This window comes from Nelumbo nucifera, chromosome 5 (assembly GCF_055504915.1).
Source record: "Nelumbo nucifera cultivar China Antique chromosome 5, China Antique-T2T, whole genome shotgun sequence".
NCBI classification, from domain to species: domain Eukaryota; kingdom Viridiplantae; phylum Streptophyta; class Magnoliopsida; order Proteales; family Nelumbonaceae; genus Nelumbo; species Nelumbo nucifera.
In genome coordinates this window covers 34,252,939-34,375,897 of record NC_142653.1, presented here as the reverse complement: position 1 = coordinate 34,375,897, position 122,959 = coordinate 34,252,939, and the positions used below count along the sequence as shown (strand labels likewise).

The 122,959-nt window shown below is 39.4% G+C and overlaps 6 protein-coding genes and 1 pseudogene across 12 annotated transcripts; 4 read left to right on the top strand and 3 right to left on the bottom strand.

Annotated features, from left to right (window-relative positions):
• Positions 1–9,061: 9,061 nt before the first annotated feature.
• LOC104599869 (serine decarboxylase-like) lies at positions 9,062–12,761 on the top strand. Its single transcript, XM_010262612.3, has 6 exons — positions 9,062–9,202; positions 9,433–9,896; positions 10,726–10,957; positions 11,066–11,259; positions 11,343–11,479; positions 12,100–12,761. Exons 2-6 carry the CDS (start codon positions 9,575–9,577, stop codon positions 12,664–12,666), a joined length of 1,452 nt encoding a protein of 483 aa, XP_010260914.1. The 5' UTR covers positions 9,062–9,202; positions 9,433–9,574; the 3' UTR covers positions 12,667–12,761.
• A 1,231-nt stretch (positions 12,762–13,992) lies between these two features.
• On the bottom strand, positions 13,993–20,010 carry VIP1 (VIRE2-interacting protein 1). Of its 2 annotated transcripts, none has more exons than XM_010262613.3 (4): positions 19,228–20,010; positions 18,713–18,845; positions 15,331–15,415; positions 13,993–14,630 (listed from the first exon to the last, which is right to left on the bottom strand). In XM_010262613.3, the coding sequence occupies exons 1-4, from the start codon at positions 19,800–19,802 to the stop codon at positions 14,344–14,346; spliced, it is 1,080 nt and encodes a 359-aa protein (XP_010260915.2). In that variant the 5' UTR covers positions 19,803–20,010; the 3' UTR covers positions 13,993–14,343. The 2 variants fall into 2 exon arrangements, with proteins under 2 accessions (XP_010260915.2, XP_010260916.2); XM_010262614.3 differs by having other exon boundaries at positions 13,993–14,734; positions 19,228–20,003.
• Positions 20,011–64,769: 44,759 nt separating this feature from the next.
• On the top strand, positions 64,770–69,179 carry LOC104599872 (transcription factor VIP1-like). Its single transcript, XM_010262615.3, has 4 exons — positions 64,770–65,456; positions 65,838–65,970; positions 67,738–67,822; positions 68,520–69,179. Exons 1-4 carry the CDS (start codon positions 64,882–64,884, stop codon positions 68,819–68,821), a joined length of 1,095 nt encoding a protein of 364 aa, XP_010260917.2. The 5' UTR covers positions 64,770–64,881; the 3' UTR covers positions 68,822–69,179.
• An 18,759-nt stretch (positions 69,180–87,938) lies between these two features.
• LOC104599873 (vacuolar iron transporter homolog 4 pseudogene) lies at positions 87,939–89,018 on the top strand (annotated as a pseudogene). Its single transcript, XR_016076561.1, has one exon. The product of XR_016076561.1 is annotated as a vacuolar iron transporter homolog 4 pseudogene (transcript).
• A 1,176-nt stretch (positions 89,019–90,194) lies between these two features.
• Positions 90,195–94,810, bottom strand: LOC104599874 (autophagy-related protein 13b-like). 2 transcript variants are annotated; one of them, XM_088887056.1, is made up of 4 exons: positions 94,562–94,806; positions 92,839–94,417; positions 92,628–92,746; positions 90,195–90,715 (listed from the first exon to the last, which is right to left on the bottom strand). In XM_088887056.1, exons 2-4 carry the CDS (start codon positions 94,228–94,230, stop codon positions 90,286–90,288), a joined length of 1,941 nt encoding a protein of 646 aa, XP_088743182.1. In that variant the 5' UTR covers positions 94,231–94,417; positions 94,562–94,806; the 3' UTR covers positions 90,195–90,285. The 2 variants fall into 2 exon arrangements, with proteins under 2 accessions (XP_088743182.1, XP_010260921.1); XM_010262619.3 differs by having other exon boundaries at positions 92,628–92,743; positions 92,839–94,810.
• A 12,954-nt stretch (positions 94,811–107,764) lies between these two features.
• On the top strand, positions 107,765–108,951 carry LOC104599875 (RING-H2 finger protein ATL78). The gene has a single exon (XM_010262620.3). The coding sequence runs from the start codon at positions 107,848–107,850 to the stop codon at positions 108,547–108,549; it is 702 nt and encodes a 233-aa protein (XP_010260922.1). The 5' UTR covers positions 107,765–107,847; the 3' UTR covers positions 108,550–108,951.
• Positions 108,952–114,488: 5,537 nt separating this feature from the next.
• Positions 114,489–121,387, bottom strand: LOC104599876 (cytochrome b-c1 complex subunit 6-1, mitochondrial). Of its 4 annotated transcripts, none has more exons than XM_088887000.1 (6): positions 121,284–121,387; positions 119,878–119,933; positions 117,117–117,201; positions 115,024–115,052; positions 114,863–114,952; positions 114,489–114,775 (listed from the first exon to the last, which is right to left on the bottom strand). In XM_088887000.1, coding segments are annotated over exons 2-6 (243 nt in total). In that variant the 5' UTR covers positions 119,880–119,933; positions 121,284–121,387; the 3' UTR covers positions 114,489–114,738. The 4 variants fall into 4 exon arrangements, with proteins under 4 accessions (XP_088743126.1, XP_088743129.1, XP_088743127.1 ...); XM_088887003.1 differs by lacking the exon at positions 115,024–115,052 and having other exon boundaries at positions 114,489–114,601; positions 114,736–114,775; XM_088887001.1 differs by lacking the exon at positions 121,284–121,387 and adding an exon at positions 121,020–121,265.
• Between the last annotated feature and the right edge of the window lie 1,572 nt (positions 121,388–122,959).

The following is a 122,959-nucleotide window of genomic DNA, read 5'->3' as shown; positions in this document are numbered from 1 at the left end:
TTGCCTAATTTGGCTTAAAAAAAGTTCTAATGGATATTGAATAATGTCTATACAGAGAGAGAGAGAGCAAAGTGTGACTCCCAAGTGATCTTTTAGGCTTGAGAAAAAAATTAGATGGATGTTGAATAAGAGTTGGGGTCTGATGATCACACTACATATTGCTACTCACATTCAATTAGCTACACACTAGTCTGTTGGGAGTATTTCTTGTACTTTATATGTAGGAATGGCAACGGGGTGGGGCGGGGCTGGATTTTTCCTTCCCCATACCCGACCCCAAATTCAAATTCACCACTGACTTTGCCTTGCCTCAAACCCTGACAAGGCTAAAAATCCTAACCCCATCCCCGTCCCCATAGGGAACAAGGATCCCCAACTTTGCCCCGCCCCAAACCCGGTCTTTTTTACTTGTATACTTATTAATTTATTTTTTATTTTGTTGAAACCTACCCAGAACTATTTTATATTATGTAATATAATATAGTATAATATAATATACATTAGCATATGTTAATGATTATATATATTATGTTATTAATATAGTTGGGATAGGGTCAAGTAGGGTCGGTTCGAGTTTTCCCTGAACCTGCCCTAAACCTCGATCAGTGGTCAAAAAACCCACATTGGTCGGGGCAGGGCGGGGACCTACGGGGACGGGGCAAATTTCCATTTATATTTTATATGTTAATATTCCAGATGCCCAACTAGATAAATGTGACCAACAATGTGTTTTGATTATTAGATTTGGGCTCCTTGAATAAATGCCTATACAAATTACAATGTAAAAGTAAGGTGTGATTCCCAAGTGATCTTAGAAGAGCAATCCGGTATGTGAAATCCTCTTTTAAAAATCCAAGAATACGCAATTTCATGTGTTGTCATACTTAGAATTGAAGTGTATGAGAGAACTACTTGGTTGAACTACACTTGTATTGGATAAATCACATTTAGAGTTAAGAGAGTCATGTCGTTAATCCTAACAAAATGTACCTATCTTCATGGAAGATAAGATTTGTTGTCAAGTCTTCAGAATCTCATATGTGAGATATCATTAAAAAGGGATACCATGGAATTCACCACATCTTCCAATTCTATCATCCTTGAATAATGTATCACTCCACAGACTAGTTTATTAGGTTTTGCATTGAACACTATAGTTTTCCATTCTCCCTTGTCATTCAGGGGTCCAATAGTTTTGTGGGTAGGAATGTAGAAACAACTTGTGAATAACAAATCTAGAGTGATATAAACCATGTCAAGGTATGGCACAATAGGAAAAAATCATGGTCAGCATGGTTAAATGTTGATTGTTGAAACAAAAATGTTAAAATATAAAAATCATCCCCTAAAGTTTTTAACAATCATAATAACCTCTCTTGAGGTTTCGGTACACTAACAAAAAACTCCCCTGAAGTTTTTGACAATCACAATAAACTCTCTTGAGGTCTCACTTTAACAAAAACCTCCCCTATAGTTTCACAAAAATCTGTAGTTACCTCCCTTCTATCTTTGTTCAGTCATAAAGATTTCAAAGTTACGAAATTACCCTTACAACCTATATTAGGGCATCTTTCAATATAATTCAAAATGCTAGATTTTCCCTTCTAAAATTCACTAAACCTAAGGCATTTTTTTTTGGATTTTGAGAGGGGGGAAAGTTGGTTGGTTCCCATTGACCAAGATGACCATGTTCTTTTTTTTTTAATTTATGTGGGGCCCATGATAAAATTAATTTCCTTGTGGGTAAGTGATACCCATCTCCCAGGTGGGTAACTTTCCCACCTAGGGAAAGTTGCCAACACTTGGATGGGACAAAATTATCCCTTTTAATTATGGCTAAAATGGTCATTGTCTTACTTACCTAGAAAATAAAAGAACATGGGTAAATGCACTTATATGGGTTAGAGGTGTAAATTGGGTCGTGCTAGTGATGATGATGTGGGTGATGTGTGGGGTCATGACAATGATGATGACTTAGGTTGTGATGGGGATGTTGAGGATTGGGATGGTGAGGGTGTGGACAATGAAGGTGTAGATGATGAGGGTGTGGATACTGAGGGTGTTGATAGTGTTGCAGCAGGTCATGAAGGGGATAATGAGGGTGTGGCACCTAGTGATGTTGAAGGTATACAGAGTGGTGGCGATGATTATGTGGAAGAAAATTGAAATATAGGTGGGAATGGACATGATTTATTTGATTATGAGTCAGTAAGTGATTGTGACAATCCATGTGGAGGGGAATCCAGTGTAAGGAGGAGCATTCGAAGGGGAGAACTTGAATTTGATTTTTCTAACCCAAGATTCTGGGCTGGGGTGGAATTTGCCACAGTGAAAGTGTTTAGACATGCAATGAGGCTATTGTGTAGTGGAGGGTATAGAGATCAAGAAAAAGAAAAATGAGAAGTGTAAATTCACTAGGATTTGTTTTGCCAAGGACTGTAGCTAGAGGATTCACGCATCCCTCAGTCATGATGGAGGTAGCTTCATTGTAAAGACCCTTCATGATACACATACATGTTTGAGGGTGACAACAAATAAGGAGGCAACCAATACATAGCTGTCCACAAAGATTGAATGGTTAAGTCACGAGGATATATGGAATAGAATTCCCTTGGAGAAAATACATAGAACCAGACTCAAAGCTATTGATAGGATCAAAGGGTTACTGGTTGAATCATATGCAAGACTGTCTCAATACTACACAGCTCAACTAACAAGTAACTTTAGGTCTATTATCAAGTTATATGCCCCATTTGCCACAGAACAAGAAACATTTGGCATTTCCGAGGAAGTCTTTGTCTACCTTGCAAGACCAAAGAATGGTTTCCTGGATGGTTGTAGAAAGATTATTGGATTAGATAGTTGCCATACCAAGATTGTTGCAATAGAAGGTGTAATACTCTCAGTTGTAAGGCTTGATAGGAACAATGGCATATTTCCTATTGTATATTCTATAGTGGAGGCCAAAAACAAGGATAGCTCATAGCTAGTTGTGGTTCTCGACCGAGTTGAGAGATGCATTGGATATTAATGATGCACATAAGTGGACCATTATGTTAGACAAACAAAAGGTGTGTATATATTTTACATTGGATTGTATTTAGGGATTGTTTCACTTGGTTGTATGTACATTTAACACTAATAACCCAATGCTTGTGTGCAGGGCATAATTGAGGGAATAATAGTTTGCATGCCTAGTGCAAACAACAGATTCTATTTGCGGCACCTATACAACAACTTCAAAAAAAATATTCAAGGGGAAGGCATTGAAGGATGTTGTGTGGGCTATCAAGAAATTATACATTCAGTTTGACTTTATTCATTACAAGAAAGTTATCAAGAGCTGCTCCAAAGATGCATATGACTGGATTAGCAGAGTACCCCTAGACACATGGTCCAGACATGAGTTTGTCCCTATAGTTAAGTCGGGTGACATCACAAACAATTGGGCCAAGTCATTTAATTCCTGGATTGGGGAGGCCAGAACAATGCCCATTGTTGAAATGCTTGAAGATATGCGAAAAAGATGGGTATAGAAGATATATGAAAGACATGAGGCTTCCAATACACTTGGTGTTGAGCTATTGCCAAAGGTGCAATCAATCATTGATAGGAGGGAAGGTAGGTAATGTTTAATTAGCATATACTTTATTTCCTTTTATGATTTATATTATTCTCCTAAATGGTTCATTACCTATATACTTGTTGTATAATGCACATGCAAATCTGTTAGGGTTTTCCGCTCAAGGCATTATGAGTACCAAACACTAGGGGGCTAGCTTGGTTGATAATGTCACAAAGATGGATGCAAAGACATGCACTTATAGGGTCTAGGAAATTAGTGACAATCCTTGTGCTCATGCACTTGCAGTGCTAACTTACACAAGGGGTCGAGTGGAAGATTTGTGTGATAAAACCTTCCATAAGGCCACCTATGCGAGGGTATACAACCACTTTATACATGCTCTATTAGGGTAGAAATATTGGCCACATGTAGACACCATCCAATTAGACCCCCAACAGTGAGAAGAAGGCCATGTCGACCTCCAATTAGTGGAAGGAGAGAAGAGGATAAAGCAGGTCCGTCACACCGTGCCCCACTGGAATGTAAGACAGTCACGTGTTCCATTTATGGTGTATTTGGTCACAATAGAAGGAACTGATGTGCCTCTCCCCCCAGTGCCAATAATACAACTATAGAGGTAATAATACTATCTAAGCAAGAATCCTTATCTTGTTCTAACATTGGCACTGTATTTATTTAGGTACAAAGATTCCTTTTGAAATTACAAATGTTGAGACCTGGTCCTGCCCAACTTGAACCTGATTGAACAATTAAAAGGAAAATTTTACTTGTGAGAAGAGGGGGTGCAACTTCCACAGCATTGGGTTCCTCAACTATAGCCACTCCAATCCATTCAACACATGAAGTTTGGTCTCCATCAGGAGCAGTTGGTGGTCATAACATGTCTAGTGGTACAAGAGGAAGATCTCTAAATTCAAGTAAGGGTGATAAAGTGAGATAGAACCACCAAAACATACTAGGTCATCCATTAACCAAACGGGTTTGCCATTCAAGCTTAATTTGTATTAAAGTTAATCCATTCATGTTTAATTGTTGATATGAGCTTTATCAAATTGACTAACTCTACTTTCCTTTATTGTAGTATGGATAACCTAGGAGGGGTGGCAGGGGAAGGTTGCAACATTCACACATTACCCTATTAGACAGTGTATGCCTTTACCTCCAATCAGCATGATGTACATTATGACATTTATTGTAAATGAATAAAGTACATATTTGATTCATGTTATTATGGTGTGTTTCTGTGTAATATCTTAAACTGAACACATATGAGACACGTGTTAGTTTAGAATCTTCACAGTCGTCGGATAGATCTGGGGAGATTTATCCTGTCAAGGCTGACACTGATGTACTACCAAGTTGGTTGGGGTGGCTTGTCTCAGCTGTCAGGGTGAGACCTGAGGTACATGCAATGTGGGTTTTCTTGAAATCCTGAACCGGACCAAAATTCCAATATTGCCCTAGACCTTGGAGATAGATGGGCAAAACTGGAATGTTATACCTGACCCCTAGACTCGATTATGATACTACACTAAGTGTCGGATTGGGCTGTCTTTGATATGCTAATCAGTGAGATCCTTAGAGGGGGTCAAAACCTGGGTATGTTGGAACAGTCCGAGAATTCATCTGAGTGGGGTGATCATAGTGACAAGATGCTGCACTCTCTCTGGTGGAAACCTAAACTATCGACAGTTGATTTCAACCGTTGAAATTTGTTTTTGCAAAATATATTTATATAGAGATATACATATATGTTATGATTTCAAAATGTTTGCAAAAGATTTTAATTCCCGGGATTCATGTAAGTAGAGAGTGCAACACTGCACCTTATCGGGCAGTGTTTGATCATTATGGGCTGAGAGGTTAAGTGTAAAACCATTGAGGGTTATACCTAATGGGCTAATCTTGCATCTATCCACAGTCCTTGGGCCTTCATAAGATGGTTGGACCAAAGAACCATTTAGTTTAAATGTTGGGCCCATTAAGAGCCCATAGTGATGGACTTAGGGGTTCACTGTATTCAGTAGTGAATTCGGCCAAACCTTGTAGTAGAGGCTAGGCTGAACTCATGTGGCTGATGTGTAGATCAATGATAGGGTCCCACGCCATACAAAGAGAGCCAAGCTAGCCAACATTAAAGAGGAAGTGAGCCTGAAAGCTTAATGGGCCTAAAAACCCATTTCGAACTGGGTTAATTAGATTAACTAAATAGAGGCAAATCTGGGATTTGGATCAGCAGATAAGATAAGGGATTATCCCTATTCACTTAAAGAGTTCAGATCCAAATAAAGATTTGGATCAAAGGAACTCCTAATTTGATTAGGAAGGCAGATCTTTATCTGCAGATAAGATAAGTGATTATCCTTATCACTTAAAGAGTCCAGATCCAAATAAAAGATTTAGATCAAGAAACTCCTAGAAATTAGGAAATTGTCTTTTTAAGGCTATAAATAAGAGAGCAGGGGGAACCTTAAATTCACACTCACTCAATACAGAGAGAAGACAACTCAGTTAGACTAATCTTTCCTTCAGCTCTTTTTCCTCCTGCTCTTGCCACCCTACCTTGTTCGATCTCCAGTTCTTGGATTTGATCAAGATTCCATCTTGATATTGTTTCTTGCCAGAAGAAACAATTTAGAAGTTGTGCTCACTATCCCATTCGATTCTTGTTGAAGAATCACTAATTCTTGGTGAAGAACTATCTGTTGATCCTGCATCATCCCAAGCTGTGTCATCTTCAGTGGATGGAGGATTTAGTACATTCTTTGATCGTGAATACCTACATTGGGAGGAGCATTCTTGCGTGCATTCCGTATCAGGTATATCCCTCCCTAATTTTGGTTTTAAATTTGGTTTGGTTTGGTTACAAGAACGAACATTGAAAATGCAATTTTCTAAATTGGAAATAGGATTCCCAAATGGAAGTAAAGAAATTTTTGAATTTTCGCCCAACCTTCCTGCTGGGTTCGGCCATCTATCTGATGGATCTCCCATCCCTTCATACCCCACTAGGAAAACAAGTAGGGATACTTTGCATTCACCCCACAACCCAACCCAACATTTTGATTATATGTTATGTCAATAGGATTTCATTTTTTTACCATTTTTTCCACTTAATGTTTTTAGGCTAAAGAACATAGTAACCAAGAAATCAAATACTCCCAGCCTTGATACTTTACTTAATGACATTGATCTCTCTAATGACAGTCAAATTTCTTACCTACACAATTACATTGATTTATTTGAGTGGTGGCACACATGACCATCTTTTTGGTATAATTGATACCGAGTTTAGACACTCTCATGAACACATAATCACAATCTTTTTGAACTTTTTTTTGTATGCTTTAATGCCACAAACCACAAGTAGTGGTTGTGAAGTGAGTAGACCATAGGATTGACAGTAGTCACTGTCTAATATGGATGTCTAACTAATGATCCACACCACAAACTCTTTTTTTTGGTATAGAATATTATACTAACTGGTGTTTGGATGATATATATGGATGATGATACACACTTTCACTATGTACTGATTATTGTACTGAAATACATAGAACACTTTGACTATGGATAATGATACACACCACAGACTTTATAAAGTCAGATATTATTTGCTCTAGATATCCGAGTTATTGTATGATGAGCAAGTGCTAGTTATGGAACCCATGGTTCAATCGAATGAACCTATAGAGCCAAATATTATTTGATCTATATATCTGAGATATTGTATGATCAACATGTGTTATTGTATGATTAACAAGTTATAATTTTGGTCCTAACCTCATGAAATGGTTGGGTTCTGATTTTGAACATGTGTTATCTAATCCGTATACTTGATTCTAGGGGTGTTAATTGGACTAGATTAGGTCCAATCCGGTTCAGTCCAATGTGAGTTTATTATAAATGGATTTGGTCTAATCCAATCCAATGCATATTTTGGACTATTTTGGATCGGTCCAGAGACTGTTCAATCTGTTCAAATTCCTGTTAATTTAGTTTGGTTTCAACTCCCATTGACACCTATGTTTTTATCTTCTATAAATGGACCTGATATTGGCTCAATTCAATATAAATTTATTATGGATGGACCAGGTCCAATCCAATATGTCATATTAATCCGTCCAATCCATCAAATTCAATATGTCTTATTGGTCCGTCCAATCCATCCAGATGGATTTTAATTTGGATGAAACCCAACCCAAAAGCGGTCCATTGACATCCCTACTTGATTCCAATTTCCTCAATGAATCCTAATTAGGCACCCTTAAACATGATACCTATTTCCTCAATGAACCCAATTAGGCACCCTTGAATTGGATGCCATTTCCTTAATGAACCCCAATCAGGCATTTGTGAACCTAATGACAAATTTTCATCAATGAACCCCACATGTTGCATACTTGCATAACAGTAGATTTTTTGAATACGGCGATGTTTTTATGATTCTCAGAAACCTAAAGCGCCGTTTTTATAGTTTACTCAAACAAAAAAACCCCGACCCGCCCACCTCTGAACATGTTTTCCCGTTTTCTTTTTCCATGAAGACTAAAATGGGTGGTGCCTCTGTCCGCACGTGAGACAAGACGCTTTCGGTTTCACTGTAGGTAGGTAATTAGGTGAGAACATTTTCCTATTGAAAATATGATATACAAAGGAATAGATTCCAATCCGACACCCAAAAAATCACTCTCTCCACACGTATCGAGGTCTCAACAGAATTCTTGTAGTTAGGGCTCAGATCTCACTAAAAACTTTGCCCAACGCAATCACGAGACGTCAGAGTCAGTGATGCATTGTTTCTACAAATGTAAACTGTAATGACCACCATAGGGTCGTATCTACCTACCACGTGATTCGGAATCGTTTCCGAGATAAGCCCCACTCCATTTGAATCTTGCCTGGACCCCACCCACACCGGAATCTCTCGGCTCTCGACAATTTTCACCGAATGATACGATGCTATGGAACACCTCTCCCTTCGGATCCGATCATCCGAATATGAATTTCTTTGGTCCCACCACTTATTCCATTCCTATGAATTACCTCGTGAGACCCGCCTAAGAATATAATTCTTCGTGGTCCTCCTGCCAAAATTCCAGATATTTGCCACCCAGACAATCCTAACCGTTCGATACATTGATCGAACTGTCCGAAACAAATGATAGAGTGGTCCACTCAGTGGTCTCGGTCTCGGACCTCTGAGTTCAGATCTCCGCCCCACAGCACATTTTCGCCGTGTATTAGGAACATCTCTCGATGATAATATCAACTCCGATGATGTCATCATCGGGAGATGTTCTCAATACACGGCGGAGATGTGCTGTTGTAGAGTATTGTGGGGCGGCCGGAGATGTGACCTCCGGACCTCTCAGCTCTCGGTAACAACAACGCTGCGGAGTGCGGAGAGAGAAGAGAGAGAGAGAGCGTTTGAAGTTTGAACAGTTTTGTCCTGGCTGTAAGAGAGTACACACGGCCAGTTATTAATAGAAACTTATGGCGGGGCTTTTGCTCCGCTCAGCACTGCGTCTCCTCCCCGACTGGAACGAGAGACGAGCAAAGCTCTGTTTGAGCGAATTAACCGCCTTTGCGTGCCCATTGCACAAGCTTTTGGAGGTTGTTTCCATTTTTTATTCAAGTATTCTCCTTCTCATTTGCTTTCAGATTTTGATTTCTCAATAAAACTCCCTCTTTTAATTTCTTCCTCATGATCTTCCGTTTCACTCAGTCGACCTTTGCCGTTTTCTCGGAAACGAGAAGATCCTTGTCTTGATCATTTGTTGTATTTGGTTTACGGTTTACGAATTACGACTACAATTTACTGATTTTAGCTGCTTTTGATTCAGACTAGTATTTTTGCATTTGAGTTCTTCTTGGAAGCATTCGTTTTGAAAAAAAAATGCTTTTGGGGAGCTTGAGGAGGCGGTGAAGAAGCAGATCTAGAGACTTCTATAAGATTTCTGGGTTTTTACCTTAGACGGAGGAGTCATGGTTGGGAGTATCGAAGTTGATGTGATGTCTGATAAATTGAATGGAAAGGTTGTCCCGTTACCTGAGGAATTTGATCCAATAGCGATGATTTCGGATCCTTTGCCACCACAGGTGGTTGAGAATGGAGGGATCGTCGATGACGAAGCTGAAGATAAGCAGAACAGAGAGATTGTATTGGGAAAGAATGTGCACACAATGTGCCTTGCCGTCACGGAGCCTGACGCAGACGATGAGGTAACGGGAGAGAGGGAAGCTTATATGGCCAGTGTATTGGCAAGGTACCGAAGGTCCTTAATTGAAAGGACGAAGCACCATTTGGGTATGACAACCATCTCCTTAATTTCTCTTTCAGATGATTCATTATACTTTTGCTGTATTGGTAATTTCTTCCTCCATATTTGTCTGCTTGAGCCTTGCAGTTGCTATTCGATTCTATTATTAACTCGTGATGGTGAATTCTCACATCATTACCAATTTAAAGAATGCACCGGTAGCAATAAACTTCAACACTAGTAACCATTGGGAAAAGTAAAAACATTAACCTGTTTATTCTTGTTAATTTTGTGTTACATTTATTTTTGCGGTTACCTAAAAGTGGTATTTATGATTGAGTTCAGTTCCCTTTATTATTTGAAGACAAAATCTTAACCTGTTTGTTCGAGAATGTTTTAGAACAACTTTCCATCATCACATCCTTGAAAGTTTTTTCACAGTTCTCTTCAATTTTCTCTATAGGGGTTTACATCGTCTCTGTGTAAGATGTATTTCATATCTTTAATCTGTAAGTTTATTAAATGTGTAAAACCCTTTTCTTTACGTGTAACATCATTTCTTCTTATAGAGTGAGTACTTAAGTATGTACTTTAGATATGATCAGTCTAATTTCATACTTGTAAATGAGGTGTTATTGATAATGGAATGGAAGGGCAGATTCATGCTGCTGGACCAGTGTATGTGGGATAAGGTAGATTATTATCTAGTGGGTGATATCTGAGATGTGAGATATGGGAGATATACCTGTACAAGAATCAAATTATTTGGAAAACAAGTAAAAAGCAAGAGAAAAAGAAGAAGAACTTGGAGACATTTTTAACCATCAAGTTCCTTTTTTTTATTGATAAATGATGTAGATATTAAATTCTTTGCAGGTTATCCTTATAACCTGGACTTTGACTACGGTGCTCTGGCTCAGTTGCAACATTTTTCCATCAACAATCTCGGTGATCCCTTTATTGAAAGCAACTATGGAGTCCATTCCAGACAGTTCGAGGTTGGTGTTTTAGATTGGTTTGCTCGTCTCTGGGAATTAGAGAAGAATGAATACTGGGGATACATTACAAATTGTGGTACAGAAGGCAATCTTCACGGTATCCTGGTCGGGTTAGTAGTTCAAAGCTTATATTGATTGATGAATATCTTTATGAAATGATCAAGATAGTGGTAATTTATACTTTGAGAAGCTGAAAGAAACATGGTTTAACTGTACAGGAGAGAAGTATTCCCAGATGGCATTTTATACGCATCACGAGAGTCGCATTATTCAGTCTTTAAAGCAGCACGAATGTACAGAATGGAATGCATTAAGGTTGAGACTCTGGCCTCTGGTGAGATTGATTGCACTGATTTCAAAGCTAAACTCCTTCCCAACAAAGACAAGCCATCTATTGTCAATGTTAACATAGGTATGTCTTGCTCTATCCCACTTCCCTTCAGTATCACTGTGTGATACATGAATGAATCTTTTGATTCTTCCCAAAATTTACAGGAACAACGGTCAAAGGAGCTGTCGATGATCTTGATCTGGTTATAAAAACCCTTGAAGACACTGGATTTACACATGACCGGTTCTACATCCACTGTGATGGGGCATTGTTTGGGTTGATGATACCTTTTGTTAAACGCGTAAGCCCACATTCTCTTTTTCATGGTTCTACTTCCATTGTGTTCAAAAGAGGGATAATTGTGTCGAGCTGAGAGTTTCTCATTTACATAAATGGCAATGGAAAGCATGAATCATGAGCCACTTTTATGGGTTTCTTGATCCACCAATGCCAATTTGGCTTGCTCTTATTGTGTTCAGTATTTCATAAAATTCTTATCCTCATCATCCAAAAGCATGCCTGAGGGTCCCTTGCGTGGAGTGATTTTAACTAATAACATATTTGTGGTTTCATCCAAGATCAAAATATCAGTATGGGGTGTATTGTATCAATATTGGTGGACCCCAGAACACATAGATACAACAATACAACAAAATATTAGGGGTTTTAATAGTTGGGGGGTTTATAAGCATCCTAATAATGCTTATAAAATTAAAAAAAAATGGGTATTAATCATATCAATACACATTGATACCCACTTTAGGGTATTGGGCATATCAATATTTTGACCCTTGGTTTCATCCCATCCCATCTCCCCCTCTTTAGTTGTTTTATCCCTTCTTTTCATCATATATGCAACTCACCGACTCATGTTTTATCCCGTTTCTTTGCTTGCATTTCTCTATTTTCTGTGGCAAACAGGCACCAAAAGTCACGTTTAAGAAGCCCATTGGGAGTGTTAGCGTTTCTGGGCACAAGTTCGTGGGATGCCCAATGCCGTGTGGTGTTCAAATAACCAGACTGGAGCACATAAACGCCCTCTCAAGGAATGTTGAATACCTTGCATCCCGAGATGCCACCATTATGGGTAGCCGTAATGGTCATGCTCCAATCTTCCTCTGGTACACATTGAACCGTAAAGGATACAGAGGTTTCCAGAAAGAAGTCCAGAAGTGCCTAAGAAATGCTCACTACTTGAAAGACCGCCTTCGATCTGCAGGGATTGGTGCCATGCTTAACGAGCTCAGTAGCACAGTTGTCTTTGAGCGGCCACAAGACGAGGAATTTGTTCGCCGCTGGCAGCTTGCTTGTCAGGGTAGCATTGCTCATGTTGTGGTGATGCCAAACATCACCGTCGAGAAGCTTGATGACTTCTTAAATGAATTAATTGGGAAACGCTCAACCTGGTTCCAAGATGGAAAGTCTCAACCTCCTTGTATTGCAGCAGACGTAGGGAAGGAAAATTGTGCTTGTGTCATGCACAAGTGATTCGTTAGTCCTGCAAATGTTATTCGCATTCTAGTGTTACATTTCTGTAGATAAACATTTTGGGTTTAATAGTAAGTAGCTAAAAAGATTAGATCTGTTCTCGCCTTTGTTTATTCTTGTACTTGTATTTTCCCCATATTCCTGTCTCATGAATGTTTTATTCAGCTGCAACTGAATTCTTGTTCCTGGGCATCCAGACGATTTTTGGCTGGATGGAATCATCTATTTGCAGTTGTTAGAATGTCAAAGGTTTACAAAAAAGAAAAAGAAACCGACAAGTAACAATTACACATGGTAGGGAAGCTGGAAATGCAGAAAAGCCGTCCATGCCAGGGGATCTATGACACACACACACATGGTGGGGACAGGACTTGCTACATAATGGGACCCATGTATGAGAATTGAGATCTCTCACTAATATTGAGAAGTGGCCGCCTACTGGCCTTGGCACACATGCTGCGCCTAACAACCAATCTCATCCTTTGCACGTGAAAAAGTCTGCAGAATTAACAGGTAGGTCTACGTTACGACTTACGGGTTAGAAGTGGCTGGGGTACGCATGCAACGTCTAACCAATCTCATCCATTTCGAGGCACATTCTAAGACATGGCGCATAGAAATTAGAAAGTTAGACACCACATTCCAATTGATGGCCCGGCCCTTCCCAATTTCTGGTCTGAGCAGGAAATGCTAGTCTATGTTATGCAAATTCGGACCACCAACTTCAAAGTCCAGAGCAGTCCTTATTGAAAACCATGGGAATATTAACTGTATTATCGCTTCCCGAGCAGATTCATGGATTATCTTAACCAGAACAGAACAGAGCAAACAAATCAGGGCCGGCTTGGGAGGGTTTCAAAATTGATTGAGTGGCATTGACTGATCCTCTTGGAAGAAACTACCAAAATTAGCTTTACTAAAAGGTTGATTTCTCATATCAATGCAAGCATTTTTGGGCTTTCCAGGATTTTTCTTTTTTTTTTTTTTTTTGCCAAACATAGATACAGCTTTCTTTGTGGGGCCTACCTTATCGTTTTATGAAAGCCCTCCCAAACAGGCACTCAGTAGTCACTATCTCAAGATTCAGTTGGTCACTTACGGGGTACTGTTATTTCTCGTTTGTTAGTTTTTCTATAACTTCTGCCTTGTGAATATGTATATGTTATGAGCCAGCTAGTTGCCAAACTTGCCAGCATATCTTTAATCTAGCTCAATGTAGGAGCAAAAAGCATCACAAAGAAATTGTTGCCTAGCAACAGTGCAAGACAGGATCCTAGGGTGAACTTCATTACAATTATGAAGAATAGAACCTTTAACTCTCAAGGAAACAGCAAATAACTAACACTTTATTTATAATCATATTCTAACAATAGAGTCTAATTATGTCATGAATATCTCTGTTCGAAGTCAAACTACAATCATCCATTGATTAGATAGTTCATCAGAACCTAATTGCTCTACAACATGGTTCATCAGAACCTAATTGATCTGAGTACTCTTCTTTTTCCCTTTTGCTGAATAAGCACTCTTTACAACCTTACAAGCAGCAAATATGCATAATACATATTACATGTATATACAAGAACACGATTGGAACAATTTACCTTCGAGTTGTCAAATCCCAATTCATCATGAAAACGAGCCTCTGCCAACAAATTTTAAGCACTTGGATGGATATCAAACCCCTCGATGGAAGTCCATGGAAACATGTTGAGGATCTTGTGGCTGCCCCCCCAGGGTGTGGCCATTGGCAAGTGGCTGAGATGTGTGGAGCTGCTGCTGCTGCTGCGGCTGTGGTTGCTGTTGCTGAGGAGTCTGATGGCTGCCAAAATGACTCAAAGACTGGGACTGGGAGAAATAAGGCGGAGGCAGTCCCCTGCTGAAAGTGTTGCCATTGACAGCCGGGACTTGGCCAGTAGCTATCCTAAGCCTCTGTACTTCTTCTCTCAAGGCTTCATTTAAAGCTGTTGAAGTAATAAAGATGTCTGTGTTCAACCTTTCGCTTGTTTGTAAATAACCCACAAAATAGGGGGTGTTTGGATCTGTGGTGTTGCTTTGTGTTGCATTCCTGTTAAAATTCCAGTTAGGCACCATGTAGGCGTTTTTACTTTTACCTTCCAAAGAATCCTGTTGGATTGGGCAGAATCAAGTACAAATGTCTGTACTACTCTTTGCATAGAGTAATGTGCATGGGGGTGTTGGGGGCAGCTTCAAAAAGATGTGTCCCTCAACCGAGGAGAATTTCCACATCGGGTGTGTTATGTGGCATCTAGTACTGCAGTAAATTATTATGCATTGTATTATGAGAAAAAAAAATTCACTCATTCCATTAAGGACACAAGTGTCCTGAGTACCTTACTGATGAACACGTAACTAGAATGGTATTAAAGTAAGGAATTTCTTTTTCAAGTTGACGTGAGAACAGCTTATGTGTTCACAAGTGAAGTACTCAGGAAATGAGTGAAGATAAACTCTGTATTATGTGCCAAAACATCTCACTCCTGAAATCCAATGCAAAAAGTCAAGTACAAACACCAAGACTAACACCACAGTACCAAACACCGTATAGGGGCAGAGAAAAATAAAAACTGGTAAAGTCATCTATGCAAATGAAATTTTCTGCAAATAATACATAATAGAAACGCCTTCCTATACCACACATACCATCACGAAGTTGTGCTTGCTGCTCCATGGCCTGCAACCGCAATTTGAGTTCCTTGTTCTCAGTAGTCAAACCATTGGTGTCTCTCTGCATATAGGAAGGAAATTATGACTTGGTTCCATCTCCCTTTGGAAAGCTGAGAGAATTTCCACAACTTCAAGGTTGAATTATGAAGCAACATTTACCCTCAACAGTAGTGGTATTTCCAGGAGAATAAAGTATTAAAGTGTCTTCATTAAAATAAAGTATCATGTCATTTTTTTTTTGGTATTAAAACATCATGTAGTTAAGCTCAGGAGAAAACACCTCTAGAAGAAAGCGGGTAAACTATGAAATGAACAGACAAGAAAGAGTGTTTGATGTGGCATATTCAATAAGACCCAAGGTTTTGTGCATCAGGCATTTCAAATGGCCATTAAACATAGATTAAAAATTATTTAGAATATAAGAGTTGAATCAGGACATCCATACAAAAGGCATTAACCCTTAAAAGTGGCCAAATGTCCTAATTTTGTGTATTTAGCATTTTGGTACCTCGAAGATATGATATGATATGCCTGATACGGAGCGTATCTCATCAATACTTTGAACCTTGGTAAGACTTAGTATCATAATAGAAAACCATAGGGTAAAGAAATTCTAATAATAGACCTTAGGGAAAAGAACAAAAGCTCCTAATTCGTAGCGTCGTATGTATTAGGTTTATATATTATTGTATATTAAGTTTTCTTTTTTCTTTTCAGAAGTGTAGCCTCACCTCATTCAGGTTCACATCTCAGACTGCACCTTAGGCTCTAGGAAAGCCTTGCAGTTTAGTTGCATTCTCAGTTTCTCAATGTTAAAAATTGCTTTAACATCTAGTTAGCAATCACAATGTGTTGTAAAAAATTATGTCAAGCAACCACCCTCTAGAACAATGTCATGGACAAAGTTTATGCAGTTAATGACCATTTTCCTCTATATGAGAGCTCTAGTTAATAATTGATATCCCCTCAGTTAATGATTGAGGTGTAGCTAAGAAACTTGTTCACAAAATTTCTCTTAAAACCCCCAATTGTTTTTGTTGCCCACTCCAAAACAATATCAACATCTAACATAAACTAAGATACCCTTTAACATAAGAATATGTCAAGTTAAATGAAATTTCCCTTGGTCTTCAGCATGGCTGGAGAAAAACACCAGGGCTCCAACATCCAAAAGTTACAAAGACAGTAGTAGTGGTGTTGTCAACAACAACCATAAATGAATAACAACAGACATTCAACAAGGCATTTGCAAGCTTCCAGTCAATTTGATATTTGAACAACCTACCCATTTAAAATGGAACCTTTGAAGAACATTAAATATGCAGGAATCTATGCACCATGTCATGATCCTATGGTTAATTGTATTTCTTCTGATACATAAATGTTTGCATTTTAGATATTTTTCATGAACTTTATAGTTTTAGAACATATTATGCGTTCAAGTTGGTGAGGAGGTTTTGAATGATACTTAAGTACTTTTTAGATCATTTTGACATAAAGATGGCAAGGAGTGAGATTTGGTACAACTTGGAGGCACCTGATCCTAGTGAATTGAGTACCATCCTAACTTAATTCACTATGAATAGGGCAAGATGAGAGATGAGTAGAAGTTATTATTGCATGGATCTACTTTGAATTATTGCTACATAATTAATACAATATTGAAATAGTGCAAGAGGAATAAAATTGACATTTTTTATCCTGATTTCTTTCCTTTTCCTTGGTCAGATGTTGGGGCAGTATGCAAGTGTTTAATGCATGACCTGAAAACACAGATGCCTTCTATTAGGAGTCTGCAGCCAAGGTGCCACAACCCATTTTGCTGGCCTTCTTTACCAAAACTAGGGGTGACAACTTAAAATCATGATTTGATCTGTCATGCTAATTTAGTTCACGAAAAAAATTTAAAAGGTTCCAAGAGGTTATCATACATTAAAAACTTCTGTTTATTTCTAAAAATCATGGTTGAAATAACACTTTGTTTTTTATCCAATATTCTCATTAGTAAAAACTCCCCCTTAAGAAAATTACATTTCATTCTGAAATTTTGGAATTTTATTTAAATGTGAAAGCATAATCAAATGTATGGGTGCAAGTCGGGCGGGTTGGCCTGCGTTTCTGGTCAACCCGGACCTGGCCCTAAAATTTGGGCTTAAGGCCCGAGTCCGAGGTCAAGCCCAATTTTCCCAACCCGAGCCCAGCCCCGCACTGTAATTTGATGCACTCAGGTTGGGCTCCGGCCAGGGCCAGGCTCGGGTTGGTCAATGAACCCACTCTAATATTATACATATATGTATTTATGAGAATATGTATACATATATTTATGTATATATGTATGCAAAATATGTATGTATGTATATATATATATATAGGCTCGGGCTGGGTTCAGGCTACCTAAGGGCTAGGCCCAGCCCGAGGACTGAAAGTCCAAGCCAAACCCATGTAAAATTTCGGGCTGGGCCGGTTCGGGCTCTTTTAGGGAAACAAAAAGTAGATAGATGTACCTTTCTATAATTTCATGATAAATAAACCATTTGTCTTTCCATAGTTGGTAATTGATTCACTGGAAAAACATTTGTAAGAAAAAATCATACCATCAATATCACAAACATTAGTTAATGCATCATCCTGAAGAATTTAAAACTAAATGTGCAGGAAAGTTTTCAGATAGGAGCTTAAGTGAAAGGTGGCGATTAATGGACACTAGGGCGAACCTTGAGAAGAAAATCTGACAATATAAGTGAAATGAATAAGCAGGACCAAAGGTGTTTCAATTGTATCAATGGGCAATTTCTGAAGAGAGGACCAAATGAATCGACCATACTCAATCAGACAATTGATCTTATAGAAGACCAGGTTACATCATTTCTCTTAGACTTGTATACTACAGTGTATGGCACATTCCATTCTGGACAACAATTGCATTAATTTGGTGGATAAAGAAAAGAAATGAGCATAAAAGGCCTTGCACTCAAAATCAAACAAGTAGAGGATGAATACGTGGATCCAATTTGAACTAGTGTAAATCAAGCTCTGAGAACTGCTTCGGTGGAAGAACAGTCTAAAAGACTATCCCCCTCTCCAAGCCAGGCAGATCCTCGCCCATAAATAAGAGAAAACTAAATCTATCGATTTGTTTTTACCCCATCCATTTGAAATGAGGACTTACAATCTTGATATAAAGGACAACATTTTTTTATCAGCATTGATATAATGGACAACATTGTTAACATTATGAGAAATAACTCTCCAATTCAACTTGAAACAATAATTCTTCTGTCTTTCAGGACCAAGCTAGAATAATCTCCAGGTACGAGCTATAGAAGATAAAAACACATGTCTGCTGAATACTTCATACCTGTAGCATTGTAACTTGCGCTGAAAGAGTGGTAGCTTCTGTTTGAAGTGTTTGCACCTTCCTCTCTAGCTCGTTGGTGTAACGTATCTTCCTTTCTTTTGACCGTGCTGCAGATTGCCTGTTTGCAAGAATCCTATAACGTGGTACAACAGGAAGAAAACAAAACAAATCAAATTAGAATTCTCATTAGGGTTGCATCAATAGCGTAACAACAAAAACAGAAGACCCACAGTTCTCCCTTGCATGCTAGAACTCAATCTCTAACCCAACTAAATTAGGAGCACATAAAGGCCAATTGCAAAACTTCCACAGAATTCCTTCGCAGTCCAAATCCAAATATTCAGATTAAGTAAGCTAAACCTAAAATAAGGAAAAGACGAACTACCTGGAAAATCGTTATAACTATACAAGCAGACAAAGAAATCAGAACCCAAATCTGAGGCCGAAAAGAAGGAAACGGCCTAAACTTAAACAAAACTAGAGCAAGGTCAATGTTAAAAAATAAAATATCAAACCTTTTAGCTCTTTTTGGATCAATCAAAGACAGCTCGGCCAGCTTATCTGGTCCCATCGCCTTCTTCGTACTTTCCACGGACTCCACCTCAAATGAAGACGACGATCCATCCATTGAATAACTGTGCCTGTGCATCCTCTTCTCTGGAACCCCTTTCCCGCCAAATTTCTCCCCTTCCCCGCCAATCCCAACCGTTGACGGTTGAAACCCTAAACCCTCAAAAAAGTCGGCGTCCATGGACAAGCTCCTGAGATGACTAGCTCCCCCCAATCTTCCCTTCCCCTTGTCACCGGTGGATTCCTCTGATTTACCAGAATCAACAGGCATCGGAACTGCACCGTTGCCACGAGAATCGTTGTCTTCGGACATCGAAGGCAAATCCATGGCGGCAAGATTGAAATCGACATCTGGGTCGAACAGGATGTCGTCGGGGAACCGGAAGAAAGTCTCCGACTGGGCCCGGCGGTGATGGGACCCGCGCTGGGGAGTTTCCGGCATCTGATCGATGTCAACTACAGCAGAATATAGGCCGGAGAAAGGTTTCGCGGCGGCCCTATCGGTGAACTGGGTTTCCATTATGGACGTCTATGTGGGTGGTTGGGAGGAGGCTCGCGAGTTTTGGGGATTTACTGGACTTGTTTAACAACGACGGCATTGAATTCCAGAGAGATGAATCGAGTAAGAGACGATGTGGAATTTCTTTTTAAGGAAAATTCCTGACAAGTACCTATACTTTCGCTCGAGTGATAGTTTTGGTCTCCACTCTCCACACTTTAATGCGATAATTTAATGTTCGAACTTTCAACTAATATCCCCATGACAATTCAATACCTGCCGTTAATCAATCTATTAATTTAAAAATATCATCTAATTCTTTTTATCAATCATTCAAATATTGATAATAAAATAAATAATTTTAAATTTTAAATTTTTTAAATAATCATTAATTTTTTCTACATACTACACACTACCTATAAATAAAAAGAAAAGGGAAAATTTCACTTTAATGTTTTAAACTTTGGAGATAATGTTAAATTAGTACCCAAACTTTAAAATATGCTATTACAGTACTTAAATTTTTGAAAATTATCAATTTGGTCATGAATTGTTAACTGATGTTAATAAAATGACACAAATACTCTTAATAGTTCATAGAACGGTAGAAGAAAGAAAATGATTTTTTTAAATACCAAAAGCACCCTTTTTAAACTATAATCGAGAGCCTTTGTTAACAACAAACACCAAAGGTCCTCCTGTTCAAAGTTGCAGCGTTTGCCCGATGAATTCATCTTGGAAATTGTTACTGAAGAGAAATCCACTTTATTTGAAAAGTACAAAGTCTTGTTACTAGAACGAGGGGGCACAGCTATGTAGCCCTAAACCTTATGACCCAAGAAGGGTTCTTGTCTGCATTCCCCCAAATCGATGCCCATGAATCCCCTGTTCAAATTTTCATTTCAGAAGATGGCGTGTCTAATGCCAGAGGCAAAGTTCTTAGGGAAGCAGCGCCATTAATGCCGATTTCTACAGCCGAGTAGAGACACAATGCCCGGCCAAAGACATAGAATGCCGAATCATCAAAACAAAATTGGTGGTTCCATCTTTGACAACTCCGGCTAGAGACATAGCACCGCAGATTAATTGGCAGAGTAGCCATTTTCTTTTTCAATCCTCTGTATATTTCAGGCATGTCAAAGTACAGTATCTAATTTCTTATTAAACAATGAGTTTACATTTAAGAACAAACTCTTTTCTCCTGTCTCTCAGTTTGTAAAAACGTGAATGCATACATTTTCCTTCACGATGTCTTTCACCAGCTCAATCCCCTTCCATGTCCACCAGAATCTTCAAGAAATACACCGTATGTGGCAGAGGAGAGGTGATACTATCTGCCGGGGCTATTGGAAGTCCGCAGCTTTTGCTACAGTGATGGAGGCGACACTCGGTCTACACAGTTCAGCTTCAACCAACCGTATATTTTGGAGAAATGTTAAACCGGTTTGAGAAGTGTAAAATGGTCTTCAATCATGCTTAAAGGGTATATCGGATTTATTAAAAATTTAATCCATCATATGTCATCACACCACTAATAAATTTAACGGAATATTAACGATAGGGACCGAAAGGATAGTTTTCAAAATTTGAATACTACAATAGTATAATAATACATTTTAAAGTTTGGGTACTAACTTCACATTATTTAGAATATTAAAATAAAATTTCCAAAAAAAAATTACGTATCATTTGGAGTCGGTGGGCCCCCTACTCCTACTGTGTATTTGTGTGGGTCTTACATTCACGATATAATCGCATAAGCAAGAGATCATCCGCCTGGATGGAATCAGAATCAATTGACAGATGTGAGCCCCACTTCCATAACGTATGCTGGGTAGTGACTAGTGAGTACATTTTACGTAGTAGAGACCAGTGACTAGAGAGAGACATGCTGTTCAAGAAAGGAAATAATATATTTTTTTCTTTTTTGCCTTTTTTAAAAGTTTTTCTAGTTTGCAAAATTTGCCAACCAATGAGAGGCGCCTCACATGGTATGGGGTAGCATCAAACGTCAATTTAAAATTGACAAGGAGCCGATGATCCCGTCCGTAGCTAAGAGCCTTCATGAATGAGATTGAATGAGATGAGATGATCCATCGGCGCTCCACAGCATCTCCCATCCGTGTATTGAGAATATTGTCTCATGATAAATACGGGAGACCGTACATGTGGGGCGCCAATGATATCTCACGAACGAGAAGGCGCGGAATCAAATCCACACGACCGTCAGTGATGAATTCGGATCCTCAGACCAACTTCATGAGGCCCGCTGAACAGGTAAACTTTGCTCCTTCATGAGTGCTATGTGAGTATGTGTATATGAGAAGCAGATCCAGAACCCGTGTCGGGGCTAGAGGCTGATTAGACCCGCATAAGTTGCCACGTGTATCACAGTGAGGTGATGGTTGGATGTTCACTATTTACACATGCTGCTGAAGTAAATTGATTAAATTGCATATGAAAATGCAACGCGCCACAAGTTATGGGGCCCAATGGATCCTATTGAATGGGCCTAAACCCTAGAGAATATAAGGCAGTGGGCCTGGTTATACCCAACCCTTTTAATAGAATTCAAATGGTTCACAATTCTTCATGTAGTACTGGACCATCATGATTGGCCAATACTGTCAGAAGATTCTCATAAAGGATTGGGATTTAACAGGTGATAAGACTTTCTGGGTCTTGGGCTACAGGGCCCATTACCTGCCAAGATGTTTCGTATTTAGAATTTTGAAGTTCAAGACAGAGCGTACGGAATGGATAAGAAGAAAAATACTCAAATGATCTCTAACCGTTTACCAAAAATAAATGATCTCTAACCCTTTAGGCTTTGCATAAATACGAGTACTCTAAGAGCTGTAAAGCTTCTTACCAAATTAGGCTTTGCATAAATACATGGATCCGTATGGGCCAGCCCGAATCCGAAACACTGAAAACTGTTAACTGGGGCCAGCAAGAGTTGCAACCCTATCTCACATCCACCTCATATGATTTGCAGGTGTGCATTGGTAAGTGGTAACATTTTCATGAAAGAAAATATTTAATATGGGAAATATTTTCGATATGCAGCTGCAACGGTAACTCTTAAGATTTAAGATATAAAATATATAATTTAATCAAAGTTTAAATTAAACAGTTTATCTTGCCGTGGAATTAGAAAGCCAATAAAAATTTTGAATACACTACTCAAGCATGGGAATCCCGTTGTACATTGGGAATATCTCTCCATCAATTTAACATATATACGGGAGATATTCCTAATATGTGACTGGATGGTATGTACGCAAAACTTTTGCTTGCAAGGGATCCGGATTCCATTCCAATAACTAAGAAGAATTCAGCAAAACCCAAAATTTTAGTCTTCAATTTCAGTTAAACAGAAATTAGCAAAATTCAAAATCTCATCAAATTCAGCTAAGCAGAAGACTGATTTTTCCAAAGCCAGATATTCTGAAATTTACACCATTGTGTAAATGGATGGTTTATGAGGAGTTGAGATCTGTTCCCAACAAATACTCTTAATACTGTCCCAACAAACCATTATAATCGTACATCAAGAACATCTCCCCAAGAATGACAAGGGAGATGTTCCCAACACACAAAAATCAGATTAGCTGAACATGATATGGCTGTTCAGTGGGCTGTGAACAAATAATAATGCCCCATGCCGTAGGGGTGTCAATTGGAATGGATTTGGTCCAATCCAATCCAGTCCAATATGAATTCATTACAAATGGACCACGTCTAATCCAATCCAATGAATATTTTGGACCGGTCCAATTTAATGTCTGAACCATCCAATCCATTCAAATTCATTTTAATTTAGATTGGTTCCAATACAAACCTAATCCATTGACACCTAAATTCTTATCTTCTATCAATGGACCAGATATTAGCTTAATCCAACCCAATCCAATATAAAATTTATTATGGATGGACCAGGTCCAATCCAATCCAATCCAATAAATACTTTGGACCATTAAGTATGGACTCGTCCAATTCAATATGTCTTGTTGGTCCATTCAATCCATTCAAATTGATTTTGGTTTGTACAGAATCCAACCCAAAACTAGTCTATTGACACCCCTACCTATGCCAATGATAAAAGACATAGATCCATAGTGAGAAGTTAAGTCCCATATAAAACACTATCATTAGTTCCACAGCCCGTTGAACAGCTATTGGCCTATTACCTTCAGCAAAAATGAAAAAGATAAGATTGGGAAAACACAAAAAATAATAGCATGGCCCTATGTTTACCTCTTTTGTTATTTTTGGTTGGGGAGGAAGGGGGTACGTTAGGTCCACTAACCTTATCATGTAGTTACACGAATCTAATTAGATGCCTGGAGGGCCACTGTGTGAGTAATAAACAACAAGGATACATATTTCTATAGACATAATATCAACAATACGCATTTTTAATTTTCGGTTATTATCTGAAACTCCTTGTAACTTTTTGTTATCATTCCCTTACGCTCATCCCGGTTTTTGATGTGTAAAGTCAACCATGATATATACAATATCCACCATTATGATATTTTATGGACAAAACAATCTTCGCTGTTAATTAATTTTATATAATAAAAACTAGCGGGGATCCATGCACGGGATTTGTCAAAGAAAAGTAAAATAATGGAAACTAATAATTTAAGTAATTTGCTATAAAAGATAATTTAGTAATTTAGATTAATTATATTAATATTTTTTAATAAAAGCAATAAATTATTATTAATTATTTAATAAATAATTATTTTTTCATATTATCCGTTAGTACTCTATTTTATTTATTTTACTTTATCAATAATTAAATTAATTCATGTATTAATTTTTTTAGTCAATTAAATTAATCTAAGTCCAAACTCAAGGTTTAAAACTTTAGGTTAGGCTTTGGTTAATCCTCAATCTGATCCAACCCCTTAAGTTGCACTTCCAAGAGAAACGTGAAATTTATAATTGTACTGAATTAAATCTAAGCATAACCCATGCATGCATTATTTTTTGGTTTTTAACTATTTTTAAACAAAAATTATGAATATTGAACCTGAAGGAGCTATGGGGGTTGATAGTATATTAACAATTTTATAGGTTGTGTAGCCTAGCCCTGCCCACACCCTAAGCATAATAATATTTTTATGGGCTTGGTATATAAGGACAGGATTTCCCATGTTAATTATAAAACTATGGCAATGGGGTGGGGACCATACTTCCCATCCTCGATCCCAACTTTGAAACAAATCCATGTCCTTGACCTCGATCCCCGTCGGGGATAAATATGACTCTCCATCCTCGATTCCTAACGGAGACAGGTTCTTTGTTGGGAACCTGATCCCCAAAATTTTTAAATTAAAATTATTTTCATAAAATATATTTACTTAAAATAAGATAAATTTTTTAAAATATAAAAACATTTTAAATATATTTTGATATAAATAATATTATATATATAATCGGGGTTAGGGTGGGGAGAGGAATTCACTCCCCCATCTTTGTCCCTATCCTCAGTTGGGTATCACTATCAATTGTTGTCCCTGCCAGGGAAACCTCCATCCCCAACTTGATGTTGAGTACCTAATAGAATGGGGAGCATTGCCATCCTTATTCATATTCAAATCTCATTAATTGGTTAATTATCAGAAAACTATAATTTGAAACCTAATAACTAAAATTAACAAAAGCCCAATCTGAAGTCTTAAACCTTGAGCTTGGGCTTAGATTAATTTAATTATAACTAGAAAAAGCTAATCTATAGATTAATTTAATTATGACTATAACTTAATTCTATATATGTGTTTATATTTAAGTATTTTAAATATTTAAGTAACATTTAAAAAAATAAAACATTTAATCATTAGCAATAATTTATTATTTTTGTTAAAAATTATTAATATAATTAATCAAAATTACTAAATTACTAAATCATAGCATTAATAAAATAAAGATTAATTATTTTAAACAACATAGAATTCCTTCCTTATAATAGTTATCAATTTCCATTATTGTTGACAAATTCCGTGCATCACAAGGGTCCTTGCTAGTAAAACGTAAACTAACAAATTTCTTATTTTTATTATTGTTCATTAAGTTTGATTTTTAAGTGAAATTGAAACTCTTTTATTTAGTGTTTCAAGGAAACCAAATAGATAAATGGTAGTGAAAAAGGATAGCCATGACACTACATGTCTTATTATATATAGGGCATACCTAGATCCTATCCAATTCGAAGATCCGGTCAGATCTAACATATGGTGATTCAAATTTGAATCCATTAAGGAAAGTCGGATATCTGAACCACATGTAATCTTTAATAGGTTGAGGTTAAACAATAAAACATAAAACAACAAATTTCTTAATTAGTGTGTAATAATTAGTGTTTAGTAATTATTATATTAATAATTTTAGTAATCTTTGTTTTAACAATGTTATAAAAATAATTTAATAATTTAGATTAATTATATTAATAGTTTTTAACAAAAATAATAAATTGTGGCTAATTGTTCAATAAATAATTATTTTTTATATTATTCATTAGTGTTTTATTTTATTTATTTTACTTTATTAGTCATTAAATGTTATAATTAAACTAATCTATAGATTAATTTTTTGTCATAATTAAATTAATCTAAGTCCAAGCTCAAGGTTTAAGAGTGTGAAACAAATCCTCATCCCCATCTCCCCCATCTTCGTTCCCATCCTCAATTGGGTATTATTATCAATCCCCACCCTTGCCAAGGCAATATCCATTCTCAACCCCATAAGGTTAGGAAAGTTGAGTACCCAATGGGATGGGGAACATTGCCATCTTATTAACATTCGAATCCTATTAATTGGTTAATTGTCATAAAACTGCAATTTGAAACCTAATAAATAAAATTAAGTTTTAGCAATTATTTAACTAACAACTATTAAAAAATTAAGAAATTAATAAAAATTAGCAGTTCATAAAATAATAATAAAAAGTAAAAGTTATTAAAAATAATAAAATAAACCACTTGCATTCCATATAAAAACTATAAAGTTGAATTAAAATATTAAAACTAATAATGACCTAATTATAAATGTCTTAAGATTCATGCTTAGGGATGATCGTTTATAACTTAGCCTAAACCCAGCTAAACCAACAAATTTTCGGGCTCAAGCAATTATTTTCTTTTGAGTTAGGTCAAACTCAGATTTACACCAACCCCACACAATATAGATAATAAGATTGTAAATGGTTTGGATTCAAATCAGAACCAAACTCCATCCGCTTCTGCATTCAATTATGAAATCTAGACCCACATTCGCATCTGATTATTGTGTTAGGTTTTGGATCATCTTCGTATTTAATCTACAACCATCTTATTGTGTTTAAAATGACAAAAAAAGTTTAAAAAACCAATTATATAGACTATAACTATGCATAATATATATGTATACATAATTATTGGATTCCAATTGTTGTTGTTTGGTTCATTTGGAGTTGGAATTGGAATCAACTAACAATTTAGTTATTAATATTTTTATTTATATTTTATTATGTATTTATTACTTAGTAGTAATATAATTATAACTAAATTTTTTTTTCTACCCCAAAATACATTGTACTAATATTTTATTTATATATTATTATTAAATATAATTGATGATGCACAATCTGGCCGGCCTTAGCTGTTGACGATCTTGCCTCTGAAATGAGTAACAAGGACCTGAAATGGGAGAAGAGAAGCTCTGGGGAGAACCCGGCGTAAGGGCTCCGAAGCTCAAGTTAGAATCCTTCAAAGGCAAGAATAATCAGATAGCGCGAGAGTTAGCATACTTCCTCCCTGGGGGGGATAGAATCCTTTTATAACCACCTCGCATACTCACTTCCAGGACTCCGTCAGGTCGGGCATGATTACTTCTGAACTCCTGCTAGTTCGGGTGTCACTTCCTCTGGTCGGACAGAACCGCCACTGTTTTCTATCGGAGCCGTCTCTACGGCTAGTGACGACGGTTGCAGGTGGCGGTGGCAGGAAGCCGTTTGAAATGCGGCTGTCAGGCGTCAGATCCCAAATCAGTCAGGTACGCCGCCCATGGGTAAGGACGTCCTTGGCATCGGGTACGTCTGGCGGGCCTGGTGTTTTGGAAGTAAAGTGTTGGAGTGGCGAGCGAGGTGCCTTGAGTTCGGTTTGGAGTGTTCTGAGCTGGCACGGGTCAGCTCGGGTTAGCTTTGAGGCTTGGGGCCCAGTATAGTTCGTGCTCCTTGCAGGGAGCTCGGGTTCTCAGTAGGGAGCTCGCTCTTAATAGCGAGCTCGGAATCCCAGTAGGGAGTTTGTTCTTAATAGGGAGCTCGGATTTAGGGAGCTCGGGCTCCTAGTACCGAGCTCGGACTTGGGGAGCTCAGTTTTCACGGAGCTCGGAACTTCGACAGGGAGCTCGCTCTTTATCAAGGAGCTCGGACTAAGTACAGCGGTCCGGAGTTCGGGCTCGGTAGTGAGTTTGGACTTGCTTCCGATGTTCGCTTTGGGTGCTCTACTGTCCCGAACTACTTGCCTTTGCCGCGTGTCGGGCGATCGCGAGGTCGGGCCAAATTTCCCTTCATCAATTGCCCCCCACTCCCTGCGACGATGGTTCCGTCTTGGCGCGGGGAGTTTGCAAGGTAGTAGGAGGGTTTTTTGGTCCGTGCTGAGCGCGCTTGCTCTAATTTGATTTTCAAAAAAGGGCGTGCGTTTGGGAGTCGTGACGACAATGGTTCGGGAGTTGCGCTGCAGATGCTTTTATTGCGAGGAGACGTGCGCCGTTACTCCGTCAGTTTCGGGAAGACGCGTGCCGACACCTGTCCTCTGACAAGACGTGCGCGACGTTCCGTTAGTTTTGGAAAGACGTGCGCCGATTGGTCTTGGAAGTCGTGCGGCTTAGCACGGCTGTGGGCCGTCGGATTGGCTTCGATCTTGGCCGTCGCTTTCCGTACGCAGTGGATATAAATAGTGTGCGGGGGGGGCGTCCTTGCTATTGTTGTATATTTCGAGCTCGCGCCTTAAGTTTCAGCTCGCGTCCAGGCTTTTCAGCTCGCATCCCAAGGCTTCTTGCTTGTTCGAGTTCTCGCGGTCTGCTTCAGTCTTCTTCCCGGGTGAGTGTTCTTTTGGAATCCCGTTCCGTTCCATGATGTCCGATTTGGAGGGTTCAGACTGTTCAAGCGGGTCTGATGTGGGTTCTACGAACCAGTTTGCGTCCCACGGTAGTTCAAATGAGCCCGATTTAGGTCCTGAGGAAGGGGTCGGGCCTACCACCCGAGGTGCTTCGGGTAGGTCGGCATCCACCTCCCGCCGTGGCCGGGTTGTAGATCAGTTCGGCCCTTCGACTATGACGCTTGAGGAACTTCAAACCCTCGTAGACTACTATAGTTTGCCCAGCGAGTATGGTTATTTTATCCCTACGGGGAGCTTTCCTTGGGAACACGGTCCTGATGAGATGGTGGTTTTCCGGGAACAGCTCGCCGCGGGGCTGCGACTGCCCTTCCACCCTCTTCTTGTCGAGGTCCTAAACCACTTTGGTGTGACGGTTGGCCAACTTCACCCGAACTCTATTAGGAACTTAGTGGGAACGATCTCTTTATTTTGCGACGAGAACTTCCCTCTGGATCTGGAGATTTTTTCTTCTATCTTAATGTTGAAAAAGCAAGTGGGTCCCCTTCCTGGGCGTAGGCGGGCATACTACCTGTCCCCTCGCCCGGGCTTCAAGCTCTTACACGGACTCCCCAATAAGGTCCCGGCGTGGAAGCGGGACTATTTCGGGGTGCGAAGTGCGATGGGGTGGCCGTTTCAGACCGGCTGGGGGGTGGCCGCTCCTGATTCCGGCATCACACTTGATGAGGAGACGGCGGAGGGCCTTCGGCAATGGGCGCGGCTTGGGCTGGATTGCCAATGGTATCTGACGGAGGCCAAGCTTATTGCTGCGGGCCTGAGTTCGGGTAGGTTCTTTCCCTAGTGATCTTGTCTTGTTCTTCGCTTACGTCTTACTGATGCCGAACTCCATTTCGCAGGTACAATGGATTCACGAGGGTCACGAGGTGCGCACTTGTTTTCACGAGGTCACGAGCTCGCGCCAAGACATCCCGAGCTGCAGAGCCCGAGGTGCCGGACTGTCCGGTAGAGGAGCCCGAGATGGTTCCTCCTACGCAGGGGCCGGCGGGGGCTCCTTATGCTGAAACCACACACACGGGGGCTCCCGCCTACTCCGAGTCCGCCCATATGCGAGCTGGGCCGTCGGGCTCGGAGGCCCCGGGGGACTTCAGGAGCGTGCTGTCGCCTGTGCATGCTCTTCAACGGAGTAAGGAGGCGACGTTTCCTGAGGAAGTTGCGGCGTGGACTAAGCTCCCTCTGCACCAAGTGGCCTGCCGTGCCGTTACTCATGCCATGGTGGTAAGTGATCTCTTCTTTAGAGCTCGGCTTCTATTTTTTTTTTTGACCTCGTTTTCCTTTGATAGGTGAACTCCTCCATTCACGCCTTGGCGGACCAGGTGGAGAAATGCTCGCGGCAGGCGCGGGCTGCCGAGGAGGCTGCTCGGACTGCCGAGGAGAATTCTCGTGCTTCTGCTCGCCGTGCGCGGTCTAGGCAGGCGAGGTCTCAGAGGGATGCCGAGGCCATGGGGGTGGTGGTGCAGCGCATGGCGGAAATGAAGCTGGACCTGGAGCACCAGGTTGAATATCTTCAGGAGGATATCAGGGAGAGGACTCAGATCTTCTCTCAAGGCATCGAAGACGCGAAGAAGAAGGCTGTCAGCGATTACATTGCTTCGCCGGATTTCGATGACCTGATGGTCGACTCCTACAGGAGGGGTTTCAAGCTAAGTCGGTGGATGATCCGGAATACGTACCCCGACCTCGATACCAGCGCCATATCCACTTCGCGCATCACTCCGGAGATGGCTAATGCCGCGGATGCCGAACCAGACTCCGAGGGGGAGGCAGGTCCTTCGGGCGTTGTCGGAGAGGCTTCTGATAACGATGAAGTAGCCCCGGGCTTGTGAAATGAAATGAAATGTACACATCTGTTTTGAAATGAAATGTCTTTTTATTCATGTTCTGATGTCTTCGAGCTATATTTTTTGCCGAACTGACCATTTCGGTCCGTCAGTTCGTTTTATGAAATGACTTCGGCGTATTTGCTTTGGTGGCCTATAGATAGTACCTTCTCAAGTTGACAACGTTCCATGCTCGGGGTATTTGTTTCCCTTCTAGGGTTCCGAGCTCGTACGCTCCCCCACCGAGCGTTTTCATTACTCTGTAGGGTCCTTCCCAGTTCGGTCCAAGTTTCCCTACGCCGGGTTCGGGCACCATGACCTTACGGAGAACCAGGTCGCCGACGCGGAAGTTCATCTTTTTTACTCGCGCGTTGTAGTACCGAGCTACCTTTTGTTGGTAAGCCGCAGTTCGGATGTGCGCGAGGTCTCTCACTTCGTCCAGTAGGTCGAGGTTGGTGCGCAACTCGCCCTCGTTTGTCCGTTCGTCGTACGCTTCTAGTCGTAACGTAGGCACTTCGATTTCCGCCGGGATCACTGCTTCGGTGCCATAGGTGAGGTTAAAGGGGGTCTCACCCGTGGCGGTCTTTTCCGTGGTTCGGTGTGCCCATAAAACACTTGGTAGTTCGTCTGCCCATAAACCTTTGGCTCGGTCCAATCGCGCTTTTAGTCCGCGGAGGATGGCTCTATTCATTACTTCTGTTTGGCCATTTGCCTGCGGGTGTGCGACCGATGTGAAGTTCTGACTAATTCCCATACTTTGGCACCATTATTGGAACTTGATGTCTTCGAACTGTTTGCCATTGTCGGAGATCAGTACCCGAGGTAGCCCAAAGCGACATACGATGTTCTTCCAAAAGAAGTTTTGTATGTTTCGGGCCGTAACTATTGCCAGGGGTTCGGCTTCTATCCACTTTGTGAAATAATCTACTGCCACCACTAGGAATTTCCTCCCGCCTGTCGCTGGTGGGAATGACCCCAGGAGGTCGATGCCCCAATGGGCGAAGGGCCATGGACTGGTGAGGTATTTGAGGTCGGCAGCGGGCTGATGGTGGATGCTGGCATGCTTCTGACACTTGCCGCATTTTCTGACGAGCTCGATTGCCTCTTTCTTCATCGTTGACCAGTAGTATCCTTGTCGAAGTGCCTTTTGGGCGAGGCTCTGCCCCCCAGGTGTCCGCCGCACACGCCTTCAGGGATGTCGCGGAGTACCAGCTCGGCTTCGGCTGGGCGCAAGCATCGTAGATAGGGGAGCGTGTAGGATCGCCGGTACAAACGTTCGTCTATCACGACGTATTTGGCTGCCTGGCGCTGCACCCTCTTGGCTGTGTTGCGGTCCGCGGGGAGTGTTCCGTCTAACAGGAAGCTCGCGAGTGGGTCGATCCAGCTCGGCTCTGCTTCGGTGACGGGAGTGACCTCTTCTGCCCCACCGAGAATGCTGGGCCGAGGCAAGTCTTCTACGTATACGGTTCTCCTGGCGTTGTGGCTCGTGCTAGCCAGTCGGGACAGGGCGTCGGCCTCAGCGTTCTCTGACCTCGGGATTTGCTTGATGAAGTGTGATTGGAAGTTGAGCAGAGCTTCCTTTACTTTGGCCAAGTACGCAATCATAGTGAGTTCGCGTGCTTCGTACTCGCCTGTAACTTGGTTGACCACGAGCTGGGAATCACTGCATATAACCACGTGCTTTGCCCCGACCTTGCGCGCTAGGTTTAGCCCGGCTATCAGTGCCTCGTACTCTGCCTCATTGTTGGATGCCGCGAACTCAAAGCGTAGTGCGTATTCTAGTTTTGTTCCGCTCGGGCCGCATAGCACTATTCCAGCCCCGCCGCCTTGTTGGTTCGAGGAGCCATCTACGTGAAGGATCCAGGGCTCCTCCTCCCAGTTCGCGCTTGGTCTAACCAGGAGGGTTGCCACGCTGGTTGCTACTTCACGGGGTTCGGACTCGTTTGGCTTGGGAGCCCCGAGTTCGCCCGAACTGGGGATCTCGGGCTCGACTGGCTCAGGGGCTTCGAGGCTAAACGTGCACTCTGCGATAAAGTCTGCCAAGGCTTGGGCCTTAACGGCAGTTCTTGGCTTGTACTGGAGATCGTACTCGCTGAGTTTGATGGCCCACTTCGTCAGCCGGCCGGAAACCTCGGGTTTGAGTAAAACTTGCCTCAGAGGTTTGTCGATCAGGACGATGACGGTGTGGGCCTGGAAGTACGGGCGGAGTTTCCGTGCTGCTATCACCAGAGCATACGCTAGCTTTTCTATCTGCGGGTACCTTGTCTCTGCTCCCTGCAAGATTTTACTAACATAATATATGGGTCGTTGGACCCGGTCTGCCCCCTTTACTAGTACCGAACTGACCACCTCGTCGCTGGCCGAGAGGTATAGCTCCAAGACTTCGCCTTCCTCAGGCCGAGCTAAGGTTGGTACTTTGGCGAGGTAGCCTTTCAGCTCATCAAACGCGAGCTGACAGTCTTGGGTCCATTCGAACCCTTTGCCTTTGATCGCTTTGAAGAAGGGTAGGCAGCGGTCTGCCGATTTGGACATGAAGCGGCTCAGGGCGGCTATGCGGCCGTTCAGCCTTTGGTTTTCTTTTATTTTCCGAGGTGGTCTCATATCTAGGATGGCTTGTATTTTGTCTGGGTTGGCCTCGATGCCACGTCGATTGACAACGTAGCCCAGGAACTTGCCCGAGGTGACGCCGAAGACGCATTTGTTGGGGTTTAATTTCATGTTATACTGACGCAGGATTTGGAAGACAGAATCTAAGTCTTGTATTAATTCCTGCGAAAACTGTGTTTTGACGACCATGTCGTCTACATAGCACTCAATCTTTGTGCCGATCAGGGGCCGAAACAGCTTATTTACAAGTCTTTGGAAGGTCGCCCCGGCGTTTTTTAACCCGAAGGGCATGACCTTGTAACAGTATATACCGAATTCGGTTATGAAGCTGGTTTTTTCCTCGTCGGACTGGTCCATCCGGATTTGATTGTAGCCTGAGTAGGCATCTAGGAAACTTAGCAATTTGTGTCCCGAGGTCGCGTCCACTAGACAGTCAATCCTAGGAAGGGGGAAGCAGTCTTTCGGGCAAGCTCGGTTCAGGTCGGTGTAGTCGACGCACATGCGCCACTTGCCGTTCGCCTTTTTCACCAGCACAGGGTTGGCCACCCAACTCGGGTAATGGACTTCCCTTATGAAGTCCGCCGCGAGGAGCTTTTTGACTTCCTCGTCGACCGCTTTCCAGCGCTCCGGGGCTAAGTTCCGTTTCTTCTGTCTAACGGGTCTGACTAAAGGGTCAGTGTTAAGTTTGTGAGTTATAAGACTAGGGTCAATACCGGGCATTTCGGCCGCGGACCATGCAAAAATATCTAAATTTTGGAGTAAAAAACTTACCAGTTCGGCCCGTAGGGGTTCCTTGACAGAAGCACCAATCTGGAGTGCGCGAGATGGGTCCGTAGGTAAGGTCGGGATCGCGACTGTCTCTTCTGTCGACGAGGCTCGTTCTTCGCCTTGCTCCGTAGGCCGCTCCAGGTCGAGGTCGCCGGCCGGATTGGACTTGCCCTTTAGGGCGGCGACGTAGCACTTGCGGGACTCAAGCTGGTCGCCCCGCACTACCCCCACACCGAAGTCCGTAGGGAACTTCATTGCCAAATAATAGGTAGAGACCACCGCCCGCAGGATATGTGTGATTGGCCGTCCCATTATGGCGTTGTATGGGGAGGGGGTCGCGACCACCAGAAATTCGTGGTTGAGTCTGACCGCATAAGGCCATGTGCCGACTTCCACGGACACCGTTATCTTCCCAATGGGCCTGACTTCCTCCCCGCTGAAGCCTACCAGGGGAGTGGTCGCAGGTTTTAGTTCGTTCCTTGGTAGCTGTAGCCGATCAAATGCCGACTTGAATAGGATGTCCGCCGAGCTGCCTGAATCTACGAGTACGCGCCTAACTTCGAAGTCGCTGATCCTGAGCTTAATGACGAGTGCGTCGTCGTGAGGGTAGCGAACTCCCCACGCGTCGTCTTCTGTGAAAAGGATCGGCTCCTCGGTCTTTGGCCTCTTCGGGGGTCCCGCTCCTCGAGGACCGCTTCGCGAACTGAGGTCCGAGCTGCTGCTGATGTGCACCCCGCTACCACTGAACCTCCCACAATTACATGGATGGTTCCCCGCACTGGCCTTTCTGCTGGAGGCTGTCGCTGCATCGGTTCGGCAGGCCTCCTGCTAGTCTCCGGGGCGTCTTTTAAGTGTTCGCCCGGCTGATCCGCTTTATTGCTATTATTGTTGTGTTGTACAAAGTTTCTTAAGTATCCACGACGGATGAGCCCCTCTATCTCGTCTCGGAGGTTAATACATAGCTCGGTACTGTGACCGTTGTCCCTATGGAAACTACAATACAAATTCTTGTTTCTTTCGTTCGGATTTCCCTTTAGGCGAGGTGGCCATTTCACGAAGGGGGCGTCCTTGATCGTCATTAGGATCTCGGTCCGCCTTGTGTTCAGTGGGGTGTAATCCGTCCGAGCTGGCAGGGGAGCTCAGAACGACTGGTTCGGTTTCGGGTCCCGAGCCGTGTTTTTCCGGTCGGCCGAGCTAGAGGGCTCGCCGTCCCTCTTTCTTTTCTCGTTTCCGCCCTCGGTTCTTTGGTTGATTTCCTCCTCCGTCCTCATGAACTTGTCCGCGAGCTTGAGGAATTCGGCCACGGTCGCGGGCTGGTTAGCTACCATGTGCCACTTGAATTCCTTGTGCGTCACCCCTCTTTTTGCTGCGGCGAGCTGTACCGCGGGGTCTAACCGAGGTATCTGTAAGCATGCCTCGTTGAATCGTTTGATGTAGCCCCGTATGGGTTCTCCTTCCCTTTGGACTACTCCGAAGATGCTTTCCTCTGCTCTGGGGCACCGTTTGCTGGTAACAAAGTGTGCAGTGAAGACCTACACGAACTGAGCCCAACACTTTATCGATCCGGGGGCCAGGTTCCTGTACCAAGTGCGGGCTACCCCCTTGAGGGTGGTGGTGAAGGCCACGCACATGCATGATTCACTGGCCCTGGCGATGTGCATTTGGGATTGGAAAGCGTCCACGTGGTCGTTGGGGTCGAAGGATCCGTCGTACTTGTCCAGGGGCGGGAGCTTGAAATCTCTAGGCAAGGGGACTGACAGGAGTTCTGAGGCGAGGGAGGAAGGAACTGAGAGAATCGGGGTGATTCCTACCTCGTCCGAGAGTTAGCATACTTCCTCCCTGGGGGGGGGGGTAGAATCCTTTTATAACCACCTCGCGTACTCACTTCCAGGCCTCCGTCAGGTCGGGCATGATTACTTCTGAACTCCTGCCAATTCGGGTGTCACTTCCTCTGGTCGGACAGAACCGCCACTGTTTTCTGTCGGAGCCGTCTCTGCGGCTAGTGACGACGGTTGCAGGTGGCTGTGGCAGGAAGCCGTTTGAAATGCGGCTGTCAGGCGTCAGATCCCAAATCAGTCAGGTACGCCGCCCTTGGGTAAGGACGTCCTTGGCATCGGGTACATCTGGCGGGCCTGGTGTTTTGGAAGTAAAGTGTTGGAGTGGCGAGCAAAGTGCCTTGAGTTCGATTTGGAGTGTTCCGAGCTGGCACGGGTTAGCTTTGAGGCTTGGGGCCCAGTATAGTTCGTGCTCCTTGCAGGGAGCTTGGGTTCTCAGTAGGGAGATCGGATTTAGGGAGCTCGGGCTCCTAGTACCGAGCTCGGACTTGGGGAGCTCAGTTTTCACGGAGCTCGGACCTTCGACAGGGAGCTCGCTCTTTATCAAGGAGCTCGGTCTAAGTACAGCGGTCCAGAGTTCGGGCTCGGTAGTGAGTTTGGACTTGCTTCCGATGTTCGCTTTGTGTGCTCTACTGTCCCGAACTACTTGCCTTTGCCGCGTGTCGAGCGATCGCGAGGTCGGGCCAAATTTCCCTTCATCAATAATAATTCATATCTTTATTTGTTATTATTATTTTAGTAATATTTTATTATAGTACTATTATTTTATTATTATATTATTATTAATTTAATAATATTTTATTACTTTATTAATATTAGGGATTTTGGGGTTTTGTATCATGAGTTCTTTAGTCCTTAAGGGGGGCCTAAAATACCCAAATGTCCCTACATCACCCCTCTCTCTCTCTCTAATAATATAAATGATATCTCTCTCTCCCTTGCTTTAATAATATAATATCTTGGGAATAGAGTGCTACTTTAAATATTAATGATATATAGCTTTGTTAGCGACAATAATTAGTATTTTATAATTTTAAAACAAAAGAAAATAAGAAGAATACAAAAATTAGAGAAAATAAATAAATTCCTATGCTTATTTTTATAAATACAAATACAATTATTATTTTATATTTTTAATAAATAGTTGTTTTATTATTTTTTATTATTTGTTACTTTTTATTATTAATTTTAATTATCCTATTAATATTAATTATACTAATTTTTATAAATGGCCATCCCTTAGTACAAATTAATACTAATTTTTATTAATTATTTCAAATTATATATAAAATTATTATTATTATTATTATTATTATTATTATTATTATTATTATATGTTGTGTATCACACATTATGGGTTTCTAGACAAACTGGAACTGTTTATGGAAATGGGTTAACATAGACCCATTTAACTTGTCTTCTTCGTATAAGTGATAAAACAGGTTATACATTTTAATTTTTCATTAATTTTTTATTTTTATATCATTTTAAAAGGTCTTCTATTTTATATAAGTCTCTTGCATAGTTTGACACTATGCACAATAAAGGTCTCAATTCATAAAAATTATTAATTTTAACAATATTATTAATTAATTAATTAAAAATATATTAATACAAAGTTATCTAATAAAATAAAAAAACACGGGTTCTATTTGCAATATATCAAACCCATATTTAAATCATAATATTATTAAAACTATAAATTAATATTTTTTGTATTTAAATTTCTTATTTTTATTAGTTTTTATTGAGTATTGAAATGTTTTTAATTTTATTTAAATTTCTTATTATTAAGTTTGATTTTAATTAGTGTTTTTAATTTGTACTAAGTTTTGTTAATATATATTAATTTTAAGTGGGAGTTTAGTGAATAATATTTTTATTTTTGTTGTTTAGCTTCAACCTATTTATATTATTTGACTTTATTATATTGTATTACTACTTCCTCTCTCTCTCTCTATAATAGTGTCTAGCTTTATTGATCTAATCAAAATAGGCAATAGTTACTTTTTATATTTTTAAAACAAAAAAATAGAAAAAATGCAAAAAATGGAGATAATAGATAAATAACTTCCCTCAAAGGAGACATGCTGACATGGCCCATCCAATTTTATTATATAAATAAGTAAATGTCATCCGTTTACTTCTCTCTCCCTTTTCTTCCCTCACTCATATGATAGAATTTTGGTTCATAATATAGAATTGAATAGAGGGGAATCATTATTATAATCTTGCATATACCACTTCCCTTCCCACAACAAATATCTGACAGGGGGTAGTTGGAGGTATTGAAAAGTTGAAGTCCTAAGCCGATCCACACCCAACCCATACAAGCTTTTGATGAATCAAGCAAGAGCGACCAGCCTCAATTTGGAAAGAGTACAAATATGTAGAATGCAAAATCGTATATTTTGTATGTATTTGCATTGTATATATTTGTTTATTTATATTCCTTCCAAGCTGACCTTGGGCACAAGGACCAGTGACCATTGTGCCTGTTCTTGCTCCTGGCATGCATGGGCTCAAAGGACCGGCCACTCATTGAGCTTGACCATCCAGTTAGCTGTAGGGACTCTAATTGGATCCTCTCTCTCTCATTCTTTTTAGGGATTGTTTGACAATATGATTGATTTTATTTTTGAAAACAAAAATTTCTACTTCAGAAAAATACGACATACTTTTACTGATTTGGTAGTTGTTTTTGTTTTCAAAAGCAAAACAAACCATGTTGTCGAATGTCCCCTTAACCTTTGAAATGAATGTCACTTCACTTCACTGATATATTAATAATGGCATGAAGGATCCAACAAAGTACCCACCCATTTGAATGCTTCAGAATGATGAGAAAGGAGAGCGTACATGGGCCAGGAATTGGTTGGGGCAGCGGCATCACCATCCACAATTCACGAACCTCCATCAACATATACAAAGGAGGGTAGGCTGTCGCTATTTCCTTGGTCCTGCCTGGTAGGTAGACACTAGACAATGAAATATAGGGAAATTATCTAAACATTTTTATTGACTTTCCTAACAAGGTCTGAAATTTTCCCTTACTCTCAAGATCCATTAGAGCAAGTGAAAAGGCAATTTAACTATTTTCAACATTTACCCTTCAAAGTTCATGATTTGAAATCCATTATAGCAACCATGAAACCAAACAAATGTAATTGGAACAATGAATTTTGTGAAAATTCTTAAGGCTGAGTTTGGAAGGAGTACAAAAGCAAATATATAGAGTGCACAATCTTATATTTTGTATTATTTTGTATGTATTTACATTGTACATTTTTGTATTTGTACTCTTTCCAAACTGAGCCTAAAGAAAATTTCCTCAACATTCTGATTCCCTAGCTAGAAAAAGAACTAAAGGCAGATCGATGCTAAGTTTTGGTGCATGAACACTCTTGATCAGTGCAAATCTTTGCTTGTGTAAGGGATATTTTTATTACTATAAAATTAGATAGAATAATGTCAACCATTAGTAGACAAGATGGTGATTGGTGATTGTGATATTGTCATATATAAGAATTTGTGGTATGGGCTTCTAGAGACCATGTGGACTCAAAATAGGGACGTCCAACCAAGCCAGATCCATCAGTCCAACCCTCATCAAATCAATGATATCTAAGGTTGGCAATTTTCTGCATTTCCCCAATCCCTGCGCGGTTATGTCTTGAATGGGGTGGGGATGGGGGTGATTTTATTTCATGGGAACGGGGATGAGAAACTTTCATCCCGTTGGCGGGAATGGAGAGAACAGTCCCTAGTCCCTGCCCCACGGGGACTTCGATGATTTTTAAAATGATTATAAAATTTAACTATTTTATTTTTAGTTTTGTAAATAAAATAAAAAACAAAACAAAATAGTTAACATTATAAAAAATCATGGGGAGTAGGGATCCCCACGAGAATGGGAATAACTTTCCCCCTCCGCTCCTTGCCCCACCTCGTTGTCATTCCTTGATATAAAACCATATATTTATACATGTGCCTAGATGTTTAATAAGGGTGTGGAACTTTTTTTTTGTTATTTAGTCTATCTCTAATTATGAAGGTTAAAAACGTAATTTCAATTAATCATTTTCACATCATTTAATCCTCTCTTATTAACTCTTGTATTTAAGGTATTGATGAGGGCGGATTTGGCCCTCCAGTGAAATTGTGACACTGACACCTCATGCAAACCAAGTGCAGCCTCTTGACAACTGGGCAATTCGGGCAGCTCGGCAGAGCTTGCCATAGCTTGCCACTTACAGACAGCTCGGCATGCCTCGCCACAGGCAGCTCGGCAGAGCTCGCCACAAGCAGCTCGGCAGAGCTCGCCACAAGCAGCTCGGCATAGCTCGGGAAGCTCGGTATAGCTAGGGGTAGCTCGCCACAGGCAGCTGGCCACTCCGCAGGCATCCTGGCGTCTTACGAAGAGCTCGCCACTTAGGGGTAGCTCGGCATAGGCAGCTCGCCACATGCAGCTGGTCACTCCGCAGGCAGTTTGGCGTCTTACGAAGAGCTCACCACTTAGGGGCAGCTCGGCACTTACAGGTAGCTCGGCACTTTAGGGGCAACTCGACCTATCGTAGGAAGATCTCCTGCCGAACAACCGTACCTGACAGATCCGGAGGCCTGCGCCCACATCTCTTGCTAGGCAGCACCGTACCTGCCAGTCCTGAGAGCTGTCCCTTGACTGGCAGAGCCGTACTCTGTAGCAGCCGCCTGCACCTGCCACCTCAGCTCTGGCAGTAACGGCTGCGGCAGAGAGACAGAGGCGATTACGCCTGACTTGATAGAGGCTGTTACACCTGATTTGACAGGACACCACTATATAAGGACTCCGACCCCCAAAGACAAGGGGGAGAGAATGAAAAAATGGAGGTAATCCCTGCTCTCTATCTCTCTCATTTCTCTCCAAGCTCCCTACAATCAAAATGCTAACTTAGGCATCGGAGAGTCCCTGCCGGGAAAATACCCCCGGGTCCTCTGATTCAGTTCTCACAGGTTCTTCAGCTCCCGTCGCCTACAAAGAGGAGGAAAAGATGGAGTTCTCGCAGGTCCCTCAGCTCCCGCCGCCTACAAAGGAGAGGAGATCACCTCATGTAGAGGGCAGTCAGGTTGCGCTACACTAGGGAGATCCACCATCCCCTGAGTTACAGGCCGCTTAGGAGCAAGTCAAATGATGAGTCCACCCAGGGAGCTCGTCACCAGGTAGCTCACCACCAGAGAGCTCGTCACCAGGTAGCTCGTCACCAGGTAGCTCACCGCCAGGGAGCTCGTCACCAAGTAGCTCACCACCAAGGAGCTCGTCAGCAAGTAGCTCACCACCAGGGATCTCGTCACTAGGTAGCTCACCACCAGGGAGCTCGTCACCAAGTAGCTCATCACCAGGTAGCTCACCACCGCCAGGAAGCTCGTTACCAAGTAGCTCACCACCAGGGAGCTCCACCATCCTCTCTTGGGAGCAGGTCAAATGGCGAGGCACTTATCCAAAAAAAATTGATACGTCAAAAAAAATTGGTACGTGACCAGAAACGGTTACATCAGGTATTAACTCCTATTCTTTCTTATTAAATCTCATATTTAAGTTATTTTTCACTAATAAAAGCTACTAATTAGATTTATATCCAATACTTTTAACAATATAAACCCATATTTTTTAAAACTTAATAAAAAACAAAACCATTTTTTATTCAAGTGATGACTAAGCAATTCAACTATCCAAATCAAATTAACCAATCCATGAAGTCATAGTTAGATAATAAAATTTTTAAATAGAAATAAATATAGAAAAATTACAAAAATGTAAAAAAATAGACCCGTTTATGATATTTTTTATTAAAAAAATAAAAAAAGTGTAATAAACAAAAGTTATCTTTATTGATGATGAAAATGAAATAAATAATCTAAAACTGACCAAAAAAATTAAATTATTCTCTTGTTTAGCGGAGATCGATAGTTCAACTTTTGGGTCAAATTTTTCAACCTTTAATATCATAATTAAATAATAAAATTAATAAAATGTAAAAAACACAAAAATAAAAATTACATAAAATTTACAACAAAACATCTGGGCACATGTATAATATCATATATTTATCATATTAAACAAAAAATAAGTGTACATAACAATATTATTTTTACACACATAGAAATAAAAGAATTATAGAAAAAATTTGAACACATCTATAACTTCATATTTACATTACTATTAAAAATAAGAATAAGATTGTGGAACTTTCTTTTGACTACAATACTCATTTTTTGAATTTAATCCTATTTAATTGTGAGGTTTAAAATGTAGTTTGAACTACAATTTTCACATCATTCAATTCCCTCTGTTTAAATCTTACATTTTTTTTATAAATGAATAAAGATATATATAATAAGAAGATAAAATATTACAAAAAGAAGAATCTAGCCAACTAGGTAGGCATGTCAATGATACCCAAAACTTTGTAACCCAATATGAGGTGCTTACGTAATCAGATTCATATTTTGCAATCTACATCCAATTAATAGTGAAAAATAAAAAAAAATACATAAATTTTATAAAAAATTTTGGATATACTATTATAAAAAAGTATGAATGTGGGTGTTGAACTTTTCTTGAAAAATGCCCACATTTGTTATTTAGTCTATCTCTAATTATGAAAGTTAAAAATATAATTTCAATTAATGATTTTCACCTCATTTAATCCTCTCTTATTAACTCTTGTATTTAAGGTATTAACTCATATTCTCTCTTATTAAATCCCATATTTAAGTTATTTTTCACTAATAAATGCTACTAATTATATTTATGCCCAATACTTTTAACAATATAAACCCGTATTTTTTAAAACTTAATAAAAAAATCATTTTTTATCCAAGTGATAACTAAGCAATTCAATTATCCGAATCAAATTAGCCAACCCATGAAATCATAGTTACATAATAAATTTTTAAATAGAAATAAATATAGAAAATTACAAAAATGTAAAAAAATGGACACATTTATGATATATTTTTATGAACCAAATTAAAAAAGAAGTGCAATAAACAAGAATTATTTTTATTGATGATGAAAATGAAACACATAATCTAAAACTGACCAAAAAATTAAATTATTTTCCTGTTTAGCAGATCAATAGTTCAACTTTTGGGTCAAATTTGTCAACCTTTAATGTCATAATTAAATAATAAAATTAATAAAATATAAGAAATAAAACAAAAAAATTTAAAGTTAAATAAATTTTACAAAAAAAAACATTGGGGCACATGTATAATATCATGTATTTATCATATTAAACAAAAATGAGTGTACATAATAGTATTATTTTTACACACATAGAAATAAAAAAAAAAATTATAGAAAAAATTTGAACACATCTATAACTCCATATTTACACTACTATTAAAAATATGAATAAGATTGTGGAATTTTCTTTTGACTAAAATACTCATTTTTGAATTTAATTCAATTTAATTGTGAGGTTTAAAATGTAGTTTTAACTACAATTTTCACGTCATTCAATTCCCTTTCTTTAAATCTTACATTGTTTTTGATATATATATATATATAGTAGGTAGGCCTGTCAATGATACTCAAAACTTTGTAGCCCAATATGAGGTGCTTACGTAATCAGATTCATAGTTTGCAATGTACATCCGATTAATAGTGAAAAGAATATAAAAAATAAAAAATACATGAATTTTATAAAAAATTTTGGATATATTATTATTCCTATCATTATCATCATATTATAGAAAATTTGGCCTAAATGGTTGAACCGCTGACCCACAACCTAAAGGGAAAACAATTCGATCTCCGAATTAATTTTTAAAACATTAATTAGAGATTCACTAATGAAACCCTTAGCCACTATTATTACTAACTGCTAGAAGCATCATAGATATTAAAATCGAGGAGAACTGTAAAAGTGAGGGTTTTACCACTGAAATGGGGAAAAGCATGATGCTGCTGAGAAGTATTCTGGCATGCATGCATTCCGGTTCAGCCTTCTTCCCATTAGCAGCAATTCCAGTTGTCTTCGAAATCCAACAAACTAACACTTGGAGTTCCATACATGACAAATGTCGATGCTGAAACACCCTCTGCTACTTTTCTTTTATTAACAGTTTAGCACCAAAGCCATTTGTCAAATAATGGAGAAGAGAAACTTCTGATTTTCCAATGTCAATATCAGGGTGTTCGCCCAATCAGACAACAAGCATTTGCAGCTTTGCAGGGGTGAGAATAGGACAAACACGCATTTGCTATTATGAATGTGACCAATCAGAGGAGATCGGGTTAGCCTTGCACCGGGAACATCTCTGTACTTCAATACTTTATTTTATGGGGAAATATCCAATGCAAGACTATAATGACTGTTGGAACGGGTTCACATTTCCAGGGGTAATATTAGAAATATAAAATCAGATTTTCGACCACTCTACTTGTCCCATTCTCATTTTTATATATGGATAATAGAAAGTGAAATGGAAAATCAAAAGATATAATGAGAGAGAAAGGTCTACATTTACTTGGGCCACCTGCTGCTTCTAGGTGTTCTAAAGCAGTGAAGAAAGGGAAAGGCACAATAGTAAAAGTTTTCTCCTATGGAATAAATGTTATTCCCACTGCCGGTGGATAGTCCCATTTTGAATTTTTGATGATGCCTTACAGATTTAACTCCAAAAGTCAAAAGTTATCATTGAAAATAGAGAAAATATGTAGTTAAAATTGGTGGTAGGCCGGCTGTTCCATCCATATATCTTAAAATAAAATATTATTATGCTGTAATTTTAAATTGCCCATAAATATCATTTGGGGTAATACTTAATTAATAATGGTGGCCCTAAAAGCATAAAAAAAAAAAAGTGATGGAAGGAGGTGGCAGAAGGGAAAAAGATAGAACCTGTCTAATGACTAAAAGGTTGAAAAAGATGTAAAGAAGAACAAATGTTGAAAGAAAGAGAATAAGAACGTCTTTCTCAGAGAGTTAGAATTGACAATATCATTTTGTTAATAGAAGGGAATTCGTTGTTGTGCTAAGCTTATCACAGACTATATCATCTTCTAATCAACAAGAAATTGGTCTTTACCATGTTTAGATATGCTGAATGGATTGGGTAATTGGGCCTTTTTTTATATTTTTCACCGATGGGCAATATATAGAAAATGGGCTTGAAAATGATGGAAGATGAATCTCTCAGATTAAGAGTCTGGTCCATTATAGAATGGTAATTGAGCATATCTGCTTACAAACTGAGTCCCCAATGTAATTCAGGGAGGAAAGGGAGTGAGGAGTTCATCAACCATTTACAAGTTGAGCAATCAATATATGTTCTATGATGTAGTGTTTAGTTTCAGAAGACTTGTTCATCGACAGAAAATCAGTTCAGTCCTTTCAAAACGAAAACTCAAACTCAGTACCATTTTTCTCAAGAATTTGTAATTTTTAAGACTGTACATTTTAAAAGGATTTTAAGTCTATGTTTTTATTGAAATCCTCCCCAACCCAAAACGTGGAATGTAAGGAAGGATTCACATAGGCTGTGTTTGGAAGCGATGTAAAATATTACGAATGTAAAAGTTTATACTAGTTCGGTTTTATTGGCATTTGATGGAGTATAAATCAAGATCGATGTAAAACTCCACTCCAGTTTAGTTTTGTTAATGTTTGGATGGAGTGAAATCTTGTCGTAAATCCATATAAAACCTCATCAAAAGTAAAGTTTTACTTCGATTATTGATATAACTACTGTATCAATATAATCGATATAAAAAACCCACACTTTTTAAAGCTCAACGGTAACTTTTTTTTACGTTTTGGTGTAAAACCTCATCGATGAACTTTTAGATTAATGACGTTTTACATTGCTTCCAAACACAACCACAGTTACACAATTTCTCCCTCAGTTATTCAGGTGGTTACAGCTTGGGTAGGCTGAGCCTAACCTAAAATAAAGCCCAACCTGACCTATACCCAAACACTTTTGGGCCTATGTTAGACCAGATTTGGATTAGACATGTTTGTTGGGCCTGCATATATGATTACTTTTGAGAATGAATTTCGGAAAAGTACAAACAGATTCATTGCAGAATTATGATTTTCACTGCAAATCTACAGCATTTCAAAATGTCAATTACCCCCACCCTTTGCACCAATGCCCGTCCATGATTTAACATCAATTCCGAACTGACATCTATCCCAAATACTTTGGACCTATAAATTCTGATGCTGGGCTGAACGTCATTCTCCCAATAAATTTGGCTTTGATGACAGATTTGGATTTAATATAAGGTTGTAATTGGACAAACCCGACCCGGAATTAGCTTGGCCCAACCCGATCTTTTCTTAAACCTGGGTTCAAATTTTCGAGTTTCAAGAATAAAAAATTGAATTCTGACAACGTAATTATAAAATTCGTTGTGTTTTTTTTTTTTTTAAGATGTTTGGACATCACCTTACGTATTAATCCATAATAATAAAAATTCACTCTTCGAGTCAAGCCCCGATTGGTCATTGCCATTGCCACGTATTTCTTTTGAGTCAAGGCCCCGTTTAGTCAATGCCATCGTCACTTGACTCTTTGAGTCAAGCCCCAGATCTTGAACTCAAGGGTTCCATTCTTTGCTTGGTTGAAGTGTTGAATCAGGTGAAAAGACTGATTGAACAGACATGACAAGAGTAGAATGAACAAGGCTCTTTTACCTTTTCGGAGACCAATTATCACTTGCATACACTGTTTGGAAATTAGTTGAATCGGGTGAAAAGAAAACCAACCCAAACCCATATTAAACATCAAGTGTATGTACCGTGGGAAATACCAGCAGAACGTGATAACTGTTCAATGATCCACACCAATGAAAAGTACATGACACCCACAGTGAGAAAATAAATGATTGTGGAGTGGAAAGATATCGAGGAATGACAACGGGGCTCGCCCCCCGTTCCTGCCAGCAGTGACAAAGTTATTCTCATTTTTACGAAAATTTTCTTTCTTTATAATTTTTTATAATGTTAATCATTTTATTTTATTTAAATATTAAAAATAAAATAATTGAAATTTATGATTTTATTAACAAAGATTTAAATATATTTTTAAAATATTAATATACATATATATTAGCAGAGATCACCATGGGATGATAAGTGTTCTTCCCATCCCCACGGGGAATCATCCACATCCCCATCCCCGCAGGGATCAGGAAAATGGAAAAAATTTCCATTCTTAGATATCATTGGTTTGATGAGAGTTGGACTGTATCGATCAGGCTTAATTGCACGTCCCTATTTTGAGCCCACATGGTCTCTAGAAGCCCATACAAAAAATTCTAATATATCACAATATCACAGTCACCGATCACCATCTTGTCTATTAATGATTGACATTATTCTAAAAATATCCCTTACACAAGCAAAGGTTTGCACTGATCAGCAGTGTTCATGCACCAAAACATAACATTGATCTGCCCCTAGCTCTTCTTCTAGCTAGGGAATCAGAATGTTGAGGAAATTTTCTTTTGTGAGTTGGTTTCATGGAGCCTGTTTTTCGTCATTCCGTTGTGTTTGATATTATATCCATCTGTCAAGTTATGAACACTGAAACCATTTCTTATTACTTCCACCCCAAATTTTCAAGTTTTTTTTAGTTTGTTCCTAACTCTTTTAACCCTTCAATTTGTAACAAATCACTTCCTCCAACGAATTCCAAATCATAAATAAACTTTGAAAGATAAATGTTGAAAATAGTTAATTTATCTTTTCATATACTTATTTATGATATTTTCTCAAAAGCCAAAAGAAAAATACTATCTGATGAAGCACAATCTGACTGGTCTTAGCTGTCAATGATCTTGCCTCTGAACTGAGTAACAGGGACCTGAAACGGAAGGAGAAGAGAAGCTCCGGGGAGAACCCGGCGTAAAGGCTCCGAAGCTCAAGTTAGAATACTTCAAAGGCAAGATAAACCAGATAGCGCAAAGTTAGCATACCTCGTTCCTGGTGGGTAGGAGCCTTTTATAACCACCTCGCGCACTCACTTCCAGGCTTCCATCAGATCGGGCATGATTACTTCTGAACTCCTGCCAGTTCGGATGTCATTTCCTCTGGTCGGACAGAACCGCCACTGTTCCTTTTGTCGGAGCCGTCTCTGCGGCTGGTAACGACGGTTGCAGGTGGCGGTGGCAGGAAGCCGTTTGAAGTGCGGCTGTCAGGCGTCAGATCCCAAATCAGTCAGGGGCATCGCCCTTGGATACGGACGTCCTTGGTGTCGGATACGTTTGGTCAGCCTGGTGTTTCGGAAGCGAAGTGTTGGAGTGGCGAGCGAGGTGTCTTGAGTTCGGTTTAGAGCGTCCCAAGCTGCCTTGGGCCAGCTCGGGTCAGCTTTGTGAGGCTTGGGGCCCAGTACAGTTCGTGCTCAAGGAACTCGGGTTCTCCGTAGGAAGCTCCGGGTTCTTAATAGGGAGCTCGGATTCTTGGTAGGGAGCTCGGGCTCTTGGCGGGGAGCTCGGGCTCTTTTCGGGGAGCTCGGATTCCTACTAGGGAGCTCGGGTTCTTAAGCGAGCTCGGACCCCTAGTAGGGAGCTCGGGCTCTTAATAGGGAGCTCGGACTCCCAGTAGGGAGCTCGGACTCTTGGTAGGGAGCTCGGGCTCCTGGCGGGGAGCTCGGGCTCCTAGCGGGGAGCTCGGGCCCTTGGTGGGGAGCTCGGGCCCCTAGTAGGGTGGTCTGGAGTTCGGGCTCAGTAGCAGGCTTGGACTTCGCTTTTGGTGCTTGCTTCGGGCGCTCTATTGTCCCGAGTTGCTTGTTTCTGCCACGTGTTGGGTGACTGCGAGGTCGGGCCAAATTTCCCTTCATCAATTGCCCCCCACTCCCTGCGACAAGGGTCTCGTCTTGGCGCGGGGAGTTTGGCAAGGTAGCTGGAGGGTTTTGGTCCGTGCTGAGCGCGTATGCTCTAATTTTATTTTCAAAAAAGGGCACGCATTTGGGAGTTGTGATGGCAGTTGTTCGGGAGTTACGCTGCGGACACTTTTATTGCGAGGAGACGTGCGTTGACACCCCGTTAGTTTCGAGAAGGTGCGTGCTGACACCCTTCCTCTGACAGGACGTGCGCGACGCTCCATCAGTTTCGGAAAGACGTGCGCTGATTGGTCTTGGAAGACGTGCGGTTTAGCGCGGCTGTGGGCCGTTGGATTGGCTTCGATCTGGGCCATCGCTTTCCGGACGCTGTGGATATAAATAGCGCGCGGGGAGGGGGGGGGGCCCGTCCTTGCTACTGTTGTACATCTTGAGCTCGCGCCTAAGATTCAGCTCGCGTCCAGGCTTTTCAGCTCGCGTCCTAGGTTCCTTGTTCGAGCTTTCGTGGTCTGCTGCAGTCTTCTTCCCGGGTGAGTGCTTTTGGAATCCCGTTCCGTTTCCCGATGTCTAGTTTGGAGGGTTCAGACTGTTCAAGCGGGTCCAATGTAGGTTCTACGAACCAGTTTGCGTCCCCCGGTAGTTCAAGTGAGCCTGATGTAGGTCCTGAGGAAGGGGTCGGGCCTATGACCCGAGGTGCTTCGGGTAGGTCGGCGTCCACCTCCCGTCGTGGCCGGGTTGTAGATCAGTTCGGCCCTTCGATTATGACGCCTGAGGAACTTCAAACCCTCGTAGAATACTATGACTTGCCCGGGGAGCACGGTTACTTCATCCCTACGGGCAGCTTCCCTTGGGAGCACGGTCCTGATGAGATCGTGATTTTCCGGGAACAGCTCGCCACGGGGCTGCGACTGCCCTTTCACCCTCTCCTTGTCGAGGTCCTAAACCACTTCGGTGTGACGGTCGGCCAGCTTCACCCGAACTCTATTAGGAATTTAGTGGGGACGATCTCTTTATTTTGCGACGAGAACTTTCCTCTGGATCTGGAGATTTTCTCTTCCATTTTAATGCTGAAAAAGCAAGCGGGTCCCCTTCCTGGGCGTAGGTGGGCATACTACCTGTCCCCTCGCCCGGGCTTCAAGCTCTTACACGGACTCCCTAATAAGGTCCCGACGTGGAAGCGGGACTACTTTGGGGTGCGAAGTGTGCTGGGGTAGCCGTTTCAGACCGGCTGGGGGATGGCCGCTCCCGATTCCGGCATCACACTTGATAAGGAGACGGCGAAGGGCCTCTGGCAATGGGCGCGGCTTGGGCTGGATTGTCAATGGTATTTGACGGAGGCCAAGCTTATTGCTGCGGGCCTGAGTTCGGGTAGGTTCTTTCCCTAGTGATCCTGTCTTGCTCTTCTTTTACGTGTCTTACTGATGCCGAACTCCTTTTCGCAGGTACGATGGACTTTTGAGGGACCCGAGGTGGGCACTTGTTCCAGGGCATGAAGAGGAGAAAACGGGTGGCTAAGCGAGCTCGCACCGAGCCATCCCAGGGGGCGGAGCCCGAGGTGCCGGACTATTCGGCAGAGGAGCCCGAGATGGTTCCTCCTATGCAGGAGCCGACGGGGGCTCCTTATGCCGAAACGACACACACGGGGGCTCCCGCCTACTCCGAGTCTGCCCATACGCGAGCTGGGCCGTCGGGCTCGGAGGTCCCGGGGGACTTCAGGAGCGTGCTGTCGCCTGTTCATGCTCTTCAATGGAGTAAGGAGGCGATGTTTCCCGAGGAGGTTGCGGCGTGGACCGAGCTCCCTCTGCACCAAGTGGCCTACCGTGCTGTTACTCATGCCATGGTGGTAAGTGCTCCCTTCTTTAGAGTTGGGCCTTTATTCTTTTATTCGTTCCTTTGATCCCGTTTTTCTTTTGATAGGTGAACTCTTCCATTCACGCCTTGGCGAACCAGGTGGAGAGATGCTTGAGGCAAGCGCGAGCTGCCGAGGAGAATGTTCGTGCTGCTGAGGCTGCTGCTCGCCTCGCGCGGTCTAGGCAGGCGAGGTCTCATAGGGATGCCGAGGCCATGGGAGTGGTGGTGAAGCGTATGGCGGAAATAAAGTTGGACCTGGAGCACCAGGTCGAGTATCTTCAGGAGGATATCAGGGAGAGGACTCAGATCTTCTCTTAAGGCATCGAAGACGCGAAGAAGAAAGCTGTCAGCGATTACATTGCTTCGCCAGATTTCGATGATCTGATGGTAGACTCCTACAGGAGGGGTTTCAAGCTAAGCCGGTGGATGATCCGGAATACGTACCCTGAGCTTGACACTAGCGCCATATCCACTTCGTGCATTACTCAAGAAATGGCTAATGCTGCGGATGCCGAACCGGACTCCGAGGGGGAGGCAGGTACTTCGGGTGTTGTCAAAGCAGCTTCTGATAACAATGAAGTAGCCCCTGGCTTGTGAAATGAAATGTATATATATATATATATATATTTTTGAATGTACACATCTATTCTGAAATGAAATGGCTTTTTGTTCATGTACTGGTTGTCGTGTCTTCGAGCTATATTTTTTTCCGAACTGACCATTTCGGTCCTTCAGTTCGTTTTCTGACATGAAATGGCTTCGGCGTACTTGCCTTGGTGGCCTATAGGTAGTACCTTCTTAAGTTGACAACGTTCCATGCTCGGGGTACTTGTTTTCCTTCTAGGGTTCCGAGCTCGTATGCTCCCCCACCGAGTGCTTTCATTACTCTGTAGGGTCCTTCCCAGTTTGGTCCAAGTTTCCCTACGCCGGGTTCGGGCACCATGACCTTACGGAGATCCAGGTCGCCGACGTGGAAGTTCCTCTTCTTTACTCGCGCGTTGTAGTACCGAGCTACCTTTTGTTGGAAGGCCGCAGTTCGGATGTGCGCGAGATCTCTCACTTCGTCCAGTAGGTCGAGGTTGGTGCGTAACTCGCCATCATTTGTCCGTTCGTCGTACGCTTCTAGTCGCAACGTAGGCACTTCGATTTCCGCCGGGATCACTGCTTCGGTGCCGTAGGTGAGGTTAAAGGGGGTCTCACCTGTGGCGGTGTTTTTCGTGGTTCGGTGTGCCCATAGAACACTTGGTAGTTCGTCTGCCCACAAACCTTTGGCTCGGTCCAATCGCGCTTTCAGTCCGCGGAGGATGGCTCTGTTCATTACTTCTGTTTGGCCATTTGCCTGTGGGTGTGCGACCGATGTGAAGTTCTGACTAATTTCCATACTTCGGCACCATTCTTGGAACTTGATATCTTCGAACTGTTTGTCGTTGTCGGAGATCAGTACCCGTGGTAGCCCGAAGCGACATACGATGTTCTTCCAAAAGAAGTTCTGTATGTTTCGGGCTGTAACTATTGTCAGGGGTTCGGCTTCTATCCACTTTGTGAAATAATCTACTGCCACCACTAGGAATTTTCTCCTGCCTGTCGCTGGTGGGAATGGCCCAGGAGGTCGATGCCCCATTGGGCGAAAGGCCATGGACTGGTGAGGTATTTGAGGTCGGTAGCGGGCTGATGGTGGATGCTGGCATGCTTCTGACACTTGTCGAATTTTCTGACGAGCTCGATTGCCTCTGTCTTCATCGTTGGCCAGTAGTATCCTTGTCGAAGTGCCTTTTGGGCGAGGGCTCTGCCCCCCAGGTGTCCGCCGCACAAGCCTTCATGGATGTCGCAGAGTACCAGCTCGGCTTCAGCTGGGTGCATGCATCGCAGATAGGGGAGCGTGTAGGATCGTCGGTACAACCGTTCGTCTATCATGACGTATTTGGCTGCCTGGCGCTGCACCCTCTTGGCTGCGTTGCGGTCCGCGGGGAGGGTCCTGTCCAACAGGAAGCTCGCGAGTGGGTCAATCCAGCTCGGCTATGCTTCGGTGACGGGAGCGACCTCTTCTGCCCCACCGAGAATGCTGGGCCGAGGCAAGTCCTCTACGTACACGATTCTCCTGGAGTTGTGGCTTGTGCTAGCCAGTCGGGACAGGGCGTCGGCCTCAACGTTCTCTGACCTCGGGATTTGCTTGATGAAGTGCGACTGGAAGTTGAGCAGAGCTTCCTTTACTTTTGCCAAGTACGCAATCATAGTGAGCTCGCGTGCTTCGTACTCGCCTGTAACTTGGTTGACTACGAGCTGGGAATCACTGCAGATAACCATGTGCTTTGCTCCGACCTTGCGCGTTATGTTTAGCCCGGCTATCAGTGCCTCGTACTCCGCCTCGTTGTTGGATGCCGCGAACTCAAAGCGTAGTGCGTATTCCAGTTTTGTTCCGCTCGGGCTGCGTAGCACTATTCCAGCCCCGCTGCCTTGTTGGTTTGAGGAGCCATCTACGTGAAGGATCCAGGGCTCCTCATTCCAGTTCGCGCTTGGTCTAACCAGGAGGGAAGCCACGCTGGCTGCTACTTCACGGGGTTCGGACTCGTTTGGCTTGGGAGCTCCGAGTTCGCCCGAACTGGGGATCTCGGGCTCGACTGGCTCAGGGGCTTCGAGGCTAAACGTGCACTCTGCGATAAAGTCTGCCAAGGCTTGGGCCTTAACGGCAGTTCTTGGCTTGTACTGGAGATCGTACTCGCTGAGTTTGATGGCCCACTTCGTCAGCCGGCCGGAAACCTCGGGTTTGAGTAAAACTTGCCTCAGAGGTTTGTCGATCAGGACGATGACGGTGTGGGCCTGGAAGTACGGGCGTAGTTTCCGTGCTGCTACCACCAGAGCATACGCTAGCTTTTCTATCTGCGGATACCTTGTCTCTGCTCCCTGCAAGATTTTACTAACATAATATATGGGTCGTTGGACCCGGTCTGCTTCCTTTACTAGTACCGAACTGACCACCTCGTCGCTAGCCGAGAGGTACAGTTCTAAGACTTCGCCTTCCTCGGGCCGAGCTAAGGTTGGCACACTGGCGAGGTAGCCTTTTAGCTCGTCAAACGCGAGCTGACAGTCTTGGGTCCATTCGAACCCTTTGCCTTTGATTGCTTTGAAGAAGGGTAGGCAGCGATCTGCCGACTTGGACATGAAGCGGCTTAGAGCGACTATGCGGCCGTTTAGCCTCTGGACTTCTTTTATTTTTTGAGGTGGTCTCATATCTAGGATGGCTTTTATTTTGTCCGGGTTGGCCTCGATGCCGCGTCGATTGACAACGTATCCCAGGAATTTGCCCGAGGTGACGCCAAAGACACATTTGTTGGGGTTCAGTTTCATGTTATACTGACGCAGGATTTGGAAGACGGAATCTAAGTCTTGTATTAATTCTTGTGAAAACTGTGTTTTGACGACCATGTCGTCTACATAGCACTCTATCTTTGTGCCAATCAGGGGCTGAAACAGCCTATTTACAAGTCTTTGGAAGGTCGCCCCGGCGTTTTTTAACCCGAAGGGCATGACCTTGTAACAGTATAGACCGAACTCGGTTATGAAGCTGGTTTTTTCTTCGTCGGATTGGTCCATCCGGATTTGGTTGTAGCCTGAGTAGGCATCCAGGAAGCTTAGTAATTCATGTCCCGAGGTCGCGTCCACTAGGCGGTCGATCCTAGGAAGGGGGAAGCAGTCTTTCGGGCAAGCTCGGTTCAGGTTGGTGTAGTCGACGCACAGGCGCCACTTGCCGTTCGCCTTTTTCACCAGTACCGGGTTGGCCACCCAGCTCGGGTAATGGACTTCCCTTATGAAGTCTGCCGTGAGGAGCTTCTCGACTTCCTCGTCGACCGCTTTCCAGCGCTCTGGGGCTAAGTTCCGTTTCTTCTGTCTAACGGGTCTGACTAAAGGGTCAGTATTAAGTTTGTGAGTTATAAGACCAGGGTCAATACCGGGCATATCGGCCGCGGACCATGCAAAAATATCTAAATTTTGGAGTAAAAAACTTACCAGTTCGGTCCGTAGGGGTTCTTTGACAGAAGCACCGATCTGGAGTGCGCGAGCTGGGTCTGTAGACGAGGTCGGGATCGCGACTGTTTCTTCTGTGGGCGAGGCTCGTTCTTCGCCTTGCTCCGCAGGTCGCTCCAGATCGAGGTCGTCGGCCGCCTTGGTCTTTCCCTTTAGGGCGGCAACGTAGCACTTGCGGGACTCGAGCTGGTCGCCCCGCACTACCCCCACACCGAAGTCCGTAGGGAATTTCATGGCCAAATAGTAGGTGGAGACCACCGCCCGCAGGATATGCGTGATTGGCCACCCTATTATGGCATTGTATGGGGAGGGGGTCGCGACCACTAGGAAGTCGTGTTTGAGTCTGACCGCACAAGGCCACGAGCCGACTTCCACAGGCACCGTTATTTTTCCAAGGGGCCTGACTTCCTCTCCGCTGAAGCCCACCAGGGGAGTGCTGGCGGGTTTTAGTTCGCTCCTCGGCAGCTGTAGCTGATCAAACGCCGATTTGAAGAGGATGTCCGTCGAGCTGCCTGAATCTACAAGTACGCGCCTAACCTCGAAATTGCTGATCTTGAGTTTAATGACAAGTGCGTCGTCGTGAGGGTAGCGAACTCCTCGCGCGTCGTCTTCTGTGAAGAGGATCGACTCCTCGATCTTTGGCCTTTTCGGAGGGTTCCGCTCCTCGAGGACCGCTTCGCGAACTGAAGTCCGGGCTGTTGCCGATGTGCATCCTGCTACCACCGAACCTCCCACAATTACATGGATGGTTCCCCGAACTGGCCTTTCTGCCGGAGGGTGTCGCTGCATCTGTTCGGCAGGCCTGCCGCTAGTTTCGGGGGCGTCCTTTAAGTGCTCGCCTGGCTGATTTGCTTTATTGCTATTATTGTTGTGCTGTACAAAGTTTCTTAAGTATCCGCGACGGATGAGCCCCCCTATCTCGTCTCGGAGTTTATTGCACTGCTCGGTACTGTGGCCATGGTCCCTATGGAAACTACAATACAAATTCTTGTTTCTTTCGTTCGGATTTCCCTTTAGGCGAGGTGGCCATTTCACGTAGGGGGCGTCCTTGATCGTCATTAGGATCTCGGTCCGCCTCGTGTTCAGTGGCGTGTAATCCGTCCAAACTGGCAGGGGAGCTCGGAACGACTGGTTCGGTTTTGGGTCCCGGGCCGGGTTTTTTCGGTCGGCCGAGCTAGAGGGCTCGCCGTCCCTCTTTCTTTTCTCGTTTCCGCCCTCGTTTCTTTCGTTGATTTCCTCCTCAGTCCTCATGAACTTGTCCGCGAGCTTGAGGAACTTGGCCACTATCGCGGGCTGGTTAGCTACCATGTGCCACTTGAATTCCTTGTGCGTCACCCCTCTTTTTGCTGCGGCGAGCTGCACCGTGGGGTCTAATCGAGGTATCTGTAAGCATGCCTCATTGAATCGTTCGATGTAGCCCCGTATGGGTTCCCCTTCCCTTTGGACTATCCCGAAGATGCTTTCCTCTGCTTTGGGGCACCGTTTGCTGGTGACAAAGTGTGCAGTGAAGACCTGCACGAACTGAGCCCAACACTTTATCGATCCGGGGGCCAGGTTCCTGTACCATGTGCGGGCTACCCCCTTGAGGGTGGTGGTGAAGGCCACGCACATGCATGATTCGCTGGCTCTGGCGAGGTGCATTTGGGACTGGAAAGCGTCCACGTGGTCGTTGGGGTCGAAGGATTCGTCATACTTGTCTAGGGGCGGGAGCTTGAAATCTCTGGGCAAGGGGACTGACAGGAGTTCTGATGCGAGGGGGGAAGGAACTAAGAGAATCGAGGTAACTCCTACCTCGTCCGAGCTCGTCTCGCCTTTGCCTCTGAGCTCTGATAGGACGCGGGTGGCGGTTCGTCGACTTCGACGGCGCCTTCGCTGCTGAGTGGGCCTTGTACTGGCGCTGCTGGCCTCCGTGTTGCCGAGCTCGATGGGCCCAGAATGCTGGTAGTCCGCTGCTGCCAGTGCGCCGAATCGGTTTTCCACCAGTGGGGGCTCCGGTTTGGAGCCCCGAGGTGCCGATCTCGCGGGCGAGGTTCCCGATCCGCCTGCGAGCCGCGAGGCGGGGATGACTTTTCTTTCTCTCCGGCCTGGGGACGAGGCCTGGCTGTTTGGGGGATTCTGGGGCCTAGAGGCCTTTCCTTGGAGGCGCCCATCCTGCGGAGAGGCCTTGACTGGCTTCGGGGCAGGGTGGCGAGGTGGAAGTAGTGGTTGGTTCGGTGTCAGTTGGGGGAACTGCTGTTGATAGTGGTACTGGGAGAGGTTGTGCAACACTTGGTGCTGGTGAAGCTGGTGTTGCTGGAACTGTTGCATCTGGACTTGCATTGCTTGCATGCACTGCATTAGGTCGTCCAACCGATTTTGGCTAGCTGCCAGGGGGACAGCGGTTGGTTCAGTGAAGGTAGTCTCGATGGGAAGAGGGAAGGGGATGTTTGCGGCCGGTAGGCTTGCAGGCGCCACTACTTGTGGCGTAGTCAGATTGGGGATTCCATCCACCGAGAGGGGGATGGTGAACTGCCCAACACACACCACGGGAACTTGGGGCTGTTCCCCGGTCGTGTTTGTCTCTGTGCTGCGTCCAGCGTTGCTGGATGGGGCCATGAGTTGAATTTTTTAAAGAAGAAGAAAAGGGTATGAAAGTTTTGGAGGGAGGCCTTTTGAAGCATTCCCACAGACGGCGCCAATTGATGAAGCACAATCTGGCCGGTCTTAGCTGTCAATGATCTTGCCTCTGAACTGAGTAACAGGGACCTGAAACGGAAGGAGAAGAGAAGCTCCGAGGAGAACCCGGCGTAAAGGCTCCGAAGCTCAAGTTAGAATACTTCAAAGGCAAGATAAACCAGATAGCGCAAAGTTAGCATACCTCGTTCCTGGTGGGTAGGAGCCTTTTATAACCACCTCACGCACTCACTTCCAGGCTTCCGTCAGATCGGGCATGATTACTTCTAAACTCCTGCCAGTTCGGATGTCATTTCCTCTGGCCGGACAGAACCGCCACTGTTCCTTTTGTCGGAGCCGTCTCTGCAGCTGGTAACGACGGTTGTAGGTGGTGGTGGCAGGAAGCCGTTTGAAGTGCGGTTGTCAGGCGTCAGATCCCAAATCAGTCAGGTGCATCGCCCTTGTATACGGACGTCCTTGGTGTCGGATACGTTTGGTCAGCCTGGTGTTTCGGAAGCGAAGTGTTGGAGTGGCGAGCAAGGTGTCTTGAGTTCGGTTTGGAGCGTCCCGAGCTGCCTTGGGCCAGCTCGGATCAGCTTTGTGAAGCTTGGGGCCCAGTATAGTTCATGCTTAGGGAACTCGGGTTCTCCGTAGGAAGCTCCGAGTTCTTAATAGGGAGCTCGGACTCTTGGTAGGGAGCTCGGGCTCTTGGCGGGGAGCTCGGGCTCGTTTCGGGGTGCTCGGACTCCTAGTAGGGAGCTCGGGTTCTTAAGCGAGTTCGGACCCCTAGTAGGGAGCTCGGGCTCTTAACAGGGAGCTCGGACTCCCAGTAGGGAGCTCGGGCTCCTGGCGGGGAGCTCGGGCCCTTGGTGGGGAGCTCGAGCCCCTAGTAGGGCGGTCTGGAGTTCGGGCTCAATAGCGGGCTTGGACTTCGCTTTTGGTGCTTGTTTCGGGCGCTCTATTGTCCCGAGTTGCTTGTTTCTGCCACGTGTTGGGTGACTGCGAGATCGGGCCAAATTTCCCTTCATCACTATCTATGATCTTGAGAGCAAGGGAAAGTTTCAGAGCTTGTTAGGAAAGTCAATAAAAATTTTAGATAGTATCCCTATATTTCATTGTTAGTGTCTACCTTACTACCCACTAGGCGGGACGGGACTAAGGAAATAGCGACAGCCTAACCTCTTTTGTATATGTTGATGGTTGTTTAGGTATCAGCACTTTTCTCTTGATAACGAGGTTTGTGAATTGTAGATGGTGATTCCTCAGCCCCAACCAATTTCTGGCCCATGTACGCCCTCCTGTCTCATCATTGTAAAGCACTCAAATGGGTGGGCTACTTTGTTGGATCCTTCATGCCTTTATTCATATATAATAAAGTGACCTTCATTTCACAGGTTAAGGGATATTCGACAACATGATTTGTTTTTTTTTTTTTCCAAAACAAAAACAATGCCATATCAGCAAAATTGTATTTTTTTTTCTGGTGTAGAAGTTGTTTCTTTTTTTTTGTTTTCAAAAATAAAATCAATCATATTGTCAAACAACCCCTATAAAGAATCCAATTGTTTCTATAAGAGAGAGAGAGAATCCAATTGGAGTCCCTACAGCTAGAAGTGGATGATCAAGTTCGATGACTGGCCGGTTCATTTCTACTTTGAGCCCAAGCAAGCCATGGGCTGTTGAGATAAGAGACAAGAGCAGGCACAATAGTCACCGGCCCTTGTGCCCAAGGCTCAGTTTGAAAGGAGTACAAATACAAATATATACAGTATAAATACATATAAAATGTAAGGTTTTACACTATATATTTGTATTTATACTCCTTCCAAACCGAACCTAAGGGTAAATACAAAAAAACAAGATTTTGCACTCTTATATTTATATTTATACTCTTTCTAAACTGAGTCAAAGGTGCAAATAAATTGCATATCTCATTAAGGCCGGTCGTACAGAGTTCGGATCTCCTACCGTTGAGAACTCTGCCCACGTCTACCTATAATACACTATCCCCCGTGAATTGGGAACATCTCCCCATGCATAATACTATACAGAGGATGAGATGTTCTTCATATATGATTACGATAAATATGGACAGTATTCTTATGGGCAGGAAATCCGGACTCAGTCACACATGCTTGATTTATCAAAAACTTGTATGAATTGGGTTTGGATCGGCTAAGGCTGGGGTGATTTTAGACCCAAATGGCCAAATATTAAAAATTAAAGGGTTACTATCAGAACCCCAACTTTTTTAATTTTCTCTTATACTTGCTCAAACTTTTCAATAAATGGAAGAAAAAGGGGAGAGAAATAAATGGAAGGTATTTTTATTATAAAAAATTAGTTAACAGGGGAGACTGATTGGTCAGGGTTAGTTTTGTCAATAAAATATAATAATGGTGCATGTTGTATCTATCATGCATAGTTGACTATACACATCATATCAAAAGCCTGGATGAATGTAAGAGAATGATAATAAAAAGTTCCAAGGAGTTTCAGATAATAACCGAAAATTAAAAACATGTATTCTAGACATTGTGTCTCTACGTGTTGCTTATTACCCGGTAACCAAGATCGGTCACACGGTGCCCCTCCTCCATAGTCCATATATAAAAAGAGTCATCTAATTAAGATTCGTGTAACTACATGATAAGGTTGGTGGTCCTAACCTACCCCCTTCCTCCCCAACCAAAAACAATAACAGAGGTAAAGAAAGGGGTCATGCTATTATTCTTTGTACTTTTTCATTTTTATCGCATTATTTTATTATCCATATATATATGTATATATTATTTTGTCGGATCTTTTTCATTTTTCTTAGCAGTTTTCAGTGTTTCGGACTCGGGCTGGCCCATACGGATCCATGTATTTATGCAAAGTCTAATTTGGCTTTGCATATTTTCCCATCATGATCCTACCCTCATGCATGATATCATCTTTCAACAGCCATCTGGCGATCACGCACCACCAAATAATACCCATGCGCAACACCTATACCACTTTGACATGCCACGTGATGCCCATAAACCAGTTCTTGCAGCTCATGGGGGCTTGGGAACCATCGACCTACTAATGTCCTGATGTGAGTTCGCAAGGGTCAAATGGCTGATTTTTTCATGGGTAGGGCAGTTCTTCTAGAAGATATATTGATCCACACCACAATGTGGTATCCGAACCAAATGGAACCACAGCCATTGCCCACCTGGACCATCCCTTGTTACTTGGACCAAGAACTTACCCCAGGTTTTGGTATAGCTACATTCCCAATGATATCCGATGAGGGAGCTAATCCAACTGCAGCACTTTCAACACCACCACCCACAGGTTCTACATTGCAACAGGTACTCTCTTCCATTCTCATTGTGGTTCTTATTCTTACTATTGCTTGCTTTTCAAAATGAAAATTATTGCATGAAATATTAGAGGTGCAAATGATCGGAATAAGATCAAAAATCTTAATAGACTGAGGAGACATGAAAAGGCTAGAAATATTATTTTTATCCGAAACAAAACCCTCTCCTAACAACAGCTCTGCTCTTGCCAAAAAGTTGGGGTATTCTAAGTCTGTCTTTCAGGAAGCATCTGGTCAATCAGGCGGTCTACTCTGCTGTTGCTCCAACTCAGTACAAGCAAATATTCTTCAAGTGTATAACCATTTGATCCGCCTCGAGATTATAAATTATCCTCCAAACTGCAAATGGCACCTTCTACTATTCTATAGTCACCCAGTCCGCCAACTCCGCAAGCTAGGATTTACGGCAGCAGTTAATGCATTTACAATCGAATATCAATCTCCCCTGGCTCCTGATCGGAGATTTGAATGACATTTACAAGTTGGATGACCACAAGTCCTTGCACCTTTGACATGATTGACTTTGATCTCGTTGGACCTCCTTTCACATGGACCAACGGTCAATAAGGGGTAGCCATTGGCAGTCCATCTTAGTGCCACTTATTCCCAAATACCCAACTTCACCACTTTTCAAGAGACCACCCGAACTCTCTTTTGGGGTGATTTGTCCAAGAGATCACCCGAACTCTCCTCATTATTTTTTTGGCTGGAAAACTGAATGTCTTTATTTCAATTCATAGCTCCTTAAATAGTAGATTACAGAAGTGAATTCCTAATTAAATTCAAACTCCTAATTACCTACTCCTAATGGTAACTCACTCTTACTTAAGATAAAGATAAAGATAAGATTAGATAAAGATAAGGGATAAGATAAGGATAAGGTAGGCTGGCGGCGAATTGGCTTGACATGTCCAGATAAGGGTAGGCCCACCCCTATGAGCTGTCGTGTGGGCCCTGCTCTGCTGCTGCTGCTGGGTGCGTGCGCGCGGCTCATGGTGCCGCTGCCGTGCAGTGCGTGCGCGTGGGTCATGGTGTCGCTGCCGTGCGGTGCCGGGCATATGTGCGTTGCGTGCTGCGCGCCATGGTGCCATTGCTGTGCGGTGCCGGGTGGGTGCGCGGTGCGTGCAGTCCGCACTGCTGCCTGGCAGTGCGCGTTGCGCGCTATCGACGCGTGTTGCTGTGCAGCGATGCCTGCTGCTGTGTAACCTGCTGTGCATGCTGCTGCCTATGACTGCTCTGCAATGCGCTGTCGGATGGTGTGCCCATAATATACACATAATGAGAATTAATACATGGATCATTAACTCAGATCACTTGGTGGCTGGACCATTGAACCTCTTTCATGAACATTAAACACTTCATGATTGGCATTCAAATATCATTAAACCCATTTCATGACATTAGTATAGGGTATTTTTGAAGATCATTAAACCCATCTCTTGATAAGTCATTAAACTCAAGGAGTTAAGCCATGGTCACATGGACCGAATATACTAGCAAGATATACCCAAATAACACCATTAGCAAGGAATGAATGCCATTACAAATTCGGACTGAAGAACATAAAATAATGAATTAAATATGGAGATTAACTAAATGTTTCGAAAAATCCCCTTAGACTATGTTTGGTTTGAAGGAAAATATAGGGAAAGGAAGGGAAAGATAGGAAAACCCTTACAACCATGCAAGGTATGAATGCCATTACAAATTCGGACTGAGGAACATAAAATAATGAATTAAATCCAAAGATTCACTAAATGTTTCTAAAAAAACCTTTATATACAACCTTTAGGCCTTAACACCATGGTGGATGTGAACAATAAGCAAAAACCCTTATCCTTCCGTCCTTTAAACCTAACAATAAGCAAACCATGGTGGATGTGAACTCACCAAAACAGGAAGAGTTGCTGCCAACCTTCGCTATGAAACTGATATATATTACGGAAGAAAAACCCTATGCCCGCTGCTCTCTGAGACTTGGATCAATCGGAGAAATGAGAAAAATCACTAAACACTAGCTTCAAAGTGATATCAGGGTTAAAATGGTCCGAAAATATGTCAAAAGGGTGGTTTGGGTATTTAAAAATATCATAACAGTAAAATTCTAACTTTTTACGATGGTAATTGACGAACCGCTAACAGAGGGAGTCTTTGTCGCATATTAAAGTTCAGGGGTATCTGTCACTCATCCCATAGAATAGGGGGTCCGTGTAATTTTCCCATTTTAAATTGACGTTTGATGCTACCATGTGAAGTGCCTTTCATTGGATGGAAAATTTTGCAACCTAAAGAAATTTGGGTTTCTAGTAGATAAGGGCAATTTTTTGTCCGGAATATGAATAAAAAGTAATATTTTTATAAAATAAATAAAATAAGATAATTTTTTTTTGGAAAAATATCAAGAAAGGATAGCGGCATTGTTCATCGTCTTCCTCTCTGTATTCATGCCAACGCACTGGATTCGAAGCTTGGGTGGTTGCTCTCTCAAGAGTACCTGAGGGGACTCGTTGTGATATCAAGACTGCCATGGATGCATTGCCAATTGCTGATCACGTGTGGAGCCCCGTTGTGATATGAAGACTACGAGAGGGAATTCTGCTCTCTCCCTTGCCAGAAAGAATGGTGGATATGATGCTGAGCATGTGATATTAGATGAGCTTGCTCGGAAGCTCGTGCTAAGTGGGGCGCATGTGCAGAAACACACCAAGGGAGGGAAGGGGGCTCCTCATGGAAAATTTTTGAAGACGTGGAAGTCAGAGGAATATTTAGGTGGGAAAAGTCAAGTAGGAAGAATGTAGTTTGTCAAGAGGTCGAGTTGGGGCCGAGCTGACGTTCCGTAAAAATCACAAATGGAAAGGAAATGTTGATGAGCCAAGTATTTTCAAGGTGGTGACAACAAGGAAGAAGAAAGTGCATTTTGTGTGTGAAAGAGGGGTTGAAACGGTTGAGCTGTGGGTTAGGGATATTAAGATTGTAACCAGCGTTGCTTTGATGAGTGAAGTTTTGTGGTCTAATGTATATAAACAAGTTTTGAGAAAGCACTTCCATTTCGGAAGTATTTTGTTCTTCTTTTACTGCCTTGCATTGTAAAAAGGTTTTTTGATCGCTTGTTGTTGTAAAATATTTTCCTAGATGAGAAAAGAAAAGGAAGATGATGAGCATAGAGTCATTGCCCTTTTTTTGATATTTTTCCAAAAAAAATATCCTATTTTAATTTTTTTTATAAAAATATTACTTTTTATTGATATTTAAGACAAAAATTGCCTTTATTTGCTATAAACCCAAGAAATTTTTAAAGAATAGCAAAAAAAGAAAAAATACTTATTTGGCATCAATCCACAATCAGATTCATCCCCTGTGCGGTGGATGTCTCTTGAAGAGGATGTCTCTTCTCTCTATAGTCACTCTTCTCTAATACTTAAAATGTACTCACTACCCAACATACGTTATGGGAGTGGGGCCCACATCAGTCAATTGATAATTGATTCTGATTCCATCAAGGCGGATGATCTCCTAATTAATTGATCTTCCTTCCATGCGATTACATCGTGACTGGCTCCCACTATGTTCATGGGCCGGGTAGCCCGATGGCCCAGCCCGGCCCGGCCTGTACCTTGGTCGAATTTGGTCATGTAATTAGGTCCGTGGGTCTGATCTCAGGCTTAATACAATAAGTTCGACTGTATTATGGGTCGAGTTCAGGATTTGTTAAAAAAGCCCGGCCTGAGCTCGATCCAGCCTGATTCAGCATTATATATTTTATAAAATATATGACATGTATTATATATATATATTATAATTTAATATATACATTTTTTTATTTTTTCTTTATAATTTCTCTCTCACAATCTCTCTCTATTCAATTGCTTCAACAGTAATAACAACATGTGATAAATTTCGGACTCGGACCCAGGCCTGGGCTTCGGACTTTTTATGAGGGCCGGGCTCGGGCTCGGGCCTTAGAAAAATCTGTTAATACAGAGAGTAGAAACCCGGTCCGGCCCGGCCCATGAACAGGTGTCATAGTAACTCCATTTTTGTGTTTTTTTTGTTCAAAACAAAAGAAAAAGAAATTCCACATCGTCTCTTTCTCGATTCATCCCTCTAGAATTCAATGCCGTCGTTGTTAAACAAGTCCAGTAAATCCCCAAAACGCGCGAGCATCCTCCCAACCACCCCACATAGACGTCCATAATGGAAACCCAGTTCACCGATGGGGCCGCCGCGAAACCTTTCTCCGGCCGATATTCTGCTGTAGTCGACATCGATCAGATGCCGGAAACTCCCCAGCGCGGGTCCCATCACCGCCGGGCCCAGTCGGAGACTTTCTTCCGGTTCCCCGACGACATCCTGTTCGACCCAGATGTCGATTTCAATCTTGCCGCCATGGATTTGCCTTCGATGTCCGAAGACAACGATTCTCGTGGCAGCGGTGCAGTTCCGATGCCTGTTGATTCTGGTAAATCAGAGGAATCCACCGGTGACAAGGGGAAGGGAAGATTGGGGGGAGCTAGTCATCTCAGGAGCTTGTCCATGGACGCCGACTTTTTTGAGGGTTTAGGGTTTCAACAGTCGACGGTTGGGATTGGCAGGGAAGGGGAGAAATTTGGCGGGAAAGGGGTTCCAGAGAAGAGGATGCACAGGCACAGTTATTCAATGGATGGGTCGTCGTCTTCATTTGAGGTGGAGTCAGTGGAAAGTACGAAGAAGGCGATGGGACCAGATAAGCTGGCCGAGTTGTCTTTGATTGATCCAAAAAGAGCTAAAAGGTTTGATATTTTATTTTTTAACATTGATCTTGCTTTAGTTTTGTTTAAGTTTAGGCAGTTTCCTTCTTTTCTGCCTCAGAATTGGGTTCTGATTTCTTTGTCTGCTTGTATAGTTATAACGATTTTCCAGGTAGTTCGTCTTTTCCTTTTTTAGGTTTAGCTTACTTAATCTGAGTATTTGGATTTGGACTGCGAAGGAATTCTGTGGAAGTTTTGCAATTGGACTTTATGTGCTCCTAATTTAGTTGGGTTAGAGATTAAGTTCTAGCATACAAGGGAGAATTGTGGGTCTTCTGCTTTTGTTCTTACGCTATTGATGCAACCCTAATGAGAATTCTAATTTAATTTGTTTTGTTTTCTTCCTGTTGAACCCCGTTATAGGATTCTTGCAAACAGGCAATCTGCAGCACGGTCAAAAGAAAGGAAGGTACGTTACACCAACGAACTAGAGAGGAAGGTGCAAACACTTCAAACAGAAGCTACCACCCTTTCAGCGCAAGTTACAATGCTACAGGTATGAAGTATTCAGATGACTTGTGTTATTATCTTCTATAGCTGGTACCTGGAGAATAATTCAAGCTTGGTCCTGAAAGGCATACCAGAATTATTGTTTCAAGTTGAATTGGAGGGTTATTTCTCATAATGTTAACAATGTTGTCCTTTATATCAAGATTGCAAGTCCTCATTTCAAACAGAAGGGGTAAAAAACAGAATCAATAGATTCAGTTTTCTCTTAATTGTGGACATGGATCCACCTGGCCTGGAGCGGGGCTGCGGGGGACAGTTTTTTTAGACTGTCCTTCCACCGAAGCAGTTCTCAGAGCTTGATTTACACTTTATAATTCAAATTGGATCCGTGTATTCATCCTCTACTTGTTTGATTTTGAGTGCAAGGCCTTTTATGCTCATTTCTTTTCTTTATCCACCAAATTCATGTAATTTCTGTTCAGAAGGGAGCATGCCATACATTATAGTATACAAGTCTAACAGAAATGGTGTAACATGGTCTTCTATAAGATCAGTTGTCTGGATTGGGTATGGTCAATTCACACGGTCCTCTCTTCAGAAATTTCCCATTGATACAATTGAAATACCTTTAGTCCTGGTTATTCATTTCACTTACATTGTCAGATTTTCTTCTCAAGGTTCACCCTAGTGTCCATTAGTCAGATTTCATTTAACTTGACAGATTCTTATGTTGAAGGGTATCTTAATTTATGTTAGATGTTGATATTATTTTGGAGAGGGTGACAAAAACAATTGGGGGGGGGGGTTTAAAGGGAATTTTGTGAACAAGTTTCTTGGCTACACCTCAATCATTAGCCGAGGGAATATCAATTATTAACTATTAGCTCTCATATAGAGGAAAAAGGTCATTACATGCATAAACTTTGTTCAAGACATTGTTCTAGAGAGTGGTTGCTGGACATAATATTTTAGAACAAATTGTGATTGCTAACTAGATGTTTAAAGCAATTTTTAACAGTGAAAAAATGAGAATGCAAATGCAACTGAACTGCAAGGCTTTCCTAGAGCCTAAGTTGCAGTCTGAGATGTGAACCTCAATAAGGTGAGGCTACACTTCTGAAAAGAAAAAAAGAAAAACTTAATATACAATAATATATAAACCTAAGTTCTGAAAAAAAAATTCATAAAGACTACATACAAAGCTACAAATTAGGAGCTTTTTGTTCTTTACCCTAAGGTATATTATTAGAATTTCTCCATCTATCTTGTCAGTTTGTAGTATAACATTGCTGGAATGACATGATTTTTGAAGTCTTCCATATTTTACTCCACTCCTTTAGCAATGACAAACAAGTATAAGATACAGTTTCCCGGCAGAACTGCACTGTTTTAAAGGCTGCTTGCTATGAGTAACGGTTTTCCACTATGATACCAAGTCTTACCGAGAGTATTGATATGATACGTGCCATTATCAGGCATATCATATCGTATCTTTAAGGTACCAAAATGCTTCATACACAACCTTGGGTCTTACTGAATATATCGCATCAAACTTTCTTTCTTGTCTGTTCATTTTATAGTTTACCCACTTTCTTATAGAGGTGTTTTCTCCTGAGCTTAATTACATGATGCTTTAAAAAAATTGACATGATACTTTATTTTAATTAAGACATTTTAAAACTTTATTCTCCTGGAAATACCACAACTGTTGAGGGTGAATGTTGCTTTATAATTCAACTTTGAGGTTGTGGAAATTCTCTCAGCTTTCCAAAGGGAGATGGAACCAAGTCATAATTTTCCTTCCTATATGCAGAGAGACACCAATGGTTTGACTACCGAGAACAAGGAACTCAAATTGCGGTTGCAGGCCATGGAGCAGCAAGCACAACTTCGGGATGGTATGTATGATATAGTAAGGCATTTTTATTATGCATTATTTGCTGGAAATTTCATTTGCATAGATGACTTTACCGGTTTTTATTTTCTCTGCTACTACGTGGTGTTTGGTACTGTGGTGTTAGTCTTGGTGTTTGTACTTGAGTTTTTGCATTGGATTTCAGGAGAGTGAGATGCTTTGGCATATAATACAGAGTTTATCTTCACTCATTTCCCAAGTACTTCACTTGTGAACACATAAGCTGCTCTCACATCAGCTTGAAAAAAAAAATCCCAACTTCAGTACCATTCTAGGTACGTGTTCATCAGTAAGGTGCTCAGGACACTTGTGTCCTTAACGGAATGAGTGAAATTTTCTCATAATACAATGCATAATAATTTATTGCAGTACTAGATACCACATAAAACACCCGAAGTGGAAATTCTACTCTGTTGAGGGACACATCTTTTTGAAGCTGCCCCCAAAACCTCCCTGCACATAACTCTATGCAAAGAGTAGTACAAACATTTGTACTTGATTCTGCCCAATCCAAAAGGATGGTTTGGAAGGTTAAAGTAAAAACGCCTACATGGTGCCTAGCTGGAATTTAAACAGGAATGCAACACAAAGCAACACCACAGTTCCAAACACCCCCTATTTTGTGGGTTATTTACAAACAAGCAAAAGGTTGAACACGGACATCTTTGTTACTTCAACAGCTTTAAATGAAGCCTTGAGGGAAGAAGTACAGAGGCTTAGGATAGCTACTGGCCAAGTCCCGGCTGTCAATGGCCACTCTTTCAGCAGGGGACTACCTCCACCTTATTTCTCTCGGTCCCAGCCTTTGAGTCATTTTGGCAGCCATCAGACTCCTCAGCAACAGCAACCACAGCCGCAACAACAGCAACAGCAGCAGCAGCAGCAGCTCCACACATCTCAGCCACTTGCCAATGGCCACACCCTGGGGGGACAGCCACAAGGTCCTCAACATGTTTCCATGGACTTCCATCAAGGGGTTTGATATCCATCCAGGTGCTTAAAATTTGTTGGCAGAGTCGCGCTTTCATGATGAATTGGAATTTGATAACTCGAAGGTAAATTGTTCCAATCATGTCTTGTATATACATGTATTATGCATATTGCTGCTGGTAAGGTTGTAAAGAGTACTGCTTATTCAACAAAAAAGAAAAAGAAGAATACTCAGATCAATTTCTCGTATTAGTCATATGTGTATGCATCTGTAGGATAGGAACCATGTTGTAGAGCAATTAGGTTCTGATGAACTATCTTATCAATGGATGATTGTAGTTTGACCTCGAACAGAGCAATTCATGACATAATGTAGAACATGATTATAAATAAAGTATTAGTATTTTCTATTCCTTGAGAGTTAAAGGTTCTATTCTTCACAATTGTAATGGAGTTCACCCTAGGATCCTGTCTTGTACGGTTGCTAGGCCACAATTTCTTTGTGATGCTTTTTGCTCCTACATTGAGCTAGATTAAAGATATGCTGGCAAGTTTGGCAACTAGCTGGCTCAAGACATACACATATACACAATGCAGAAGTTATAGAAAGACTAACAAACGAGCAATAAGCCAATAACAGAAGTACAGAACCCCCTAAGAGACCAACTGAATCTTGAATACTGACTACTGAGTGTCTTACATTGAGCTGAGAAATCAACCTTTTAGTAAAGTTAGTTTTGGTAGTTTCTTCCATGAGGCTCGGTCAATGCCACTCAATCAGCGCTGAAGCCCTCCCAAACAAGCCCTGATTTTGTTTTCTCTGTTCTGGTTAAGATAATCTATGAAACTGCTCGGGAAGCAATAATACAGGTTTTCAATAAGGGCTGCTCTGGACTTAGAAGTTGGTGGTCCGAATTTGCATAACATAGGCTAGCATTTCCTGCTCAGACCAGAAATTGCGAACCTAATCGTTGGAATAAGTTTAAGAAAGGCCGGTCTCTCAGTTGGGATGTGGTTTCTAACTTTCTAATTTTCTATACGCCATGTGTCACATTATGTAGCAAGTCCTGTCCCCACCATGTGTCTCATAGATTCTCTGGCATGGACGACTTTTCTGGATGTCCAGCTTCCCTAACCTGTACCATGTGATGCTTGTCGGTTTCTTTTATTTTTTAAACAAAACCTTGACATTCTATCAACTGCAAATAGATGATTCCATCCAGCCAAAAATCGTCTGGATGTCCAGGAACAAGAATTCAGTTGCAGCTGAGTAAAACATTCATGGGACAGGAATGGGGAAAATAGAAGTATAAAAATAAACAAAGGCGAGAACAGATCTAATCTTCTTAGCTACTTACTATTAAATCCAAAATGTTTGGTTACAGAAATGTAACACTAGAATGCAAATAACATTTGCAGTACTAACGAATCACTTGTGCATAACACAAGCACAATTTTCCTTCCCTACGTCTGCTGCAATACAAGAGAACTGAGTTTCATCTGCCCACTGCCAATAACTATCAGAAAGGATTTGTTGAAAAAACACAAGTCAGTTAATTACAAGTTTGACAGAGGAGAGACCTGGAAAAATGTCTTACCAGTGCAAAGTATGTCTAAAGTTATTTCAATTTGTGATATCGGGCTTGCGGGAGTTGACTCAAAACAACTTCCACTTACTAGATGAAAATTTGGTGCTGGAACTGTGAGGGCATGAGATCCTCCCTGACAGTTGAGCAGCGAAAGAATCCTTAACAGTTGAGCAGCGAAAGAATCCTTAACAGTTGAGCAGCGAAAGAATCCTTAAGGATGGAGAGGCCAAGTATCGTTTTCTTTAGTGAAACCAAATGTTATCTTTTAAATTGCAGGAAAAAAAATTAGGAATCTAGATCAATGGAATTGTTGGGGGTAGATTCTGTTTCTTCGTCAGGTGGTTTGGCTTTGTTTTGGGACAAAGAAATTGATCTGAAGGTAGAAACTGTAGACAAGAATCTTGTTCATACAAAAATAACTGAGGGAGATGGTTGTGAGCATCAGAAAATGGTTCACTAAGGCTGAAATGGAGTCACCACCCATCAATTATGGAAATGAAGGTGATGGAATTTCCAGGAATTGCATTAAAACTAGTTTTGGTTCATAATAACTCCACGATCCAAGGCAATGGTCCAACCAGTCCGGGTAAAACTCGAATGGGGGAGGGAAGGGGTTAGGCACCCCTCTCCCGGGTCCAATAAGTGGGAACCACATAGGATTCCAGATATGCACAAATTAAAGCAAACAATTCATTGACTAACTAAGAGCAATTAATAATCACTAAAGCTAAACAAAAATCATGAATAAACCATTACAAGAAAATTCCCTTAATTAAATTAAATTAAATTAAATTATTTTATTTTATTTCTTCTTTTTTTGTTTAATTTTTTATCATTTGTTTATGTTATTTCTTATGGAAACCCATTTTTATTTTTTAATTTTCTATTTTTTGGAATCTTTTATTTTTTTTATTTTTATATTTTTTTACTTCATTCATTTCATTTTTTTACCATTCCCCTTTCAATAGCTTATTTCCCCCTTGTTACCTAAATGAGTAGCCTAAACATCCCACTTCATCCCTTTGCCCGATTTATGTATTTTATCTTTTTTTTCTATATTTTGATGATTGAGTTAGTTTGTCCTTTCCAACCAATCAACCATTTTAATTTGAATCTTTAAAAATAGAGGGATCACTTTGATTCCTTTACATCTCGTCCCCGTCTACAGTTCATTACCGCCAGGGGCAGAGTCAGGAAATTGTTATAAGGGGGGCTAAAACATAAATGAAGTATGGATGGGCCCATGGGGGGGGGGGGGGGCAACCATTGAAATGGAGAGTGGGGAGAGGAGAAAATTTACATGAAAAGCTGTTTTTCAGTGGGGAGTTTCTGAACCATAAGGGGGGCCATGGCTCCCCTGGCTCCGCCCCTGGTTACCGCTTAAATATTTAGATAGATTCAGCATTTTTCACTCCAATTTTATGAAACTGAATCAGGTGATCATTCAAACCAATTCACACAACCAACTAAATCAGGTCATTCATGGCACCATAATCCTTGCAGCTCCAAGGTGGTCTTTCAAGTAGTGAACATTTCTTGGGCACTTCTGGACTTATTTTTGGAAACCTCTGTATCCTTTACGGTTCAATGAGTACTAGAGGAAGATTGGGGCATGATCATTACAACTACCCATAATGGTGGTATCTAAGTCTACAACTTGGGTTGGGTTGACCCGAACCCAACCCGAAAAAGTTGGGTTGGGTTGGGTTAGGTTGATGTTCGGGTTAGGGTTAGGGTTGACCCCTTAGCCAATCCGACCCAGCCCAAACCCGACTCTATAGTACATGTCATATATAAATATATGTTATATGTAATATATAACATATATTGATTTGTTTAGATGCATGATATTTGTATAGCCCCCACCACATAGTATCATGTATTTCTTTTAAGATAATCACTTCACTTAATTTTAATTAGAAAGACTAAAATCTTAATAACATTATTTTATGTTTTTTAAAAAATTTTATTTTATGTTTTATCGTAAGTTGTAACTCATAATAAACTATAGTCATTTCTAACACTTGTTTTTTTCTGAATTTTGTACCCAAAGAACAAAAAAAAAAAACGTCAACAAACAAATACTAATGAAACATAGGATTAATATATATATATATATAGTGAAAGTTGAGTTAAGATCTAAAATCGAGAAATTCTATGAGGTTTCAAGGGATGGGAAGAAGGTTGGGTTAGGCCCAACTCAAATCCAATCCAACCCGAAATTGACTTTGGGTTGGGTTAGGGTTGAAGGAATTTAGTTAGGGTTAGGGTTGGGTTGATCAAGTTAGGGTTGGGATTTAGAACTTATGATTGAGCTAGGATTGGCCTCAACCCGACCTAACCTGGCCCGACTTGCAGCCCTAATGGCATCTCAGGATGCAAGGTATTCAACGTTCCTTGAGAGGGCATTTATGTGCTCCAGTCTGGTTATTTGAACACCACAAGATATTGGGCATCCCACAAACTTGTGCCCAAAAACACTAACACTCCCAAGTGGGTATCAATGTGTATGGATATGATTAATACCCATTTTATTATTTTATAAGTATTAGAAGGATGCTTGTAAACCCCCTCAACTATTAAAATCCTCAATAATATTTTATTGTATTATTGTATCTCTGTGTCCTGAGGTCCACCAATACTGATACAATATGTCAGTTAAAATCACACCATGCAAGGGACCATCCACATGATTTTGAGCAAGCAAAATTGGCACTGGTGGATCAAGAAACCCATAAAAGTGGCTCATGATTCATGTATTCCATTGCCATTTATGTAAGTGAGAAACTCTCAGCTTGACACAATTATCCCTGACCAATCCAACCCACATGAATCAAGATTTAAGAATGGTGTAATGGATGGCCATACTCATGGAATGGACCTCGGCCGTCTGGATTGAAATTTAACTTAGGCTTAGTTTGGGAAGAGTGTAAATACAAAACCTTAGATAAGGCATTTCTAAACCTTGTATTTGCATTGAAGATATTTGTATTTGTACTCATCCCAAGTTGAGCATTATGCTCAGTTTGGAAGGAGTATAAATACAATATGTAGAGTGTAAAACATTACATTTTGTATTGCATTTGTATTCATACTTCTTCCAAAATGAACCTTAGACTGTGTTTGGTTGCAATATAAATGAATTTGCATTGATGCAAAATCATGGTAGTGCAAATGATTTGAGTGTAAATTCTAACCTATTTTTGCTTCAAATGTTAGCTTATTTTGTTTGATTGCAGTACAAATGAAGTAAATTAAGACATGAAACAGAATAAAGTAAAATCCATAAACAAAATTAAACCAGAATTTGCATTTTTTACATCTACACTCCCATGCATTTGTACTAGTGCAAATAAATTTGCACTACAACCAAACATAGCTTTAGGAACAAATAAAAGTGATGAGAGCTCTCTATGAAAAATGTAGAGCAAGTCTTCCGAGATAAACCAAGATATCCAATGGCTTTTGAATAGGGCTGCAAGTTGGGCTGGGTTAGGTTGGGTTGAGGCCAACCCTAACCCTGATTAAATTCTTTTAATTCTTACCCAACCCAACCTTCTTTCCATCCCTTAAAATCTCGTACAAACTTCTTAATCTCAGATCTTAACTCAACTTTCACTACATATATTAATTCTATGTTTTATTAGTATCTGTTTGTTGATGTTTTTATGGTTCTTTAAATACAAAATTTAGGGAAAAAGTGTTTGAAATGACTATAGTTTATTATGAGTTATGGCTTATAATATATCTTTTATGGGCAAGAACCTATGGGTGGCAAACAACAGAGAGGAGATAAAGAATAAAATATTCAAAAAACATAAAATATATTATTAAGATTTTAGTATTTCCAATTAGGATTAAGTGAAGTGATTATCTTAAAAGAAATAAATGATAGTATATGGTGGGGGTTATACAACTATCATGCATCTAAACAAATTAATGTACGATATATCATATATATAACATATATTTATATATGACATGTATAGTCTTACGTTTGTATTGGGTTGGATTGCCCGAGGGGTCAATCCTAATCCAACCAGAAACAAAGTCATATTCATAAATTTCAAACATAATCCTAACCCGAACATCAATCCGATTTTTTAGGATTGGGTTCGGGACAATCCGGCCCAAGTTGCGACCTTACTTTTGAACCAGAGGAACAAAAGAATGAAAAGGAAAACAAGCTTCAAGCCCAGGCGTTTTCTTTTGATGGGCAGATTTTTTTGTTTTTCTTTGGTAACTTTTCCGTGGGCAGGTTCAAACCCAGAAGTAGGCATTATATTTCTTACCCGTCAAGCATCCTCCTAGGGAACTTTTCCATTTTTAATGTTCCATTTTCTTGAGATGATAAATCTTTCTTTTTGCCAGCTGGAATTCTACTCACCTTCTAAACCAAGATATCCAATGGATTTTTAGGCCCTGTTTGGCATCACTCCCCGGGAGTGATTATGTGGATCAGGATGAAAATCACGTTTGGCATAAACTAGTTGTTCGGTTCTCATTCGAACAGGATGAGAAAACCCCTTCCGATACATGATTCTGCGGAGTGGAAATGTGATTCTGGCGACAATGGATCTCCTGCCCCACGGGTACTCTGCCCACGCCCTACCCACACACTACCCCCCATGAATTGGGAACATCTCCCCCTGCATAATACTATGTAAAGATGAGTTATTCTCTATGTGCCGCTGCGATAAACGTGGACAGAATTCTCGTGGGCAGGAGATCCGATTCTGGCACAAGTCCAATTCTCTCCATGTCCTTTAAAAGTTAACGAACACAGGTGCGGGTATCACACGTGAAAACCAGTGTAGTTCGGTAGTTTCCCCCAGCGTTCTAACACCATAGACAAAGAGTATCTTCAACGGCTCTGCCATGCCAAAGACGTGGTCCTTGGACCTTGAAGAAATGCACTTGGGATTTTCTATTCACTTTTTTTATCCATTCTCTATCCACCATGAATTGGAGCCACACATCTCTCGGTGATTAAGAAATCTGGACTCGACGGTGAAAAAGCTGAGGTTGTCGAAACTACTGGCAATTCCCACTGTTTCTGAGGGATGCTGGATAATGGCGTCTCGGCGTATCAACGGTGCTCTGATTACTGTTTCGGATGCTTTACTCTCCGGAATTATTATGAACAAGTCGGACAATCAGACAGTCTAAACTGCCCAAATCGGACAATTTTTTACCTGATCAATAATTTTGATCAATTTTTGAATTTTATTAAAACCTGATCCAAAATCATAATTGAGTGACAATTCAAATGATTCAACTGACCAAATCAACAACAAACTAAAAACACTGCCTCTACGTACATCACATACACAAATATTAGGGAAAGCAGTTATGCAAGCAAGAAACACTGGGCTGCATAATACAAATCTCAATCATACGTTAGAAGCAAGGTATCAATATGCACAATACAAAATTACAAATCATTGGGTTGCATTATACAAATCCCACGTTAGAAGCAAGGGTCAAAATTGTAAATTTTGAACGTTAAGGTGCATCATCTCAATTCCCAATCACACGTTATATGCACAAAATTGTAAATTGCACAATTCAAAGGGAAAATACACTACTGTTTTTTTTTTCAATTTCAAGAATTGAACCGGGACATCTCAAGGAAGGGTATTACCCTTCAAAACTACCCAAAGAGGTGGTCTTACTATCTGACTGAAAAATGGCAAAGGATGTATAAGTAATTTGGCCTTGGCATTTTCAAGTAGATAAGTTTTAGACATTTCTGTTATTGAGCATGTATGTTGGCAATTTTATTAAGGGAATTTAAACTTAGGGCAGTCAATGGGTTCGGTAAAACCCGATGGAATTGACGGGTCGGTTCTGGGTCCTGATATAGTATTCCGATTTATTATCAGTTCGGAACTGATTCCGTCCAGTTCTGAATCAATTCAGATCTGATCCGAACTATATACATATAGTATATATTATTATCTTTTTTTTTGGCATTATAGTATATATTATTATCGGGTCTGTCGGATTAGACCCAACTGCCCCGAAAACCAATTAATTTAATTCTGGGTCTAAAAATTATAGACCCTATCAGGTCCGATTCGGTTCTGGGTCCTCAATATTTCATATCGGGTCAGTTTCAGTTCTAGCTGGTCTCAACCCAGACCCAACCCGTTGACTGAACCAAACCGACCCAGGGTCTGCATTATGTGTTCCAATTATAATTGGGTCAGGATTGGTTTTAGTTGTTTTGAACCAATTATGATCTGGATCAATTATATTTATATTAAAACTGTAATATTATCTCATTTTCCTATTTCACCATAAAAAACATGCATTTTTTTCTTATCAAATTACTTTCTTATTGCATATAGTCCCAATTACAGAACCTATAGGATCCGTTTCGGAACAAGTTCTGCAAATCTGCTATCACCCGACCAGTTGACAACACATCTTAAATTGTCGAGTTTGGACTTTTCGGCCCAAGCCCAAATCAACAGGTTCGTGGGGCCTAATTTTGATTGGCCCAACTCAACTTGTACACCTATTGTATCTCCAAATCAATTTTCTTTTGGAAATATGATGTATGGAGCATACAAAAATCGTACAGTGAGAATCTATCATATATAATCCCCAAGGGGAAACAAAAAAGTTTTCCTTCTTGTTGGACTGAAAGACAGGTCCATCCATATAACAGGAGTCATGTTAATGGCCCATTACCTATGATTTAATTTGAGGAGCCAAACAGGTCCACATTCCCATGATTGGCCAAAACACTTTTTTCGATCCTTTCACCTTTTCATTTGATCACAGGATAAGACAGGACACATAGTTGGGTTTTGATTTGCCCAAGTGTCAACTGAACCACCTTTCCAATTGCAACTTGGTTTGTCTGGTTGTTTCCCATGAAATTCCAACGCTCCCTAAAGCATTACATCTTGAATATAGTAAATTTCTCATATTGGTTAGCTATCTCAACTCACTATGCCCACATTCCATTGCATCATGCACAACACCACCAATAGCTCCACTCTCTTCATCCAACAAACTGTTTAAGATAAACCATGTTTTAAAATGGATTCCATCTCATGTAAATTTCCCCTTATAATCAACATGGATTGAATTTACGCAAATGGGTCAATGCAAATTTGGGTTTCGACCTGATATAATTAAATAGATCAGCATCAGACCATACCTGTTTATGCCCTACCATATATAAAGCTATAATCTAAAGATTGAATTTCTTGTTGGATTGTGCTCTGGACCTTATTGTTTTTTATATGCTATTTGTTTTGAATTGTTTCTAATGTTTTGTTTTGAGCAGGAAATCATTTTGTTGCGTATTAAAGCATTTTTTTTGAAGCCCAAGTCCAAAGGGCATTATATTCATCGAGGAAAATTCTCTCATAAAATAACCATTCATTCATGGTGCCTAACCCATGCTCCAGCTTTTTTATATTTATTAATAGGCTTGAACAAACAAGGGAAAAGCAAGGAAAGAATAGGATTCATAATTAGGGTGCTACTGTGGCGCTTTTTGAGAAAGTGTGATCACAGAATCATGTATGATGGAGCTTTGCCATAAAGCCCAGACCAAATGTAAGGCTTGGGTTGAATTAGCATAATCTAATATATTCTTTAGATTAAAGTTAAACAGGCTTTTCCCCTTTATGGAGTGGTATATTTTAAAGTTCAAAATAAGATTTTTAAAAGTCATGTCTGAACCAAATTTGTTTATAATCAGTATTTGATCTTTTCTCAAATGATTCTTCTCTATGGTTGCACTTGTTTCGTGTGATGGACCCTTTGAACCCCTAAAAGTAGAACGAACACAAGAACTTAATAAGGCTTTCATGGGGCTCACCTCTCTGACCCCTGTGTTCAATGTACTCACACTTGGTCTACAACCCACTTAATCATAGATAACACAATCAAAACTTCCATTAATCCAGCATTTAATATCTTTCCATGGGGTCTTATAACAATTCCCTATGGCTGGCCTGTCTACTACTATAATTCACAATACCTAATCGAGAATTGGTGCTCTGTTTCTCCCATGGACTGTCTAATTCACAATCCAAGGTCTGATTTTATATTTAAATGTATATAATTGTGAAATTAATAAAAATAGAAAAAATTATGTCAAAATGCATAGTATAAATCGGGAAAACATAGGAAGTGCTATGTTTTTTCACCATTACTTATTTTAATCAATAAGGAAGACTTTTTCCTATGGATTGTAAAAAGACTGGATAGGTAGGCACTATTGGTGAGGATAAAGAATAATCACTAAAAAAAAAGAATAATTACTTAGGGCCCATTCTTTTTTGGGATTTTGAGGGGGGGGAGAGTTGGTCAATGGGATTTTGGTTTCCATTGATCAAGAAATCCATGTTCTTTTTTCAGCTTTATGTGGGGTTCATGAAAAATTTATTTTCCCTGGTATACCCATCACTTATTTGGGTAAGTAACTTTCTCACCTAGGGGAAAGTTGCCAACACTAGGATGGGACAAAAATGCCCCTTTTAATAATGACTTTTTATGGCTAAATCAGTCATTATCTTATTTACTTGAAAAATAAAAGAAAATAGGTAAATCCACTTTTTTGGGTAAGTGTTTCTTAGGAAATACTTACCCAAGTAGGAGTCGATTCAAGTTGAACCGAGACAAATATTTGGCTATTGAAGCTAGGCTCTCTAATAAACTATCAAGCTCGAGTCAAAAGCTCGAAAGTTCAAGCTCAGCTCGACTACCTCTAATTGTAGGTCTCCCTCAACTACCGAGGTGCCAAGCCGAGGTCTCCCTTAGCAGCCAATGTGACACCCTATATGTATAGGCTTGCAAGTCGAGCTTTATTAAACTCAAGTCTAGCTCGAAGATCAGTTTAGACCGAGTTGAATCAAGCTTTTCATGAATCGAGCTTAAACAGCTCGTTAAAAGCTCGACTTGTGGCCACCCCTATACCTTAGTAAGTACATTTATGAGGATAAACAACTAACCGAAAAGTGAACCAGGCCTTAATAAATTTCTAAGCACATGTCCCATAAAACCCTCAGCCTACTAAGGGTGATCTTTTTTAGCTCAGCACAATCCAAAAATTTCAAGTTTGAGCCTTGGTTTTGTGTTCACAACCTACCTAGGCTCAGGCCCGAAAATTTTAGGCCAGGTCTGGGCCTAATACTTCAACCCCATGCCAGCCTAACCCATATATATTTAATATATGTATTGTATATTTTCTAGAATATTGTAAATTTTATATAAAATGTTATTATATGGCACTTATAATATATTATATATAATATTTTGTATTATATAATATATAAAATAAATTTTATTTGCATTTAATGTCATTTATAATATTTTATACATAAGACATAGGCACGGAATCCAGTCCACCCAGGCTCGGGCCCAAGTTATTAGTAACCCTTGTTATAGTTGCAAAGCGCAGCCCATGATTATCCTTATAGCCTTTGCTTCAAATGATTGTAAGAAAATTTTTAGTACAACTGTCAGAATATTGAATGCTTACTTAGTATGCTCACAAGGATGTCGCCTATAAAATTAATATAATTATGAAAAAAATGGCAACTTTCCACGTACCCGACCCCCCAACCTGATGGGATTGGGGGTGGAGATTGCCTTGGAGGAACGGGTCAAGGATGGGAGTGAAGTCCCCGCGCCTCGGTTCCGATTTTATATATAATAATAATAATAATAATAATATATTATTTATATTGTAAAACTGTTTCTTTATTTTAAAAATTACTGTTATTTAAAAAATTTGGGAGATTCGGGTCTTCACTTGGAATCCGTCTCCATCAGAGATCAGGGATGGAGGATAACTTTTATCCTCAATGGGGTTGGGATTGGGAATAGGGATTTATTTCAAAATCTGGTTGGGGATAAGGAATATGACCAGGAATGCAAACTGACCAAATTGAATCTGATAGGACTTGATTTAAATTCGAATCTTATCATTAAGTTGGATCTTTGGATCTGATCCGGTTCAACTTGTTTTATTTAAAAATTAATGAATTATTAAAATAAAAATACAATATACTAATTTAAATAAAATAAAAACAAAAAATATAAGTATTTTTTAATTATATTTGTCATATATGTACATTTAAAAAAATAAATAATATAAGAAATTTATAAATAAATAAATAACACATACATATGTATTATATATTTATATATCGGATCAAATCTTCTTGAATCAGATAGGGGTGATCCTATTATCTAATCTGATCAAAACAGGAATGATCCGAATTCAACCAAATAAGATTGAATCTTAGATCAGATCATGATCCCATCCATTTGCACCCCTAAATATAACCCCACTCTATTGCCATTCCTACTCACTTGTTCATCTTTTTCCATGTATTGGATTTCCATAACTCATGTGATTACCAAATCAAAAATCAAATGAGGTTGGTCTGAATGTGGCCAAATATCGTCCAATTTAACACTGTACGTATGTATGTACTATTGAATGACAAATTCCTTAGACTTGACTGTCGAGACCTGGTTTTCATTATGGTAATTGACCTGCGATAGTCATTGGAGGCATTTTTTTCTTTCAATTCGTTCCGATTAATGCCATAGATACAACAATTAGGTGGTAGGCAACCCTTTTATCCTATCCACCAACGGCATGCAGGTAGGTGGGGTAGTGTATGTAGTCAAACAGAAGCAGTATATATTATACTATGATCTTCAAACAGAAGCAATATAATCTCAGGTGCAACAAGTCTTGTAGCTAGCAGCGTATAAATATATAATGCAAGGTGTTTGAAATCAAAACTCTGATATTAGTACTAACTCTCTACAATTATTACATGCATGATTGTTTTTTATATTGTTACAGATGGTTCCCATAGGAATTTGCATGATACTATTTATGGTTTTGTTATTCTACATCTACATCTAATGTTTAGTTCAAGTTCAAGTTCAGTTAGGCTCTATTCCAGTTCAAATTTTGGAATAAATTTAATTAGTTATTCGAGTTTAAGTTTAACCAATAAAAAGCTAAATTCATTAATTTGGTTTGATTAATGCATGCATGCATATATATATATCATAAAAAATATATAAATATATTATGAAAACATATTATATGTGTGTATATATAGATAGATAGATAGATATTTTGAGCTTTCAAGCCAAATTTGAGCTCATGGAATATTTAATTGAATCGAGCTCAAATTGGAAAAGATAGCTTGAATCAAACTCAAATTCCAAATTAGTAATATTTTAGTCAAGTTGAACTAAGACATGCCAAAATTTGACTCCCGCGCCTCAGCTCGGTTGCACCCCTACCTACATCAAAACAAAAAGTTTATTGCAGCATTAGGTGAACCATGCATTGAATGGTAGCCTGCCCAGCTGAATGGAGATCAGGTACAGGCCTTGAAAATGGCTTATTCACTCAAAATACGAAGAGTTAAAGTTTTTGTCAATGCAGCTACGATGGCAATTAACCTAAACGGAGGTGGCTATGCCAACTAGATGAATCAGCCTTTTTGACTCTCAAGTTAAGCAAGTGGTCACATCTTTTGAAACTTGTAAAGTTCTATATATCACATAAAGGATAACTAGCGGAGGGGGCCCTGCATTGCAGGGGATCATTCATAAACTATCAGGATCGAGCTCGACTCGAATTAGAAACTTGAGCTCGAGCTCGAACTCAAATTCGGCTCGAGTCAAAAGTTTGGAAGTTCAAGTTCGGCTACCTTTGATTGCAGGCAAGGATTAAAGTATTGGTATCAAATATCATATCGAATATCATATTGAATAACTTGGATACGGATATAGATACACTATGGAAACAGATGAAAAATATGGACATAAAAATTTCATAATATATTAATAATATTAAATTTAAGGTCAAATAACCATAAATAATGTATATATGTATATTTTAATGATGTATTTGAAAAAAATATATTACAATTAATATAATATGATGCATACATATCATGCAATTTTATTGATAATGTATCAATCCAGAGTCCAAAGTACAAAACATATTTTCCTATTATATTTTAATTATTATATCAATTATTTTCGATTTTACTATTTTTACTTCCTTACATTAACAAAGAGGTCAACCAAATATTAAATTCTCTATGTAAATTAAAATATCCATTAATAATTTATAAAATATATAATCTAAACTTAAAATATATAAAATCTATTAAAATTTCTAAGATACATATCATATGCAAATTCATAATTTCTAACTTTTAAAATGATTATTCCATTATTAATTATATTTTTATTCCTATAATTTTCAAATTAAAAATCTTTTTTTTGGTATAAATGTAGATTAGTAGATTTGATAGATTCAATTTAAGATTATATTCTTGAATATTTTGTAAACAATGGTTTTATTTTCTTAATAATAAATATGATTTTATGTAATGTGTGTGTGTATATCATGTACAAATTTATAAATTTTAAGTACTAAAATAATTATTCCCTTATTAATATTATATTTTTATAATTTTTTGAGATTCAAATGATATTTTGATATAAATGTGGATTTGATATATTATTTATTTCTATTATTTTATAAAATAATGATTTTAAATATTACTATTTTAATTTTTAGTTAAAGCTAACCGTAATATGTATTATTTATTTGAATTGCATTTAAGTAATAAAGAAATAAAACTTTTATTCATTTATTAATGACCACAAAAGATGGAATGGCATAGTGGCTTATAGGTGAAGATGTTAGGCTCTCTTTTGCTTCTTGACACGGGTTTGAATCCTTGTGACTCTTTTTTTCAGTAGAAGAGCACATGCATGCGCCGCGCGTTCACACGCATAGCGTATCATACTATATTGGTCCGTATCGATGTGTAACAACCGATACAGTACATATCGATACACGCCCGTATCGGCCCGATACGCATGACTGGTAGGATACATCTCTAGTCGTAGCGTATCCCATACCAGAGACACTAACGATACCTATATGATACGCCCTGCATTGGACCGTATCGTATCGATATTTCAATCCTTGATTGTAGGTTTTTCAAGTAGTCGAGGTGCTGAGCCGAGATCTCCCTCAATGACCGAGGTGCCAAGCTGAGGTGGCACCCTATGTAAACATTTGATTAGGCTCATGAGACTTTTGATTGCAGGTCTCCCAAGTAGCTGAGGTGCCAAGACAAGGTGTCCCTCAATAGCCGAGGTCTCCCTCACCTGCTAAAGTGTCGAGTTGAGGTTTCCCTAGTAGGCGGGGTGTCGAGCTAAGGTCTCCCTTAGTTGACGAGGTGCCAAACTAAGGTCTCCCTCAGTTGTCGAAGTGTTGAGCCGAGGTCTCCCTAGTGGTCGAGGTGTTGTCTAGCTCGAGCTCGATTCGAATTAGAGACTTGAGCTCAAGCTCGGAAGTTCGAGCTTGACTACCTTTGATTGTAGGTCCCCTAGCAACTAAGATGTCGAGTTGAGGTCTCCCTTAGTTGGAGAGAGAGTGGCATTCTTGTAATTTATAAGGAAAGAGAGAGATGACAGGAGAGAGAGAGACATTCTTGTAATTTATAAGGAGAGAGAGAGTTGATAGGAGAGAGTGGCATTCTTGTAATTTGTAAGAAAAAAGAGGGAGAGAGTTGGTAAGAGAGAGTGGCATTCTTGTAATTTGAATGGAAAAAAGCAAGAGAGAGAGTGTGTGTGACATTCTTGTAATTTGTAAGACAAAGAGAGAGTGGTATTCTTATAATTTGAAAGAAAAAAAAGCAAGAGAGAGATAGAGTTGGTAGGAGAGTGGCATTCTTGTAATTTGAAAGAAATAAAAGCAAGAGAGAGAGAGAGTTGGTAGGAGAGAGTGGCATTCTTGTAAATTGAAAGGAAAAAAGCAAAATTTACTATTAGATTCCATTTCTTGCCTTCTTAGGCCTTCTTTCGTACATATTCTAACTTAATGTATTTACTAGCGGAGGGGGCCCTGCGTTGTAGGGGCTCGCTCATAAACTATCAAGCTCGAGCTCGATTCAAATTAGAGAATTAAGAGCTCGAGCTCGGCTCGAGTTAAAAGCTCGAAAGTTCGTGCTCGGCTACCTTTGATTGCAGGTTTCTCAAACAGTCGAGGTTCTGAGCCGAGGTCTCCCTCAATTGCCGATGTGCCAAATCGAGATCTCCCTCAGCTATTGAAGTGTCGAGTTGAGGTTTTCCTATCAGGCAAGGTGTCGATCTAAGGTCTCCCTTAGTTGACAAGGTGCCAAGATGAGGTCTCCCTCAATGACCGAGGTGCTGAGTCGAGGTCTCCCTCAATGGTCGAGGTGTCGTCTAGCTCGAGCTCGATTCGAATTAGAGACTTTAGCTTGAGCTCAGAAGTTCAATCTCGGCTCGTCTCAAACTCGACTGCCTTTGGTTGTAGGTTCCCTAACAGCCAAGATGCCGAGCTGAGGTCTCCCTCAGTTGGAGAGAGAGTGGCATTCTTGTAATTTATAAGGAGAGAAAGAGAGAGAGATAGCATTCTTGTAATTTGTAAGAAAGAAAGAGAGAGTTGGTAGGAGAGAGTGGCATTCTTGTAATTTAAAAGAAAAAAAAAGCAAGAGAGAGAGAGATAGAGAGAGAGAGTTGGTAGGAGAGAGTGGCATTCTTATAATGTGAAAAAAAAAGAAAAAACAAAAGAGAGAGAGAGTTCGTAGAGAGTGGCATTCTTATAATTTCTAAGAAAAAAGACAAAAAAATACTATTAGATTCCATTTCCATCATCCTCAGGCCTTCTTAGGTACTCATTTCAGCTTAATATATTTATATAGATATAGATATTGATATTTTAGTTCACATAATAGCATATAATACATGCATATCGAAAGAAGAGTGTAAATATATGTATAGCCCACCACCTTGGGTGAGGTCTTTGTTTGGTGATGGTCACTCTTGTAATTTTGTTTTGAATCAATAAGTAATTAATAGTTTTCTAAAAAAATAGAGAACCAAACAACTGCTTGCTTTTAACATCTGGGTCTGGTTTGACATAATGCAATAACTTAATTAGCTAGGTTGTAGCAACTCCCCCATTCCTTGCTCTTTAGCCTTTACAATAGGGCTGCTGAAAATAATATCCATTAACCAAGACTTAGAACTCAAATTCCACTAAGGGTAATCCAAATTTGATCTGTTTATATATATTCCCAATGCACACATGCAGGTTGTAGCACCTGCATGGAATCCAAGGCAAGTATGTATGTTTACGGGAAAGATTCATAAATTCAAGTTTGAATTAATTTTCAATCAAATTTATTACGAAATATAATAGGGCCAGGTAAAAGACTTGAACCTCCCTTGACATTATTGATAAATACTAAAACCTCCCTTGTCCAATATTAATGCACTAATTGGAATTAAAACTAGATATACCCAGTTGGATCTGACCCATTATTGCAACCCTACTTTACAATAAAATAAAACCTAGAGACTATGACTAAGACTATAAGCCCCAACTCTGGTGACCCTTAGAGATTGACATGCATCAATTCCCATTCTGCTCCATCCGCCTCCAACGATGAGGTCCAGCTCAGTATCAATTAATATATAAAAGCAAGGCCAACCAACAATGGTCAATGGGTTTGAGTAGAGAAATGAGTAATGAGAGGATGAGATGAGATTACACCACATACATATTATTGATTGAATTAGAAAATGTATGCCTGGTGGCATTCACGTGGAATCTACACTCCCTCCCCCTCCCATTAACTGATGTGGTGAATGGTGATGTTGATCGCCTTCACAATTTCCCTGCCCCCTCACTAGCCATGAGTGCTCTTCCATATCAGCAATCCATCTTCCTTCAGAAAATAAAAGTAATATGGTTAGCTACTTTAGCTTATGAATGATAAGTTGTTGGTGAGTTACAATGGAAAGCCATGAAAGGAAACAAGAAACTGATGAGAAAAGCTCAGTAACGGCTTCTTATTTCTTATTCTCCTTTTGCCACAATAACATTAAAGTGGATCTAATGGGTTCAGCTGCACTCATTCTTCAGAGTTCAGACGAGATGCATTCTCTCTGTTGTAACTGTTAATAGACGAGATGCACTCATCTATCTTGTCTTCTTCTTCTTCATAAGATTAATCCTGTTATCTTATCCATTCTTTCTCGGCTGAGATATGTAGTATAGCCTTTCTTAAGTCTGAAGAAAAAGTTCAAAAAAACTGTAATTAGCTCATGACTAAGGATTGGTCGATTTCCTAGATTTGTGTATAGTTTGCATACAAATGGGTTTAAAACTTGGTGAGAACCCAAAACATGTTTCTATGCTAATGAGCCCTTCATACAAGAAATGAGTTTAAACAATAGAAAAGAGCATACCAACTTGCTCGAAATTGTTTGTTTTGTTTTTCCATTCTTTTCTGTATCGACTTCTTTAATCAGAAAGCAATTAATAGGAGAATAGAGGTGAAAGGTACCCCTACTGATGCATATTAATATATGTAGATACTTTATATTTTCTTTATTAAAGAATGTACTTTTGGATAAAAAAAAGTAGGATTAATTATATCAACTTAAACTAGTGTTGTGAAGAGCCCTTTCACAAATAACTTCATTTACACAATAGCTCTTAAATATCTGATCGGCTTGAGAAGGGGACTGTGTTAGATGGGCCCCACTGAAAATACGTGGGGTGGGTCTGAAAATGCCATTATATTAGATCAATTGAAAATAATGGACTTTTTAGTAATTCATATGATTTAGACTTCAGTGCTGATATATATAGTTGCACTATATCATTTCATCTATTAGATTAATCTTCACAGCACTTTCCACAATACTCTTATAAAATATGCAATATTGGCAAATCAAGTCTTAAATCTCTTATCCTTCCTTGTGAGTTTTTCTCGATTGGTGGTTTTATCCTACCAACTTTTGGTTTCCTCTTGGGGAGTGTTAAGACAATCACTTTCATTACCAAAGGTTGGAGACCCAAGGCTTATATGATAACCCGACCCATTACGCAACTAAACCGTCAACTTATGAGATGACCCATTACGCAAGGTTGGGCACCCAAGGCTTCTTAACAGTTTTATCAGTTATCACATTATTAAAAGGCAAAAGATGAGGTCCATGGACCTTGACCATGACTACTCATAATTTGCCACATGGCCCCATCTTCAACCACTGGAACCCATCATTCAATGGGTGCCATCTTAAACACTTCAGATTGAAACAAAATCGATCGCAACCACTGAAAGGCTCACAAAATGAAGTAGTAATGGAGCCCCAAACCCAATACAGCCCCCCTTCACCGACAGAGCGGAAAACCAAATGGCCCAAATCTTCAAAAGGAAATTAAGGCTGAATTTTTTCGTTGTAGTGGTTCTTGGTTTTGGTTCTTCAAATTGATGAAACCTTCTAGATGGGTTTATAATCAAGGTTTAGGACACAGATTATACAGAACATGATTGCTTGAATTAATTTCCTGCTTGTAAACTAAACTAAGGTGATAAGGTGATATACAACTAAGCAATGCACAAAACGTAACAAAAATCCATTTTAAATGTCACATCGATTGTGCATTTGTGCCCATTACTGTTACAGCACAGTAGAGCATTTTCCTCGTTCTCTCTATAAATACCCTCCTTTAGGGAGTGTGCCTTCCACACGCCTACGCCTTCATCTCTTCTATATCTGTTATATATTTTCGTTGCTCTCTGCTCTCTTTCCTTCATGGCAGCATGCGCAGTTGGTGAAAATCGTAACGAAGCATCCCTCAACAAGCAAGCCAAAATGGCGGTTCCCCATTACGACGTCGAGCAACAAACAAGCCAGAAGCTTGAGAAGGATGATTTAGACTACTCTCAGAGAGCACAGTGGCTTCGAGCTGCAGTCCTCGGAGCCAACGATGGGCTGGTGTCCACAGCATCACTGATGATGGGAGTAGGAGCGGTGAGACACGACATCAAGGCTATGATACTAACTGGGTTTTCCGGATTGATTGCCGGAGCCTGTAGCATGGCAATTGGGGAGTTTGTTTCTGTTTACTCTCAGCTCGACATAGAGATGGCTCAGATAAAGAGAATGAAGGAGAGTGTCAACAATGGAGATCAGGAAGAGAGGACGACAGAGCGCTTGCCGAACCCCATCCAGGCAGCTGCAGCATCAGCGTTTGCGTTTTCGGTTGGAGCATTGGTTCCACTCCTGGCGGCATTGTTTGTAAGGGAGTATAAGGTGAGGTTGGGTGTGGTGAGTGCAGCTGCTAGCTTGGCGCTGTTGGTGTTTGGAGGAGTTGGAGCAGTGTTGGGGAGAGCACCAGTTGTGAGGTCGTGTCTGAGGGTATTGATTGGGGGATGGCTAGCCATGGCTATTACTTTTGGATTAACCAAATTAATTGGATCTAGTGGTCTGTAGAAGCCTACAATTAAGGTGTTTATTTCCTTCTTTTGTTGTTGTGTTGTTTGTTGTCAGATACGTTAACATTAATGGAGGGTTGAAGGAGGTTCACTTGATGATCATGGATTTGGAGGAGGATTCGTGTCCCTTTTTATGAGCAGAAGTGGTTTTTTTTTTTTTTTCTTTTTGATCTTTTCCTTTCTCTGTTTTTTTTTTGTTTATAAAACAGCCATGCTTTGTTTCCTTGTAGACCTTTTCTAAAGTATGCTTTGTTAGGACTTGGACGTCTAAGTGAAACGTCGTCAGAGTACAAATAATAAATATTTGGAGCTTGTGTTATATTTTCATGTTTTGATTCGATTACGGATAGCCACATCTGCCACCTTTAAACGCAGAATCCGCAGATAGTAAGGCTGTGTGTGGTTTGAAGGAAAAAGTAGGGAAAGGAAAAGAAAGATAGGGAAACGGAAAAATAGGTTTTCTCACTTTTCCCTTCCTTTCCCTAACTTTTCTTCAAACCAAACATAATCTAAGGTGATGGAGAGAGAGAGAGATGAATTCTACTCTATTCCTACTCAACCAACCCGACTCTGGTAACCTTTGGCATGATTGGTTTCCGAGAGCCTAGGGTTTGGAAATAGATTCTGATATCATTTTTTTTTTGATAAATGATAGATTCTCATATCTTTCTGGGCAAACAGGCAAACAACCAAAACAAATTTTGCGTGTGGATCACTACATTATATACTTTACCTCATATATCAACCAATCACTGTGAGGCTCTGAGGCATATTTTATACTATCAAAAGCTCAGTTTGGTAAGAGTACAAATACAAATATGTACAGTTAAAATACATACAAAATAATACAAAATATAAGGTTTTGCACTCTACATATTTGTATTTGTACTCCTTCCAAACAGAGCCTAATACTCAGACTTGGGAAGAGTACAAATACAAATATCTTCAGTGCAAATACAAGGTTTAGAAATGCCTTATACAAGGTTTTGTATTTGTGCTCTTCCCAAACTGAGCCTAAGTTAAATTTCAATCTAGACGGCCGAGGTCCATTCCATTACACCCATTCTTGAATCTTGATTCATGTGGGTTGGATTGGTCAGGGGAAAAAGAGCCAGTTCCATCCAACTATGACTGTGGATTTGTGGATTTATAGAATCAAGGAAATAAACAAGGTTCAAAGTTTCAATACAGAGTTGTACACTATAACTTCTACCCCACTATGTTTAACATTTAAACATGTAGAATTTACCTAAAAGGAATTTAAGCACCACAAATACCTAGTTCAGGGGCATGAGATGAAGAAAAATCTTCCTTCTTATTTGTGCCATAATGTGGATGAAATGAGCCCTCTAACTGAGTTGTGATTAAACCATCAACTATGAGAAGTGCTTTACATAATAGGTAATAAAAAAATTAACAAATTGGACATGAGCTCCGCTGTATGCATGACTATACATTTTTAATTATATGCAGAAAAGGCAAAAATTATATGGAGAAAAGATTATCTGCCATTTGGTGTGCCTGCAAGAACATCTGAAACAGAACACCATGCATAATTACAGGGTTTCAATGGCAAGAAAAGCTCAGAATCCCTTTGCGCCTCTGCTCACAGGTTGTGCACCAGGAGCATCATTGGCCAATGTCAGGGACCTGATACCTTGTCTAAGCAGCAATTCTTTGATCTCTCTATAACTCTGAAGCTCTTTCAATGCATCAGCAGCTGTCTTGGATACAAGAAGCCTAGATGGAGTGAAACCTGGACAGGAGGCAGCATTCTGAACCTCTCTAACTTCCAAGTTTGAGGTCTCCTTGGCATTCCTGGTGCTTTTTCTCTGGTTTTGAGGCTTGGGGACATGTTGCAACTTGAATGAGGTAGGATGACGATGGAGAGATGGTGCTGTCTTTAGCATGTTTACAAGAGAACCTAAAATAGCCTCTTGGGACTTCCTGATTGGGAGTTCACCAGGCTCAAGCAGCTCACTAAGAAGCCTTTTTCCATCAAAAGACTCAGATCTGTAAGAAAATAAACAATATTATTAGAATAGCACAGTTGAACATTTAGGAAGGAGGAGATGTTGGTGTCACGCAATTTAACACAAACCTCAGGAAGTAAGAACAGATAAAAATTTTGTCATTTTAATAGCATTATTAACATATTCTTCTATTTTTTTCCTTTGTGTAGAACGTATAATACTACATCTAATACTGGAAAATGGTGCAACATTTAAGAATGCAACATGTAAATCAACTGAACGGTTTAACATAATATCACTGCCACTTGGTCAGTTCAGATAATTGCATGTAATATATAGATGGCCTGACAAGCTCATCCAAGCCATTACATGAGACTCGGGTTAATTCAGAGTAGGGTTACTAGCTCGCAAATGCAACAGTGGAAATAGGTCTGAATTGGTTCAAAATCCAAACAGTCATAAGTAAACAAGGAACTTTACAGTATCACAACCAACAAAAACTGTGAAAGAATTCAGAATAAAGTACATAATTTTAATATCGGATAAGGTCTAGTGAAGAGCATACAGTCAATATCCAATTGATTAATTCAGGTGCTACTAGTTATTCAGTCTTCATATTTTTTTATTAGGTATTCCTTTACAAATTCCCAGAAATTAAATAAGAGCAAGAAGAAAAAGAGCTCTTAAAGCATACATCTTTTTAACATAATAATCTAATGCCCATTAAAAGAAACAAGAAATTGAAAAAGAACAGAAAGAAAACAGAAAAGTAAATAAGATCTACATCAATTTTTAAATATGAAAGCAATTTTGGTTTTCCTTAATGAAGGCTGAGTTTGTAAACAATGATTGCAACATTTTTGCTAAATTGAAAATATCATCTTAGTTATCTGGCATAAAAAAAATCCTAGTTTTTCAATATCCAAGTCAATAGTTCTAAATTTATCATCCATGAGCCACATCAACTTTACATCCACTTTTAACACAATTCCATGCCGTTTCAAATAACATACCACAGCTACATGGGGTCGGCTACTTTAGCACAACTCTGCCAGTGTGATCTTGTCTTACACTGACGGTCCAAGCCAGGATAAAGGAGGGTTGCATCAGGTCTGCAGCCAGCACTAAAACTTTTTGCTAAACTCTCATGCCATCCCAAGCACTAGCTCAACAAGTTGAATCATAAATAAATTACACAATTGTTATGTTCGAGAGCTTTTTTTTATTTAATCAAAATAAACAGAGGACAAACATTCCATTTATCAATCGTCCGGCTTTACCAAGAAGATAGCAAATGGTTCCTACAATAAACTCTTCCTGAAGTCTCAAAATTACAGTCATAGAAAGTAACTTCTGGTAAATATTGTGTTTCTTACAATGAATCTGTAGGGATAAAAGTGATGAAGACCAAATGAAAAGATGAGTCATTAAGGTTTAGGATGAATTAGTGATGTTTGGTAATTCAGTGCTGTTTGGTAATTCAGTAAATTGTGGTGGTCTGTGATCTCTCTCTCACTCAATCTTTTTTTCTTTTTTTTTTAAATGGATAATAAAAATAAGGAATGGTTCTAATACTACATTACCAACAATTCTAGAAGGATCAGGATTGCCAACAAAGATCAGCACAGTTTGAGTCCTTGGATCTTTGAAAACCAAGTTTACTTTACTTCTCACATCCTATGGGGATCACACTATTGAATTGTTAGCTTTTTCATTATGTCGTCCTTTCATGTTTTGAGAATTGCTAATAGCATGGAGAATTATTTAGCTAGGCAAGGAATCATTAGCAATCCCTATCAGTAGCAACTCTATTCTCTATTGCATTTAATTCACTAAAAAATTATTAACAGTCCAGTTATCAACACAGACCCGAAGGAACATGAAGTAAAACAATAAAAGAAAATGCCATGTATTGATGTAAAACAACAATCAATAGTTATTCAATGATGTACCTGGTATGTGGACCCATTATAGCATTATCATTATCATCAACAGCAAATGGACAGGAAAAATCAGAACCATTGAACTCATCCTGGAAAGACAATCTGCTGGATCTCCCAGAATAGACCTTCTAAAGGCATACAAACACAAATTATGCAAACTGGTGACTTATGTAAATGAATATGAAGAGTGTGATAAAAAGAATAATTACCAAAATACTACCTTCAGAGCTGTTATGCATGTCTGAATATCTCCAGACCTCACTGGAGTTTTAACATTATCAATCTGTGAGCAACCAGGCATTGTGCCTTTTGAGGAAGGAGATAGAGGCAACATATGACTGTCGGATAATGTGTTTTCAACAATCTTAACTGCAGGTACGCCGGCTGGAGCACTTTCACGGGGCAAAAGAGCCTTTAATTGATAAACATCAGGTACATTGGTTGGTGGAGATGGAGGGGAGAGAGACAATGTAGATGATGACAAATACTCTTTGAAACTTCTGTTCTTCTTATGAACCACCAAACTTGTATTGCTCGAATGATGTGATGGGTTTGCAGGTTGATGGTGATTGGTACTCACACCAGAAGGAATAACACAAGAACCAGAGTTTGTTGGTGAGGGCAACAATGAAGATGCAGAGGCTCCATAATGATCACAACTCCAACTGTGCCTCCTAGAACATGGAGAGGAAGAAGGCGAACCTTGAGACACCAATCCTGCCGAAGGAAGAGAAGAAAACCTTTTAAGAGGATTTGTTGTTGGGTTCCCCACATAATCTGGTATGAGCTTTGGGGAAATTGGGATTGAGGGTTCAGAGTTAATATCCAACAGTGTTGGATAATACAGCACAGAAGTACAAAGCCTGCCACCATTAGTATCTATTGGCATGAACCCAAGTTGCTGCATATCGGCCTCCTCTGTTCGTGTAAAAGGCTCAACAAATGAACGAACACTTTGTTCAAGGCTAAATGTGTGAAATTGGCCTGAAGAACTGAGTTCTTTGAAGAGTTTGTATGCAGGTAATAGCCTCAGAGTCAGATATAAAGACCTTAACAATATAATGGATTTCTTATACAACGAATGAGTGCTAGTACTACCCGCCCTCTTGCTCCATGCACTTGAATCCTTATTCATCCGACTCTCGTACTGCACGATCCACCTCTCTATGATTCTTTCTCTCTTCCCTTCCGACCCAAATTCTTCCTGCCCAGGATTCCGACAATACGGAAGCCGCTCTTTGAAAGAGTGGTTCCTCGTCAGACACCTCATTGGGGAACATCGAATAGGATCCCAGCCCATCGGTCTCTGGACGAGAATCACATCGACCACCATTGGTTCCAGATTGCTCTGGCGCCGGAGGTCAATGTTCTCTAAAGCCGACGGGCAAGCCCGGAGTGCTAAGTTGAACCATTTATCTCTGGGCTTGACAGTTGAAGATGAAGACGGAGACGAAGATGGTGACAAGAGAGCCTGCTTACCACTGCAATACCGGGAGGAAATAGAAGGAGACCTTGACTCCAGTATTATGTGGAGACTCTTTGTGAAGAACTCGTTAATTATCTGCTCGATTTTTTCTGATTCGGAGTGACAATTGCTCTGAGAAGAAGCCATAACACTCACACTCTAACCCCCTCTCTAAACAAAAAATTTAATCAATGTAAAGCCATTGTAATTTGTAAACTCGAAACTCAATGACCCTTCCATAACTGTGAAATAGAAAACTTCAGAATCCATTTAAAAATCCACCGTCGCCGCAACAGAGGATTCAATCGTCGTCAGGCAAATTGTAACTTGTAAGCTAACAAAAACAGAAAAAAGAAGCCTTTTGAACTGAAGAGAGAATTAAAACATGCAAAATTCATCGAAACGAATATAAAAAAGAAACTGGGTGACAAAAAAAAAAATCAGAAAGATAGAAATCTGAATGACAGCAAGCACTAACTTTATACGGTTCCTTCATTGTTGGAAAATCTGGAAGGAAAGTAGGAGAAACCCGTTAAGAATGGAGAGGATCCCGATTGTTGGGTGGGGGTCCAAACTCCTAAGGCTTGAGAACAGAAGAAGAAGAAGATGAATAGGTCACGCCTTCTGCGTAACTTCCTAGTCAGTCAAGGAAGCAGAGAAAAACAAAAGACGAAGCATCAACTAAGGTGGAGAAAACAGTATTGAATTGAATGTCGTTGAAGTTGCAAATATGGATAGTTAAATGGGTTTTAGGAAATTAATTGGGCTGACGAGGCCCAATCTGTGCTTGAGGTATTGCAAATTGGGCCTGGCTTAAGATGTACACAGCTTACCATTTATGTAGGGGTGAATTATAGATGGTTAGGGTTTGGAGGAAAAGTTTCCAAACCTCAAACCAACTTTGGGTGAGACTTTGATCTGAATAGTGTTACTAGGTCCCCACTTATCGTTTATTCTTTTAGGTTTCGTGGGGCCACACAATGGGGTAGTCTATCTTTGCTAGGGGTGTAACTCCGGTTGGTTCGAGTTAGCTTTTGAATTTTTTTCTTTGAGTTGGGCCCATTCAAATTTTGACAAAAGCCCAACACGAGCCCATTCAAATTGCACCGGCAAGTCTTGTGGTTAGCAGATCTTGTCCAACCCCAACCCTCCACCTCACAGTTATAAAGGCTTGAGTATCAGATGTTGAGAAATAATAGATGCCCAACTGTAGGTTAGTTGGACATAAATCCAAATAAATTCCGCCCAACCTCGTATAATGAAAAAGTAATTGGGCCATTGAAGATGGGCTGGAACTTCCAAGTCACAAGAGAGGCGTAAACGGTAAACAGATGGAGAAGCGTGCCTACAAGGAATGCAAATCCTACAGTAACAAGGCAGATGGTGCATGCGTGTGGGAGTTCGCTTTCTTTTCTTTGGAAGTTTTTGTTTGAGCTGCATCAATTCTCATCCGATGATTAAGCCACCTTTGCTTTTTTAATAACATTAGTGGAGAAGCACGGGTAAAAATGAATGAAAAAATAATAGATAAAACTATAACTAAATTTATTAAATTTATTAATGTAAATTAAGTATGACAAAGAAAATACAATTTGAAATGAAAATATCGATTTGACTCTAAGTTGGGAAGAACTTGGATTTAGGCTATTAGAAAGTGGTTTGATTGATGTTTGACAATTTATGATTATTTCTTTGCTATTATTTTCTCATCTGTTTGTATATATGTTATTTACTATTTTTCATGCCCTTTTTTGTATTGTCTTAAATTGGTACTTTTCACTACTTCATCAGAAAATATAAAGTGGGGTGTGTCGACACGATTTTGCAGGTTGTCTATGCTTTTACAGGCTGTGTCATGCCAACACGTGGTCTTGGGTGGGTCATTCCCTACCTGAAACTCTTCAAAGGTTAGGCTTGCAACACAAGCCCAAGCAGGCTCAGCCATAGGCCAGGGTGTGAGAGGCATGATTTAAAAAAAAAATTTGAAAAAGATAATGAAAAGTTAAATAAATTAAAAAAATAGACAAGAAATTGAAAAAATCTTAAAATTTTATTCTATATGAATTTTGATGTATACAATTGTTTATATATGACATTAAAAAAAATTATGATATAATTTGCATAAAGTAGTATATATATATATATATATATATATATATAATAGATAGATAATTTGTTCTATATCGTGTTGACGCACAAGCCTCAAAACCCAAGCCCAACACAACTCGGAGGTATGGAGTGGCCCAATTGCTACAGTGATTGGGTTATATTGGGTATAACCCACTTTATAGTTTCACATTTATGAGAGATCAAACATTAGAATAGAAAAAAATGATGAAGGTAAAAATGAAAGGATGCAACTTTGATTGATAGTGAGTATGTTAATGGTTAGTATTCATTTTTATTGGAAAAAAAACTTTGTTTCATAGTGTACATCCCATTTAATGATAGGTTAAATAAATATTGGAATAACAAAAAAAATAGAGGGTAAAAAGGGATCATGATTCAGTTTGATCCTATTTTATCAGATTTGGATATCTTCATTATGGATTTTCGGATCTGATTAAAAACTGAATCAGATTCGGATCACCCCTATCCGATTCAAAAGGATCCAATTTTTTGTTTATATTATATTTTATAAATTTTTATATTATTTATTTTTACTAGAAAACATGTATATATGATGAAAATAGTTGAAAAATACTTTCATTTTATTGTTTTTCTTTATATAAATTGTTATATTTTCTTTTTTAATAACTTATCAAATTTGGAGCTAAATCAATATTAGTGAGATCTGGTCGAATTGGATTGGACCTATAATTTATCAGATTGGATTTAGATATACCCTTATTTGAATCCGACCCGATTCATTTGCATCCCTATAAAAAGGGAAAGTGTAATAAGGATTTTTGACAAAATATTGTTACCACATCTTCATTTTTATTATAGAAATTATAGAAATATATAATGGTTATAGAGAAATTAGGGTATAATGGCTAAGGAAGGACAATAATGGAAATATAAAATATTGTATATAATATTGTAAAATACAATTGGAATAACAATGACTAAAGGGGGGTAATAATGGAAATAGATAATCGATTACACATCTACCATTCTCATTTTAATAGAAATAAATAAAAATATCCTATCTTTATTCCTCACTTGAATTGCTATGTCATAAAAATCAGGATATAATGACTAGGGGCAATAGTGAAAATAGAAAATTCAAGGTCTTTTGACGATAACCATTTTCATTTTTATAAATGGTACAGATATTTTGGGGTGGGGATGAGTAGGATGTGGTATTAGGTTAAATTTAATCATTTCCGACTTGCATAGGAAAGTATATTATTATTATTATTATTATTTATTTATTTATTTTATTATTATTATTATTTTGTAAATATGAACTTTATGTATTAGGTGTTGAATTTAATAATCTTTTGAATTTTATGTGAAGGATAATTGATAGTTTATGTGTTTCATATGTATTAATCAAATAATTGAAATTTTTGTTGTTTGTTCATGCTTTTTTTACTTATTTATTGCTTATATACAACAAGAAATAATAGGAAATTAGATGTAGGTTTTAAACCCAAGACATCCTACCACTAAATGTGCGGTGGGAAGGATCAGAGAGGGTTTTGCATTTTCATGTGTAGGGAGGGTTTGGATTCTCAAAATCCATCCCACTACGGGTTTTGGAGCAGGTATAGGTTGGGAGGTTTAGGGAGGCAGGTATGGTCTATAATTTACAAAACCCTCCCCGAACTTGCCCCATTGCCGTCCTTAATGGCCAAATCCTTATTGTTCTATTTTTTGTGAGTCCCTACCAAAAAAAAAAAAAAAAAGACAATAAAGGCTTACACCAATTATTCGTTGAAACGGAAACCCCAAAGAAACCCATGCCAATGCTAGCCAAATTAGGAATAGCAAGTGGCCTGGTCTAGGGCAGGGAACCCAGTCCCTCTATGCTTCTCTGTGAAATAAAAGACTAGTATCACTGTCAACAACTCTCAAGGCTGAAAAGAGGTGGAAGCAAACCTTCAAAGTTTTGGATCTTATTATTCATCATCATTGTCTATGCCTTATCCCAAGTATATGGGGTCGGCTATATGAATTCCATTTCACCAATCCCTTCTATTTTAAAGTCATCTCAACTATTAAATTATTAGTGCATAAATCATTTCTTACTACTTCCATCATTGTCCATTTTGGTCTACCTTTGAACTTTTTTAGCCACTTTAACATATAACTAATCACTTATTTTAACTGGTGCAATTGATGGTCTTCTATACATGTGCCCAAGCCATCTTAATCTGCTCTTTCTCATTTTATCACCTATTGGATCCTATTATTATGATTTTTTTTGTGCATCAGTTTCTAAAAAAAACAAGGTCCCTAATGAATGGATAGCATGAGACTCATATAGAAATTTTGATGTGCATGGTTATCATACCAAAGAAACCAGGGGTACAACTTGAGCTTTCTGCCAGGGTTGACCTTATCATGGACCAACCTAAATTTGGGCCAACAAGGTCGACCTTATCATGGACCAACCTAAATTTGGATGGTCCATGTCAGCATGTCTCTCCTTTGAGAGAAGCTATTTATCTTTTTTCTCCATTTTTTGCATTTTTCCTATTTTCTTTTGTTTTAAAAATATAAAAAAGTAATCATTACCTATTTTGATTAGATTAATAAAGTTGCACAATATTAAAAAGAGAGGGGGAGAGGGAGGGAGGGAGTAGTAATACAACATAATAAAGTAAAATATTAATAAGTCAAATAATATTAATAGGTTGAGGTTATACAATCAAACATAAAACAACAAAAAGTATTAGTTTAAAAATCCACTAAACCTCCACTTAAAACTAATAAATATTAACAAAACTTAGTAAAAATTAAAAACACTAATAAAAATCAAAATTAATAAAAAATAAATAATTAAAATATATTTTTAATATATTATTTTTATTTTATTAGATAACTTTGTATTAATATATTTTAATTAATTAATTAATAATTTTTATGAGTTGAGACCTTTATTGTGCATAGTTCCCATACTACACAAGAGACTTATACAAAATAGAAGACCCATTAAAAATGATATAAAAATAAAAAATTAATGAAATTTTAAAATGTAGAACCCATTTTATCATATATACGAAGAAAACAAGCTAAACGGGTCTGTATAGAAACCCGTAACATGTGATACACCACATACAGTAGTAGTAGTAGTAGTAGTAGTAGCAGTAGTAGTACACAAGAGACTTATTGTAGTAGTAGTAGTAGTAGTAGTAGTAGTAGTAGTAGTAGCAGTAGTAGTAGTAGTAGTAGTAGTAGTAGTAGTAGTAGTAGTAGTAGTAGTAGTAGTAATTAATTAATTAATAATATTGTTAAAATTAATAATTTTTATGAGTTGAGACCTTTATTGTGCATAGTTCCCATACTACACAAGAGACTTATACAAAATAGAAGACCCATTAAAAATGATATAAAAATAAAAAATTAATGAAATTTTAAAATGTAGAACCCATTTTATCATATATACGAAGAAAACAAGCTAAACGGGTTTGTATAGAAACCCGTAACATGTGATACACCACATACAGTAGTAGTAGTAGTAGTAGTAGTAGTAGCAGCAGTAGTAGTAGTAGTAGTAATAATAATAATAATAATAATAATAATAATAATAATAATAATAATAATAATAATTTGAAACCTAAAAACTATAATTAATAAAAATTACTAAAATGAAAACAAATATTAAAATTTAGCAAGATTTTATCTAGCAACTATTAAAACTTAAGACATTAATAAAAATTAGTATTAATTTGTACTTAGGGATGACCATTTATAACAATTAGTATAATTAATACTAATAGGATAATTAAAATTAATAATAATAAATACAAAATTATAAAATAATCATTTATTAAAAATATAAAATAATAATTACATTTGTATTTATAAAAATCATAGGTATTTATCTATTTTTTCATTAGCAAAATTGTATATCATTAATATTTAAAGTTGCACACTATTACCAAGATATTATATTATTAAAGAGAGAGAGAGAGAGAGAGGGAGAGAGGGAGAGAGATTATATTACAAAAGAGAGACGATTAAAAGTAGACTTGTTCACGGGCCAAGCTTCGAGCCTGACTTTACACTATATTAGGCTTGGGCTTTGGGCTGGGCCCATTCGAATTTTGGCAAAAGCCAAGCCCGAGCCCGAGCCCGAGCCCGGCCCATGAATAGGTCTAATTAAAAGAGAGTTAATGAGAAAGAGAGAGATAGCATTTATATTATTAAAGAGAGAAAGAGGGTGATGCAAGGATGTTTGGGTATTTTTGGCCCCCCTTAAGGACTAAAGAACTCATGATGCAAAACCCTAATATTAATAAAGTAATAAAATATTATTAAATTAATAATAAGATAATAATAAAGTAATAGTACTATAATAAAATATTACTAAAATTATAATAGCAAACAAATATATTAATGATTAAATATAATAATGTATAAATAAAATATTAATACAATATATTTTGGGGTAGGAAAAATAATTTTAGTTATAATAATATTACTATTAACTAAGTAATAAATAAATAATAAAATAAAAATATTGATATTAATAATTAAAAATAAAATATTAATATAAAATGTTGATTATAAATACTAAGATATTAATTATTAAAGACTAATAAAATAATAATTACAAAGTACTAATAAAATAATAAAATATTAGTAAAATTGTTAGTTGATTCCAATTCCAATTCCAAATGAACCAAACCATAGCAATTAGAATCCAATAATTATGTATACATATATATTATGTATAACTATATAAAGTTTATAATTGGTAAATTTAACATTATATATATATACATTTATTACAAATATATGCTTTAAAAATAATTGATTTTTAAAATTTTTTTAATTTGTCATTTTAAACACAATAAGATGGTTGCAGATTAAATGTGGAGATGATCCAAAACCCAACATAATAATCAGATGCAAAATGTGGATCTAAATTTCATAATCGAATGTGGATAAGGATGCAATTTGTTCAAATTTAAATCCAAACCATTTACAATCCTACTATCCACATTGTGTGGGGTTGGTGTAGATTTGAGCTAGACTTAGCCCATAAGAAAATAGTTGATTGAGCCCAAAAATTTGTTGGTTTAGCCAGGTTTAAGTTAAATTATAAATGATCATTCCTAAGTTGGTATCTCAATATATTTATAAGTAGGTCTTTATTAGTTTTAATAATTTAATTAAATTTTATAATTTTTAAATATAATGCAAGTGGTTTATTTTATTATTTTTAATAATATTTTTACTTTTTATTATTATTTTATGAATTACTAATTTTTATGAATTTCTTAATTTTTAATAGTTGCTACATAAAAAATTGCTAAAATTTAATTTTATTTATTAGGTTTCAAATTATAGTTTTATGACAATTAACCAATTAATAGGATTTGAATGTGAATAGGGATTGCAATGTTCCCCATCCCATTGGGTACTCAGCTTCCCGGATCCAATGGGGTTGATGATGGATATTGCCTTGGCAGGGATGGGGATTGATAATGATACCCAACCGAGGATGGGGACGAGGATTACCTTGAGCTTGGACTCAGATTAATTTAATTATGACTAAAAGAGTTAATCTATAGATTAATTTAATTATAATATTTAATGATTAATAAAGCAAAATAAAACACTAACGGATAAAATGAAAAAAAAATAATTATTTATTGAGTAATTAGCAATAGTTTATTATTATTATTAAAAATATTAATATATTTAATCTAAATTATTAAATTATTTTTATAACAAATTACTAAAATAAAGATTACTAAAATTATAAATATAATTATCAGTTTCCATTGTTTCAATTATCCTTAATACATTTCGTGCATCACACAGGTCCCACTAGTAAAATAGTAATGTCATTGGAACGCAAAAGGCCGAGAAGCGCTTCTGAGAAGCCCTGCCAAACGCAGCCTTAGACTGATGGATCATGGAACCATGGAACTTAGCAATCACAGGCTAAAGCCCGAATGATTGACTTTCGACTGATGTCATTGATCTGCTGGTTCCTCTGGGAGGAGAACCGAGAACCCAAAAAATCAGCCCCGACAACGTCCCACAACATCCCCGTCGTGTATTAGGAACATTTTCCGATGAAAATCTCATATGTGCTGTGGACATAGTGGGGGGCTGATTTAGTAGGGAGCGGTACGCCTTGTATTCAACAGTCAATTTTCTTGATGCATGACGTAGCAAAACAACTGTTCCCTTATACTTTTGGTTTGATCCTTTCCTTCTCCCCTGCAATCTCCCTGCAAATATTTTTGTTTTGTTGGGTGGGTTTCTTTAGTTTAGACATGTCCTCATTGCTGGAGAAAAGGGATCGATGATACTCTCTCTCATCCACAGAGAGAGAGATATCAATGGAAAGATGAGTAAGTATAGCCACGGAAGTGGTGCACAGTCATCCAAGAAAGGATAAGATTTTTATCCTCCTTGGCGTTAAAGATGAACCTGTCTCCGAGATCGAGATATTATCAAAACAATCCAGGAAAAGCTAAAGCTAAAGCGAACTCTGTAAAATAAAGAAACCCAAAAAGAAAGTAATAGCTCAAAACTTTAGTTTCCTCCCTTTAATTTATTGGATACCGGCCTCATTTTATTATTTATGTACAGTACTATAGTGGAAAGGATGAAACCTTCATCTTCCCATGCGGTTGGGTGCTTGAATGTTAACCCAGTAGAGTCAAATCACATCCGAAAGCTGGTTTCAAGCTTTTTCATGTTTCGGTTGGGCAGGCTACAGGTGAAGCGATGAAGTAGTGCTTATCCTCCCCAAGTATTGGACTTTTATCACTTTTTGGACGTGATGTAGATCAAAAGCTCCCCTCGACCATTCCATGGAGACTCTACCCATCCCATCGCCCAAAGTAGCTCTAGCACAGTAGGTGTAGGACAACCCATGAACACCATTAGCCATCCCTCCTCCTCAGAGCCCCGATCCTTCACTAACCCTATTGTCTCTTTTTGATCTTTTCCCTCTTGTCCTTTTGCACTAGCTTGTCTCTCTTTTTTGATCTTCCACTCAAAGTGATCCATATTAATCTTATCAAAAAGCAGAATTGGCTCATAAGAAATTGAAAAAGACATAGGACTAAGATTTGATCAACATTAAAAGAAATGTTTGTTACAGAGAGCTACCTAATTGCTGGTGGGGTTGTCCTGGAAGGCTTCAACCTTCTTCAGTTTTCAGTTTTGAGCTGAAACAGTTAAGCTCCACTGCAGATAGAGATAATCATTAAATTAACATATACAAATAATTTCTACAGGATAAAGTTGCTGAATGGATCTTCAACCCACTATTGTTTGATTCATAATGATCATCTCTGGGTGTGGTGCATGGTTTTGTCCGGAATTTGGGTTAGTTGCAATGGACTTTAATTGATTTCTGGAAGCCTCCCACTGAGCCGCTGACTGCCAATAGATCAGCACGTGTATCATATTAATTAATTGAATTTTATTATATTTAAGTGAATTCATGTCCTTTCACAACTTTTGAGATTATTTTCTAATAAAATAAGATTCTTGTCACTACAAGAAAATGCCCTTATCCGTCGGTATAGCTCTAAATGAGCTATTTCGACGGTCACCCGATGTGTCCTGTAAGATAGCGTCGGTGTAGATACCTAAACCGATGGCTTACTCGTTGCTGCCGATAAGGGCATGATGTGGCAGGGATATGAACTTTCTATAATAGAACCAATGCTAAAAAGAGACATAAAACATTAGGACCAAACAGAAAGTATTGTTGTTGCTCTAGAAAACGTTCTACTTGACAGATATGTTTTCAAATAAAAAGAAAAAAAAACATTGCTTTTTCACTTCCAAACATATACTTAGTTTTTCTACCCAAAAAAAAAATTTCAATAAATTGGTTAAACCCAGGAGAATCGGTTACTGTTATCTCCATGTGATTTCAATTTCATAAACAATAACTTTCTGCATTATGTGTGGGCCCCACGCCCATAAAAATGTCCAAGTTGGAGACACCACTTAGGTCGATGGAAAAGAATGGAAAAGAACATGTTAAAATTAACAAAGTCAAATACTCAAATTAGTTTTTTCGTTGGGATGTATCCAATGAAAGAAATTTTCATTTTAATTTTATTTTATACTTGTGTTCTTCTCTTCTGATTTAACCTTGGTCATGTATTGATTTTTTTTTTTTTTTTTTTTTTTTTGTGACTGGTCATGTATTGAATTTGAAATTGGGAGTTCCTAACATGTATATGTAATGCCAGAAATACCCCAACAGGAAAAACTTAAAATTGTTCTACTTTAAATATTAAAAACATAAAAGGATAAGGACCACTATGGCCATCAAATTATATAACTTATTTAAAATAGCCAATGGCTTACTCGGTGAATACAAGAATATTCAGGGATATAAAAGTCAGAAACCTAATAAATCTGTACATCTGTAATAAGTATTAATATAATAGACAAATTAATAGTTGATCTTCCCCTCCTTCCTAGATGCTTCCACTCACTAATGAAAAAAGATAAAGAGAAGCTTATCAACGATGATGAAGACTTGTCAGTTCATTGAGGATTTTACCTTGCTTAGCCACCTTCATCTCTACCACAAAGCAGCACTAATAGTGAAGTCCAATACATCAGAAGATATAGATGGGGACTGGGGAGTTAGAGGACCTTTATGAAAATAACCCTAACTATCTCTTTATGGCTTTATGTTTAGCCTATCTCCCATAATAGTATAATAATGGGAGGAAGGATATCTGATACAGCTGCCCCCACTTGTTTGTTTGGAAGTTGGAACCCCTTTTATACCCCCATTTTGATCTTTAGCAGCCCCTCTGCTTTGGATGCATAGTTGTTCATGAACTGGATAGCTTCAATAATCAATCAAATCTTTTTTTATATTATTCACCTTTTCATTCTTTATATCCTAGGAGATTCTATGTGTATCTAATGGATATTATTGGTTTGATTAAGAGCTACATGTAGACCTTGGTGGGCCTCTTGCAATCTGATAACAAGGCTTGTGGGCCCAAATGAATTGAACAAAAGATGGGATATGGTGGGGCCCAATATGGTCTAATCACGATTAATTGGACAGCAATTGAGAGGTGGCTAACTTGAGTTTTTTTTTTTTTATGCTGTATGTACCACTGGAAACAAATCTTAGTTAGTGTAATTGCGATAGAAAAGATGTAGAAAAATTAATTAGATAATTGAATAGAGTTAAAGAAATGGGTTTTAAGTACTCCACACAAACAGATAAATTTAACAATTGAGATCAAGTAAATGAGTTTAGTTAACACGATTGATAAAAGGTAATAGGTGGGCATATATTCCACATGAGTGGAGGCATATGCTTATTCCGTTTTTTACCTGTAGAAATGAAAGTTTCTGTTAGCGATCAGTGACTCGGTGCTACCAGTATATTGTTTCTTAAGTGAGTCGGCATGACTCGCTTTGTGTAATAAATTATAATTAAGCAATGTTATTGTTGACTCAGTACTCAGCTCACTCGTTCGCATTTTTCCAAATTCATATCAGTCATCTATGGTTAGAAGTTGGAATTTGAACCTGCTCGTTGTTGTTGGGTGACTGAGTTCATCTCACGGAGTTAAGGCTTTAGAAAGAGTATAAACATAAATATGTAAAATAAAAATACATAATAATATAAAATATAAAATTTTGTATTTTGTATGTATTTATATAATATATATTTGTATTTGTACTATGAGTGAAATTATATTGCATAAGCTCTTAGAAATATAAAAAAAAAAGAAAAGAAAAGAAAAAGAAGAAAAAAGTAATAAAACTCGACAATAAATAACTATTAGGACCATACTGTTTTATACATAACATGTAACGCTCAAATTTGCGTCATATATTAGGGTGTATTGAATCGTATTGATCTTGTCATATATCGGGGTGTATTGTATCGTATTGAGCTCGCCTTGATATGTGAAATATTAAATTTTTAAAATTTTAATACTTTCAGGGAAATTGATCTTGAAAGATTTTGAGAAAAAAAGTAAATAATACATTGATCAAACCTCCAATAAGTACCTTCCGGTACATCAGGGTGTATTGATATTTTGAAACTTGATCACATGTGCAATCAAATCTCCAGAAATCAAAAATCTTGATTTGATTGGACCGCCCAAGTTGCAACCTCCCCCCCTCCCCCCCTCCCCCCTCCTTCCTCTACACACACACCGCATACATATACATTTGAGTTCAGCTTCCATCAAGGCAATACCTGTTCGAGCAGCTTTTACAGCCTTGCATTGAGAATATCTCTCATGGGAGATATTCCTGATGCAAAGTTGCAAGAGGCTGTTAGGAGGGAGTGAGCATGAACTTGCCCTGACTGAAGCCGATCTCTCTACATTTACTAATACGCTGAATTATGATTGGTCAAGTGGCCAGTCCATCAAACTCACCCCTTTTTATTACAACGATCCAGTGAGTTGGGGGACACTTTAAACGATTTGAGTTGAGGCTGACTCAGAAAAACTTTGACGTGTCATTTACTCAGATCCAATACTATGTGCAACGGATAACAAGTTATCTCGCGGCCAGTTTACCTCTCAAACCAACCTTCCCATGTCAGCTAGGCAAGGGATTTTGTTTTGGGAAAATTTCGGTTAGTACTATTTACTTTGGTTTTTTTGTCATTTTGGTCCCCAAACTTTAAAATGTAACGAATGTGTCAATCCAGTATTTATGTTAGCTAGTTGTTAATTGGTCGTCAAAGTGGTTAGTTAGTTGTTAAGTGGCATTTGAAAAAGACACAAATGCCCTTGAATATTATCTAATTTTCTTTATTAACCATCTAGATATTGACAAAAAATTAACAATTTCAAATCATTGCCTCTTCTATTTAAAAAAATTGGGATGAACAGAATGGCCACTAATACATGATTCTAACTTTCTTGAATAAAAGAGGCAAATATTTGAGATTGTTAATTTTTTGTCAACATTTAGATGATTTATAAAAAAGATTAGATAAGTTTTGAAGGATATTTGTATATTTTTCAAATGCCACTTTACAGCTAATTATTGAATAGGTACTTTTCACTCCGAATATCCTTTAATGGCACAGAATTATAGAAAGATACTGAACCAATTATAATATGCCACGTCATGTTTAATATCTGGGACCCACATCTATAGAGCTGCTGAGGTAGTGATTGGTGTATAGTAATAATCCCATCAGTATTACTATGTAGAAGTAGAATAGTAGACGACTTGAAAGCATTTCCTTCCCTCTTCAAAGTCGTGTGGGCCCCATCTAGCAATTAGGGATATCAATGGCTGTTGAAACTTGAAAATTGAAAGGATGTCGCCACCTGGCACACTCTCTTGCCTGGAAAGTGGCATGGGCCCAGTTAGAATAGAAAGGCCCATAGACTACATGGGCTTAGTGGAAGCTCCAAATTATGGGAAAGTATTAATTAATAGAACAAAAGTCTTAATTTTGATATGGGGGGAAATTTTTAATCATAAGGCTGAATATTCTCCAAATATTATGCTTGTTTTTCTTTTATAATACTCAGCTGAAAAGCTAAATCAAGCAGCCTCATTTATTCCCCTCTATATATCCCCCTACACAACCAACCTAACCAAGGAGAATCCATTTCCATCAACTCATCTTAAATAAGCTCCCAAGTCCCAAACATGTTTCTTTCTTCTTCTTCCTCAAATCATCCTTCAAATTTGCTCCAAGATTTGCTGAGAGATGTCCGCTCAAGAAGATTGTTACTACACACTCCCCTTTACCAGCCACCGGGCACGGCAGCCCCGCCCGGCACTGCAACTACCGGCCATGATTCATCGGAGTCATACACCAATGGAAACAGCTTAGACGCCAATGTAGTAATGATCCTCTCTGTTCTTTTGTGTGCATTAATCTGTGCTCTTGGGCTGAACTCCATCATCAGGTGTGCATTAAGGTGCTCAAGGCGAGTGAATTCTGATCCATCATCCAACAACACAGCCAACAGGTTGGCTAACACAGGAATCAAGAGGAAAGCCCTCAAGACTTTCCCCACACTGACCTACTCTACTGGGTCAGAGCTACCCCGGTTGGACTCAGAATGTGTTATATGCCTCTCAGAGTTTGCTCCAGGGGACCGTGTCAGGGTCCTCCCCAAGTGTAACCATGGATTCCACCTCCGGTGTATTGACAAATGGCTCACTTCACACTCATCATGCCCCACTTGTAGGCACTGCCTGATTGAAACTTGTCAGAAGATCGTCGGCTGCAGCCAAACTAGCTCATCGGAGCTGCCGCGGCTGCCGCCGCCGGCGCTGGCGATTCCACCATTGGCCAGAGGGGTTTTGCCATTACAACGTGAAGGTTTGATGCCTAGTCATTAGGGTATTTGTTAATTGTTTTGTTTTTCAATTGTACATACTGTTGATTGGAATGTAAACTGAGGGACTAGAAGTTTAGACATTAGTGTGTTAAGATCTTCCCTTGGGGCACAAGTTGGACCCCAGTATCTTTGCTCAGCATAGAGAGAAAAGGAAAAGTGTGTACTAGTTGTAATTTGTACAAATCTGAGTATGTGAATCTTCATTGTTTTTGTTTGTTTCTCCCTCCATGCTAGTCTTTTACATAAAAATATAGAGAATCTACATTCTTCAAGAGGGTGAGAGAGAAAAGAAGGAATCAATAAAGAAAAAGAGGAATGGGGTTAGTTTTTTTCTTATCCAATGAAGCTTAGAATCAATGGAAGATGAGAGGGAAACCACTTTGAGCTTCAAATCAAATGCACTGTAAAGGGGGATTTGGATTTGGGACCTAGTTCTCAACTGGGCGTTTCTTTTAGCTGGTTGCTTCTGAAGTGACACTACTTAATCTGTGAAGTGGGAGCCAGGAGATGGGTTGTGATAATTTGATCATAATTAACTTGGTAGCATCAAATATATGCTTGCCGTTGGATAGAGATAAGATGGGAATGGCGTGTGATGCCATGATACATTAACAGAGACCAAAACTGTGGGGGGGTTCAGTTTGCCTGCCAATTTATACATATATACTAATGCAATATTAACAATCACATTAGTCGATACTAATCCAGGCTTTATACACATAAAACGAGTCATCAGTTGAGAATTTTGAATTCTTTCAAAATTACCTTTTTTTAGAATCGGGCTACAATGAGGTCATCCTCATGGAAACTGCAAAGAGGTCTTCCACCCTGTGCATAGAGGATTTAGACCCAACATCAACTAGGTTTCAGCTATAAGATCAGGTCAGGTAAATCTCAACCATCTGATTTATTTTAGATTTATTAATCTTGAAAGATAGCCCCACCAACATCCATCAAGTTTAGTTTCATAGTCTCTCTCTCTCTCTCTCTCACATTTTGTCTCCATTTCTCTTACCGAATACACATTTGGCCCTACCAAGCTAATCTTACTAGATAACCTAAACATGGTTTTGTGGACTTGTTTGTAGACCATTTTCAACAATTCTCTTGACACTCTGGCTCTTACACTCTCCCAGCCAGTTGAGTTGATGCAGAGAATTCCAGTTTGCATGCTCTTCAATTCTTCCATGGAATCCCATGACCACAACTTGGAATATGTCGACATGAAACTCATGGCCTCAAAAACAGGCTTACTCTTCAATTTTTCACTGTTGTTATCAGTTATCACCTTACCACTTGTTCTCATTTAAACTGCAATTAAACAGGCTTCAGATTGGTTTTGTCTTTTTAATATTCAACTCTTCAATGGAGTTCTAGAGAAGCATTGCCCCACTTCAAAAGCTACAAATTCCCAGCTCCTTTCTCCTTATACATTAACAGTATTATTAGAGCATTTATGTTCATCTTTTCATTTCTTTTACTTTTTTTTTTTAACTCAATTCTCTTAACAAGAGCATATGGTCTACCCTGCACTTTGCGGCGACTGCGAATCCCTTGGGTCAGCCAATCTTCAATGTGAAATATGTGCAATTACCAAACAAGTTGCAGATAGATTTTGGAAGATAAGCTGTATCTGACTCAAAGATGAGACGATTGCCATTAACAGGAATTATCATATTATATAAGATTGGATAAGAGAGATACCTTCTATAGTTAATAGTTAAGGATCAAAGCAAGTAATTGCATCCATGCTTGAAGGATTCGGTCTCATGCCTGCTGCTTTAATGAGCAACAGCTTCTCTCTCAGACTTGCCCAGTCAAAGATATACACTCATAGTCATACTTCTCTCATTTAAGTATATATATATTAGAATTAGAAAAGATAAGGGAATGAGAATATTGAAGAAAGTGGGTTTCATGGATTTTATGACATCTATATAATTTGAGTGATAAGTTTAGTTGAATGGCCCACCATGTTCCCTGCTCCAAAATAACGTAAATTGAAAGGTTGCAACTAGGGTGATGGACCTTAAGCGCTTTTAAACATTGTTATAGCCTTTTCTTTCCAATGCTTTTTTGTTCATTTCTTTTAAGTGATACATGATAAAATTAAAATAACAAAAGAAATTAGTTTCAAGAAGAAATTCTTTCTTGATTGGTAGCCATTTTGATCATCAAAAGCGGTCGGCCCTATTTCATTGTCTAATGAAAAATAGAAGAAAGAAATAAAGATATCCACAAAGGGCATCTTATATTGAGTTTTAAGCAACAAGTGTCCTTACAATATATTTTTCTTTTGTTAGTATAATTAAAACAGACAAGTTTATTAGGGAAAGCTCTACGTAACATTTGATTCTTTGCTGACCAACTAGGATATAAACCTTTCCAAATTTTATGTTTTTTGCTTATAAAATTTGTAGAGAGATACCAGATTTCTGTGAAAATTTTGAAACGTTTGTCAAAAATAAATTGTTTTTCTTTTGCATATCTTAGTTCCCATTAAAAGCCTTGTACTTAATTCATCATTGTTCTCCCTTAATCATAATCTCTTAATTTAAATTACTTCCTTTTCTTTTGGGTTGACGGAAAGATGGACAAAGGGTTTAAACAAATCTTGGTTCTTGGGGTACCCCCTACCCGAAAGGCCCTCAAAATCCATCCTGGGTAACATTAGATATAGAAATCAGCCTTAAGTTTGGCCTGGACGTTGCGAATGTACGAGGATTCAAGGTTGAAACCTTTCTTTTCAATATCGGGCATTCATAGAAAAGACGGTTTTCATCCTCAGTACTCTCACTTAAGAACTCACATTATGGGGCAATATGCATGCCTCTTCTTGCACGGAGATTTCTTTGCTAGAATTCCACCTCTCAATAGAAGCCATAAGAAGTCCATTCAACCCATAACCCACCCAACAGTTGAGATGGTCACTTCTGTCCCTTCTTAAAAAATGATTAAAAATAAAAGTATCGACATGCTCAATACTCACAAAAAAAAAGAGTAACAAGCATGTCAAAGGCTCAATTGTTAATACCATTAATTCTAACTTTTCTTTTGGCAGTTAATTTCAAAAATGACTACTATCGGAAGGAAAAATCTATGATGCGGAAAAGATATGATATGGAAAGAGTTTTTACCAATTAAAATCCACCCATGAATTTTTATAAATAACACTTTATTCGTTATTATGTTTATGATTCCAGTTTGGTGGTCAGTTGTTTAACGGATATCATATCTTCTCCATATCATAGTTGAACCCCTACTAGAAACATCGCCATTATTGACAACATACAAGTACGGGAGATGTTACCCGTTTGTGACTGCAACATGCTGTGTGGTTGGTGTGAGGAGCAGATCCAGTCCTGGCCATGGTAAAGGTAAGTAGACTTCCTCTGCACTCTGCTCTGTCTTCACCCCTTAATTCCGTTGTAATGTGTAATATGTATGACAAAATGCCCAAAAGACTTTGATTTTCGGGTTACATTTCAAGACAGATCTCATTAGAAGAAGATTTTCCATTGGTGCACGTGCACTTACATTCACCCCATATGGATCCATTGACAGCCTTGGAAGGCCTAGGCCTTGTTTGATGATTAAGTACATTTCAAGACAGATTTCATTAAGAGAAGTACTTGTTTCTAAGAAGTTAGAAGTACTTATTTTAACAACCACTTAAAACTGCTTGGTAATCCACCTTTCAAATAACTTATTATGTCTTTAAGCACTTATTGAGATGGGGATGTTTGGTAAGCTACTTTCCCCATAAGTGTTTATATTGACACAAATGACAATTTTAGCCCTCACTTCACAACCACATCTTCTATTTCTTGTTCTAATGCATCCAATAACTATTTCTGCTTCTTCTTATGTTTCTTACTAGTAGAATTGTGATTAGAGCTCTTTACAATAGCTTCTTCAGCGTCCAAAATTTCTTTATCCACTAATGAATCAAGAACAGATGGAATTCCATCAAATAACTCATTGATCCCATCATCTGTTCCCCGCAATCTTCCACCTTTCACCTTGAACTTCTTCGCATGTTTCCTTTCCAATTCCAAATCTTCCTCAGCAGACATAACACCTTTCTTCATCTCCATTTCAATATACTCTTCAAATTTTGTCTTTGATTTCCTCTTCAAATTCTTCTTCCGCTTCACCATTGTTTCCATTGTATGATTAGAATCACATGATAACCGTCGCTGCATCGACACAAACCAGGACACCCTCTATGCACATTCCCTCTGCCAATTCTACAGAGACCGTTACATCACCGATGCTATTGATTTCGCCTTTGGTAATGCAGTCGTGGTCTTCCAAAACCACAAACTGATTGCTCGAAAAACTGCAAAGCGATTGCTCGAAAAGCCATGAATGCACAAAAGAACATGGTGACTGCACAAGGCTGGATCGACCCCAATCCAAGTATAGGAACGTCTGTCATGTGCAATCTAACATCAGAAACCACATAATTCCGAAGGGCTAGTCAGAATTGAGTGACGATTTTGCATTAAAGACATTGGAGAGTTTAATCAACTATGAGAAATTCCATTCTAACAAAAAATAGGGTTTTTTAAAAGGATATGGTAATAGGAGTGTTTAATCTACTGAAACAAGGATTAGGGCTTGGGGAAATTAGCTTTGCTCTGATGACTGATGATCGCCGATGTGAGGAGTGATGGTTCTCAGAAGAAGAAGAAGATAGGAAGAAGAGGAAGAAGAAGAAAGAAGAGTCATTGGGGAGACTAGAGAAAACTTTTCTATATTTACCGTCGGAATTCTTGCCGATGCCAATGGACCACGTTTACAAACACCGGTGTATGTGAATGGCCAATGGAATGATTTTCTGAGTTATGGCTTAGACTGAGAGAAGTGGAGGAAATGGGAGGGACCGAGGGAGTTCGAATGAATGGAGAAAGTTGGTTCGTCCCATTTTTTTGGAAAAATACTTTAAAAAAAAAAACAACTTGAAATCACTTTTTTAAAGTACTTTATAAAAAAAATTCTTCCCAACTTTTTTACCAAATACACAAAACCACTTTATGTGTGATCTCAACTCTTTAAAGAAGTAATTCTCAAACACTACCCTAAACCCTTTTTATCCACCAATTGCTTCCCAAAAGTAATTCTCTGGAGGATTGAACTTAGTGGCAACTATAACTAGTTGGTAATTCCCATCCAAGAGAGGCAGGTTACCAACACTAAGGGTTGGCTTGCTTGGAGTGCAATATCATTTTCACTAGTGCAAAAATATGGGAATGTAAATGAGTTACAATGCGTCTGGTTCATTTTTGCTTAGGATTCCAACTAATCTTGTTTGTTTGAAATGCAAATGAAATAAAACAAAACCTAGAATGTGTTTGGAACCATAGGCATTTATTGAATAAATGCTAGACACCACTTCAACATTTCCCCTATCATACAGATCCGTACACATATAGACTTGCAAAAATAAGCCTTAATTTATGTACACACCTACTGTTGGGTAAAGCTTCATTTTACGCTTCCCCCAATAAATTGGTGCTTATTCATTATTTTGCTGATGTAGTGTCTAATGACGCCTAAATGTCAATGAACGGGTTCATTATTGCTTTTCTCAATTTTGCAAACAAATCAAACATTTAATGAATAAATGCCCATGGTTCCAAACACAAACAAAAGTAAAGCTCAAAGTAAAATTAAACCAGATTTTACATTTGCATTAACAAGCAATTGTATGAGTGAGACTGAGAACGAAATTGCACCGCATACAAAGGAAGCCTAAAAGCACATTTGCCGAACCATCCATCCATCCATACAGTTGAAAGTAAAATCAATACCCCTACAGCTTCAGTTGACAGATCAGTTATCTTGCAGAGGGGTGTTTCTGCACCACCATCAGCTCTTATGATTAATTGATTATTTTCAATTTACCTTATTAATCTCTAGGCGTCATCTCCTGCATTTTTCATCTCACAAAATTTCACTATCTTCAGCATTATCACAAAAAACATTAAGTCTTCAACCAAGTTCAATTCTAGAATATCATGTTTTATTGGTCTAACCCAAGATCTTCACTGTTCAAAAAAAATTATACTTGGTGAGAACTAGCACCAAAACAAACATGGCTAGTTTGCAGTACACAAAAAAGCCAATCAAAATGTTCGGAAGTAAAAAATGATAGATAAGATAATGGTGCAGAAAATACTACATTTCATCTACTTGAGTTTTGTGAAAAGCTTCGGCGCAACCTGGGTTTGTGAAAAAACAACAGTATCAGAATAAAACCTGGAAATAGCATTACTAAACCGATCATGTCAACAACATTGAAGACTTACACATTTATCCACACATGACCAATAGTCAAAGTATTGTCCTGTGCAGTGTTTGTGACCAGTTTCATCACCTTGAATCCTCTTAACACATGCCTGTAATAATTGACAGAAATTCAATCCAATATCTGCCAACTGATGGACACCTCCATATAATAAGCACTTACATGGTCTCCATGGGAAAGTAGAAATGCAACTGTTAAAAAGGAAATATTTAAAATAAAACAAATGGGAAAAAAATGCAAGCCTATAATAAACCTAACTACTACAATTAATCTATGCTGCGGTCCAGCCATGGTTGAGACTAAGAACAGATTTGGTGAAGGCAGTCGAAATCATGTCCTAGGTATTCCCTAGATGGATGCCTCGGACTATTGATGGTGGAGTAACAGCATAAAGAAACAATAAGGACCAGGTTCAAGCAAAGTCTAACTGACCCAACCATAACCAGAAACAGTAAAGGACAGTAAGCAATTAGTAATGTGCCCAATTGTTCCTCCAACATTTTGAGAAAAATATGCCTCTTTTAAGCCTATTCAAGAGGTAACTTTAACAGGTGGAAGCATTATTGCTAATTTTGTGCCCTTAATTTCTAAACAATAAATTTTATGCCACACACACTTGATTTGATCCAATAGGTGGCCTAACTTCTAGATTACTAGGATAACAAGAAAACATGATGCACATGCACATTTGAAATTATGCCCGCATTCTGTTCCCCCCATGATATGGACGGAAATTTTTTCAGGCAGATATTTCAGCTATTATTTATGCTCCATTTATAGAGAAAACTATGTGTGCCACCTTTTGATTTGTTTCGATGTAATAATCATTAATCATGTAAAATAGCAAAGAAAACAAAGTTTTCATTGGGGAGAGGGGAGCAGCTCAAAATTCAGTTGAAAAATTTTCCCTCCATTTTATGGAGAGACAAATACACCATTTTAGCAGGATTGTACTCAGAAAGGCTATGTTACCAATCTTCCTGTCTACCTTTCTTGTACATGTTCCTTTTTTTCACAGGAATAGCTGATCAACTTTATTGATTAAGGAAAAGAAAAGTGCATGTGCAACGTGATTACATATAGTGCCTTAATGTTAGATTGGCAGCCTAAAATCATAAATTTTGTTTTCATTACAAATTAAACCCCCCAACAAAGTTATTCGCTGTTTGCCCCTAGCCTAGCCAGAGGATTGGCCAAGCTATTGGCAGATCTTTAGACCCATGTACAAGTTACAAAAAGAAATTAAGAGATTCTATGGCATTCTCTCTAGGAGGCCAGGTTACTCAAAAGAAAGATCATTTTTTTTTAGCAAAGGTTAAGTATAATTGTATTGATGTAAAAGGTCCTTTGTACAAAGAAAGATCATTTGTTGAGTTGGGCTGGTATATAAGAGATACTAATTCAGCTTGTAAAGTACTCTTCAGTGCGCTATGATATTTGGATGCCTGTACAGGGGTGCCATATCATGCAGGACACTTCAATTTTTAGTGTAAATTTCGTATCCAATGCCATATATAGCCGTGTTTTTGCTGTTCTTCAGTGTCCTTGGGAAGTAATTGAAGTTGTTGATCCTTCTTTAACAAGACATTAGATATGACCCAAATCTCTATCACATAGTCAATTTTTTGGAGGATTGGAGAGGATAAGCTTTTATCTCAACTTTTCACAAGGCTTTACGACCTCTCCCTATGTAAAATATGAAAATTGCTGGATGTTAACATTTGCAACTCACTTGACTTAAAGATGTCTTCTTTCTACTTGAAAGCCTTGCTTCTAGATCCTTTGGACCATTTCTCTTGCTCATCTTTCTTCAAAAACCTAGATGAATCCCCCAAATCCCCTTTACCTTTTTCTAACAAAAGCACTCTTGAGATGACCCTAGTCAAGCAAACAAATGAAGCTCAAAGCACATTTACACTTCTCATTTACACTATCATGCATCTGTTTTTCATATACTAGAGTTTCAGCCAGCTTCAGATTTAGCCAGGCATGGTTTCAGGTTGGGTCGTACTACCCTAAGCCTTAACCTGAGTCCAACCAAATCTAGAAGCAATTCTGACTTAGGACCATCCCTAGCCCAAAGCCATAAAGTCCCAGTTCAACCCAAATCAAAGTCATGCCAAAGTTCAGGTTGGACTGGCCAGCATTCAGTTTGGGCCAGACCAAGTTCCGGCCCTAATATGTAACCTAAGAGTATTTTACAGTAGTCTTCATACTTAAAACATTTGAAATTCAATAAGCTAGACTTGAAGTACCTGATATTCAAGTAAAGGTTTAACACACTTCGGCTTGCAAGATTCCTCAAAATACTTCTTCTGATCAACAGGTTCTTCGTCCGCCCTAAATAGCAATAAATTGGTCAATGGGGAAAGAAGTACCAATCAAAAATAAATAGAGGAAAGTAGACTGGAATGTCTTAACACCTTGACCAAAAAAAGTAGCTGACAAAAATTATCAATAAATATGAGTAGAGTACAAAAGTAAAGGGAAATCAAATAAAAATAAAAAAAAGGTGAATTGATTAAAAAAAGCAAATAAAATTGAAAAGCATGAACCTTTCCAACCACTTTATCATTATCCCCATCTGCCTTATCCCACCACCTATGGGCTCCCCCGCCTTCTCTATTAAAATGTCTAGAGGGTAATATTTTCTAATAAATAATTCATCAAAAAAATATTTTCTAATAAATAATGAGCTAAAAGGTCTTTTTCTCTTCATGATCCCTAGTCTTTTTTTGTCTACCTGTTGTCTTTTTAGAACCTTCAAGTTTACATAAACAATCCCACCAATGCTTTATAGGGGGCATGTTTTTTTATCAATAACTGCAGATTTATTAGATTAGAAAAATATGTGTATAGAGTAAAGTACAAAGAAAGAGAGATAAGTTCTCTTATCTCTCCCCAAGCATTAAATTTTTACAACTGCGCCCAGAATAAATTTTCTATTCCCACCCCTTGTTTTGCCAACATCGGCAAAAGAGTTTGCTTCTCTCTTAACCCGTTGTACTCTCACTTCCATATCTTTGGTCAAGCAGTTAAACTTTTTTCTTCTCATTGTTGTAGTTCCACAGCTTCATTCCTTCACTTGTTAACCACCGTACTACCAACTTGGAGTCTCCTTCAGTGATTAATTTATTAATGTTCAACTGCTTTGCTCTTTTTACTCCTTAATCATTGAATCTCCTTCAATGATTAGTTTATAGCAGGTGCGCTTCATATGAAGTTTCCTTATCAGCTGGATATCTTGATATCAGGGAGCCTGCTATTTTGACCCTTATGAAGGAAGTTTTCAGTACCTAGTGCAGTGGGCCTCATGGTTTTATCACCAAAAAGCTTCTACTAAACACAGATGTATGATTCCTTGCTTTTCTTCTACTTTCTGAGAGCTGTAGAAAATTTTTTCTTACTAATCATTTCTTTTGGACAAACAAATGTGGATTGCAATATAGAAATATGTGTTACGAGGAGTACAAGACAGATGGACAATGTCTTCCCAGAAAAGCATTTATATTTTACCTTAATCACAAAATGGGTCTACTCCAACCATTAAAGAAGTTATTCCTAAATGAGCAATGAATTTCCTAAGAACAAAATGAATTATCAAAAACATAAACAACCCCACAATTGCTTTCATCAGTCTTAATTTTACGAGTTCAAATCAGCCCCCCACCCCAACGTCCCACAGCACATCCCTGCCGTGTATTTGGAACATCTCCCGATGATGACATCATCATTTTTGGTATATCATCGGAAGATGTTCCCAATACACGGTGGAGATGTGCTGTGGGACGTTGTGGAGGGGAAATCTTGTGGGGGGCTGATTTGGTCTCTAATTTTACATGACTAAACCACCTCTGTATATTTTTTTCTCCTGTCTTGTTGTCATTTGGCCCATGAATATGCTATGTCATAATTTATCCCATACTACTCGCCCATCCCATGAATATGCTATGCTATTTCTTGACTGCCCAACATATTGCATCACAAAGAATGGCCAATCATATAATCACCCTATAAAATACTCTTTGGTTTTAATGATGTGCATCAATTGCATAACACTCCAAAAAAAAGACGCTTTTTTTTTGAAAATTAGCAAAAATGCATTTCATCCACTCAACTATAACTCTATTGGCAAATCACCTTCATTCTCTCTCTTCTCATGACATTTAACAATATCGGAATTATTGCTTTGAGACATCCATTAGCACATAATTTTAGCCATCCCCTATTTGTACTACAGTTTAGCAAAGCATGGAACAATCAACTAGCCAGTTGAAGGTCATATGAATTGCATGGTTAACTAAATGGTTGATGCCCACGATGCAGTCAGCTGGGATTATTATAAATAAATCATCTACATTGATAAACAACCCCACCTGGTTGACCTAGTCAATAGCTATTTTAAATTTTTGTTTGAGCCTGTCTCTAACCATTTAATATGAATATGGGCTGATGTGGCCCACAGGGCCCAAGACATGGACAATCCAGAGGGTCCATAATTGGATGAATGTGGTAGAATAAGTCTAGGACATATAAGAAAGCTCCCTATTTGACCCAATTAGAAAACCTTTCCTATGCAATATAATATATTCCCCACTCTTTTCTGATCATCCATGCCTGACTCAACCAAGAGGACCAAGACTCCAAGAACATATTAAGCGTCGAATTATAAATCTGCCACAAAATAACACCCTGAATCTGCAAGGATCAGATGACATTCTAAGTTTGTAATGCGATATGCTATAACTAGTTTTTGTAACATGATATGCTATGAGCCACAGACATCCATATGCCTCCAAAATTGAGCAAGAAACTAGCTTACTATTGACAAGAACATAGAAAAAAAGATAACTAGTACATAATGAAGTTCCGGAATCACAAACTTGCATCATTTCCATTACCTGTGAGCTCTGAATTACTAGAAAGTAGTGAAGATTTACGATTTAAAATACAGACAAAAAAACTTAAAAGCTCGGGATTAATTAGCATAAATAAAAAATTAAACATAATACGCACATGGTGAATGAAGGTAGAACAGAAACAACTCAATGAAACAGGTTTACCAGTTTTGTCTGCACCAAGAAAAAGAAAAGAAAACAAAAGTTGCATGTCAGAATAAGAAGTCAATAAGATGCATCAACTCTAAAACAAAAGAAAAAAAAACACTCCAGAAGCCTATCAGGTTGCAATCTAAATTATTGTTATGCTTCTTGTTCCAGATAGAAGAATAAATGAAATATAACCAAAACCACAACAAAATTTGCAACTGAGACTCCTAGCAAAAGTACGGCCCAGTAAATTTCAAATTCACATTGGTCAGAGCAAAGAAAAAAAAAATGTACAAAATGACAACATCAATGATTAGCATTATTGTTGTTATCATTTTGTTGTTTATGACAATGATAGCTTTTCAACCCATTAAGTTATGGAGATTTCTTAGAAAAGCTTGTATTGCTTTAGCTTTACTAGGGTAGTCGTTGAATTAGAGAGCAAGATGGTTTTGTCAAAAATGAAGTCATTGGAAGGAACCTAGAAGGCTAGGAGTAACTCCAATAGGTGATAAATGAAAGAAAGTAGACTATGATGATTTGGTTACATGCATAGATGACCATTGACAGAACCCATAAGAAGATGATCTAACTTTTTTATAAAATAAGAAGCTACTAGTTGCAAGTTGAGGGGGCTAGATGGGCTAGGGGTAGACAGGACTTGTTTAGAAGTCAAGCGCTCATAATTCATAATTTAACAATGGATATGGCTTTAATCAGAACGAATGACAAAACATATCCGACCCCATATAGTTGAGATAAAGATGATGACGACGACAACAATTATAGCTTTTAAACTTAAACGAGAGGTGGTTCAGAAGGCACACAATAAAACAAGTTATCAGCACTCGTGCATATGTCAATACAGAAGCGAGTACCGGCATCAACCGTTCTCCAGTCCAACAGTCGGCACCTTGTCCATGCATTTCACCGCTCTCTAATACAACGACTACCCTAGCTACTAAAACTAAGACATTACAATCCGTTCTAAGAATTATCCCCAACTTAATGGGTTAATAACATTTTGCTTTCTACGTTTTCTATCATCCTCCAAACGAAAGCCGATTTTAATGGTAATCTAATAACTGATTACTTCCCATGTTAACTCACCTAACTATCCAAAAAATGCTTCAGGGATAATCGCATTAGCAGTGAAGGTACAAACAAAAAGGCAACGATTTAAATAGAGGTTGAGCACGAGAGATGGGAAAAGAAAAAGATATTACAGATCTAAAAACCCTAATTGGCAGATCGGAACATAAAAACAAAGAGATACTGGTTACCAACGAGCTTTGGTCCAATTCCAGAAAAAAATACTACAGATGTGTTTCTGAATTGAATCAATGGAAAAAATAGAGTAGATAAAACCATTACCTCTTGAGTCGAAGCTTGAAATCGGCAGCTCTTCAGATTTCGCAGAACTTTTCCCCCGCGACGACGAGTATTAAGGGCGCGCTAGTCCGTTACCGTTCCTACGCCTTCCACGTTATGAGACTGAAACCGTTGGATTGGAATTTTCAGTTAAAGGAATCTGATGGCAACTTGGGCTTCACAGTCCATGCAGAATCACTTTCATGCTAGAACTTGGGTAGGCCCAACCCAAACCCAGCCCAGCCCATCCAAAGTCCAAACTTTTGAAAAGGTTGAACTTGGATATTCGGGCTTCGTTGTGGACCTGGGCCTAGAAACTGGAATTTGATCCCACATCATGTTGGGTTTGAGTTGGGGCTTGGATATGTTAGATCTTCAAGCCTTATTTCCTACTAAGTCAGTCATCACTGATTAATACTCTCGTTTAAAGGACCTTTTTAATTAAAAAAAGGGAAAATTCCCAATAAGTACCCTGTACTTTGGGTTTAGTGTCACTTTGGTCTCCAAACTTTAAAATGCGACAATTCAGTATCCAAACTTTCAAAACGTGACAATCTAGTACCTGATGTTAACTAGTTATTAACCAGCTGTTAAGTGGCATTTGAAAAAGACATAAGTGCCCTTCGAGTGTCATCTAATTTTTTTTATCAACCATCCAAACATTGACAAAAAATTAACAACCCCAAATCCTTGTCTCTTCTATTCAAGAAAGTTGGGGTCATCAGAATGGACACTCAAATGTGACTCCAACTTTCTTGAATGGAAAAGGCAAGGTTTTGGGACTGTTATTTTTTTGTCAATGTTTAGATGGTTGATAAAGAAAATTAAATAACACTTGAATGGTATTTTGTGTTTTTTTTCCAATGCCACTTAACAGCTGATTAACAGCTAGTTAACAGCAGGTACTGGATTGTCATGTTTTGAAACTTTGGGTACTGAACTGTCACATTTTAAAGTTTAGGGATCAAAATGGCACTAGGCCCAAAGTACAGGGCACTAATGGGAATTTTCCCTTAAAAATAAATCAAGTAATAATCTACCAAAAACAACCTAGAGCCAACAATAAAAAGGTTGAACTTGATGAGGACCTTTACTTGTTACTAGACTGTCATTCATAGGGAGATGTTCATAATAAACAGTGGTGGTGTTCTATGGTGAGGATTTGGGAACCAAGGTTTTAAAAACCGACCTGGAACAGGAACCATTTTGGCCACTAGTTTTCTGGGTCGATGGTTCGATTGCCCGGCTTAAATGGAAGGCCCATTCCAACAAAAAATAAAAAATAACCAAAATCGTTGAACGAGTCAAACGGATCAATGATTCGACCACCCGGGTCAGTAGGTTATTAACAAATTCAACAGCTTTTGGCCAGTGACCGGATTTGGGGTAAAACGAAACCGAGATCGTAGATGGTTCCTAGGCTGAACGATCTGACTGTCCAAATCAATGATGGTTCGAAAATATTGATGGAAACAGCTCATGGATAACAGATCCAGAGTGGCATCATCATCTTCTAAGCCTTGTCCTAACTATATAGAGTCGGCTATATAAATCCTATTTCAATTATTCCGTTTTCTAATTTTTAGTCAGTGCCCCATATCCATCCCAATTTATGGGTGCCTAAATAATTTCCTACTATTTCCACCCTATTTCCGTTATCAACATCTTTGGCCCCTTCA

Coding starts and splice junctions, on each gene's coding strand:
- LOC104599869 (XM_010262612.3), top strand. CDS start 9,575: ATGGTTGGGAGTATCGAAGTTGATGTGATGTCTGATAAATTGAATGGA. Junction 9,897..10,725: donor AAGGACGAAGCACCATTTGG/GTATGACAACCA, acceptor AATTCTTTGCAG/GTTATCCTTATAACCTGGAC. Junction 11,480..12,099: donor TGATACCTTTTGTTAAACGC/GTAAGCCCACAT, acceptor TGTGGCAAACAG/GCACCAAAAGTCACGTTTAA.
- VIP1 (XM_010262613.3), bottom strand. CDS start 19,802: ATGGAAACCCAGTTCACCGATAGGGCCGCCGCGAAACCTTTCTCCGGC. Junction 15,416..18,712: donor CGCAAGTTACAATGCTACAG/GTATGAAGTATT, acceptor TCCTATATGCAG/AGAGACACCAATGGTTTGAC. Junction 14,631..15,330: donor GCAAGCACAACTTCGTGATG/GTATGTGTGGTA, acceptor TTACTTCAACAG/CTTTAAATGAAGCCTTGAGA.
- LOC104599872 (XM_010262615.3), top strand. CDS start 64,882: ATGGAAACCCAGTTCACCGATGGGGCCGCCGCGAAACCTTTCTCCGGC. Junction 65,457..65,837: donor GATCCAAAAAGAGCTAAAAG/GTTTGATATTTT, acceptor ACCCCGTTATAG/GATTCTTGCAAACAGGCAAT. Junction 67,823..68,519: donor GCAAGCACAACTTCGGGATG/GTATGTATGATA, acceptor TTACTTCAACAG/CTTTAAATGAAGCCTTGAGG.
- LOC104599874 (XM_088887056.1), bottom strand. CDS start 94,230: ATGGCTTCTTCTCAGAGCAATTGTCACTCCGAATCAGAAAAAATCGAG. Junction 92,747..92,838: donor CATGCATAACAGCTCTGAAG/GTAGTATTTTGG, acceptor GTATGCCTTTAG/AAGGTCTATTCTGGGAGATC. Junction 90,716..92,627: donor ATAATGGGTCCACATACCAG/GTACATCATTGA, acceptor ATTTTCTTACAG/ATCTGAGTCTTTTGATGGAA.
- LOC104599875 (XM_010262620.3), top strand. CDS start 107,848: ATGTTTCTTTCTTCTTCTTCCTCAAATCATCCTTCAAATTTGCTCCAA.
- LOC104599876 (XM_088887000.1), bottom strand. Junction 115,053..117,116: donor AACCTTTACTTGAATATCAG/GTACTTCAAGTC, acceptor CCTTTTTAACAG/TTGCATTTCTACTTTCCCAT. Junction 114,776..114,862: donor GGTCATGTGTGGATAAATGT/GTAAGTCTTCAA, acceptor TCACAAACCCAG/GTTGCGCCGAAGCTTTTCAC.